This window comes from Panthera pardus, unplaced genomic scaffold (assembly GCF_024362965.1).
Source record: "Panthera pardus isolate Hobbes unplaced genomic scaffold, ASM2436296v1 HiC_scaffold_22, whole genome shotgun sequence".
NCBI lineage: Eukaryota > Metazoa > Chordata > Mammalia > Carnivora > Felidae > Panthera > Panthera pardus.
In genome coordinates this window covers 5,681,007-5,823,044 of record NW_026526788.1, presented here as the reverse complement: position 1 = coordinate 5,823,044, position 142,038 = coordinate 5,681,007, and the positions used below count along the sequence as shown (strand labels likewise).

Here is a 142,038-nt window from a genome sequence, read left to right as displayed (position 1 = left end):
TACACAGGCACAGAATCCAGACATACACACACACACACACACACACACACACACACACACACACACATCCTTTATCTGATGACATCTGTAGGATAAATTGTAAGATGTATTTTTCTGTGATTTCAGAGGGAGGCTTGCAAACCAACTGTGGATTCCGTTCGCTCTCATGAGCCTGCATCTCCTACTTGTCTAATAAATGCATTTTGACCAGGCTTCGATTGACAAAGCATGTATTGAAGAGGAGTCTGTTTCAGGTCTCCTGGGCAGGTATTATGTTCCCATTAGAGGCCTCCCCCTCCAGGAAGGGCCTGCCGGGGAACTCTGTTTCTGATAGCTGTTGGCTGTCTGGGTGGCTTCCTGAGAAGAGAAGAGAAATGGGAGAAGTTGACGCCCGTCAGGACAGTGCTGTCATTGGGATTCAGGCGCCTGCTGGAGCCCGTCCGGGAGTCCTGCAGCCCTGTGCCCGACCTGTTCTCTGAGAGACAAGTGTGGGTCCACGCTTTTTATAGAACACCGTTAGAGGGACGGACCGGGGCGCCTGGGTGGCTCAGCCGGTTAAGCGTCTGACTCTTGGTTTCGGCTCAGGTCATGATCTCAGTTTGTGGGTTTGAGCTCCACACTGGGCTCCATGCTGACCGCACGGAGCCTGCTTGGGATTCTCTCTCTCCCTCTCTCTCTGCCCCTCCCCTGCTCACTCTCTCTGTCTCTTTCTCAAAAATAAATAAACTTAAAAAAAATTTAAAAAGAAGGGGGGACCAGATGAAAGAGGTTGAGGACAATGCCTTCCAAGGTTCTTTCTTCCATAGGAGAGGCACGGGCCGGCCTGAGAAGCAGCATTACAGGACACCTGCTGAGGTTGTGTCTTGCCCGCAGGGCACGCTGCTCCTTTCACTTCTATGAGCTTGGGGTCATCCCTGGCTGACACTTGTTTTCAGGAGTAGCATGACAAGGGCTAGGGGCGGCTGGTCACAAAGGGATCCTGCTGGTAGAAGAAAGCTGAGTTCTGCAGGGAGAGAAGGGCGTGTGTTGGCAAGAAAGGAGAGGGAGCAGTTCCAAAGGGCACTGAGCAGGGACAGAGGGAGAGGCTCAGAGGCAGTGTTGGCTCGCTTTCACTGTGGCGGGCCATAGGCCCACCACTGGGTTTCTCTGGGCCTCGGAGTCGTCATCTGTTACGAGAGGGCTCACCTTCTACCTGATTCTGTGAGGAGCATAAGAAAAACATGCAGGGAGAACAGGGTGCATGCATTCGCGGACGTGTGTGCGTGTACGTAGCAAAAGCGTCATCCTTTAAATTGATGACGGACCAGCGTCAATCCTTGCCAGTCCTCGGGCATCTTCTGCGCCCGATCCACCTGTGATGACCGGTGACATGGGGACAGGTGCCTGGTGGCTGGGCGCTGAGGCCAGAGAAGTGAGGTGTGGGGCTGACGGGGTCTGTGCGCACAGTTCAGTGCTTCCTGGGAACCACGGGGCCCAGCTTCGAAGGCCTCTGGGGACCATTCCAAATAGAACTCCCAGATTGTTCGGTCTGAAAGTCGCAGAAGCCCTTGAAGGTTCAGATCAGCTTGTGTGATATTTGCCCTTGAGAAGCGGGGAAACAGTGTCTGAGGATCTGGTGATTTACAGTAAATCCTTCGCAGAAGGAAGGGGGGGCCGGACCACGTTGGGATGCGGGGTTCTGTGCTCCGGACGGCCTTGGTAGGCTTCCTCCCGCACCTCTGTGCTCTTCTGTCTCCGTGCTTTGCTGGAAGTGAGTGAATCCTGTTCCCCCTCGCCGGGGCTGGTCAGTTGTTTCGGCCCTGAAGAAGAAAAAGAGCTTCCTTCGCCCTTCCCCCTTGCCCTTGGGAGGTGGGGACCAAAATCTGCGTTGCCGCTTGACTAGGTAGCAAGCAGGAAGTGTTTTGGCAAACGACATTGGTTCTTAAATGTCATCGAGGGTGATTTATTAACGTTGGCCGTGTTGTCCCATCCTGCAGGATTTCCTCCTTTTTTAAGGCTGAGTAGCCCCGCGCTGCATTGCGTGTACAATTCATCTTCTTCCGTTCACCTCTTGAAGAACATTTTGGTTGTTCGCCTCTCTTGGCTATGGGGAATAATGCTGCAGTGAACACAGGAGGGCGGCTGTCTCTTCCAGACCTTGATTTCGGTTCTTTTGTATGTATACCCAGAAGTGGGATTCCCGGCTCATATAGTAGCTCTAGTTTTCATTGTCTGAGGAGCCTCCGTACTGCTCTCTGTAATGGCTGCACAAGTTGATGTTTCTAGCAACAGTACAGAAGGCTTCTCTTCTCTCTACATTCTTGCCAAGACTTGTCTCTAATTTTTATTGTTTTTTAAACAGCCATCCTGACATGTGTGAGGGGGTTTTGGTGTGCATTTCCCTGATGATAAGTGATGTGGAGCATTTTTTTCTTGCACCGGTGATTAGCTGCATTTTAGATAGGGGGAAATGGAAGCTCCCAGGGGTAAAGGGGGACCCTTCCCAGGGTCACACTGTCAATTAATGATGGACCTGGAATTCAAATGTGACCCTGGCAGTGTCACCATTATACTCCACCCTGTGCCCTATCTCAACGCCCACCCCCGCTATAGGCTGAATGTTTGTGTCCCCCCAGATCCGTATGTTGACATCCTAATGGCCGGTATGATGTCACTGGGCGGTGGGGCCTTTGGGAGGTGCTTAGGTCACGAGGGTGGCACCCTCATGAGTGGCATTAGTGTTCTAATCCTGCGCGTGGCCCATCCCGTGAGGATGTAGTGAGCAGGTGGCAGTCTGCAAGCCCAGAGAGGGTTCTCACCAGAGCCTGATCACATGGGCACCCCTGATCTTGGACTCCCATCCTCCAGAACTGTGAGAAAATAGATGTCTGTTGTTTGTAAGCCTCCCAGCCGGTTATTTTGTTATAGCAGCCGAAATGGATTAAGACACCCCTCCGAGTTAATTAGGACAGTCAGTGGGCCAGTTAGCTGGCCCAGGCAGGGGAGAAGGCAACACTTTAATTCAGGCTGAGTCCTAAAGAGGGGGAAGGGGTGGGTGGGAGCGACAAGGGGGGAAGGTGCAGGGAGAAAGGCCGATCAGGATGGCAAGAGGGGTGGGAGGCGGCGGTAAGGGGGTGGGGGATGTGGCTGGAGGGAAGCAGGGCCAATGTTTGGGGGAACGACACGGAGGGCTGCTGTCCTGGGAGGGCGTGAAGCTTGACCGAGGGCACGCGTGGGTCCTGGACTTATGAAGGGTAATGGTGTTGCAGAGACAGGCACAGTTCTAAAGGAGCCCTCAGAGTGAGGCAGGAAGATCGAGACGCTGTGGCTCCATGTGGAACTAATCTGAGTCTCCGCAGGGCTGCGCGGGGGTGGGGGGTGGGGTGGGGGGGGATCCGGAAGAAGCTGATACAGGGCCACGTTCTGAAGGGAGGCTGGACGCCACGGCAACCCTCTTGCTCACATCACGGTAGCCATTCCCATGATCCCGTGCTGCCGTGTGGGGAAGGAGTACATGAGTTTAGTGGAGCCATTAGGAGGTTCCTTCACTGCTCCAGGGGAGGGGTGATGGCGAGGAGGTGGCCCAGCATTTGTAACAGATGCTGAAGATAAAGCCGTCCTTGCTGATGTCAAGCGTGAGGGGAAAAGGGGATAGTCAAGGATGACCGGGTGCTTTGCTCTGAACAGGGGTGTCGTTTACTGAAGTGAGGAATGGAGGCATGGGAGTCGGTAGCTCCTTGGTGATGCAGAGGCTAGAGGTACATGTCTGAGGATCATCAGGAAGAAGTGACATTTCGGACGACAGAGGGAGAGCCCTTGGCCCCAGGATTGGTTCCCTGGGTCTAATTGACTCTTGAGGACTTTTTGCTACAAAGGAAAGCAGAGAGATGCGGAGGGTTGAATTGTGTATCCCCCGCCCCCCAAAAGATGTTGAAGGGTTTCGAACTTTTTTTAAGGTTTATTCATTTTTGAGAGACAGAGACGGAGTGCAAGCAGGAGAGGAACAGAGAGAGAGGGAGACACAGAATCCGAAGCAGGCTCCAGGCTCTGAGCTGTCAGCACAGAGCCCAATGTGGGGCTCGAACCCACGAACCATGAGATCATGACCTGAGCTGAAGTCGGACGCTTAACTGACTGAGCCACCCAGGCGCCCCCAAAAATGTTGAAGTCTTAAGGTCCAGAACCCATGGCTGTGACCTCTTTTGGAAATAAGGTCTTTGGAGATGAGGTCATTAGGATAGGCCCCAACCCAACCTGATTGGTGTTGTTCTAAAAAAGAGGGTTTGGACCCAGAGACACAGAGGCAGACACCTACAGAGAGAAGATGAAGTGAAGGGACACAGAGGGGTGACGGACATCGACAAGGCAACGAGAAAGGCCTGGAACGGATTCTCCCTCCCAGCCCTTAGAGGGAACCCAACACTGACACCTTGATCTTGGACTTCTGGCCTCCAGAGCTGTGAGACAATACGTTTCCGTGGTTCAGGTGGTCCAGTCTGTGGTCCTCTGTTACAGCAACTTTAGCAGCTGACGGTGGGAGGTATAGCTGAGGTGGATGTGGACTTTACTGCAGGTCTGTAACCAGGGGTGGGGGGGGTGGAACGACATGCCTGTAGCAGGAGGGGAACGATCCGGGCTCGAGGGAAAAATGGGGCATGTGGGAGAGCAAAGGGGTGGCTCTCTGAAAAGACCAGGTTCTGTGCATCTTGGGCCTTTGCACACGTGGCCCCCGGGCCTCACTGGATGGGCTGCCCCTCCAAGGGACCCGGAACTGCCCCCCTGTGCTCCGGGCACCCTCACTGCTGCCCCATCTCTGCACTCTCCACCCACCGCCCAGTGCTCTGGGAGGGACCAGGACTCGGGACGCTGAGCCTAACAGAGTCCGGCCACAGGAGGGGCTCTGCGAACACGCTTTCAGCAAATGAATGTGAATCCTTCGGGAATGTGTTTGTCCACGGGGCGCTGGTTTTAGAACTCATTTTGGAAATTGGTCCTGGCACGTCCCCGTCTCTCCAGACCAACGTTGATTTTGTCCTGTGTTTACTCAATGCTTTGGGGGGTTATAAATCTGGAGACAGCTCCACCAAGAACTTTTCACTGGGGCAGACCCTGTGAACTGTGTAACCTCGAGCAAGCTACTTAACCTCCATGACCCTTGGTTTTTCCATTAGTCAAATGGGGCAAAGCGCTGCCCTTTTTCTGCCTCACGGATGTGGATGTGGTGGCTCCAGCTAAGTTCTGAAGCAGAAGCTTGGGTGTGTGGATGCATCAGTCTTTGTGGGCCCTAAATGAAAGGCACAATCAGTGGGTTTCTCGGAGAAGAGCTGGCATGTGTGCATGTAAAGAGGGGGAAGGTTTAGTCACTCGGTCCTCTTTATCCAGAGCTCTGAAGTTTTAAAAGTTTTCAATAAAGAAAGTTGAATGGTGGCAAAGTGCACATAACGTTTACCCTCTTAACCGTTTCTGAGCGTGCGGTTCTGTGGGTTGAACTTCCTCACATGGTGGTGCCATTATCACCCCCATCCAGAATTTTTTCATCATCCGCAGCTGAAAGTCGGCACCCATTAAATGGTAAGTCTGCATTCCTCCCCTTCCCCCTCAGCCCCTGGCAACCACATTCATACTTTCTGTGCTTATGCATTTGCTTCCTCTAGGGGCCTTGTCTGAGTGGACTCACATGGCATTTATCCTTCTGAAACCGGCCTATCTCTTAGCGTAATGTCCTCAAGGTTCATCTAGGTAGCCTGGGTCAGAATTTTCCTCCTTTTTAAGGCTGAACACTATTCCGTTGTATGGATGTACCATGGTTGGTTCATCCATTCATCCATCGATGGCCATTTGGGTGCTTTCACCCCTTGGCTGATATGAATTAGCCTTCAGAAATCTGAGCTGTACGTTACAGCTTGACTTCTACGTACGTCTCATTGTCCATCCGTGGCTTCCTTAGCCTTCTTGTTTGATTCATCTCAGTGTGTCAGAAACCCGGACTCATCTGGGCTCTTCTGCACTGTCTATGCTTTTAACTTTTTTTTTTTTTTTTTTTTTTTTTTTTTTTTTTACATTTCCATGAGGCCTTTTTGAGAGAATTAAACATTAGATAATTTAAGGTATTATGGTTTTGGAGTTAAGGCCACTTTGGTGCATTTTTCCCCCCCGGAGGATCATCTGTTTTATCTCCACTTGACTTTTTCAAAATGCTGGAACTGTCTTTTGATTGAACTTGAAGCTTTTTTTTTTTTTTTCCTTGACATTTATACTACCGAAGGCGGAGAAATAAGACCTTTGCTTATTAACAAAACGAATGCGTCTCTTTCCCCCATGGGAAATTGAAAACAATTTAGAGAATAGAGTAAACTTCAGATTTTCCTGTGATGTGAATTTGGGTGACCTTTCCTTGAGGTAAGATTTAAGGGAGATCTAGCTGGGCTTGACAGACAGTGATGGAGCCAGGTGCCTCCGGATTTCACCTTCGCTCGCCGTTGTTCTTTCCAACTGGAAGCACCTTCCCCCTCCCCCCCCTCCCCCCCCCCCCCCCCCCCCCCCCCGCCCACTCGTCTGGGTTCTTCCGGCATCAGCAGAGAGAGCACAGCTGAGGCCCAGAGAGGTTCAGTGTCTTCACGAAGGTCACCCAGGGAGCTGGCGACCAAGGGAAAGCAGGGCTCAACCCAGGGGCCCTCATGATGCAGCAGCGGACCCCTGCTCCAGACAGTAAATTCTCAGAGGCAGTGGTGGTTTATTGTTCGGTATCTTCTCTCTTCCTTTTCACTCGTCTATGCCAGATGTGCTTGGGGAAATTCCCCGTTAGACCAGCGCATAGTTAACACCTCCTTTGTCTGACCGTGTCACGTGTTCCCCCTCTGGAGATGGTGGGGGCCCGGAGTTTCCAGCCAGCTTGATCTAGAGCCATGGCCTCTGGTGCGGTGCTGGTGGCCGGTGCTGGAGAGGCCTGCCCGCCATGTGCCCGTCCTTGCCCGGGAGTGGGAAGTAGAGAATAAACAAAGCAAAGACACCGTGTTGGAAATAGGACTGCAGAGCTGAGAAGACGCTTAGAAGAGTGGCCTTGGGCCAGCTCCTACTCTCTCTAGGTAGGCCAGGAACGCTGGGCCCAGAGCGAGGGGACAAAGCAGTGGAAAGAAGGAAAAAGAACCGTCCAGGACCAGGGCACCCTCTTACCTGGTCTAGTTAACAAAGCAAAAGGGTACTCCCTAGCCCCAGATAAAAGTGGATCAGAACTCAGAAACACTCGTGACTAAAATTTGTGCTTCTTTGGGCAAGCATCTCCAAAACCAAATCTCCTATCCTCCTCAGCATCCCTTTTCTTGGGTGAGAAAGCAACTCAGAGGACCCTTAAGAGAACGGGTTTGTTTAAGCACATCACAGGGAGTGAGCAGGGCTGAGGTAGAACGCCCCCTTTTCCCAGCTGGGTGCCGAATGTACTGTTTGGCACCAGGGATTAGTTTCCCAGTTTGAGCAGAAGATCAGATCCTGACAGAGGACAGAAGGTCAAAGGTCACACCAGTCAGGGAGGGAGGAAAACAAAACAAAAACAGGAAGTGGCCCGCTCAGGGATTTTCCATGGGAAGGCTGGAAAACATATCCGGACTTAAAGAAAAAAAGGAAGACAACGGGGCACCTCCGAATCTTCTGGAAGCCTCTTGAGATGTTGTTGGAACTGTTGTCAGTAGGAGCCAGCTTGATGGAAGCGTGGAAGGGGACCAGGACACCCGGTGGGAGCCCCAGTCCTGGACTCACATTGGCTCATCACCAGATCTTTCATTGCCTCTGTCCTCCTTTTGGAAGGAGAGTTTTCATCTCTTGTATCCCTTGGAGAGGTGTGTTCATGTGTGTCCTAATGTTGAGGCATGAAAAGGGGTCTATAACCCAGAAAACATCCCCACCTCTAAGCAAGCGTCCACAAGGGGTGTTTCTGATGTATATGGGCATGTTGTCTTTACAGCGAATGTCATATTAATGGAAAAACACCTGCCTCTCACATTTAAGACTAACTGACTCAGTCCTTTTGCTACCAAAATTTGCAAAGGTCAAGGCCAGAGAGGGGGCTGGGCAAGGCTGAGGGAGGCTGTCCTGCCATCTTCTCTCAGTTTCAGTTCTGCCCCTCCCTCTCTGTCCTAATCAGGGCAGGGACAGACTCCCCGAGAGAACCACTCTGTCCTCTCCCTCCTCGTCTCTGCCTTCTCAGCATGGGTCAGGGGCTGTCGGGCAGGAGAGTGACAGGTCCTGCATGGAGGTCCAACAGAGGAAAGACTCCCTGTTGTTTATAAATCTCACCTTTTGTACGAGAGCAGGGGACAAATATCCTGGATCCCCATCCTGTGCTCCCTGCAGTGGCCACACCCTCCCTCACAGGGCCTGACTCAATGGGTGCTGTGCTCAGCCCTGCTTCCCGATTTGAATCGAGGAGTCTCCTTGCCAACAACTGAAAGGGGGGAAAACAGTCCCCAGTCCTTCGTGGCCGTGTTCTGTCTTGAGATCTTGTTTTAGTTCCTAGTTAATCAAGGAATCAGAATTTGATGTAAAAAGAGAAGAATATGCCAGTGTGTTTCTAACGCCCCACATGCAAATGAGCCCGTAAAGTATATCGCAGGCAGCCACCGGAGGTCAAAGGTCACCCTCCACGTCTGACAATTATTTTGCTCAAAATAAACGGTGAGCAGGACTGCAGGAAATGAGTTGCGGCAACCTCAATTCATGTGTGAAAGTTTCCAATTAAGAATTCAAAGAACTTGTTGTTTAATGAAAAAGTGAAACAAATTCCCTTTATGTGTTTCCCCACTTCCTTGGTGGTCCCTGGCAAAGAGCCGGGTCCGCAGGAATATGGCCGTCTTTCAGTTCACCTGATAAAAGAGGGAGCTTGGCAAGTGATTATATGACCAGAAGCAAAACGTGAAGTAAGGGGAAGGTAGTTGATCAGATCCTCTGGCTTGGGGTTGGCAAAGCACCGCCTAGGCCAAATACGGCCCACAGCTTATTTTTGTCAATAAAGTTTTATTGGAACACAGCCATGCCCATTTGTTCCTGTATTTTCTGTGACTGCTTTTGCAGTACAGGGGGCATGGGAGCTGTATGAGGGAGCTGAATAATTGGGACAGAGAGACCATATGGCCTGCAAAGCCAAAGTATTTGCTTTCTGTAAAATTTCTGTACAGAAAGTTTGCCAACCCACCGTCTAGTTCATTGGTTCTTAATTTTTGTTGCACAGTGAGATCCCTTTGAAACTGTGATGAAAACTTTATACACACCCCCTTATAGAAAAATGTATGACCTCTTTGTTAAGAATGCCTACATGTAACTCTAACTAGACCCTTCTCCAGAGCCTGGGATCAAGGTAGTCCATTCTGGACCCCCCACAGGAGGAGTTTCTGAAGGTACGAAGGACACCTGCTACTATCCACCTCCACCCACGTGCTGGTCCCAGTTGTGATAAAGCATGAAGAACCTCAGATTGCAGGTCAGGGGACACAAGTTCTCTTCTGGGCTCCGTCACCCTTAAGCTGTGTGACCTTGGGCAAGTCACTTCACTTTCTCCGTGCCTTGGTTCCCTCACGTGTCAAATGCGAGGTCCAGAAGAGATACTTAAGAAAAAAAATTGTTTTAATTGAGGTATAATTGACATGTAACATTGTATTGGTTTCAGGCCTACAGCATAACAATTTGATATTTGTGTATCTTGTAAAATGGTCAACACAGTAAGTCTAGTTAACATCTGTTACCACCCAGCGTTAATTTTTAGATTTACGCCCTTGGTAACTTACAGGTCACCATGTTGTCTCTTGTACCCCAGGACTTGCCTATTTCATAACTGGGCGTTTGTACCTCTTGACCCCCTTCATCTTTCCACCCTCCCCTCTGGCAGCCCCTTCCTCCTCTGGCAATCACAATTCTGTTCTCTGTATTTATGATTTTCATTTTGTTTTGTTGGTTCCCTTGTTTTACTTTTTAGATTTTGTGTCCAAGTGATATCATACAGTATGTGTCTTTCTCTGTCTGACTTATTTCACTTAACGTAATGCCCTCAAGATCCCTCTGTCTTGTCACAAATGGTAAGATCTTATTTTTTATGGCCAAGTAATATTCTGTTGTGCGTCTATCTATCTATCTATCTATCTATCTATCTATCTATCTATCATCTTCTTTATCCCTTTATCCATCAATGGACACTTAGATTGTTTCTAGAATAGATGATCTGCTTAAAGCTCTTTCTGGTTTTAGATTTCTATGCTCTTCAAGGGTCTCCTGGAATTTATTTCTGGAGCTGAGTAGATAAGGTGTTGTGATTCATATACTTTCAAAACATCTGAAATCCCTTGGCAACATAGACCTGTCTGGGTGGCACTGAAATCTGGGATTTGATGACCACGCTGGATATTTGGCACCTGCGGGAGAAGACCCTCACATGCCCCGGCCTCCACCCAACCCTGGCCAGCCATCCTGATAAATCGAGTACACACAGGGGCTGCTCAAAAAAGCACAGGCGGACCCAGTTCAGCCCATCAGAACTCAGGGGAAACAAGGTAAAACCCAAGGCCTCTTTTTTTTTTTTTTTTTTAAAGTTTATTTATTTATTTTGAAAGAGAGAGAGTGAAGGAGCACGAGCAGGGTAGGGGCAGAGAGAGAGAATCCCAAGCAGGCTCCACACTGTTAGCACCGAGCTCCCGGTGCGGGGCTGGAACTCACAAAGCAGGAGATCACGACGAGCTGAAATCCAGAGTCGGATGCTTAACCGACGGAGCCACCCAGGCTCCTGGAACCCAAGGCCTCCTGGTAGAATGATCTGCAATAACACCTTCTACCAGAACGAGCACGTGCAGCTTCTCTGGGACAGATACTGCCCGCCAGGAAGACAGGTTTTGCATTTGGGTCGCTTTGGGTTTGAAAAAGGAAAAGAAATACATATTTTCACTGATCCTAAAAATACTTCACATTGCTTGTAGATAATTTTAAGAAATACAGAAAATGTGAAAAAAAGGTGAAATGTTACGCTGAAATCCACCTCTGCAGAGACGAGCATTGCTAACAACTTGATAAACCTCCCAGGTGTCTTTTATGCATGCATGCCATCAACACACGGTTACATAAATGGGCTGTACGTGTTTTGTCTTCTACGTGTCACTTGCCAAAGTGATCTGTGCTGATATCGTTCTGTGGCGTTGGAGGTAGAGTTCCAACATTATTTGTAACGGCCGCACGGTATTTCATTGGACGTACTATAGTGCACGGGCTCATTCTCCTCTAGGTTTTTCCGGTTTGTGTGCGTGTGTGCTCTCTTCGTACTTAGATCTTGTGCGTTTTGCTGCTTGTTCAGCTGAGGAGCAATTCCTCGTGTTGAAATCCGGGAGTCAAAGGCCGCTCCTTAATAACTGGAACGCACGGGGTGAAACTGCCTCCAGAAGATGTGTAGCACTCTGTGTCCACCAGCACGGAGGAGAGCCATCCGTTCCCACTCTCTGGCCAATACTGACTGTTGCCGTGGTGGATACTTAGGGTCTTGGCCGACGTGATAGGTTAAAAGTGATCTTGTCGCGTAGCTTTGCATTTCCAACGTCGTTTTGGTTTTGAATGGCACTGTCTGTGATTAAGCAGGGGTGAAGGTAATGACTTCATATCGGGTTCTGAGCCTGGCGTGAGAGCAGACGTATATCGTTCAGAGGAGCCCGGAGCCCCCGCCGAAGAGCTGGATGCTCTTTGAGGCCCATAATCCTTCACTGACTTACTTAATCACAGGCTCACTTGCGGCTACTTTTGGGCACCTGCCTAGAAGGCCACAGGGTTCTGGTCATGAAGGGGCCTGGATGACAGGGAGGACATCCGTGCCATAATTTTGAGGCTCTTTGCAGGCCGAGAGCTGGCCCCCTGTGTCCCGCTCGTGCCTCCGCTCGATGCCACGTCCACTGACGGCATCTCCCTTGGTCTGAACGGATCTCCCCACCTCTCTCCCGAGACTGGCTTTAGCTAATACAACCAAGAAATCCTCTGGAAGAGTCAGAAATGCCCGGGGCTGCCCGTGACGTAGTGCAAAGGGTGGATCGGAGAGTGGAGGGCAGCCACCAGGGACGACGGTGGAGAAGCTGAGTGCGTGGAGCGGCAGGTCTGTCCCGCAGCCTCCGCTGTGGCCTCAGGCCAAGATGGGCGGCTGGGGCAGAAGGGGGCTGCGGCAGGGAGCCCTTCCTTCTAGGTCTGGTGCTCAGTGGTTTCCTGCTCTGCTGAAGGGCCGTTGCTCGGTGGTGATGATTCATGGCATTTGGACACTGTGGCCGTGTTCTGAACAGGGAAGTGAAAAATAGCACAGCCGAGGGCAGTGCAGGGCAGGGCAGGGGCTGTCACAAGATGGGAAGCTTTCCTTTGGAAAATGCAGGGGGCGGGGGCGTCACAGCCAAGTTGGTGGCAGCGGTTCCCGCCGCCGCGTGAGTGTGGCCCCGTTTGCTCTTCTTCTGGGCATCAACTTTTCCAAGTGTCGGCCACTAAGTTGTCCCTCGGAAGTGGCTGCTGGTCTTGGCCGAGCCGCTGCGAGGAGGAGGAAGTGGACGGGTGACTCAGTGAGTGTCAGCTTCCTCTGTGACTCGGGATTAGATCCGTTTCTTAGGGTGGTGCCAGAGGGCCTGTGTGGCTTTGAAATTCTCTGCCACTGGCGGTGGCCCTCCCTTGACCCCTTTTGAACGAGTAAGGGGATTCAGCTGGATTCCGCAGCCTCCCCCGAAGTTGGGCAGGCCCTTCTGACTCGAGGCCTTCCCGTGGCTCCGGCCAACAAAGATCAGTGACGGGCCGAGCTGAGGCCGCTGCTGGGTCTGTGTGCATGTCAGGAGCTGCCTCGTATTTGGGAACTGGATTGCGAGAGCAGCTGGGATCTGAGGGGCCCAGTCCCGGCAGGTGTTAGACTGAGGGAGGAGGCAGTTCAACTGCCCGCAGCCACCAGCTCTCCTGGAGGCCATTTGTCCACGTAGCCAGTGGACGACAGGAGACGGCCAGATGCACAGCTGCTTCCTTCCCACGAGGAGAGTCATGACTGGCTTTTTCTTCCGGAGCACCGAGTTTTCCATGGATCTGTCGTTTCGCGCGCAGCCTAAGCCGCCATTGCTGCCCTCGCCTGAAACCTGTTCTAAGAAGCACTTCAATCATCCAGATCCTCGCCTCTGCCTAAGAGTCCATAGTCCTAAAAGCACTGACTTGGTAAAGACTGAAAAACCCTCTCAAAAAATGCTGCAGGGGCTTCTGTATTCGAATGCCTTCCATCACCTTGGAGAACAGCCTCCGCTTCCGGGTCAGTTCTGCCCCACCTCTTCCCCCCTCGGTCCCCTCCTGTTTCTGTGGCCAGAACAGAGGTCAGCTGGTCTTACTCAGGCAGGATGGCCAGCATCCAGTCACTGGTGTATTTAATGAGGACTCTAGTATTAGTCACACGCACAGAAGTGCAGCTCAAACCAGTCGGGGCTTCCAGAAAGGAGCTCTGTGTGACAACTGTACAAGGGGGGAGGGGCCCGAGGCACTTGCAGCTGGGACCTGACCCTGCTGGGTGCTCTGTCCTTTCTCTCACATCATCTTCCAGCAAAACAGTGATTTTGATCTCTTTGATAAGCTTTCTCCACACGGAATGTGCACGATTGCAGTTTGCTCATCACACCTCACAGCATCACTGCCAGAGAGGGGCTGAGAGTTCCAAAGTTCCAGAGAGAGGCCTCGATGGCCTTCCCTGGGGTCAGATGACCATCACTGACTCAATCACTGTGGCCAGGGAAGGATCTCTGAGCACATGGCTGTTTCGCATTTGGACCCTATGATTAGCGCTGCGCTAAGCAGGGGAGGCAGTATTTTCCAGAAGGAGGGGCTCCTGTCCCGGGCAGACAAACAATGGGCCCACTGCCCCGGTGTGCTGAGCTCTTCCTCACCCCCAGGCTGAGGACTCAGGCCCTCACTGCCTCCCCTCTGCCTCTCCCGGGCCAGGGGGTCCCCTCAGAACCCACTGTTTTATTGCTTAAAAATCCATAAGAGATGGGGGTTTTCTCAGCTAAGTTTTTTTGCGGGGGGCGGAATACAGGTCTGGGGCAGGAGCTGTACGATTTTCTGAGGAGACGGCCTCGCAGGATCTAAGCAACGAGTGAAGGAACAACAAAGGGACCCTTCTCAGAAGCATGGCAAAAATGAAACCAAATAAAAACCCCATAAAAATCCCTACTGGGGCAGAGGAAATACCAGCGTGATGCTTTTGAGCCACATCTTCAGTAATAAAGGAAAGATTCAAGGATCGGCCGTTCTGACGGGATTATGTTTGGGCTTGAGGGAGAATGTGCTGGAAAACAATGAAAGGGAGTCATCCAAGCAAGGGAGGTCTGTTGGTGCGTGCATTTGTATGTGTGTTGTTGCAATTCAGGAACTGACCGATGACCAGGGTCATGGGGAGTCTGAGAGAGACACCCGACAGGAACCGGTTCAAAGTTTGTGCCCAGCCTGGGGAGATCAGATGACCGGCAGCTGGCCTGCCCCCTGCCGGCTCCCATTGATGTCGGAGGGGCTCTGACCCCCGTTTGGTCACAGAAATACCCGTTTGGAAATCTCTTTGAAGGCTGATTAAGTAAACGCTCTCGCGGCACCGACAGTCACAACTGAGTGACGTAGTCGAAGTGCTCGTGGTTAGTGGAGGAATCTCTGGCTGCCAAGCTGACAGGCAACTCGCCTTTCTGTTCCTCTAACTTGGCCTCCCTGCTTCCGGTCGCAGTTTCGGGCACAGAGTTTCAAGGGGACGGGGCCGAGGATGTGGAGACTCTCACTGTCATCGCGCGGGTGGGACAGGGCCCCCAGGGACGGAGCGTTGTCCTGCCGCACAGCAGCTGGCCGCGGCCCGGTGACCGGTAGTCCTCCCGGCACGGCTAACCTTTGATGTTGCTCGTGGGGTCCTTCCATCTGGTTTGTGGCCTCAGGCTGCTGTGACCCCCAGCGGGGGTGTCTCCCCGGGCCTCCCGGGGCCCGGCAGGGTGAGCGTGAAGGAAAAGTCTGGTTTTCATCTGGGAGCGCGGAGCGCCTCTCTGCGTGACGGCTCTGCTCGCGGCCTGGCCAACTGGACGAGGGCTGCCGGCCCCTCCGGACGGGGGAGTGGGGGCCCCTTCGTCACTTTACTGCCCTCGTTATCTCGGAGACCCCGTTGTCATTGGGGCGGGGGGGAGCGGGCTGCCAGCCCTGGACCCAGCTATGCCTCCGTACCCGGCAGAGTTGACGTTCGTTCATTCACTTCATCCGTCATGGATCCATCCACTTACCCATTCATCCGGGGCTGTCGTTCAGTCATTCGGTTACTATGTGACCAGGTCTCCTTATCTTTTATCTTTGCTGCCTGGCACAGGGCCAAGCTTGTAGGAGGGACTCCGCACACGTTCGCTGACTTCTCTTCCTGCTTTACCTCTGTTATGGTTCACGTTCTACGTTCACGTCCATGATGTTGAAGCGCTAATCCCCAGGACCCCGGAACGTGACTGTGTTTGGAGATAGGGTCTTTAAAGGGGTAGTTACGTTAAAATGAGGTCATTTTAAGTGAAAATGAGGCCCTGAAGCAATCCTTTTAAAAAAAATTTCTTTTAATGTTTATTTTTGAGAAAGAGAGAGACAGGGCATGAGCAGGGGAGGGGCAGAGAGAGGGGAAGACCCAGAATCCGAAGCAGGCTCCAGGCTCTGAGCTGTCAGCACGGAGCCCAGCGCGGGGCTCAAACTCGTGAACCGAGAGATCGTGACCTGAGCCGAAGTCGGACGCTCAACCGACTGAGCCACCCAGGTGCCCCCAAACCAATCCTTATAGGAAGAGGAGTTCGCAACCCAGGCACATACAAGGGGAAGATGATGTGAAGACACGGGGGGGAAGACAGCCATCGACAAGCCAAGGAGAGAAGGCTGGGACCGATCCTTCATCCAAGAAGGAGCCAACCCTGTCGACATCTTGGTCTTGCACTTCCAGCCTCCAGAGCTGCGGGGAAATAAATTTCTGTTGTTTAAGCTGTCCCAGTTTATGGTGCTTTTTTATGGCCACCCTAGCCGACTAACACAGCCTCTCCACAGGTCCGTAGAGCACGTAACCAAGTCCAAGGTGCTGTGGGACGTCCAGAGACAAAGCTGAGAAGTCTGGGAAAGAGGAACAGCAAGGGGGGCCATCCTCTGTTCACATTTTCTTCCCCCAAATCCCGCTCTCCTCCACCTCTCCTTACCTCTATCTATCCCCAACAGAAGGGGAAACAGGAGGAAATGAAATAAAGGGCTCCGCATGAGATGCCATCCTGCAGAAGGTCTGGCAACGCGTGAAAGCCCTTTAATGTAGAGTCAGAAACGCCATTTAGTTATTTATTTATTCCTGCCCGCCTCTCTTCCCCGACAAGTTCTCATTTAGCACACGTATGTGTATGCACATGACCAGAAGGTACGCATGACAGCCGGGTGTGTCCGGGGGAAGACCGCGAAGATGATCCACAGCTTTTGGGGACACACACGATTGTACAGCTGGCAGCACGTTCCCCAGTCCCAGCTTTATGGTGCCTGGTAGCCGGGAAGGGCCACAGTCAGCTCTGTCTCGGGACCATGCATTCCCTCACTCGTTGCCCTTTGTGATTAAAGATGATGCTTATGTGATGTTTCTCTACAGCTGTTACCGAGAGGTTGTCCTTTGAATTAAGGCCCTGGACAGTGGCTATGGGCTGTGATCTCTTTGCAGGAATCATGAGGTCGTTTCACTGTGGAGTAATCTTGGGATCTCTGGGAACATTTCTGAGCCTTCTGATCTGCTGGGCCTATTGAGAAGCCAGGTCCATTTGAAAATTTGCACAGTATGGAAGTCTCGATGTTTTTAAAATTTATTTTAACTTTTTATATTATTTGAGAGATGGGGAGGGTAGAGAGAGAAAATCTTCAGCATGACCCTAGGATCATGACTTGAGTCAAAATCAAAACCAAGAGTAGGACAGTCAACCAATTGAGCCACTCAGGTGTCCCACCATTTTTCAATCAGACATTTTTTTTTTGAATGTTTTTCTTTTTTATTTTTGAGAGAAAGAGAGACAGACAGACAGACAGACAGACAGAGTGCAAGTGGGGAAGGGGCAGAGAGACAGAGACACAGACTCTGAAGCAGGTTCCAGGCTCTGAGCTGTCGGCACAGAGCCTGACGCGGGGCTTGAACTCACAGACCGTAAGATCATGACCCGGGCTGAAGTCGGACACTTAACCGACTGAGCCACCCAGGCGCCCCAATCAAAGACATTTTCTACTACACAAACTCAGTAACAATCCTGTTCCCCTCTGGGGTCCTTGTGCAAGCCTAGTTTAGCTCGTTGATTTTAAAGGGAACAGGGATTCCAGGAGCTCCTATTGGCCAACCGGCCCCATGTTGCAGAGTACTGAGTCCCTAAAGGACTTTGGCAAAGATATCACCGCCAGTGTGGTTGCGATCAGCTTCTGTGTGCATGTCCAGGAGTGAGATTTCCACATCATGGTCACTCATACTGATTGGCGTTTCTGAAGTGTGGTGGCATTTCTTCATTTAACGTTGATGTTGACACAAGCATCCTATCTTTTCTACATACACGCAAATGAACATGCTCCCTGGATGGTTTGAGGGCTTGTCCGGCAAAGCCACCAAGTGCAGGGCCACTCCCTGTCTCACTTCCTCCTGAGTGCCTTCCTTGCTTGGACATTCATTCCTCCCCTCTTCTCCACCCCATAAGACCTGAGGTGTGCCCATCTCTGGAGATTATCTGCATTTTAAAATGAATGACCCCCTCCCTCCCCCCGGGGTGCCTGGGTGACTCAGTCGGTTGGGCATCTGACTTCAGCTCAGGTCATGATCTCACAGTTTGGGAGTTCCAGCCCCATGTTAGGCTCTGTGCTGACAGCTCAGAGCCTGGAGCCTGCTTCAGATTCGGTGTCTCCTTCTCTCTCTGCCCCTCCCCTGCTCGCACTCTGTCTCTCTCTCTCTCTCTCTCTCTCTCTCTCTCTGTCTCTCAAAAATAAATAAACATTAAAAAAAAATTAAAATGAATGACCCCCGAACACATAAGCTTTCCAAACTCCAAGGAATTTTCTTTCAATGCTTAAATGGAGCCAAGAGTTGCTACCTGGACTGGTTGGGCAGATGGGTCTACTTTGCTTTACTCAAGTAACCAAACCAGTGGTTGGCCTGGCTCTAAGTCCAGCGGGTACCCCTTTCCTTGGTATGTGTTTTGTGTGATGCAGATGACCCTCCAGCCAAGGGCAGAGTGTGACTTAAGGGTGTGTGATTATGGGTCTACTGCAAGGTGGAGGCTGAGTCGGGCCCTCGGTGCTATCTCTCTGCCACTTCCTCCTAGCCCCAGAACTATATTTACTATCTAGCAGATAAAAAAAGACAGCTCCGTGTGCTCTCAGACCCCACGCCCTCTCCTCCCCAGCTTCGATTTCGTAAATGTTGGTTCCTCCAGAGAAGCGACCGGAGCCCGTAACCGTGCGTGTGCTTTTCAATAACCTTATGACTCCCAGCGTGGTCCAGCCAATGAGGACGGAGCCGTGACCCTTAGATAAAAGGCTTCATTTGGCATGACTCATCCTTGGAGACATCCCGCTTGCTTGGCCTGTGTTGTTAAGTGCCTGGTTTTGTAAATATTGACAGTTAGAAACCATCCCAGGAACTACCGAGCGGTGATCTGGAAGGTAATGTATATGAATATGACCCGCGATTAGGCAATGCTTGTCATTTGCTAAGATTCAGCCACTGATAAATGTCACCCCATTATCTTCCTTCCTAATAGCGGCTCGTTTGCTTGCATGTGACTCATCGTTGATATATTAGGAGGTCGGATTCAGCAAGGAAAGTTTGGTCTGCTGCGACAGAGGACAACATCCAAGGCCACCTCGGTTTTCAGGATACTAGTTTCTTAACAAGGGTGGCTTGTTAAGAAGGAAAAGTTCAAAAGTCCCCATCACTGAGAAACTAAAGGGGGTTTGGGAGGGATAAAGAGCAGAACAGTGCTTTTCACCATTCAAAGCTGATGTGCTAAAACCTACTTCTCCATGTAGACGTACGTTCTTTGCATTCACCTGTGGACGCCTGTGGCTCCACAAGGCCGTCTCTCTCTGTTCAAGGCTACACTTTGGGTCTCGTCGGGCCTGCTCTCACATGAATAATCTCTGCTCACACAGAAACTGGTTTTTATCTCTTGCCCTCCCTTTGTCACTACCTAAAATAAATATCGTCACCTGAATGTCTGTCGATGCTTTCTGATGGGTTTGGCTGTTTGGTTTATTGAACTTTATCACTTGCAGGAACTTCCCTCTTTGACTCACAGCCCTTTGGAATGGCCCTTGTTTATTTCCTTCATTTGCTCTGGGCTGAGGGTCTGTCCTGCCAAACCAGGGATGAGCTTTTCAGTAGTTGGGCTTTGAACATGGGCCTTTGGCAGACTGGAATGCCAGATAAAAGCACTACCCTTGGCTGAAGGCAGGTGTGTACGCACATGGGTATACACACACACACACACACACACACACACACACACACACAGAGCTGTGTCCCTCTGTATAACCAGTTAACACTTACTATTCTGTCCCGTAATGAGAGCTGAGCTCCGCCTGGGCTGACCACATCAACCCTGTGAAGGAAGCGTGCATCACCTTGATGGAAGCCATCTCTTGACCACTTGCTGGCTGTGTGACTTTGTGCGAGTTACTTAACTGCTCTGAGCCTCAGATTCCTTACTTGTAAATTGAGGATAATAATACCTACCCTTCAGGGCTAGCGGGAGATAACGTATTTAACCCACACGGATCATAAAAACCGTTCAGTCGACGGTCGCTGTTACTGTCTTTAGTACCAAGCCGCGGTGGAAACTTGCCGGCAACAATTTTGGGGTGTTATGGGTTCGACTGTTAAGGGTCGACTGTAGCTCTGAGGTTTTACACGCATCGTATCAGCCCTTCGGGAGCTGGAGGCTCAGGAGTCCTGCCGGCCAGCGTTAGAAGCAGGCATCTCCGGCCATCACTTGCGTCAGCTTTCAGGGACACTGGAGGTCACGACCGTGTGTGTGTGGTTAGCAGAGGCTGGCAACTTGCTGTGTCAGGAGGACACTAGGGCACCCGCCTCACCTTTGCCCCCATCACACAAGCACAGGCTGGTCTGTGTGCCGTTGGCCAAACAGCTTCACAAAGTCCTTGCTTAACCACTTGGCACTGGCTGAATGTTCTGTCCTTTTGTTCAGGTAGCTGACGCACCTGCCGAGTTGCAGGGCAGTGTTCCGGAACCTGTCGATAGTCCATATTTTTAACGGAATGTCGATGGATGAGCGATAGGAGTCCAGTCTGTGGGGATCTGTGGGGGCGGGGATGGGAGCGGAGGGGGAACTAGGGTGCTCGAAGAGTGGGAAGGAAGTTCAGGTTGACAGTCATTCCGCTCGGTCCTGGTGATCAGAAGGAAACAGACTGCTCGAGCAGGAGTTCCTCCTCCAAGGGCCCTCCCTGTGGCCCCAAGCCCCCTCTCCCAGGGAGACGCTTTACACGGGGCAACGAGACGGAAAATTCTGCCCTCACGGGACTGCATTATTAACTGCGTATCTGTGGCATCAGGGCCATATGGCATGTTTGAAGGAACGGAGAGGAATTCAGTAGCGCAACATGCAGACCACGAAGGAGAGAGAATTCTCCTGCAGTGGCCACAAAGGAGGAAGGTGTGCTTCGTGGAGAAAAGGTCCTTGCCGTGACTGCGAAAGGCCAGCACACTTACACTTAATAAATGAGAGCTTCCTGGCACAAACACTTCCCGACGGTGAGAGAGGCCCTCGGCGGCCCACCCAGGAAAGGCCCCGTGGCATGAATCCCTGAATGTCCCAGGGGGTCGGACTGTGCTTCCCTGAGAGCCCAGAGATCACCCAGCAGGGCTGGAGTCAGGGGTGTCCCCAGAGGGAGCACATGTGAGGCTCCGAGGCAGGTAGGCCAGCTTTGGCTGCCCGGAGATGAGAGCTCATCCCTCCCTTAGGGGTCTCTGCACGGGAAGCCAGCAGGGGAGCAAGTGTCCCCTCTCAGTGGTGACCAATGGAGGCAGAGGCTAGAGGGAGGCAAGGCTGTAAAGGGACCCACTGTGACCAACTTGGAAGATATGCATGGGTTGCCCTCTATTGGATGCATCTGCTTCAAGATACCCTAAATCCTTCAGGTCTAGGATTCTCTTCCATGGTGCCCCAAAGAGTCAACATAGCCTCAAGCTCGTTTCCACCTCCGTGAGTGCTGAACAAGATGATGCTGTATAAGACACGTGCGGTATCCGGCACATGGGATGTGTGTAATACGTGTCCCCTCATGTCGTTACTGCCACATCATTACGTCAGACTCCTGGTGCGCGTTTGCGCTTTAGAGGTCGGCCTTCAAACCGAATGGTTCCCTCCAGCAACCATGCCCCCACCCCATCTTCCTCCCCCCCCCAAGAGTGTTTGGGCTCCTTTTTGCTTTCTTTGTGTTCTGAACAAATGAATCCCTCTTATTCACTCACTTGCTTATTCATCAGTCCTCTGAACACTTCTGCCAAAGATTTACTGTGCGCTGGGCCAGCTGTCTTGCTGAAGTGCTGTTACCTGCTTATGACACTCGCATACACAGCACCCCCATATATACAAATGCAATGCTCTTTTTTCAGGTTCCAGGTCTAATTGCTGAATAGAGATGTGTGATCTCACTCGCTTTTTTTGTATGTGTATTTTTCCATCACCAACGTGTTTCTCGTGGGAACTTCATGCCTGCAGAGAGCATTTGGAGGCTCTGGTTTAGAGAATGTGAACTGTTCTAAGGTCTTCTGAGGCCCTTGCTGTCCAGATCAGAGGAGAGGAGGAGGGAGCCACCATGGTCGGGTGGGAGAGAATCAGGCCCGTTATGTACCTCGGGCCTGCTCCCTACCGGACTCCACTTGGAACCACTTTCCATTCTGTGAGGTCTGGGACAGATTTCTCCTTTATAAGAGGTGGCAGGGCAGAGAAAGACAGAGTCAGGTCATGTTGGAAACCAAGTCATCATATGGCAATGAAGAGCCACACAGAGATCTGTCCACTCCACCAGCACTTCCTGTGTGGCCACCCACAGGACCCTGCCTGGAGCGTTGGTGCTGCCTGTGTTGAAAAAATGTGCACAGAAACAGTTTAAAGGGGAAACAAAGATATTGCAGGCTCAGGCTACCGAGGCTTACTTATCTTTGGAACCCTTGTTCTAGAGAGTTCTGTCATAACATGAGGGCAGCTGTTGCTGTCTGGAATGAGTAGAGGAAGAACAGCTCCCAGTTGCGGGGGGTGGGCTGCGGGGAGAGGTCTGGGGGAGCCGGGAGAAAGCGCACAGCAGCCCAGGCTGGGTGCCCGGATATAGCGGCAGGGGAGCAGGACGCATGCTCTCCTCTCCGGGAGTCTATTTCAGGCTGGCTGGAGACAAAAATGCGTTCTTTGCCACAGGAAGAATGCTCCCTCAGACAGAACTGCTAATCGGGCAAGATGAAGGGCTGCGGAATGTACGGCCAGGGGTGGTTACTGTTCGCTTTCCAGCAGGCTTTTTTTTTCTCTCTTCCTTCACTGAGTCACATGTATTTTTGGCTGGCTAATTTGGACGGTGGCTGGGTAGCCCCCTCCCCCATAGCCTTCATTTTTGAAAAGGTGGGAATCATCTGAGCCTGTGAGCTATCTTGCAAAGCTATGAGCAGTTTTCCAGAGCTACCCTATGTCATCTGTCTCCCTGACATAAAGAGGGGAGGCGGGAGGAGTAAGAGGAGGGTGTGGACAAGGAAAGGAGGGAGGAGGGAAAGCCGAGTAAAAGGGGGAGAGAAACATCTTGCTGACGTCAAAGAAGACCACACTCTGCAGGATAACATTACTCGGGACCTCAACCGCCCACTCCCTCTAATTTACTAGAAACCAAACAGCCTGTTTTGAAACCTGTAGCCTGCAGTCTGTTATTTTGTTTGTTTGTTTTTTATTTTTGGTTTTGGGTTTTTTTTTTTTTTTTTTTTTTTTTTTGCTATTCTCTCGGGACCCAAAGGACTATTAATTGTTGGGAGTTTGAAAGCTACCTGATTCCCTGAAACAGAGGGGATTTCCACGAGTAATAATTCAGCCCGTGCTTGTGTTAGGGCGCTGGAGCTAGAGTAAATTGATCCAGCTGCTTGCAAGCTGATGGAAAAGTGCCCGGGGGAGAGGACGGCATCTGCAGCTGGGGCCGCGCGGCTGGCTCTGTCACGTGGCCTGGCCTGCCACCGACCGCAGGGCTGGCTCCAGCTCGCCCTCCGCCCCACCCCCTGCGCGCCCCCAGCCCGGCCCCCCCACCCCCAGCGCGCCCCCTGCGCGCCCCCCTGCTCTGCCCCCCCCCCGCCCCCGCGCCGACTTCCCTTACAGAGCAGGTGTGGCAACCTCTTTCTTGGGAAATGCAGGACACAGAGGATGATGGGGGGGCGGCCTTATTGCCTAAGCTCCCTGAAGAGAGGCACCGTTTCGGTGCGTTGGCCGGTGGAATTATGCTTCCCAGAAGCCTCCCCTAGTTCTGTCGTCCGGACACTCAGGGCCTGTTTACAAATAAAATCGGAGCTGGCAGAGGTTACCTGTATGTAACCAGAGGCTAGAGAAATACTGATTCCACCACCCAGATGGTAGAGTTCAATCTGTTTTCTGGCCAAGGCCGCACAGTTAATTTTTATCCTAGTAAAGAATAATAAACACGGCATTAGCAACTAAATGTTTATCAATTTACAGTTCATTTCCAGCCAGATCATTTCACTCCAGCATGTTTTTACTGCTAGCTGATGCACTGGAGTGCTTTTCGTGAAACCATATGTGACTATTTAAGTCCTAGCCTCCGTAGCATCGATGTGGTGCTTTTCACCGTAATGGGACGATATTATTTGGCTATTTCAGGCACGGTCTTCCAATATTACATTCGAATGATGAAGAAACTGCAGCGAAGAAAGTTTACATGACCGGCTGGGGATCACCCCACGGTTGGGAGATGATGCTAAACAAGGACCCCCAAGTTTTTGTTTTGCTTTTAGTCCAGTGCAAACCTGTGTGCACTGGACCATGTGCCTGAGCCAGGGCTGCCTTGCTGGGGTTTCTTTTCCTCTTACAGTGAGTTCATACCAGAAGGGGCGGCAGAGCAGGGGTGAGGAACCCCGAATAGGAGGAATGCCTTATCAAGGGAGACAAACAATGAGAGTACGATTGAAGCTGAAGTCCGTGGGGCTGCCCAGACAGCCAACCCGTCTTGCAAGTGCTTTGGCTGGTTTTGTTGTGTCAGTGGACTCACACCATTCGATGGTGTCATCTCTCGTGTATCACCAGACTGCGATAGCCAGAAACGATGCAGTGATGACAAAATGAACGCGTGGCTAGCCCACCGCTTCCCACTGGCACGCATGAGGCCGGTAGGGACTGTGAGCAGGCAGAAGGCCGCTCACAGCATGTCGTGCTTAGGCACAGCGTGTGGTGTGGGGCAGCCAGCTCTTCTGACCCCGCTGTCGCCCACAGGCCGAGCAGAGGCGTGGCTCTTGAGCAGACGCTCAAGAAATGCTCTTGATGAGCGGGGTAGGCTTGACAGGGGCTGGTAGGCAATGGGTTGAAGATACCATGGTTGCAACTCCACAAATGAGGCAATGCCCCATTTCCCAATGAGCAGGTTACAAAAGTCTTGTGTGTGTGTGTGGTTTTTTTCCCCTTGGTCAGCCTGAATCTATATACTTTAATGATGCAAGAGAAAGAGTCAAATTTCTAGTTATAAGATTTATTGATTTAATTATGTGCATATATAAAATCATACACACATATATATTTTTTTTAGAAACGTTGTCTTTTTTTTTTTCAGTCATTATTCAGACTCTTCATCATCACCTGTCTTTGTCATCACTCGAGCCCCTTTTTCAGTGATCTCACCCAGTCTTTGAGAACACACCATCCTGCTTCTGCCCAAGTATCTTTGGGGTTCAGTACTTTTTGAGTCTGTATGTTGTGGTCCCTGGAAATGTTTGCTCAAGCTCAATACCCATGCACTACTTGTGATCTCCATAAAGCTAACTTCTTGTTGTACTGCTTTTAAAGGTGATTTTAATGAGGTTGGGGCTACACAAGGGAATGTTCATGCATTTTAACGATGCATACCAATGTATGAAGGGGTGAAATGACACCAGGTTTGGGATTTTCTTTAAGCTAGTTCAGCAGAGGGGTGTCTGACTGGCTCAATCTGTGGAGCACATGACTCTTGATCTTGGGGTTGTAGGTTCGAGCCCCACATTGGGTGTAGAGATTACTTAAAAGTAAAATTGGAAAAAAAGAGAGTTCAGCAAAGAGACAAAGACAAAAGACAAAAAAGGAACAAGTGTAGCAAATTTGGAAAAATCTAGGTTATTATTAATCTGGGTGATGGGCATATGGAACTTCATTTTACTATATGCTTTTTTGATATGTGTAAAAATTTTCATAATAAAAACATTTTTTTTTTAATGAGCTTTAAAAGACTTGCTTACAATATCTAATTCTTATAGTTGGAGACCAAACCTCCTGGAATAACTACAAAAACTTTTAAATGTGTTTTTTTATTAAAATGGTTTAAAAAAATTTTTTTAAGTTTATTTATTTTTGAGAGACACAGAGAGAGAGAGAGAGAGAGAGCGTGAGCAGGGGAGGGTCAGAGAGCGATGGAGACACAGAATCTGAAGGAGGCTCCAGGCTCTAAACTGTCAGCACAGAGCCCGATGAGGGGCTCAAACCCATGAACCGCGAGATCATGACCTGAGCTGAAGTCAGTCATGAACCGAGTCACCCAGGCGCCCCTAAATGTTTTTTATTAAAAAAAACAACAACCCAAATCATACCTCCAGGAAATCTCCATAATCATCCCAGACAACCACTGATTGAATTCCTTTCAGGGTATTTTGTTATTTAAAATAAAGAAATCAAGGGGCACCTGGATGGCTCAGTTGGTTAAGCATCAGCTCTTGATTTCGGCTCTGGTCATGATCCCAGGGTTGTGGGATCGAGCCCCACATCAGGCTCTGTGCTGACAGCACGGAGCCTGCTTGGGATTCTCTCCCTCTCTCTCTCTCTCTCTCTCTCTCTCTGCCCCTCCCCCACCCACACGCACAGGTGAGCTCTCTCTCACAATAAATAAGCATTTAAAATAAAATAAAATAAAGAAATTGAGTGAGCACTCGATAATATGAGGAACTTTTAAGAGACACAAATACAGGATGACATCTCAGATTTGCCCACGTGTGTTATTTTCCTTTGTCTTTGTTGGGGTGAGCGGATGGGGTTGGTATGGGCCCCAAACAGATAACTTTTGTAAGTGATGGGGAGCTGGCCAGGGTACTTTGTCAAAAGTACCTATTACCTAGTGCCCTTGTTGGCATCTGAGCTGGAAGGCACAGGATAGCAGGGAACATGCTGTCCTGGGAGCCGGCCTGGTGTCACAGGCCTGGGATGGGGCGTCAGTCATGGTGTAAAAGGGGAGAGGCTGCATTTTCTTCGTTGGGCAACGCTTATCCCCTGGACAGAGGGCACAGAGCTATGATGTACACAGCCAAAATGAGAGGGGTTGGGGCAACTGTCCAGCGAGCTCAGTCTAAGTCAGGCAAGAGTGTTGGGGCCTCAGAGTCCTAAATAGGCACGGTCGGAAGGAATCAGAAAACTCTTCAAAATTTACATTAGTTTCATAGTAATGGCTTTTCCAAAGTTGGGGGGGGGGGGGGAGAAAATACATTATTTTTAAACATTTTGGAAGGATAAGATTCCTTCCATGCAAACAGAGTGGATTATTTGCAGAGAGTATTGAAATAAAAAATATCTACCCAGCCTGTGTGGGAAGCCTGGAATTCTCTGGAATTCTTTTACTTTATTGTCTTCTCCCCCACGAATGCACTGTGCCGTGCCACAGGCCAGTCACAACCTTTCAGAGAGTTACTTCTGACACTTTGTGGTATCACCTCAGTCACACTGACCATGTCATAAGAGAGAGAATCTTTCGTGTTTTGAAAGAACCTTCTCTCAGACATAAAAATCACAGCGTAATGGCTGTAGAGTGACCATCTCAACATCACGGTGCGAGCAGATCGGAATGCAGACAAACAAAGGAAGAGAAACAAACGGAGAGCAGGTTCTTTGTGGAAGATGCGTGGTTTTGTGATGAGCTAAGTGTCGATTCTAACCCCCAAGGACCAAAAAGTGTGAGGTTAGGTAAGCGTCTGCCAGATTCATTATTGCCATGTGGATTCTGTGAAGTCAGCTTACAGGTCACTGGCAGTAGCTGCCGAGTAAAGTTCACTGACTGTGCATCCGTGCCCCGATTGGGCAGTTCCTGAAAACACCGCCTGCACCACCTTCTGGAAGCCCTTTGCTACCTTCAGGTCCGCACCGTGAGGGCGGACGCTTCTAGCACGGGAGCTCTGGCTGAATTCTGCAGGCATTGCTTGAGAAATGCCAAGTGGCCACTGGCCAGGGTCTAAGTTAAACCAGGAGATGGCTATCAACTCAAGTTGTTGGGTTTGGCACGTCTTTCTCGAGCTGCTGTGCGGAGCAGGAAAGAGAGACGTTTGTTTGTGGCCTTCGTTCACCAGTTCTATAGTGCACGCTTTAATCTGAAGCTTTTATTTGCTCAAGGGAAAAACAAGTCGGACTTGCCCACCGTGGAGGATTTCAATTGGACAGGGCCATAGAGTCTTCCACCCACGCTTTTTTTACATTTATTTTCCAGCAACCTCATCAAGTGGTTTGGGATGCCTTCTGGTTGTGTTAAAAACTTTCCAATAGATTTGCTGCGCGTCCTATGATAAATATAATCGTTTCCCCATGAATCATGATGATTTTGTACAGTACATTTATGCGCACGCGCACGCTGTTTGCATGAAAAATAGTGTGGCTGTATTAAGGAACGCTGATCTGGCTGCAAAGCCGTTACCGTTGGGTTTTCTTCAGTGTGGTTATCCTTCCTTCTGGTCGGTGAATAAATATCGTTTGGACAAGGTCTGGCCCAGACGCTTTAACCGTAAAGCTTAATGTATAACTAGTATGTTTTTCTTCTGTGTCAGCAGTTGGCAACACGATACTGTAAATAAGGATTCTGGTGAGTAAATGGATGTCTGTAGCGAGAGGAGGGGAAGGCTGGAGTAGGCAGTTTTGAAATTCATGCCAGGGGTTGCTACAAGTGATAAGGTAATTTGAGTAACCTGTAAGACCTGTGGATTCACAGGTTTCAAAAACAGGAAAGTCTCTTGTTTAAAAACCCTCTAAAGCAACATGTGGGCTTAGAAAAGAAGCTGGCTTGTGGTTAGGTGATTGTACTTCCTTATTGATATAATGGCTGGTGACGCAAGGCCTCCTGGGATTGCAGTGCTGTGACCGCAGGCCCGACAGTTACCCTGACCAGGTTCTGAAACAGGCCCGGGGCTTTCTGGACGGATGAGAAGTCTAAAAATTTCCCTTTTCATTTCCTCTCTTGTGTGACTTTGTCTTTTTTTTTTTTTTTTTTTTTAAACCTGGTAATTGAAAAGGGAATTTTGCCTGTGCTCTGAAGGAGTTTATCTTGACTGAGTTGCTTCTCTCCTACTCCTCAAAAATCCCACCCTGAAAACCCCAAGCTAAAAAAAAAAAAAAAAAAATTCATCCATTCTCGCAGATTTTTCAGTGAGTCTATGTTTGATTAATCTGCTTTGAGGCTGGGTTCAGAACGAGCAGATCTTTGAAAAGGGTATGAATTTTGAAAAACACTCCGGAACTTGTCTGTATCCTCAACCTTCTGGGTGTTTCAAGCCCAGTGAATGCTGCGTCCTTCCGGAAACCTAACCCTCGCACAGCCAGCCGGGAGGCTCGATTGGGTAAATGCTCCCAGGACTCATGCTCGCGTTCTGAAACACGAAAGCAGATGCCATTCCTGGGTGACACAGCTAACTGACCACGGCATGGAGAGTTCCACCGGCTAGATGTGCCGGGCTGTGCTAGGCCTCGAAAACACGCTGCATGCGAACCGAACTTCAGAAAGTGTTCTCCTGTCTGCTCTGGAGAGGGTTCGGGTGGGACAGCTTGGTGGGCTGAACGTGCTTTGAGGTGGTTGCTACTCTTGCTGTCTGTCCTGGGGACACCTAGAGGGCAAACATGTGGAACCCACTTCCCCACCCAGACTCCTCCCAGAATCCTTATGGCTGCATTCTTCCTTACCCATCTTACGTATGTTTGTAAGCAAACACATATGCGTGTGTCTATGTACCTGTGTATATGTTTGTGTATACGTACATGTGTGTGCATACATATATACGCACACACATCGGCGTGTTTTCTATGCTATTTAGGCCAGCCCACGAGTCCCTTTCATTTTTCCGCAAATTCAAAGAAGATAACGTAAGGAAGAAGTGTATATTTTCACGTTCCAGTAAATTACCAGTCTAACGTGCTGATTCTCACCAAACGATGCCCTCATAGTGATTCCCTCGTCTTGGCTCTGACGATCTGCCTGGGATGAATGAGTGTCAGACTTTACTGCTCTCTTTTTGGTAAGCCCGAAGAATCTGCCCAATCGTGTCACTGAGGCCACAAGGAAATGTCATCCTGCTAAGCGTGGGAGCTAATACCTGCCCAAATGTTAAGGTTGTAGTGAGAGCAAGAACCGTTTTCTGCATTATGCATATCTATGGTGTGTGTGTGTGTGTGTGTGTGTGTGTGTGTGTGTGTGTGTGTGCATGGGTACTGAATGTGAGTGTGTCTGCTTTGTATTGCACGTACTGTGTGTGTGGATGGGTACTGTGTGTGTGCGTGAGTACCATGCGTATGTAACCGTGCGTGCACGTGCTGTGTGTGTACACGAGCGCTGGGCACGTGCGCGAGTGTGCACGTGTACCATCCGTGTGCATACAAGTGCACACGTGCATGTATACTGTGTGCGTGACACACGGGATGTCACAGAGCCATGGGGGCAGTGACGCGGAGGAGGCTGGTGTGGGGCAGGTCGATCGCTTCAGAGCTTTTCTTTTGCTTTGTTGCCCTGTTACAGAAACTTAAAGACAGGTAAAGCGTGTATCCCATTTCTCCTTCCCGCCTGCCTCTCAAGCGAGTTCTGTGTGAATGTCTTTTAACTCCAGCCTCGGGAGAAAGGAGAGCATTTTGGAATTGAGAACACGGAGCAAGGATTCGACCCGGCACCGTTCTCTTTTGCTCTGCGTGTGTGTGTCTGTGTGTTTCTTGTGTGTCCAAAAGACAGAGAGGAGAAGCCAAAAAAAGGCAAAACAGGGAATCGGATTGGAAAGAGGCTGTAAGTTTGTATTCATAAAATAAGACTTTTATTCCTCTACCCAGGACTCTGCCCCAATTTCCTGTCACTCACCTCAGTGTCAGTGCTGACCCACTTCTGGCTATTTTTATTTGTTCCTTGAAAATCCTTGCTGCGTGATTAAAGTTTACTCTCGTCAACTTTGTTCTGACCCTCCCTGCCATCTGGGTCCAAAAGTGCAGCCCTTCCCACCTTGCTCCCTGTAATGACGGGTGAGTTCAGAGCCAAGGAACAGCAGGGTTTTACTGGCGATGTGCCAAATCAGCGACCCCTTTCCCTGCTTCCAGAGCTGGCAGCGAGGAGCTCCTGCCTGCTCGTGGAGCGTCGCTGCCCGTGTCTTCGCCTCTTGTCTGGTTTTCCTCTCGGGAGCACGCACAGTCCCCCCCCACCCGGCAACAGCATCTCCGTGTCCCAGCACTGCGGGGGGGCTCTCACCCCCCGGGGACAGCGAGTGTGCGGGCACTTATCTAGGATTACAACCTGAGTCAACAGTGGGACCAGGAAGTGGACTCAGGGTCCAGCATCGTATGGAAAGTTGGGTGTATTTACTTTTCTCTCAAAGCAAACTTTGATTTACTCTTTAATAAGTCACCGCTGAGGATATAATTCTAGAAAACCCAAGTTCCCATGTTGATAACAGAGGAGAGGAAACAGTGAGTCTTTGCATTTTTCCAGCTTTATCATTAACCCCAGGTGTGGAAACTCACTTGCTTTAGAAGGATTCGTTTCCAAGTTTTCAGGAAGGTGATCATTCTCCATTGATGAGGTATTTTGGGCATCCTGAGCTGAAAGGCATTATAAACGGGGTAGCCCATGGCACCCTGGAGGAGCTGTGTGACTGACTAACCGGTGACCTTGGCTTGGGACAGGTTAACGTCTTGGCTCTATCACTCCCCGTGTCACCTGGGGAATCTCTTCACTTCATTGGCCTCAGTTTCCTCATCTGTAAAATGGAGATAAAAAGTGGTCCCCCTCAGAAGGTTGTTACAAGGATTCAGGAGAGAGACGTATGTGAAGGGTCAGAAGGGAGAGTGGAATAAAGGAGATGCTTAGTATTCAAGCTGTTGGGATTACGTATGACTTAAGTCATTTTGATCGCGTGGAGTAAACCTTCTCATTTTGCTTTCTAGAAGTTTCTCGAGGAAGTCACCTGTCCAAGGTACAAAATGTGATTTCATCCTCCGTGCTTTCCCTGTTTGCTTCCACATGAGTGGATGGAGCAGAAGGGCTAGAATAAAAGAATGTTCTTACCTCACTGCTGATGGGGACGCGGGTCCTGGGAGTGGTTGGGGTGAAAGTTTCCTCTCCTTATGGTCAGTACTTCCTCATTAAATGTGGTGAGCTGCAAACAAAGGAAAAAAAAAAAACCAAGAAGAAAAAGGAGGCCCCCAGGACCCTTCTCATATGTCTGTGATGATCTCTGCAGAGGAGTCATTTCTTTGCTTGCCCCATGGGCCCAAAAATAACTTCCAGGGAGAAGGAGAGCACCCTTTCCTTGAGTTCTCACAAGCTTCTCTCCCGACAGCTCCTGTAGCAGAGATGTGAGCAGGAGTTCATATGTGATGAGCATCAGGAGCAGAAAGAGGGGGGGCACCCAGGAGATGAGGGGTGCGGGGGTGGGTGTGCCATGAGGGGCGCACTCTCTCTCGAGCTTGCCGCTTTTGAAATCTCTAATTGCCATGCACCGATGATTCTGCACTCTGTCAGTGATAGAATCCTCCTTCCACAGGGCGGCCATTCCTCCTGGGCACTGGATGAGCTGGGGTAGAAGGGAGACAGCGTGGCCCAAAGTTAAAGGAACCTGAGACATTTCTTTCCTCCAAAAGAGGCTGGAGAAGCCAAGTGTTCAGGCATTCTTTGGGGGTCGAAAGAGTGATGACAGACGGGGAGAGACGTGTCCATAGACCGTGTAGTGAGATGTCCCCTGCCTCTGCTTGTGACCCCCAGCAGCCCACGAGGCGGGCCTGGGAGTGGAGCCACCATGGGGCTGCTCTGGACTGGGCTGGGCTTGGGGTGGGGGGGTGGTCACACGTTGGAGACAAGCTGGTAATCGGACCTTCGAGCAAAGCTGGAGGTTGAGGGTGTGACAGAGGCCGGTAGCATTCCTGTATGTAGAGACTCCTTCCCCTTCGGCCCTGACCTGGAGATGGGTGCTCCTTCTGCCCTGCTCCGCTGCCATTTCTGGTGGAAATAGCTGGAAAGACTCCTGCTTACCAACAGCGGGGCTCCTTTAGCTCCCACTGCTACCTGGTGACACGCACAGAATCATGCTCGTTCAACGGATGAGGAGACGGAACCTCCCCAGTATCACCCCGCTGGGAAGTGATGGGTCTGGAATTGTGTGCCACACCCTGGCCTCTCTGCCTCCAAGGCTGAGGAGACCCTGAGGAAGCCATCGTTTCTTTCCAGTGTTTTGCAAGGCTGGGTGCAACATCATCTTGGGGAGAGTACACGGGGCTCCCCTTAAGCTCACTAGGCCAGCTTATGATGCAGCACAACCGAAGACACCGCCTTTGTGTTCTTGAAGGACACAGAGCCAAATAAATAGACCCTCAACAAGCTGGGGCTGTTTCCAGAGGGGCTGGGTTCCCACGTATGGCAAGACTCATACAAGGCGGTGGAACAGATTTTGAGAGAGCAGTTTGCTTTGAAGGTGACCTTGGAGGCACATGGCCTTTATCGGTTTTCTGGAATCCTTGCGCAGAGGCAGGCCTGACCGTGGGCCCCTGCTGGCCGAAGTGCCTCCTTGTCGTGAGGGCTTTCTGGCTGTGGAAGAACTTGAGAGAGACTCTCACCACCCTCTCTGTGCTCAGGATTTGCCCATCCCTCCCCACCTACTTCCCAAGCACAGAGGAAGCCTCAGAAAACGAGGGAAGTGTCTTACACGGAGTCCACTTGAGTTGGTAGAATCCAGTGTGATGCAAGACCCCGTGTTTGAACTCATCGAGGCCTGTCTACCAGGTTCGTTGAACCCCAGGCGCCTGGAGGGCCCCTGAGCACTGGGCCAACCCGATGGATAGGCTAGCGTGAGGCTACGGCCGGGGCCAGGTCCCCACCGAGGGGAGGAAGCCAGGAGCCCCGGTGCTAGGCCTCCTGTGATCTCGGGACAACATTCGGCGGTCTGCTTTGGGCCCGGCCTCCCTGAGTCGGAGAGAGGAATCTACCTTAGCGAAGGAAGACCTGGCCTGTCGGGTTATTTGTGGCTCTCTTCTTGCCTGCCTTTGTTCCGCGGATTGGTGTGCATAAAAGGCTGGCTGGGCCGGCGAGGAGTGCCCATCAGTGACTCGAACAGGAAATTGGAAATCGGACACCGAGGGTCTACCCCCACCCTGCCTCTGACTCACGCTCAAACAAACCCAACACCCGCCCTGACCTCTGCCCCCTCCATCTGTGGCCGGCCAGGCCTGACAGCAGCCCCGTCTCCCCACCAGGGGAACGCTTCCAGAAGTCCAGCACTGGGCCAGCTTGCTGTGGGAGAGAATCCCTCAGGTGTCCACATGAAGGCCGTGGATGCAGTCTCTCTCTCTCTCTCTCTCTCTCTTGTCCGCTCTCTTTTTATCTTCAACAAAGTGAATTCTTAAATTTTTTCTCTTTAAATTTTCATCCATTATATTCATCAACGCAGCGAGATGGAACATTTGGCAAAATTATTTCAAGTAGCACTCCAACCTGTGATCGTAATTTCAAATCGAGGAATTTGCTGAGCAGCCGTGGGAAGAACAAAGGGCCAGAGGGGGAGGGGAGGCAGGTTGTGCGCACGCGGACGGGGAACTGGCCTGCTCCGGCCTGCGGTGTGTCTATACTGGGCGGGGTAGGACTGCAGTTTCCATCTGCTGAACACACGGCACGAACCACTTAAAACTAGATACGCGGAGCAGAGGATTGAGATTCAGTTTAATACGATGGGCCGAAAGCTTCACCCAGGAGTGGGACCAGCCTGGCCTCGCATCTTCAAGCCCCGCCACTCACCAGCCTCCGCTGGGTCACCTGTAAAATGGGAACAGTCACTGTAACCACATCTTCGGGACCATTATGACATATATTCCTTTAGCTGGCTAATTACTAGCACGTAGTAAGTGTTCAAAATGCTATTACTGTCGCCGACATGCAGAAACGGACAATTTCCGAGCTTCGTCTTTGCAACTGACTCGTTCAGCAAACATCTGTTGAGCACCTATTATGCTCCAGCAGTGGGGCTGGGTGTTGTAGGAGTACAAACACGTAAAGCATAGGCATTAATATGCTACTTGATAAATAATGATACTTCTGTTGAGTTGAAAATGACTCCCAAGAATATTTAATTCATTTACAAAGAATCTTTCCTTTTTTTTTTTTTTTTAAACATTTCTTTATTTCTGAGAGACCGAGAGAGATGGAGCACAAGCAGAGGAAGGGCAGAGAGAGAGGGAGACAGAGGATCCGAAGCAGGCTGTGCACTGACAGCAGCGAGGCTGATGCGGGGTTCGAATCCACGAACCGTGAGGTCATGACCTGGGCCGAAGTCACACGCTTAACAGACTGAGCCACCCAGGTGCCCCTACAAAGAATCTTTCTTAAGAGATGGTCTAGCAGAAACAATTCGGAAAAAATGTATGAGTTAAAAAAAAAAAAGCTGTCTTATTTCCAGTTGTTTTTGAACTCCTTGCTTTTCAATAAAACTATGATCTAAATGAATGCAATTTCTTAAAATAAGCCCTGCTTCATACCTGAGAACTTCAAGCAGCTAATTCGCAGATAATCAGACCTATTTGCAAACAATCTGATTTGTCTAAGTGCCTTCCCAAGAGTGCCACGCGTGTGCTCAGAAAGACTGTCATTTGTCAGGATTACCCAGTTCTGCTAAATTATGGTTTTGAGAATCAGAAGTAATCTAGTCCAACCTCTTGTCCTGTGAATAGTATTTCTGAGAGATACTAGTTAAGCTTGTGCTCAAATTCTGTGAAGAAAGGAGAAGGTAGGTACCTTGCAGGGTTGAATAGCTCTAGAGGGAGATTAATCTAAATTTGTGTAGCCATGGAAAGGAGAAAAAGGCTTTTTGTTGTTTTTTGCTTTCATCTTGCTCCCCATTTCTGTTGGCTGGTCTTGCTTTGGCTCCTGTCTGTCTCTCCCCTTTTACCCTGAGCTGCTGCATGCCCTCTGCCCCAGGGGGAACAGCCATAGCCCTGGTCACCGTTGGGTGGCCAAGCGTACCCTGCTTTGGAAGTTGAGAGCCAACATTCAGTTTATTGTTCCTTGCCCTGTTCTCTGGGGTGGTTCAACCAGGCTCTGCTTTCTTGGAAAACAACAGTGAACTTTGTTCAGCCAGAGCCTTATTTCCCAAATTCTGATATTTGCTCACTGGCCCTCCTCCCGCCAGCTGTTCCCAACTGCTGACCACTTCTTACGCGCGCGGCTAGCTGCTTCCGCTGTTCTGGCTCTTCTTGGAAGGCAGCCATCAGGGGCCAAGGCAGATGTTGCTTGTGGCCTTGGCTTGTGGTCCGAATCCATGACTGCATCATTTGGAAAGTGTGTGTGTGCGTGTGACTACCTTTGAAACCAAAGGGCTAAAAGCAGAGCTTTTAATGAGCAGAGCAGCTCCATGAAAAACGTGCAGTTGCTTTATGGCTTCTGGTTGCCTGTGGAATTGTTAGAATAAAAAAAAAAAAAAAAAAGCAAGTCAAGAGCAGCTAAAGTAAAAAGAGAAAAGGGGAAGGTTTATTTTTGGAGCTCTTGAATTCAGAAGCTCCTTCTGACTTCCCCACTTCTCCTGACTTGGCTTTGGTCTCGTGGGCGCTTCGAGTGTCTGGCCTTTGTCTCAGCCCTCGGTCCCAGGGACCCTCTGGCTCTCTGGGTCTTGGAGTGAGATGTCACCCAGCTTCCTTCCACCCTGTCTGATGGCTGCTCACTGGCTGGGTCCTGGGAGGTGCTGCAGAAAGGCATGCCCTAGCTTGGACTGAATTCTGAGTGGCTCATGCTCTTGTCTCAAAACACCTAGACCTCATCTGGAGTGTAAAACGGGCTTTGTTTGGCCTGAGTGATATGTGGTATAATTTGGTTTAGTTATCAACATTTAGGAAACAGGAGGTCACAGGAAATATAGATTTTTAGTTCAGCCTGAAGTTGGGGAGGGGCAAGACTGGATATTTGCTCTCTTTCGAACCGAGTGGTAGCTGCCCTTCCTGACATGTGGAACACGTTCTCCACTTGGCCACACTCTCTCCAGCAACAAGGAGTATCTTTCTGGACATAGACTGGTATTAGATGCCATTGACCCATGGGCTTCTTCCCTTCCACACCCCTCCCCAACCTGCCTCATTCATGAAGGGTCTGCCTGATTCTCCTGGACTTTGAGTTTGCTGTCCTTGTTCAGTGGAGTGTGATTCACATGCTCCCCCTTATCTCTAATAGACTCCAGGCCCCCCACATTCTTCTTCCTTCCCTTCTGCCCCCCTTCCCTCTCTCCTTCCTTCCTCCTCTTCCCTCCCTACTTTCTCTCTCTCTCAGTCTCTCTCTCACTTCTTGAACTATAAAACACACCTACAGAAAAGCGTTCACAGCAAAGACCTGTAACTCGATTTATCACTGAGTCAACACCGGTGTCGTTACCAGGTCAACAGATAGGACTGTAGGGTACTCTAGAAGCTCTCTCTGCTCCCTCCCTGCCATGCCCTCCCCACCACAGGTAACCAATATCCTGACCTCCATGGTAAAACACCCTTAATTTCTGTAGAATTTTACCAGCAAAATATATGCTCAACGCTAGAGTTTAGTTTTGCCTGTTTTTACAACTTCATGTAAATGTAACTCTACAGCATGTATTCTTTCATGCATGGCTTCTTCCACTCAACATTAGACTTGTGTAATTCACCCCTGTTGTTGTTTATAGCTGTAGTCTATAAATTTTCATCACAAGATTGTGTTACCTTTTATAAGTGTGATGCAGTTTTGTCTTTTTGTTCTACTCATGATGGACATTTGGGTTGTTCCCAGTTTAGAGCTAGTACAGACGGTGTTGCTATGAGCATTCTTATGCTTGTATAGTGGTGCATGTATGCATTTCTGACAGTATTACCTCCAAGCCTGGGGTTTTTCCCGTGGACAGGTTTTAAATTACGGATTTAATTAGTTGAAGAGTTATTTGACTAGATAAGATTCATATCTCTTGTGTTCATTTTGATAAATTGAGTTTTTTAGGATTTTAGTATTTATCTAAATTTTCAAATGTAGTGGCATGACATGGTTTACAATATTTTCTTACAATTTTTAACAACGGTGGGCTCTGTTGTGATGTCTCCTTTTCATGCCTGATAGTGATTATGTTTATCTTTTCTTTCTTTTCCCCCCTTGCTCGATTCTGCTGAGGTTTCGGGTTTTAAAATCAATTTAATACTTTTTCCACAGAATCAAACTTTTGATTTTGTTGGTATTTCCTATTGTGTATTTGTTTTCTAGTTCATGAAATTCTGCATTTATCTTTCTTTTCTTTTTTTCCTTTGGGTTCAATTTTCAGTGCTTTTTCTAATTTCTTGAGATGATGGATTAGTTCTTTGATTTTAAACCTTTATTATAATCTAATATATGCAAGTAAGATTATAAATAATCATCTAAACATAGCTTTAACCTTATCCTATGAGTTTCAACATGTAATATTTTCATTATCATTCAATTAAGATATGTTTAAATTTTCTTTGGTTTCCTATGGGTACTTTAGGAACATTCCTGAATTTTCCCATACATGAGAGTTTTCTCATCATATTTCTATTATTAATTTCAAGCCTAATCATAATGTAGTTAGAGAGTATATTTTGTATAATTTCAGTCACTTGATATTTGTTAAGACTTGCTTTGTGGCTCAGCATACAGTTGACGTTTGAAACTTCCTTGTGTTCTTGAAAAGAAGGTATACAGTTAGTAGTTGTGAGCTCAGTATTCTACCGCATCCATTAGGTTATAGTTGCTGATTGTATTGTTGGAATCTTCTATATCCTTCGTGACTCGTTGTCTATTTGTTCTATTAGATATTCAGAGAGGTGTGTTAAATTCTCCCATTAAGATTGTGGATTTTCTGTGTGTGTATATGTGTTGGTTTTTGCTTTATGTGTTTCGAGGTATTAGGTATATATAATTTTCGAATGCTATAACTTCAATTCACTTTTTGAATTGAAACTCTTATCACTATGAAATGTCTTCTTTATTTCTAGTGATACTTTTTACTTTAAATTCTATTTTGATAAATAATATAGGTACTCCTATTTTACATTGGATGTATTTTTCCATCTCTTTACCTATGTCTATTCTGTATCCTTAAGTGTCATAAGCTTCTCTCGTAAATGTTATACAATTAAAAAAATTAATCCAGTCCGACAATTTTTTCTTTTAATTGGTGCATTTAGTCTGTTTATATTTACTAATGAAATTTAATTTACATTTAATTTAATGTAATTTCTGGTATATTTGGATTTAAATCGACCATACTATTAAGTATGGTATTAATATGATATTCCATTTGTTCCATCTATATCCCATATTTATGTTTCTCTCACTTTATTGCTTCTTTTGGATTGGTTATTTTTTAATATTCCATTTCCTTTCTCTATGACTTTGGAAATTGCATATTCTTTTACTATTCTTCTGGAGGTTGGCCCCAGGATTGCAGCATCACCTCTTGTGTTATTAAGGTCTAATCTTAATTGGTTTTATGCTCTTCTCAGGCATTTCAAGGACTCTGGAACACTCTAACTCCATTTGCCCCCTCCCAAATTATTTTATTATTTTATTATTTTTAATGATTTTTGTTTTTACAATTATTCATTTTTGAGAAACAGAGTGAGACAAAGTGTGAGCAGAGGAAGGGCAGAGAGCGAAGGAGACGCAGAATCCGAAGCAGGCTCCAGGCTCCAAGCAAGTGGTCAGCATAGAGCCCGACGCGGGGCTCGAACCCACGAACTGCGAGATCATGACCTGAGCCGAAGTCGGATTCTCAACCGACTGAGCCACCCAGGCGCCCCCAAATTATTTTATATTATTGTTGTCATGCATTTTAAGTGATACGTATTTCAAATCCAACAATTTTTAAAATTGTTTTATATAGCCACTATCTATTTATATTTACCTATATACTTGCTATTTTCTATGCATTTCCTTCTTGCATCTCTGACTTCCTACTTGGGACTATTTTCCTTTGACCTAAAGAACAGTCTTTAATATTTCCTTTGGTGTGAGTGACAAGTATTCTTAGTTTTGATTTCTAATTATCTTTAGCTGACCCTCTTGAAGGATATTTTTGTTGAGCATAAAGTTCTAGGTTGACAGTTTTTTACTTTTAGCCTGTTCAAACTATTCCATTATCTTCTAGCTTTCATTGTTTCAATTGAGAAGTCGGCTGTAAGTCTCATTGTTGCACCTTTGACCATAATCTGTTCCTTATTCTTTGACTTCTTGTAATATGTTTCTCTTTGCTTTAGTTTTCAGCAATTTTATTATGATTCGCCAAGGTGTAGATTTCTTTATATTTCTCATGGTTGGGTTTTTTAAAGGTCTTCTTTAATCTAGCTTTATGTATTTAGTTAGTTTTGGAAAAGTCTCAGTCATTACCCCTTCAAATATTACTTTTTTTCCCATTCTCTCTTGACTCTTTTTTTAGGATTCCAATTATATGTGTATTAGACTTTCTCACTCATATTATTTCTCTCTTACCCTCTCTCTTGTCTTCTCCCTCCTTCAATCCTCTGTACTTCATATTTTGTGCACTTCACCTTTGTCTGGTGTACTATGAAATCCATCCATGACCTCTTAACTTTGTTGCTTATATTTTTTTAATTCTAGAGGTTTTATTAATTTCTTTTTCATGGTTTCGAATTCTTTTCTGAAATTCTCAATTTTGTCTTGTATCGTCTCAAACACAATAAGCACACTTATTTTAAAGCCTGTGTCTGATAACATCGATATCTGGAAACCCTATGAGTTTGTTTCTGTTGTCCACTATTCTGCTGGTTTTTTTCATGTTACCTTCTTAAGAAGCCGTTTTTGCTTTTTACAGTGTATGTATTTGCAAAACTAATTGTAGAAATAATTTGAGGCCTCGGATGATATCTTCCTCTAGGGAGGATTTCCTTTCCTTTTTCGGGAGCCTGAGAGCACTAGCACCCTGGGATTAATGTAACCCAATTTTGTGAATTGAAAATGATTTGAAGGTCTGCACTGTCTTCAAAGGCCTGATTATTTCTGGTTAATATTTCCTCCTATGGTGCAATCCTTCAGTGTCCTATCCTAAAGATAAGGATTTTCCTGGGACATCCAACTTGGCAGGCTCTGGACTCCAATTTCTGATTCCTTAGCCATATGATCCTGTCAAAAGTTCTACTCAGCCTCTTAGCCCCCCTGCTGCCTGGTCTGGAGTTGGCTAACAGTCCAGAGGAAGAGCATCTTGAGGCTTTGGGTTTACCTTCTGGACCTCCATTTCCCCCAGCTCTTGGCTTGCTAATTCTTCACTCTTGTGTTAACCATCTGTTGCCTCCAGACAGATGATTTGATTTTTAGGTTTTGTGTACCTTGTATGTTTGTTTTCACTGAGAAGACTGGGTGTGAATTACCTAGTCTCCCATGGCCCTCTTCCAATTTCTCCTCATCGTCAGACGTTTTCTTTCTCTTTTCTTCCCCTTCACATCTCAGGGAAAGAAATGTTCCTTCTTTTTTTCTAAACCAAGCCCTTATTTGTGTTACGTGGTCTTCTTTCTCTCAATACTTGTGTAGAATCATAAAGCATCTTCAACCTCTCCCTCGACGCTGGGCGTTCCCCTATGAGCACGTGCAACTATCCTCTATACAAAAAAATAAAGGCTGTGCTACATCTGAACCTAAACTCTGCAGTTCTGGCCAATCACCAGACCATGTGGAGCTATTTTTGATGATAACTCTTGCTAGAACAGTGTCTCAGTTCCTTTTTTCCAGAATAATGTTGACAAGTCTGCTCAAATTAGTGTTCCCATCTTGATTGATTCACTTGGCCAGAATACGTTTACAAATCAGTGGAGAATAGTGGAGGAGGGTTGGAGAAAAGAAGATGTAATGTTTTAAGTTTTGCGGTCCAGCATGTAATTTTTTTCCATAAAAGTTTTCTCTCCCTTGCTCCTGCTATTTCCCTCTGCTCCCTTTTAGCATCAGAGTTTTAAAAAGAGTGATCCATTCCTGCTGTTCCCCAAACATATATTTTTATTTAAAGGTCACCAAAACATCCCAGCTGCCCACCCAGTGACCTTTTCTTGGTCCAAAGTCTCCTTGATCTTTTTGCAGGATTTGTCATGGTTCCTGCCTCTTTCTCTTAAATTCTCTCCTCCTTCAGGTTCTGGGATGTTTGACTTTTTTAGCTCCCCTGACTGCTCATTCTTTTTTCATGTTTCATTCCTTTGTTCTATTTCCTAAAGGTAGAATTTCTTAAAGATTCCTGGCCCTCTTCTCTTGTTTCCTCTTCTCACTTCTTTTCATCACAGACTTTGCCTTTGTAAACTTATGGCACCCCTCTTGTACAGGACACCCCTAATCTAAATATCTGGCCCAAGCTTCTCTACAGGTTTCCAGTTTTGCATTTCTGCATGACTGTCAGTGTCTTCTCTCTGCACGTCCTAGAGGTCCCACAAAAATATTTTTAAAACTGAGCTCATAATTTCTACCCATAAACTTCCTCTTCCTTCTAACTCCCCATTCATCATTCGTGTACTATGACTGCAGCCCAACACCCACTGTTCCTTTTACAATCAGTGCCCTTCCCTTCATTTCAACCTGTGCAAATCCCACGTGGCTTCGGAGGACCAGTTCAATGCTCCCTCTTTCAAGCAACCATTGAGTAATGTGGAAAAGAGTATGGAATTCGGCAGTGGGAGATACGGTGCAAATCCAGGCTCTGTTACCAACGTTTTTGCCGCACATTTTTCTCATCCGTAAAAATGGGAATAGGAATGACTAATCCACAGGTTATTGAAAAGATGAGATGAGTTATTTGTGAATATATTCTATTTCTTCTACTTGCCCCTTAAGAGCAAGATTCATTTCTCATGATGTAGCTCAGGTACTTATTAAATAGTTAAAAATGAATGGATTAATATTGCAGAGTTTGCCAAACAACATGGTGCCGACGTCAGCATTTTATTCATTAGTTAAAAAGGTCAAACCCACTTTATTTTGTTCATTTGAACGTTACGTGATTCTATACCGTCACTACTTTGATACCTTTATTTCGATCCAATTTAGCTGCTTGATTTAATGTCAAGTGTCCGCTAAGATAGGTGAAATCATCGTGGGCCCGTAGAGCCACCGTAGCCTCTGTCTGTTGTCGCCTTCACAAGTGCGAGGAAGTTTGGATAATTGTCTAGTGGGTTGAATGGTGTAGATCACTGGCCCTGGCTGGAAGTGTTCCCACATCCCATCACCTCTTTTTATTCTTGCTTAATTTAGCCAGATAATTGCTTCAACTCTTCACTTCTCCTGATCTTTGTCAGATAGCCGATTGGGTCCGGGCAGCCATCTGTTCATCCTCCCCTACTCTCATTTCTCTTTTTGACCTTCTTTCCTCCTCCTTAAAGGTGGGTGAAGCTGGCCTTGGAAAGCCAGCCCTTCGCTAGGAAGTGGCCCTTTTCCAAGAGTTCATCGGGCCCAGTACACCTGTCTGCCAGGGTGGGTGCACCAAGCGCTCGTCTCCCGCCTGGCCTATCGCGTACAGCTGAACACATTTGGCGGAAGCTCCGGCAATTTGGTGATTCATTTTCTGCTCTCACCTGGTCGGATCTTGGCTCACCCAGCTCCTGGCTCCCTTGGCTGGCAGCGTCTGGCAGGCATCCCATCTTGGCTCCTTTCTGCTTTGCCCACTCTCCGCTCTTAGGTAAGTCCTTTAAGGGACTTTGACGGAGGTGACGTGAGGTATGAGCATGCAAGGTGGAATTGTCATATGATAACCGGGAGGTTTCACAGAACAAAGTTTTCTGGTCACGGCCAGTCTAGCAGGCTGAATAACGGCCCTAAATATATCAGGCCCTGGTCCTTGTAATGTGTACATGTTAACCTTATTTTGAAAAAAAAAGTACTTTGCAGATATGACTAAGTTAAGGATCTTCAGATGGAGAGATTATGGATTGTTTGGGTGATCCCTAATGCCTTGGCAGGTGTCCTTATAAAAGAAATGCAAAGGGAGATCACCCACACACGCGCGCACACACACGTGCACACGCGTGCGTGCCCGCGTGCATACGCAAGAGAAAAGGCAATGGAAAATTGGAGGCAAAAACTGGAGTGATGTGGCTGTAAGCCAATGTCAGTGGCCACCAGAAGCTGGAAGAGGCAAGGAGCGGATTCTCCCCTAGAGCCTCCCCAGGGGCCATGATCCTGTTTACGCCTTGACTTTGGCCCAATGGTACTGATTTGGACTTTGGATCTCAGAAGAGCGAGAGAATTAAACGAATAATTTTAAGCTAGAAAGCGTGTGGCGGTTTGTGACAGCAGCCTCTTAGGAACATAGCATAGCCAGTAACGATGATGCAGAGGGGAGCCCTGTAGCATCACTTCTAGGCTGGAGGCCCCCTTCCTGCAAACCCATATCTGGGGTGCTCCAAATGCCATGTCATAGTAAGTCAGCAGATATTTATCGAGCAATGCTTTGATCGGTGCTCACCTGCAGAGCCACAGAAACCACCCCAGTTCGTGTAAGCAGAAGGAGGTTGATTGCAAGGCATTAAAACACTAGCAAAAGAGTCAGGATGGAGGGTCCAGGCTGAGCTGTTGGGGACGAATCCACTAGGAGATGGCGATGCCTTGAGCCACACTTCTCTCCCCACTGAACCCGGTTTCAGATTCAAGTCTTGTGTGACTTCCTGTCACTTGAGGAATTTAAATTACAGCCGGACTTGAGCTGCAGGGGAGTCTGGGGAATGTGATTTTTAGCTTTCCAACTTGTGTCTTGCAGGCAGGCAACTTCCTGTTGTGATGGATTTTGCAATACTGATGCCGTGGGTCCTGAGTGAGCCAATCCGTGATTTCTAACGCCAGCGCTTACTCTGTGCTGAGCGCTATTCTAAGCAAATAAGACAGAGTCTCTGTGCTCAAGGGGCTGATTTTCTCATGGGTGTAGGAGGTGATCAGCTCATCAACAGACACGATAACGTCACAGACGGGCAAACCTTCGGGACCAGACCCCTGCGACAAAGTGAGCATCACAATCAAGAGAATCAGATGAAGTTTTGGGTTTCCCAGCACACATTAAAATTATGTGTATACTATACCGCAGTCTATTAAGCATGCAAACGCATGATGTCTAAAAAAGCACATACCTTAATTGAAAAATACTTTATTGGTGAAAAATGCTAACCATCGCCCGAGCTTTCAGTGAGTTGTAATCACTGATCACAGCTCACTCTCACAAACAAAACAATAATGGGAGAGTTTGAAACATTGCTAGAATTGCCAATATGTGACACAGGAGACCCGAAGTGAGAAAATACCGTTGAAAAAACGATGCCAATAGACTTGTTAGAGGCAGGGTTGCCGCACACCTTCAATTAATGGGGAAAAAAAGCAGAATCTGCAAAATGCAATAAAGCAAAGAGCAGGAGAATGAGGTATGTCCCTACTGGTGAAAGGTCTCAAGAAGATGAAGCGGGGTAATGATGTGATGGCTGGGGGTGGAGTGTCGGTTACTTTAGGTAGAGGGGGTCTCTCTCTTTTATTTTTTTAATGTGTATTTCTGAGAGAGAGAGAGTGAGCGAGCAGGGGAGGGGCAGAGAGAGGGGGAGACACAGAATCCGAGGCAGCCTCCAGGCCCTGAGCTGTCAGCACAGAGCCCGATGTGGGGCTCGAACCCACAGATCTTGAGATCATGACCTGAGCTGAAGTCAGACCCTTAACTGACTGGGCCACCCAGGCACCCCCCTCTTTTTTTTTTTTTTAATATTTTTAATTTATTTTTGAGAGAGAGAGAGACAGAGTGTGAGTGGGCAAGGGTTAGAGAGAGAGGGAGACACAGAATCCGAGGCAGGCTCCAGGCTCCGAGCTGTCAGCACAGAGCCCGACTTGGGGCTCGAACTCACAAACCGCGAGATCATGACCCGAGCTGAAGTCGGATGTTCAACTGACTGAGCCACCCGTACACCCTGAAAGGGTTTCTTGGTGTGACATTTTTGTTAAGTTCTGAACGATGAAGAGGCAGCCGTGTGGAGGTCTGGGGGTGGTATTGTTTCAAGGGGAAGGGCAGTAAGAACAAAGGGCTGGAGGGAGGAATTCGCTGGCAGGTTTGAGGGAGGGAAAGAAGGGCTGGAATGCGGTAAATGGACAGACAGAGAAGGGATGTGAGGTCACGGGGCTGCACAGGCCCTAGATCTTGAGGACCTTACAGGAGTTTGGATTTTGTTCTGGTTAGAGTGGGAAGTCCCCGGAAGGCGTTAAGCAGGGAGGTTGCCTTAAGTTGAGTGGTGCCCTCCAACATTCACTCTACCTAAGGACCTCGGAATGTGACCTTATTTGAAAATAGGGTCTTTGAAGGTGGAGACGGGGAGGTTTGGGGAGCTGAGTTGGGATTCAGATTTACGCTCTGGTCATGCAGAGTTTGAAGCGCCTCAGCCCAGGTGCTGAGCTAGGTAACTGGACTTTACCAGTCTGGGCTTTCGGAAGAAAGCAGCGCAGGGATAGAATTTAACAGTCGCCAGCATATCGGTGATGTTTAAAGTCTTGGGACCAGATGAGGCTGTGGATATGGAAGAGAGAAGAGACCATGTCAGCACTTTGGGACCTTCAACTACTTTTTCAAGGTCTGGCAGAGACAGGGGGTTCTGAGGAAGCAGAATTTTGTTTGAGCTTCTTTATTTATTTTGAGAGAGAGGGCTAGAGAACGCACCTGGGGGAGGGGCAGAGAGAGACGGGGCGGGAGAGAGAGAATCCCAAGCAGGCTCTGCACTGTCAGTGCAGAGCTCCGTGTGGAGCTTGAACTCGTGAACCATGAGATTGTGCCCTGAGCCCAAGTCAGAGGCTTAACGGACTGAGCCACCCAGGCGCCCCTGTTTTATTTCTTAATGTGCTTGGGCTCGTGTGTGTGTGCTTGGGCTCGTGGAGAGAACTGGTGGCTGGTGGGGATCCAGGATCGGGATCAGGATGGGGATGGGGGGGCAGGGGAGCCAGTGGTGAGGGCTGCGGCCCCCCTTCCAGGACTCTTGAGGGAAGCCACCCCAGTCTCAGAGGGGGCTTGTTCAACTCACATCAGCAACGTCCAGGTGCTGGGAGCCCAGGGCTCTGTGTCAAAAGTTTTAAAAAAGATACACCCTCCCCCCACTGCTTTCCTTTCTTCCCTGTACCCCCAGTCTCCTCCCCTGCCCCTCTTCAGAAGCTCTGTAGGAGTCCGAGAGCTTTTCGGTTAAATCCTTTAAATACCAAGGGTCTGATTATATTCCCTGTCTCTAGAATAACCTCGTTCCTGCTTTTCAAAATAAAGCTAATAAACTAATTCCTCTTTGTGCCCTCTTTGTCTGAGAGCATGGAAATTTCTCTCCACATGTCTGCTTCTCAGTAGGGCTGCCTTAGGGCTCCTAGCTCATTCCCTTTCGTCTTGCCCCAGCCCTCTTGCAGGGCTTGTCCCCTGGGCTTCTGACACTTTAATTTTTCCCTAAGAAAGGAGAAAAGCTTCCATAAATTTAATCTTAGCTAATTAATAATATGGTTTGGCTTACTGTCTTTTTATCTTGTAGAGCAGTTTTTTAAAAATTCTCTTCAGGGCACCTGGGGTACTCAGCTGGTTAAGCGTCCAACTTTGGCTCAGGTCATGATCTCACGGTTCGTGAGTTCGAGCCCCATGTTGGGCTCTGTGCTGACAGCTTGGAACCTGCTTCAGATTCTGTGTCTCCCTCTCTCTCTGCCCCTCCCTCTGCTCACACTCTGTCTCCCTCTCTCTCTCAAAAATAAATAAACCTTAAAAGAATTCTTTAAAAAATTCTCTTTCATAGACTACTAGTCCCATGAAAATATTCTGCACACCCCCCCCCCCCCCGCCCCGCCCGAAGAATTTTGTGGTCAAGCCAGTTTTGGACATCTTACATGTTAAAGTCCAGAGAAGGTGCAGTTAAAAATCTCACTAAACTCTGTTTCATCTGCCATTTCTCAAACATATCTGGCCACGAAGCAGTGTTCTGTGGAATACATTTTGGGAAATGTCTACCTGTATAGCCCTTGGTGTCCCAGGAAAAACAGTTATCCCTGGTTACCTTCTGGGTCCAATAAAACCTTTAAAACATTTTTCTAGTCATGGTACACACAATTTGCAGAAGAGCGAAGGGAGAGCGAAAAATGACCCTGCTCGAAACGCAGACACGAGAATCGAACCTAAAACATCCACATTTTTTCCCCATATTTTCCTGATTTGGGACATGTAAACACGGGAAGGGAGGAACACCCTTCGCATTTAGCCAGCTGCCCGTCTGTGACCGTGCACAATTCTGGGACATCCATCTCGTAAATACTGGACTCAGGCTTCATCCTTCTCTCTAACATGTTCTAATTTATCATTGCTTCCGCTCCTCCTTCGTGCACTTTCGTCGTCAACATACGAGAAAAAAAAAGGGAAGCCTCTGCCAGCACATCATTGTGACGAGGAGATGGCCATCTTCTTTGCTTCATGATTGCCAAGAATTTTTGTGTTTTGATTTAAGATGATCAACCCCACAAATTCCTCTGATTCCTTTCAGCCACCTCTGTACGTACCTGCCTTCAACATTTATCCACTCAAGTATATTCCCAATGGCATAGACGTCGTAAATGATGAAAGAATACTGCCAAATGCCCTGTGAGCAGATGCAAGGGTCTGAGATCATGGGATAAAACATTGCAGGATGAAGTCTCCCGGGTGGAATGGTTGGTGGGACGAGAGCACCGTAATGCCTCTTGGTCCATGGCAATGAATCATTCGCCCATCAGACTTCGAGTCTGGGAGACTTTGTTGAACACACGGATCTCTGAAGACTTGGGCCTGAGACTTCACTTACCTGATCAATTTCATCATTGTCATTAAGGTCTAGGGTCCTACTGTCTCTGTCCTCGTCTCCTGATTCATCTAGGAATTGTTGGAATAGCTTCCTTTCTTTTTCTTCTCTTTGCCGTTATCGTCAGAAAGCAAAAGATTCTGAATTGTCAACTGTGTTCAATGCAAACTTCAAAGATGGTGTCTCCGGTGTTCCTCTATACCCTCTTGAAGACGATGCCATACTTTTGCGAGTTGCACGGGAAGACTCCGAAGGATGCCGTTGTGATGGCTTATCTCACTGTTACATCTTCCTGCTAACCCGGGTCGCTGCATCCTTCTTCGTATTGTTCAGAATAATTCATAAGTATCAATACAATAGCAAATGTGTTTCAGCATATAAGAAAATCAAGCACCCTAAGATCCTCAAATGTAACTTAGAAGCAGTAAAGGGTCCAATGAATGTGTGGACTAATTATGCTACAGAATTCCTTTAAGAAAGTAAGTAATCACTTCCCCCCCCCCCCCCACACTTCGGAAAGCCTCTAATAAAGAACAAAAAAAGTCAAGTAATATCAATCCTAACAGATAGATAGAACTGCTCAAAAAAGGAACTCAAAAGTTGAAATTGAATCTAACAGGTCCTGATGAGAGTTTTCTCCCATATTTTGACCCCTAATACAATCTCTTAAAACTTCCTATGAGTGGAAAAATGTTTTTCCTTATTAAGTGGAGTTTGATAAAGAAATTATTTTGAGTAAAACATCTTTTATAGGGCCACCTGGGAGACTCAGTTGGCTGAGTGTCTGACTTGATTTTGGATCAGGTCATGATCTCAAGGTTGTGAGATCGAGTCCCGCGTCGGGCTCCGTGCTCAGTGTGGAGCCTGGTTAAGATTCTCTCTCCCTCCCTCTGCCCTTCTCCCCCACTCGTGCTCTCTCTCACTCTAAAATAAAAACCAAACCAAAAAACCATCTTTTATAGGTTAGTGTATTCTTAGTTTTTGCATTGAAAGTTTTTTTAAATATAATTTTTAAAATGATACTCATGATATATGTCCTTTGTTCACTTAGTGATGCATACCACTTAGTTTATTTGATGAATTATGTGAGAAAAAATGCAAATCATAGTGAATAAAGAAAAAAAGCATATTATTATTCAATTTTAGTTCCTCAATGTATATATATTTTATAATATTATAACATAAAAATGGACAAAAACTTTTATTTTCCTGATGCTGGGAATGCTTATATTTTGCACTTAAACTCATCTGTATTTACGATTTTTGAAATTTTATTATTTTTTTTTTTAGTTAAAAAATTTTTTTTGATGTTTATTTTTGAGAGAGCCAGAGTGCAAGTAGGGGAGGGGCAGAGAGAGAGGGAGACACAGAATCCAAAGCAGGCTGCAGGCTCTGAGCTGTCAGCACAGAGCCCGACACAGGGCTGGAACTCACAGACCGAGAGATCATGATATGGGCCGAGGTTGGACACTTAACTGACAGAATCGCCCAGAGGCCCCTCTCTTGGCTTTAAAAAAAAAATGGGTTCAAGCCCTGGGCCACTTTTGAGAGAGCTTTGCAAACGTGCGTAGGCCGTGTGGGTCCGGCTCAGCCTGTGCTCACTGGGTGTTCGGGAGACGCCCTGGCTCATTCCGGTCTAGACGCCCCTGTGCGGTTCCTTTTTGCAGACTCCTTGTACAGCATCACGTCTTCGTTTGCCGTTGTCCAAAACAGATTTCCGTTTCTAAGACTGTAATTCAACCTACGCGAATGTATATGTAGTGCGGGATATTCTCGTGTGGTCAGCAGCGCATTTCTAGAATATTTCTTAGAATGGCTGCCTCTGCAGAGGCCGGTGTTCCGATGTTAATGGTGACCCTCATCTGCTCTGGGTCCAGAGGCTGGCATCTGCAGTGTTCATCCATCCGCAGGATCTAGGAGGTGCGTCCTCTGTGGGCGCGGCATCCCCCTGGGTCCTGCGTTCCTGGCAGTGGGGTGAGAGGCGGAGTGAGCCTGGGGGCCAGCCTCCGTCACAGCCTCTGGGCTGCGTTGGAGAAAGCATGGTGGAAGGTGCTCGTGCTTCGGCGTCCGCTCTCGTTAGGGTTTCTCTGGGCTTCGGATGGGTCAGCCAGGCCTGGGGGGCCCGTCCCCAGCCCCTTACCTTCGGAGCCACGGGATCTGTCCACGAACAGTGCACATACAGGGTCAGCAGGGCCTTCCTGGGGCACCCGGCTGCAGCATGCAACGGAAGGGCATCTCCAACTCCCCTGCTCTCGGAAAGCGTCTCAGATACGGATGTGCTGGGCCGGGGTCGGCAGCCTCTTCACCGAGCATCCAGGGGCCCCAAGAGCGAGCAGGGGAGGTGAGAGGACAGGAGAGGGGAAGCGAGGAAATGGTACAGGACAAAGAAAGAAGATCCAGAGGCATGAGACAGGGAGGAAGATAAAAGAAGAGAGACCGCCGGTGGGGGGATTACTGTTGGCGGTGGCAGTGGCCCCTCAGAGGGGTCGGCACCTCCCAGGCTGGACTCAACCCCGTGCGTTTTGGATGGTAAATGTCAGGCAGAACGTGAATGGGGAACCGGGAGGGAGCCTGCTGATCTGGGGCGCGCTGGGGACCAGTGCCCAGCAAGGACCGAGGTCACTTCGAACGTAAGCCCTGCGCAGGCGGACACGGGGGACTGGCGGTCCGCTCCCGTGTCCCCTGCGCAGGGGAACAGCATGCCACGTGTCACAGGCGTGCGATCAACACGTGTGGAACGTGTTCTCTTCTGCGCAGAGCTAGGTGAGTGTGCAGTGTGCTACCGTGCAGGGGTCCCTGTGCTCTGGTGGCTCCAGAGGAGAGGAGTCCCCACAGTTGGGGGTTACCTTTGGCTGCCAGACAGTCCTCCCCAGCGCCAGTACCCACCCGGGGCGGCCGGGAGGAGCGGCCAGGGGGACAGAGCAGCCCCGGGGCTCTCTGCTGACGGCCGTCCTGGCCAACACCCCGTCCCGCACTTCCTGCACCTCGTGGAGAGGAATGGCGGCCGAAAGCGCAAAGTGACCTCAGCAGACGGTCACGTGACCGGGTGTCTGCCGGAGCCACCGGTGTGCAAGGACACAGACGAACGGAGGCCTCTGCCTCGGGAATCGTGAGAAAGACCCACAGTGCGTCTGGAGGCCACACGGCCTCGCTGCGGTGTCACGGGGCAGCGTGCGTCGTGTGCGCGGGGACCTGGCGTCGCGTGGGACTGATGGAGGCGGGGCGTGGATTTCTGAAATGACGGCACCAATCCCCGCGCCATCCTGTGAGGTAGGTGGGAGCAAGCCCTTCTGGGGGCCCGTCTCCCCTCGGGGAAGCAGAGTCCTGCCCCGTGCTGGCTGTGGCGGGTCACCGCTCCTCTGCTGCAAGGGGTCGGAGCCCTGGGGATGCGGCCAGGTCCGGGAGGTGGGGGCTCCCCCCAGAGCAACCTTGAGCCGTGTTTCTGCTCTTTCTTGCCACATAGGGCTGCGGTAGGAGCTTCTGGCTAGAGCTGGGCAGGAGTCTCAGGGTGTCTCAGACGCAGGGTAGGTTCCTACCCCTGGGGTTCTGTCCGTGTCCCCAGAGCAGGCCAAGAAACTTTCAAATGATGTGGTCGGGCTATTTGGTCTGGGTTTGGGATTTCCAAAAGGCTTGATTCGCCGTATAAAGTCCAATCAATGAAAACTCATATGGAAACAGGCAGCTTACTTGGCATTAACAAGTCAAATGGTTTGGAAAGCCACGGTACATCTCCCTACTGCGTGCATTCAACTTAATGACATGTTTTGAACACTTTCTACATTCAGGGATGGCCGTGTACAGATGTGCGGTTTATGCACTGCACAAAGGTTCTTGGCTTGGCCAAGGGTGCGAGGTGTGGGAGATGGAATGTGAATGGGCACTGAAATCCAGATTGTGATTTCTCACAGGATATGCTAGGGGGCTTCGTTCACCTGAAAAGAGGGGCGGCTTTTTCTTTGCACAAGGGCATTGTTCTACAGAGCTGTCATATAGGCTAGTAGGCCCCCTAAAGGCTTGGGGGACCCTGGCTCTTTTCCCCAGGCTGTGCTAAGGTGTTGGGGATACAACAATGAGGAAGATGGAGCCCCTTCCCTCCAACTAGCATACAGACTTCTAGAAAGATCTAGGCACTTTAAACCAGCAATTGCGATCCTGCCACTTTTCTTTCCCATCATATTCCTTTCTGGTTTTTTGGAATGGTAGCCTCCAGTCCCAGACCAAATAGCCTGACCGTGTCATTTGAAAGTTTCTTGGCCTGCTCTGGAGACATGGACAGAACCCCAGGGGTAGGAACCTACCCTGCATCTGAGACGCCCTGAGACTCCTGTCCAGCTCTAGCCAGAATGTTAGTAGCCTCAGAAAAGCAAAAGTGCTTGGAGGAAGGCCCCACAATCTGTATGGGGAAACTTGGCCCTCATTTACTGTTGATAGGAATGTTCCATGCAAACCCAGCTGAGAGACTCAGGCAGGGGGCCTTTCTTTTTTTTTTTTTAATAAAATTTTTTTTTTGATGTTTATTTATTTTTATTTTTGAGAGACAGAGATAGAGCACCAGCAGGGGAGGGGCAGAGAGAGAGAGAGAGAGGGAGACACAGAATCCGAAGCAGGCTCCAGGCTCTGAGCTGTCAGCACAGAGCCCGATGCGGGGCTCGAACCTACAAACCGCGAGATCATGACCTGAGCTAAAGTCGGACGCTCAACCGACCGAGCCACCCAGGCGCCCACAGGGGCGCTTTCTAAAACACATTGGTCCTATGACAGTTGAAGAGCAGACCCCACATTTCCCAGGGCTTGGGGGCCTGACTCCCCGAGGCAGCTGCCAGGGACACTGGAGTTGCTGGGTTGGCGAGACCCTGAGGCAAAATCCGCAGCTAAGCTGATGATCCAGGCTAGGCCTCCCCAAGTCAACTCCATCCCAGTGAGACCTGCTTAGTGTATGCTGTGTAGACCTTCTCGAGAGAACAGAAATCCAAACCCGACACCTGATGGTTGGGGCGTCCAGAGAAGCCAAACACAACAAATGCCATCATCCCAGAGACTTGTCCCCCCGTGATGTGAGAGTCATCCCTAACAGGAGCCGGGGAGGTGGATGCCACAGCCCCGGAGCTTGTCATGGGAAACGTCTTCACAGTGAGGGCGCGTGTCCCTGGCAGCTCCCGGTCTGGGATGGAGCCCGGACAGCAGAACTTGGCCAAACAAGGGCGTGTCGTGGGCGTGTGTGTTTGGGGGGGGTGAGCCGGCTGCTGAGGGCCCAGGGTCGCTCCTCTGTGGGCCTCCACCCCACGGATGTGGCGGCCAGGGCTGGGACGTCTCTGGGTTGGGGTCCCCAGCCCTGGCACCTGCTTGCCCAGGCAGCCGCGGAAGGTCAGGGTGGGCACCAGCCAGGCAGGGACGGCCCCGGGGAGGAGTCGCAGCGCTGTCCCAAGACCTCAGGGCAGAATGGCTGGGTCAAGCCATGTGTGGCGTAGCCTGGGGACAAGCCACTGGTGAGGAGTCACCTCTTGAGGCCCTGAGGGGCTGTAGGGGACACCCCCCGACCCAGCTCCCGGGGATGCAGGGCCTGGGTCACAGACCCGTGGGTCTCCTCAGCTTTTGCCTTCCATAGCCCCTCTCAAAGAGAGCGGGAAAGGAAGCCCACCCTTCATTTAATCTGCACGACCTTGGTGAGGGGGAGACTCCATCATCGTCCCATTTTGTGGATGAAGAAGCTGGCTCAGAGGAGAAGTAACCCATCCTGGGTCCAACGGCCAAACCCGGGCAGACCCCGTGCTCCCCTCCCACCCCCCACCCCCCACCCCCCGGGGGAGCAGGCGGTGAGCTCAGAGGGCCAGGACCGAAATTGTTTGTTTGTTTTTTAAAAAATCTTTTTCCTGTTTATTTTTCAGAGAGAGAGAGAGGGAGAGCGTGAGTGGGGGAGGGGCAGAGAGAGAGCGGGGACAGAAGGTCCTAAGCGGATGACGTGTGCTGACAACAGAGAGCCCTGCGTGGGGCTCAAACCCATGAGCCGTGAGATCATGACCTGAGCTGAAGTCCGACGCCCAGCCGACTGGGCACCCTCGAAATCTTTTAATGAGGAGTGAGGCAGAGCTGGGCCCCCCGCCTGGTGTGGGTGCTGTAGGGGCCGGGCGCAGGGGCGGGGGATGTGACACGAGGCTTTGGCTACTCCTGTTGGGACTCTTTCTCGCCCTGTTCCCTGGGCCACAGGAAGGTGGAGAACGAACGAACACCACTCCCTCCTCACTCCTCCACGAAGCCACCTGACCCTCTGGCTACACGTCACTGCTCACCCCCCGTGAGCTCCTGTAAGTTGTGGTGGCCCCCCTTTACTGCCTCCCACGCCAGAGACTGAGTGACCCCGGTGCCCCTTCTTTGGACAGGGTCAGCGATCTCTGGACCCGCCAGGCCCTGGGACGGCCCCCGGGCCTGTTAGGAGCCAACCTGCGTGTGTTGGGAGGTGTGGCGCGGGGGACCGGGCACTGAGGGCGCAGGGCAGTGAGGTCTATGCCCAGGAGAGCCCCCGTCTTGCCCCAAGGAGCTGACTCATTCAGTCGTCAGCGAGATGCAGTCCCATGAGAGTAAAACGCAGACTACGGTGAATGATATCTGGAGCTCTTAACTCTTTTTGTTCTTTCCAGACCCATCTGGGGGTGTCTGACATTTTCCATCGCCTCACCCTGCTGGCATCACGGGGTGGGCGGCGCGAGCGTGGAGGGGTTACCCGGAAAAGCGTAACGTTTCCAGCTACTTCCCAAGTGTCCATGCTGTATTTTTGTGGATACCTTTCTTCCCGCCTACTGTGAATCCGTAATTTCCTTTCGGGTAATTCTCCGTCGCCACCCTACGTGCTCCATTCCCTCCCCACCCTCCCGTTCTGGCATAAACCCACACCCTGAGGAGTGCAGCTCTCCATGTGAGAAGGCCATCCTTGGGAATTCTGAGAGAGATCCGGTTTTTTTTTTTGTTTTGTTTAATTTTTTTAAATTGAAGAGAGAGTGAGTGCAGGTGGAGAAGGGGCAGAGACAGAGGATCCCAAGTAGGTTCCACGCTCAGCACAGAGCCAGATGTGGTTCGATCTCGTGGACCGTGAGATCGTGCCCTGAGCCCAAATCAGGAGTCGGAAGCTTAACTGACTGAGCCACCCAGACGCCCCTTAGAGGGATCAAGTTCTTAAATCGGCCTGGTGTTTGCGAATCAGAAGTGCTGTCCGACCGTCGGTGCAGCCAGAGGTAGACGAAGCCTACCCGAGAGCCAGAAGGCTGAGAATTGGATCTGGAAGGCACGGGGTCGGGGTCGGGGAAGGATCCTGCCACTGGTACCCGCAAGGGAGGGAGGCACCGGCAGCCCCAGGGGCCACCGTTCATCACCGTCTTCATAAATGGCTCGCGTCCGCTCTGAGGGTCATCGGAGAGGTAGCGTTTTGAGGAGGAGGAGACTTTGAACTTGAAAGTGAGCCGGTGGGAGCCTAGGGGGCCGGGAAGTACAGGAACAGCCACGCCATCACAATACAACGTTGTCCCAGAGGCGCAATGTCAGATGAGAGGCCGTGCAGGCAGTGAGCGCGAGGGGGTTTCAGGAAGAGGAGAGGTCACCCTTCTCCGGCCCCGGAGGGTGACGGCAGGGAGGCAGAGCCACAGCGGGTTTTGAGGAGGGGGTGGAGTGGGCAGATGAGGGGGAGAGAAATGTCCAGGTGGGGTTATGATGTGTGCAAAGGGCTGAGAGCGCGGATGGTCACAGCCCTGTCGCGGGGACAGCCGCGAGGTCTTCTCCGATGGCGGCAAGGCCTCGGTCGCAGAAGGGATGCCTGGCACGGTGGTGTGGACTGGTTGGGGGCGTCCTCAAGGCCTGGCTGGAGACCAGGGTCAGTGGGTGTCGAAGGAGGCTCACTGGGGAGGAGGCCAGTCTACAGGGGGAGGCGCTCCTGGGATTAGGCCCAAGTCCACACTGTGCCCGGCAGGGGGGCTGGCAGTGTGTGTCACAGGGAGGTCTCAGCCAGGAGACATCCTGGAGGGGAGGCTCCAGGCCTTCTGGCTGTGGGAGGCGGTGGGCTGGAAGCAGATCAGACAGCAAGAGGAATGAGGCCGGAGGGGAGCCACCTGAAGGGCTTCAGGGTGGTGGTGTCCAGTAAGAGGCAGGTGCCGGGTGCCTGGAGGACCACAGAACGGTCAGGGACGTCGGTGGTTATTCAGAGGCCACTGGACAGAGGTGACCCTGCCCGAGGTGAGCACCTGCGAGGTGGCCTCTCTGGGAGAGGAAGGCACCCTGCAAACCCCAAGCAGGAGCAGCCTGGGGAAGCCCGTGGTGGGAGGTCACTTCACTCGCCCAAAAAACGACTTGAGAGTTGCAGCGGTCCCATGCACGGCTCTGACCGTGCCACGGGCTGGTGATTTCTCATTGTTCTGTGACTTTGGTTTCGGTTTTGTGATGAGTGCTCACGAACCCCAGCACAGCGAAACCCCAAAGCCCTCTGGAAGCAGCGGAAGGGAAAACCGAAATCCGAAGAACCAGCTTTCTTTACATCCGGAGGGCCAAATACTGAGGGTCGTAGACTGACCTTGACCTTGGGTTGCCTCCCCCACCCAGCCTCCCTGACGCCTGCACCTGGGCCTCCCCGGCGACTGGGAGGGAGCCACATCTGGGTGAAGATTTTCCGCGCAGCTCTGGTAATTCACATTTCTGTGATCCCAGACTTTTTCACGAGCGCTCTGGAATGGTGAATTTTCGGGGTGCATCCCCTGGCCACGGTTGCGTTTCTGGGCTGGTGATTCAAGATGACTGGGCGGGTGGGGGAGGATGATATGATGTCGTCTTTTTTTTTTTTTTTTTTTTTTGGTGTGAGCTCTCTTCCAACTAAATGAACAGGCTACTTTCAAAAATGCTGCTGTGGGAGAAACGCGGGCACGTGTTTTTGCTCCTAGCACCACGGGTTCTCCGGCATCCCCGCCACCACGTTCATGCACTCCGCGGTCCCCCCTGCAGCCCCCACCCCCTAATGGTGGGAACAGCGAGACGCATTAGCTGCCGTGGACTCACCACACTTCTTTCTCTGAGGGCTTCCAACCGCCAGCAGAGATCAATAAATTAAGATAAAGAAAATGACGTTTGGCTTTGTGTGGGCTCTGTTGTCAGAGATCTGCTGGGGTTGAATGGAGATTCTGTTTCCTTCGCCGACTCTCAAACGCTCAGGCTGCTTCTGGCTTTCCTGTCGGTGTCTCCTCTCACCCAGACCGTTCTGACACTTTGACTTACCGATCAACTTGCTATTTTTTTTAACCCACGGTTTTAAAAAAGTTGAGCGCACGTGCGCACACGCGTGTAGGGAAAGAAAAACATGCTACCCAACAAGCCATGTGTCAGAACCGGCTAAGCTCTAAGGCTTGCCCTCCGAGAGTGAGGGCTGGGATGAAAATTCTCCGTGTAGCCGATTAACACAGATCGAACTTTTTTTTCTAAGTATATTTATTTATTTTGAGAGGCAGAGAGAGAGAGAAAGCAAGTGAGGGGGGCACAGAGAGAGGGAGAGAGAGAGAATCCCAAGCAGACTCTGCACTGACAGTGGGGTTTGAACTCACGAACCATAAGATCGTGACCTGAGCCAAAACCAAGAGTCAGACACTGAGCTGACTGAGCCATCCAGGTGCCCTCACAGATTGAATTTTTAATAGTTTGCAGCCCTGCCTGTTGTAAATACTTTTTTGTCTCAGAGGATGAATACCTCCTATCGTTCTGTCAAGACGATATGTATGTCCATTTCAGAGAAGGTGTGGCTTTGGAAAGGCATTTGTGTGTCTCCGGTGCTGGAGGGGTCAGTGGGACTTTCCTGTCCCCAGCCTTTGTCCTTGCCTTTTTATCCACCTGGATGGTCACTAAATGCCCAGAGCAGGAGAACGGAATGTCTCTGAGGTTGTCCTGGGCACAAGTTCTGAGACTATTGTTAATGCAATCCTGGCTGAAGGAAGAAGTTTCTTCTGGTGGAATTTTTGATTTAAGATAAGGTCGTGGAGGGGCGCTTGGGTGGCTCAGTCGGTTAAGCATCCGACTTCAGCTCAGGTCATGATCTCGCAGTTTGTGGGTTCAAGCCCCGCGTCGGGCTCTGTGCCGACAGCTCAGGGTCTGGAGCCTGCTTCAGATCCTGTGTCTCCCTCTCTCTCTGCCTCTCCCTCACTCACACTCTGCCTCTCTCTCTCTCTCTCTCTCAAAGATAAATAACATTAAAAAAAAAAGAAAAGATAAGGCCGTGGAGACTGAAGTTAGCAGTGTGGTGTGGACACTACACGGCCACCCTTACTTCTCTATAGGAACCTTGGTTTTTGCTTCTGGGTCTCAGGATTTGCCGAACTCGGGCCACATGCCATGAGGGGCCTGGAGGAGATCTCTGGAGGAGATCTCTGGTCCTGCCTGGGATAAGCTGATGAGTTTACAGAGAGGTCACTGATACCTGCCGGGTATTGTGCCACATTTGCTTGGAGGAAAAGGTACACACTTACCATAATGAATGATTCATACCCACCATTCAGCCCAACTCCAGAAAGTTCCTGGGACCTTGAGAACACATTTGCTGAGCATTCACACACGGGCCAGGTATTGCTCCGTCCGTGGTGGACAAGGCCATGGCTTAGCTTTCTGGGTCTATTATCTCGGGCAAGTGGGCAGATACGTTTTGCGAAGGTCCAGATGGTAAATATCTCTTGCTTTGAGGGCCCTGTGTCTTTGTCACGGCTACTCAACTTGGTTGTAGCGTGAAGGTAGCCACAGTTGAATGGCACGGATGTGTTCCAATAAAACTTTATTTACAAAACAGGCGCTGGCCAGATTGAGTCCATTTGTTTACTGTCCAGATTTTTCTTCTGAGCTTCTGAAGGGCAGGAGCCAGTCCTTATTTATGTTTGCCTGTCTAGTGTTCAAGCATGGGACCTGATTCCTGGTATGTGCTGAGTAACACTCCGTGAGACCTTCCAAGGAAAAGGTATCTTTATGATTCACACCATGAGCTGCATTGGAGTCCTGACAGCAGAATGTTTAAATTAAAGGGCCCTAGTATATCACACACCCACCCACCCACATACATAGAAATATGCAGGTGTCTTACAACTAAACTCACAGACATATGGGCAGTTTATATTCCAGTTCTATTGCCCTTTCAACCCTCTCCCTTCCTTCTTCTTTTTTTCTCCTTTCCTTTTCTCATCTCCTTCCCTAAAAGTTTACTATACATTTTTTATGTGCCAGACACTATGCTAGGCTGATAATGTAACATCTAAATGTAACAGCCAAGACATAATATTTGCCTTCAAGGAGTTTACAGCCCAGTAGCTGAACCCAAAAGAAAGGAAAAAGAAGAAAAAAAGGAGATAAACGAATAATTTAATGAAGTGGAAAACACACATAAAATAGGAAACATCGACAAAACTAAAAGTTAGATTATTTGGAAAGAATAATAAAACTGATTGAAAAAATAAAGCCCTAGCAAGACTGAACAAGGGGGTGGGAGGAGAAAGAACAGGTAAACATCATTAATGTTAGGCATGTTAAGGAGACATCACAACAGAGCCCACCTTCAGTAAAATGCCATTGCATTTGAAAATTCAGATACGTGGTAAATTCCTATAAAACACAGTTTATGAAATGGACATAAGGAAAATATGAATCTTAACCAGTCTAATAACTGTTAAACAGATCGAATCCATAATTTAAAACTTTTCCACAAGGAAAGGAAAGGCTTGGAGGTAATACACGCACCAGTATACAAGCACAAGGATGCTCATAGCAGCACCATGTGTACTAGCCCTAAACTGGGAACAGCCCAAATGTCCATCAAGATGGAACAGATGAGGAGAAAACAAAGCCATGAGATGTGGGCCCCTTCGCCCTGAAGCAGTGAGCACTACTGATGTGTTCTGTTGTGTCAGGAAGTGTTTTCATGGGAGAGGGCCTTCTTGAATGGAGGCTTGAGAAAGAAAGAGAGAAAGATCTCTGCTGTGGATCTCTTGGGAGGGGTGAGGAGGGAACAGGGTAGGCAGAGACACTTGAGTGGGAGATAAGGCCATGTTTGGGAAAGGACAGGCCTTCAGTGTAGCTGGAGATTAGGAACAAGAGGGGTCCAGGGCAGGATGGGGCTGGATATGATTCCCAATGGGCCAGGGAGAGCCATTGAAGGTACAAGCTGGGGGATAATGTGGCCAGAACTTCCTGTTTTAGAGGGATACTCCGGTGGCTTTGCTGAGGTTGGATGAAGAAATTAAGCCCAGAGGAAGGCTGGAGGGATGTGTGAGTTCAGACGAGAGAGGTGCTGAAGCCTGGGGAGACAGTGCCATTGTGGTGGGGGTGGAGAGGAGAGGGTCGAAACAAAATCACAAAAGGTGGAATCTCCAGGACCTGGATGGTGAGTAAATTCAGGTTGCTGGTTTGGGTGGCCAGGTGGATGGGGGTCCTATTCTCTGGGGAGGGAATGGGGGGAAAGGTGAACAGTTGGTTCTGGGGCATGTTGAGATGAGAATCCATTGTCCAGTAGAAATCTGGGCATCTGGTTTGGGTCTCAGAGGAGAAATTCATGCTAGAGGCAGGAGCCATGGAAAGCAGCAGGTGATTGGAATCATGGAGCAGAAGAGGTTGGGCGGAGGGAGAAACCCCTGGAAAGCACCAGCATTTGTGACAGTCGTGGGCCATGGTGGGAAGGTTCCTAATGGAGACCTAGCAGAGACCCTACCGTCGAGGCTGTCTGCATATGCTGGCATGGTAACAAGTCACCCTGGCCAAGAAGGGGCTCAGGGGGAGGAGAGCCCTGGATTAGGGAGCCCATTAACAGAAGGAAACAGAAGCCCTTAGATTAGATTCAGAGTGTTTCTCCCTTCCAGCTGTGACTCCTGGTCTGGGTCAACACTGGGCCTCTCCAGGCCTCTTGTTCCCTTGAGCATGAAAGAAACAGGGCCACAGTGTCTCTGAAGCGGGTACAACCTCTGACACACAGCAGTTAATCTGCACGCTGCTCCCAGCTGACTATTCCGTCACAGAGGGGCCGCCAGCTCTTTTGTTTCTAAGAAATATCTCAGCCAGTGTAGTTTCTGGCCCGGGGCTCGGTCCCAAGGCCTCTGGCTTGCGCTGACCTGACCTCCTGTGTCTGAAGGGGACAGCTGGCCTCATGTGGGTGCTGGCCACGGCCTGGCTGGGTCCCGTGGGGGCTCTAGCCTCTACCTCCACACCCTTCCTTGGGAAGAAGGGAAAGAGGTGGATTTGGGGATGGGGTCCAAACAGGCCATGCCCTGGGGACCCCGAGTAGGGGAGCTCCCACCTGCTTCAGCAGGTACGCTTTGTGTCCAAGGATGGAAACACTACTGATTTTCCTTTGAGCTTGGCTGAAGTGTGGGCTTACTAGGACATTTCATAACGGCAGGAAAATGAAATTACCAAATCTGTGAAGCACATCTCTCTCTCTCTCTCTCCCGGTGAGGATGACGAAGAGGAGACTGGCAGAGGACAGGAAGCGCACCGTACAAGAAGCTGTGTGCAAAGCTCTTCCTCCTGCTCTCGCTCGCGCTGTGGCCCCCAAGCAGGAGACAAGCTGGACACGCACAGGGGTCAGAGAACGTTCTCAGGGCCACCTTCCAGGTTTGGTGTTTTCCGTGAAAGATCCCTGGGTTCCACGCCTGTATCCCCGTGTAGGGAAGTGATCACATTCGACTTTTTGAAGGTTCAGAAGGAACTGAACCTACAGATGGTGAAGAGAAAATGTAGCTGCAAAAATAGGAGTAATGTTCTGGATTCCAGCTCCCAAGCCAGCCACCCCTGTCCCGGGCCTTGGGACTTGGGGGTGTAGCAGGACGCAGGCCTGGTGTCCTTGGGTCCCTAGGTGGTAATCAGCCTGCAGAAATGGCTCCCCGGGACTAGGGGCTGGCGAGCAAGCAGGGGACTTTGTGAGTCTGTGACACATGATGCCGACTAGGCCTCCGTTTGCCCTGAAAGACATGGGAGACAGTCACCTCCATCCCTGGTGAGTCAGCAAGCCCTCTGTGGTCGGCATCCCAGGTGGTGCCACCAAGAAGCACCCAGGACCCTGGTGGGGGAGCTGGCTGTGGGTCTTTTCACATGAGGTCCTGGACAAGTGTGTCCCATGATGCACAGAGCATGAAGATAGGGAAGCAGAAGGCAGAGCCGCCCAGGTAGGTGCCTCCCCACCCCCACGCCTGGAGGACGCTTCCCCACAAGGAGTCTGGTGGCCCTGAAGAGGGGAGAGGAGAAAGGCCAGAGCCAGCTGGCTGGGGGAGAAGGAGAGCGCAAGGGGTGGGGGGTGGGGGTGCAAATCCCAGGGCAGGCGGGCTCCCAGGTGGGCAGAAAGCCTAGGCGGCCCCACGGTGGGACTCAGAATCCAGGAACAGGATGCGAGAAAGGACAGCGGTCATGAAGGCCTCTTCCCTGAGAAGGAACAATGGTCATTCTTCCATTGAAGGCTGACATTCCGTGAGAGAGGAAAGGCCTCCCGGTGGAGGGGGGCGGGGGAGAGCTGAAGGAAAGGAGCGGAAAGGGAAGGGAGGGGGCCCCAGACGCTTGTGCTGACCCGGGGCCAGCACGAGGCCTTTGGAGCACACTCGCAATTTGATATGTCCCCGTCTCCAGTACCGAGCAGACAGGCCAGCTCACGTGGATGGCTTCACCTAAGTGTGACGTTACAGCTTCCCGAGGCGCCACTGACTCAGCCCCTGCCCCTGCCCCGTGGCCTCCCAGGACCCCGAGCGGGCAGGCTGGGATGAAACTGCCCCAGGAGGAGGGGGCAAGGGTCTCATGTGCTCTGTTGTGCGGTTCTGTGAGACTTACCATATCTACACACGGGAAGAAGGATTTCCCAGAAAAAATAAAGGAAGCCGGCCAATATAATCAAGGCACACAAACCCCTCCTCTTTCCAAATATGTGCCTATCTCCAAAACAATCAAAACTGCCCCATTAAATAACACTTGTTCGGTACAAAGGAAGTAGAGCATGATGGGATTGCACGCCGGTTCCAAGTAAAACATTCCCGATTGTTAGGCATGCAACAATGAGCAAAAAAGCTGAATGGCAATCACACGTGAGGACTGCTGTGCTCGGAGCCCTTCAGAGCCCTTGAGTGCCCAGCGCCGGGGTCACTCGGTGGCTCTCTCACGGTCAGTTCCTGGGCAGAGGCTGCCCTGGGTTGAGGAGGGTCGGAGCCCGGACGGGGCTTCACGTACAGGGCCCAACCTGACTGGCAGCCTGCGCCCCTGCCTGCTTCCCACATGCAGCGCCTTGGGCCTGTCCAGCCACCTTGCCTCTGGTCTGGCCCTCGGTCCCCTCAGTGTGAGGCAGGCCGAGGCCACGACCTGGCAAAGAGCGGGGAGATGGTAGGCAAGGCCCGAAGGCAGCCGAAAGGAGGGGGCAGCCTTGGTTCTCACCAAAAGAAGGGTTTGGGGGCCTCAGCGACAGCTCGTCTGTTCGGGGCTGAATGGTGTCCCCACTCAATTCATATGTGGAAGCCCCAACCCCCAAGGGGACTGTATTTGGAGACAGGGCCTTTATGGAGGCAGTTAAGGTGAAATAGGGTCATTAGGGTGGGGCCCTGACCTGATAGGATTAGTGTCCCTGTAAGAAGAGTCCCCTCTCACTTGCCCCCTCCCACAGTCCAGATGTGAGGACGCGGAGAAGAGGCGGCCATCTGCAAGCCAGGAGGAGAGCTCTTACCAGGAACCCCACGGGCCAGCCTCTTGATCTTGGGCCTCCAACCTCCAGAAAGAAATGTCTCTCGTTTAAGCCACACAGTCTGTGGTAATCTGCTTGAGCAAATTAAGACATCATCCAACGATAAATTGGAAAGATGAAGGGACCCGGAAGTCTTGGGGGCAAGCAGACCCTACAGGCCATCTGAGGATCTGTCTGCCAGCCAATGGGGGCCGCCCTCCCCGGATCCCACCAAGCCTTCCCCAGGGACATGGCCAGCAATTTCTCTCATGTACATGTGTGCGAACGCATCAGCTTTTAGGTTCAGTTTGCTGAGGCCCCAGAACACGGCATCCCTCTTTGAGTCTTCACTGGGCTGGCCGGGCGCCCCTCACCTTTGGGCTTAAGGCCAGTGTGATTCCATCGTGGGCGACGTCCCAGGCGGCCCCGTGAATCTTCAGGCAGGTGGTAAACAGCAGGGAGAGATAAATTCTTAATAAATGGAGTCCCGTTTTGATGCAAATGCGCCTGCTAATAAAGTAGGAAGGAGCGAGAACCACAGAATATTTATGACAGAAGCAGGACTGTTTGGAAACAGACGTTTTATTAGGTTCCCGTGAGGCACCAGCCGCTCTTGTAACATTTCTATTTCGGGGCTTTATGTAGAAAGCAGTCGCTCTATAAATAGCAGGGCAAACAAAGTTAAGGAGGGTTGTTATCATGCGGGGAGGCTGGGGTCTGGAGCCCGGGAAACCATGAGGCTCTCTCTGTCCCCGGTCTTGAGGGCTTCTCAGACTAGACCACATCTCCCGTGGTCATCTCCCTTCTGGGTGACCTTTTAGCTCTTTCAAACTCTTCTTAATATTTTATTTATTATTCTTATATTATTTTAAATGTGTATTTATTTTTGAGAGTCAGAGCATGAGCAGGGGAGGGGCAGAGAGAGAGGGAGACACAGAATCCGAAGCAGGGTCCAGGCTCCGAGCTGTCAGCACAGAGCCCGACGCGGGGCTCAAACTCACGAACCATGAGATTATGAGTTGAAGTCAGACGCTCAACTGACTGAGCCACCCGGGCGACTCTCAGACTCTTCTTTTGGAAATACCTCCACGCCTGCCTCTGGGTTCCTTTTTTTCTTCTTCTTTCTCTCTAATCTTTAAGATGTTTCTCTTTACTTTGTAGTTATTTAAAATTTATTTTGAGAGAGAGAGAGAGAGAAAGCATGAGCCGGGAAGGGGCAGAGAGAGAGAGAGGGAGAGAGAGAATCCCAAGCAGGCTCCATACTGTCAGCGCAGAGCCCGACGTGGGGCTTGAACCCATGAGCCGCTAGATCTTAAACTGAGCCAAAGTTGGACGCTTAACCAACAGAGCCATCCAGGCGCCCCCCACTTTGTATTTTGAAAGAAATTCTTAGAAAAGAATTTTTCTTTTCCTCAGAAAAGTTGCAAGAATAGTACAAGGAACATCTATATACCTTTCATACAGATTTCTCTCTCTCTCTCTCTCTTTGAATACATATTATTCGCATTTTATTTTGCTGAACTGTTTGGGATTATGTTGCAGACAATATGGCTGTTCACCCTGAAATACTCCAGCAAATATCTCCCAAGAGGGCCTTGCTCTTATATAACCATGACACGATGATCTCATCCAATGCTATGATCTAACATGAAGTCGATATTCACATGTCACCAAGGAAGGTCCCGATAATGTTTTTATAACACTCCCCACCCTCCTTCCACAATCCAGTTCCGACTCGTTCACTGCATTTACTTGTCCTGATTCTTTCATCTCCTTGAACCTACAGAGATTCTGTCGCTTTTCTTTGGATGTCACAGCATCAATATCTGGAAAGGGAAGCAGAATGATTAGAAAAGGAATTGGAGATTGATTAGAAGGATGAGCCCTGGGGCTCCTGGATGGCCTGGTCAGTTAACGCTCTGACTCTTGATTTTGGCTCAGGTCATGATCTCAAGGTTCGTGAGATCAAGCCCTGCGTTGACAATGTAGACACTGCTTGGGATTCTCTCTCTCTCTCTCTCTCTGCTTCTCCCCAGCTCTCGAATTTTCTCTCTCTCTCTCTGTCTCAAAAATAAATACACATTTTTAAAAAATAGAGGGATGTACCCTTACACCATGATGGGAGGAGCCTGGGGAGTGAGGTTCTGGAGGGGACATTGGTGGGGATCAGAGGACAGTGCTGAGTGAGAACCAGACAGCCGAGTGGGGAGATGTCTAGAGAGGGCTGTTCCCTGATGGAGTGTTGGTTCTGAGGTCTCTGTAGGCAAGCGGGGAGGTGCTGGGGGAGGAAGCATTACAAAGCAGGAGAGAACAAAGGCCAGGTCACTCCCATGGGGACACAGTGGCCTATGTCTGTCCCCACTGCACCTAGAGGAGAAGCCAGTGGCCTGTACCCACACCTGGCCCGGGACGTGGAGGTGGCCCAGCACAATGGTGGCGACTTCCCCTTTGCCCTGATCTTGTGCACGTTTCTCCCTTGGCCCGCCCACCCATTTTTCCTCCCTGCAGACTGCCCTCTCCTCCCATGAAAGTGAGTCTGACAAGCGAGGGATACCTGGTCGTGCTTGTCAGCGGATGGGCTTCCTCACAGGGCTGAATCTCCACACCACGCTGTCCTTTTCACGCTTTCCTCCCCTCATCTCATTGCTTGTTCTCTGGCTTCTCTTCCCTGTGAGAGTGGGAGCACTTCCTGGGAGGACAGGGCCCAGTGCATCCTGTTTATGTCTGTACCTCCGGGATCCGGCCTCGCACCCGGCACCGAGCGCACACGTGGGACAGTAGATAAACAAACGGGTGAACTTGTGGCTCTGCTGTTCTAGAAACCATCTCAGGTAGCTTTGGTGACAACGTGTACTTTTCGGTGCTCGCTGCGAGGAATAGCTTTGTAGATGGACCATAGTGGATTAGACCTGCCAGCCATTTTCAGTGGCGACTTTGTCCTGAGACGGAACTGTTGGAATGAGGAGGGCAGGATTCAATTCCAAGATTCAGAAAATTCAGTATCACCGTGGCGTAAACCAGACAGGAGTTTATTTCTGTCTCACATAAACCGAGCCCAGGGGGAAGCGATCCGCGGAATCCTTAGGGCCCAGCCTTCCCCGACCCTCCACTTGGCCCTCGCTTGGCTCTTGACTCTCTTTCTCCTGGTCCAAGATGGCAGCACCCGCGTTTCAGGCAGCAGGCAGAATGAGGGGGAACCGCAGAGAACAAAACAACAATGCAGCCACAGGACACTTCTGCTTACATTTCATTATCTAGAACTTCTATGGCTGCAGAAGAGGCTGGGATGTAACCTCTATTCTGGGCGGCCATGTGCCCGCCCAGGTAGAGAGGCTCCAACGATGGTTTTGTCAGGCCACCAGCAATCTTGGCCACAGTTGCATCTGGGGAGAGGTCGCGTGTCTTCCTTCTCACTCCCTCTTTCACGTGCAGGGTGGGAACCAAGTGGAAGGTCTCAGGCCCCGTGCTCCTGTGCGGGGTCATCGTTAGCTTTTCCTAGGAGCGGGGCAAGCTGGCCGCAGCGTGCTGTGATTGGGTTGTCTGTGTTGAATGGCACGAGGTTGTCCACAAGGCAAATATCAAATTGCAGGGAGTAGGCTGCACTTAAATGCGCTGGGCCAAAAAAACCTAAGAAACACACAAACAAAAAAGCCACCCTAAACCCAAGGGAAATCTGTCAGGGCTTAGAGGCAGCGGTGAGCAGGGAGGAAGGCAGTATGAGTTCATGGTGGGGCCACGGTTTTGCTGCGTCGTGATTGAAAGAGCGTTTACTATAGGGTGGGAATTTTAAATCTCTTTTTAAAAGCATGAGTCTCCGGGGAGTGTGCCGGAGGCGGGAACCGCTCCCCGGAGAGCAGTTTTGTAACTACTTGTAGCTGAGTTTATTTTGTTTTACTGAAGTATGCCAGGCTGGACATTTCCTCCTGTTCTCATGCTTCTGGACTCAAGAATGCAGAGAGCACGCTGGCCTCCGGAAAGCATCATCAGCAGGATGTGAACCAGGGACTCCCCCTTCGTGTCCAGAGGGCGAATCACCTTGCTCCTGAGCCGTCAGCTTGGGTGCGGACTGGGGGCGCCGGGGAGAAGCAGGCGCTACCGGTAATGGAAGTGTGATGGGCTGGCGTCTCAGCCAAAGTACACTTGAACGTGAACTGCTGGTGTTTATTCAAGTCGACTTCCTCACGTCCTATGGCCCGGGGGCCTGGGCCGTCCCCGTTACTGCCATTGCTGCGATGGTGCGGGATCCAGCGTGCTCAAGGTGTGTGCCTCTGGGCTGGGCTGATGCCCAGGGCTGGGCTTCCTTTCGGGAGCCGCGTCAGTTTCCCTCTCAGCCGTCACACTCCTCGGCGGGCCAGAGCGACAAAGGCAGGAGTGCGTGCAGTGTAAGTCAATCAACGAAGCGAACAAAATCCAGAGAAACAGCACCTGCCCTCGACTGAGCGCATGCTGTGTTCTAGGTCCTGAATGCCCGAGATCTCAGCACCTCCTCAAGGCGGGTATTGTCTTCTCACTTCGGGGGTCAGGAGAACAGGGTCGTACCAGTCGGGTGATGTGCCTCCGGGTCTGTGTGTGATGGGGCTTGGGGGTCAGGTGGGATCCTCAAGCTGGGGAGCAGCCTAGCCCCATGAATGCTGCCAAGGGGCATCTCTGTGGGAAAGAGGAGGCACTCTCCCTCTCGCTCGGGGAGCTCTGTGGGCTGTGGGGCGGAGCGACCTCCCACGTGGCAGCACCTGTTCCCTCCACAAACCGGCCAGCGCCGCCTTCCTGCCCTTGGGAGCACACACTGCGGTTGCCAAAGTCGTCCGGCTTATCCAGCCTCTGTTTTCCTGTGATATTGATGTTTATGCCAAGGTAACACCCGCACCTTAGCTTTGGGGCGGAAGGAAGAATTTCCCTCTGTGGGGTATAAGATCTCCTTTCCTGAACTTTCCCCTTAATGTCCGTACCCGCAGCTGAACCCTTAGCCATTTCGGTCTGTTGGTTTCCACACGTTTACTGGTTTATCAAGCTCTGGAGGGATGGCTTCATGTATTTAAAATCCTCTGCCTGGATGGGCGCCTGGGTGGCTCAGTCGGTTGAGCGTCTGACTTCGGCTCAGGTCATGATCTCGTGGTTCATGAGTTTGAGCCCCATACAGGGCTTTGTGTTGACAGCTCAGAGCCTGGAGTCTGTTTGGGATTCTGTGTCTCCTGCTCTCTGCCCCTCCCCCACTTGTTCTCCGTCTCTCTCTCTCCCCAAAATAAATAAACGTTAAAAAAATAAAAATAAAATAAAATCCTCTGCCTGGTATAGCAGAGAATGACAAATTCTCAAAGACTGATCGATAGATTTAATAATAAAAAAAAGTTACTTCCTCACCTCTGTGTCTTCTGCAAAGCCGCGTTTTAATTCCATTAATAATTTAGTTTTTTTCTCCTACGTCTAGTGAGAGAGAGACCTCAAAGTGTTTAGGCTTTATTGTTCTGCTGAGCTATTCATGGGCCAATGTATTTCCTACTGCATAAACCCAGACTGGACTTCATGGACGGTGATTACACTAAACCAACACCACAAGGACCCCACCTTATTCCCAGGTACGGCCCAGGGAATTCTTTTCCATTAAATCATTATTTTTACATCCCCATACATAAAATAGTTGGCAGTTTCTATACCGAGGAAACCTTTGTTTCAGGGCCTTCCCACATTCCTTCCAGGGGATTTCCTGCATTTCTAAGGCATTTAATCTGTGCGATGGGTAATATTGAAAATGTGTATATCATGATCCCTGCCCTCAAGGAGTTTACAGTCCAGTTGGGAGTCAAGACAAAAAATAATAGAGAACCACAAAGACGATATAGTACCAAGACCTAAATTTTAAACTGCAGGTTGGATCCATTGGCGGGTGGGTTGTAAAATGAGTTTAAGCGGTCACAGTCAGTATTAAAAAATGGAAATAGCAAAAATAGGAAGGATTAACATGCATAGGATATAGTAAGCTTAAGAACTTTTCGGTAAAGGTTTGGTTCTGTTTTATATATAAATAAAATCTGTTTCTTACCCTAGGTTATGGTCAAATATGTGTGGATGTTTCTGACAAGCTATGTGTGAGACGAGTGGAGGTAAGCCTGTGAAGGAATGCCACATGAGAAGGCGTTCGTGACTTCTGTTCAAGTTATGGACTCTTGAGAACCCTTAGAACACGATGGGAAATCGCTCTAGAAACCATGCATATGCCGGGCGTTTTGCACATCTCAGTGGCTCATGGACTTTGCAGCCCTTGGTTGCAAGACCTTGGTTGGAGCCCTTTGATCTGGAGATTAAAGCCAGGAGGGAGAGAGAGGAGAAAGGCTGGAGAGCTGGGCTACATTTCCCAGGAGAGAAGATCATTCATCACTCACTTGGGAAGTCAACGAAGGCTTCCAAGGAGGAGAAGCTCGTAATCCAATTCATGTTTTAGGAAGACTGTTGTGGAAGGCATTAGGGGCTAGAGGTCCAACTCAGAGGGTATTGTAATAATTATTTGAGAGCTAACAGAGGCAGATAGGTAGGAGGGCACAACTGTGAGAAGTTTTTTAGGATAAAAAAAAAGTCATTGGACTTGGTATTTCTTTGGATATGGAGGCAATGAGGCGGAAGGAGGAGTCTGGGGTGGCTCTTGGTTTCTATCTTTGAGCAGACAGCGTTGCTAATCACTGAGTCAGGACTAAATATAGAAAGGAAAGTAAGTTTGGGGAGGAGCATGAGTTTAATTCTGTAGTGAAGGGACATACGCAAGTATATCCAGGGACCTGATATAATCTCCCAACATTCTCTCTATGAAACTAAAGAGCAAAAGCCGAGGAGGGCCAGGTTGGGGTGGGATTGGGGTCCGGCAGAGCTGGAAGAGGAGGGGATTCAGATTTTGTTTGGGTACGTGTGTTCTTTGGTGGAACAGTTTGGTAATCCTGGGGCAACAGGAGTGTCCCAAAGACTCTGAAAGCCCCGATGACAATGGAAATAGCAGGCCAGGTTCATTGGCTGAACTGGAGTAACCCAGAGTAGCAGCCTGGGTTTGGAAGTACAGGGGAAAGGGCTGGTCCGGCCCAGTAGGGAAGAAGGCCCAGCAGGCCCTGGCGAGGGTGTGTGTGTGTGTGTGTGTGTGTGTGTGGCAATGTCTAGCTCCATCTGGAACTAAAGCTGGTGAGTCTGCCCAGCCCATTCCATAGCATCTATGGGGAAGAGGGGCTCTGCCAGATCCCACTGATCCTGCCGGTGGGAAACATACCAGGATCCCCCTGTCTTTTCCAGGCCCAGGAGTCGGATCCAACTGTGTTTGTGGCTGGTACAGAGGAAGGTGAGATGTATGCAGGAATTTCACGCTCCTTCACTCTTGATAGGTGCTGCTAGGAATCTGGGTTAGAGTCAAATTTGTGTTGGATGCTCTGGGTGAACTCCTTAACTATTTGTTTGTGGTACTGCTAAATATTTCCAGATGTCAGCACCACACATATGCCACGATGCTGTGATTAAAGCGCTCAGTGCTGAAACTCTCTCTCTTTTTTTTTTTTTTTTAATAAGAAAAATGCATAAGGAGAAATTAAATCTCCCTTTCTGTCTGGAACCCACCATACAGATCCTGCATTATTTACCAACCACAAGAGTTTTTCCTTGGCTGGTACATGCGTCTCTCCTAGTGTTTTTTCCAGCTGCTCATACAGACTTTGGCAAAGTTACTCACTAGCTCCGAATACCAGGATTACCCCATTCTCGTTTAGCAGTTCAGGGATTTGGCACCTGGAAGAAAAGCAAAGGTGATTTCAGAGTCCCACTAATTCCCCAAATGGAACTAAGTGATAGTCCCAGCCTCATGGGGTTGTGTAAAGGCGGAAGAGGGCATTGCGTGGAAAGTTATCGACTACAGTGCCTGGTACCCACCGTGGTCTCAGGCAAGGCCAGTTCTTTTCCTGAGGAGGGTCACGTGATACCCGACCAACAGATTTTCGCATCGGCTGGGGCGGGGACATTGGAGCCTCTGGTGTGGGCTTGTCTGTAGTGGAGACATTGATCGAAAATCTTGGGAGTGTTATGCAAGAAAAGAAACAGGCAGAAAGAACAGTAGTTCTGGAGCTGAAAGTTTGAATCTCAGACTTCTCTCTTCCTCCCTCAGTGACCTTAGGCAAGGCACTCACAGTTGACCCTTGAACAACACAAGGGTTAGGGGCACTGACCCTCTCGCAGTTGAATATCTGTGTATAATTTTTGACTGCTCCCCAGACTTACTACTGATAGCCTACTGTTGACCGGAAGTCTTACCGATGACACAAACAGTTGATTAGCACATATTTTGTAGACGATATGTATTATATACTGTATTCGTTTTTTAAAAAAATTTTTATTATTTACTTTGACAGAGACAGAACGAGCCGGGTAGGGGCAGAGAGAGAGGGAGAGAGAGAGAATCCCAAGCTGGCTCTGCACCATTAATGTGGAGCCAGATGCGGAGCTCGAACCCACGTACTGTAAGATCATGACCGGAGCTGAGATCAAGAGTTGGACACATAACTGACTGAGCCACCCAGGCACCCCTGCATACTGTTACAACAAAGTAAGCTAGAGAAAAGAAAATGCTATTCAGAAAATCATAAGGAAGAGAAAATACATTTCTAGTTCGGCAGTATAGGAAATCCACGCGTAAGTGGACCCCACATTTCAAACCCTTGTTGTTCAGGGTCAACTGCAGGTTTACTGAGCTTCAGTGTCTTCATTTGAGATGGGAACAATGCCCTTCTCAGAGCGCTGTGGGGAAAACAAATAAGAAGTCTGGCTAATGGGAAATTATGGAACAACAAATATGACCTCTCTTATTTCTTGCAGCAAAGTTGTCACAAGAGCGTCACATTCTCAAATGTCTTCTTTGGTGTTACACAGGGGTTTTACCGTGGGTGCTGATGATTTATTCATTCATTCATCCAACAAATATTTACTGAGTCCCTGCTATGTTCTACATGCTGGGGATCCCGCAGGCAACAAACAAAAGCTCTTGCCCTTATTCATGGCATATTCTAGCGACAGGAGACAGACTGCACACATATGGTAAGCACAAGCTACCTGTACAGGTGATTAATGACAGATTCATTGGGGAGATTCCAAACCTGACTTAACCAAACTTAGGGATCCGGTGACATGGGAAATCCACGGTCTCTATGCCTACTGAGGCTTTTCCTGGTTAGGATGACTTTGTTGTACCCGCCCTTGGGGATCCTCTAGTCCTGGATGTCTTGTTTGGTCCTTATCTTCACAGGCTCAGCAGCTCTGTGGGTCCCCACCCTTAGCTTGCTTCCTTTCCAGGTGACGGATATCCCTGGAGCTTTAAAGGAACACCCAGCTTCGCTTGAGAAATAACCCAGGAGACCGAATAGTGCTTCTGGCTGTACAGAGGACATTCCAAAGAGTTCCGATTCTTTATCGCAGACCGAGGCATCTCCTTCATGTTTCACTCAGTCATCCCTCAAACTTGTCAGATGCTCTCACACTGTGGTGTTTTTGTTAATGAGGTTCCTGCAGGCTGGCATCTCTTAAATCCCCGCCCACTAAATCCTATCCATTCATCCTGGTTCGGCCCAGATAATCCCTCTGTGGCAGAGAACGTGAGCTACTCTGCAAGATCCATTCTCTTCTGATTCTGGTGGTCATAGACACCCTGAGCTTGAGCTGGACTCATGGCAAAAAGTGAAACATTCTGAGCCATCCCTAAAGCGAAGTGCAGCTGTGTGACTCAGAACTGGCTCCTTCCGCCCTTCTTGCTGGCAGGAACGTGAACTTGGTGTCAGGACTTGGTATCTTGGCAGAGCAACAAGTTGGAAGGTGCCTGGGTTCTCAACATGGTGCAACTGTCCCATCAGTCCTGGATAATTGGCGTCCAAGCAATAATCTGAGGGAAAACGAAAGTTTCCTCCCTCCCTTCCTCCCTCTCTCTCACTGTCTTTCTCAAGCTATTGTTATTTTGGTTTGCATTAGAGAATCCAAAAACTGATATCCTAAAAACTCCTCCTGTGCTGTGAAGTTCCCCCAACCTGCCTCTACCTATATATCCCCAAAGTGTGCAATTTTACCTCAGTTAGTGTTGTCCTATGGCCATTTGGGAACCCAGCAATTTGTATGAGCTTCTAGTCCTTGATGACACAAGCCCTCGTAGAGCAGGAACCTGTCTTATTAAATGTGTACCCCCCATAATAACGAGCACAATGCTTTGCTTTTATTCTTCATGTATTTAATGAATGTCTGCTCCTTGAATTTTTTGGTGAACGAAGAATGATTCCCTGCCTCTCCTGGACTAAACTCTCTCTTTCTAAAGCATCTCTGCCCGGTAGAAATACAAGGCAAGCCACATATGTAATTTTGAATTTTTTAGTTGCCACATTTAAAAAAAAACGCAAAAGGAAACTGGTGAAATTAATTTTAGGTGTTTGTTTCATTGAGCCCTACATACTCAAATGTTGTCATTTTTGTAAGTAATCGATACAAAAATTATTACTGGGAATGTTTTACATTCTTTTTCTCATACTAAGTCTTTGGAATCTGGTATGTGTATTTTACACTTTTAGCTCATCTCAATTCAAACCAGCCACCGTTCAAGTGCTCAGTGGCCACCAGTGGTGAGTGGCTATTGTACCAGGCAGCGTAGCTCTAGGGGACCCTGAGCCAGCCCTGAAAGGGTGGGGAGGATTTGGATGGGCTGGAAGGGCATGGAGGAAATGCCGTGAGGCAGAAACAAGGAGTCTTTTTCTAGACGTTTCATGGAACTTGCTTGGCATGGGGCTCTGCAATATATGGGGTACTCCAGGGACTCTTAGGAACTGTTGAGTGACTTTGATGTAGAAAGATTCATGTGGGAAGAGACAGAACCACTGACAAAACTAAAGAAGAAATGGAATCAGGAGAGAAGGGTGTCTGAGCGGAGCTCTGGGGGTCATTGAAGCCAAACTCAGGGCATATCTAACGATATAATGAATGAGGACACAGCCTTGGCTGAGAGACATGGTGTGGGGCTGGGTTTTTCACCGTTGCTGCCTAAGTGACCCTAGATGAGCCATTTCAACTCTCTGAGCCTCAGTTTCCTCAGGAAGCCCATCTGGAAGCAGCACTCTGGTGGGCACAGAGCAGTCTCTTCAAAGGAGCCAAATTCCCAATGGCATGATAAGGAGAAGCTCACTGGACCAGCTCTGACAACTCTAGGGTCACTGGACAAGGCAGACTCCACGGATGCCCCAAAGGAAGGAGTTTTTCCTTGGGCTATTGAAGCAACGGGTGGTTTCCATCCAAGGAAGGACTGACTTTGCAAAAAGTGGAAACGCAGAGGTTGAACAAGGGAGGGGGCAGCCACCACAGAGTGGGGTGGGCACAGGCAGTTGTGGTACACGGAAGGCAGGAGAGAGACAATGCCTTTCTCTTTTCTCATGGAAGTCCCTTCATGGAGCTCTGGGGTCTACCAGGGATTCTGAGTAGATGGGGCACTAAATGCCTCTGCAACCCAGACTGAGCTATACAAGGGAGAAATGGGGAATCATGACTGTCCTAAGGATCATTTGAGGGGGAATCAGGAAAAGTCCCCAAGAACCCCTTTAAAGTCTCAGCTTTCCAGTATCTCAGACCCAAGTGCTATTTTGGCCGAAATGTATCCAGGTAATGGCTACAGTTTTCTACGTAACTTTCCATACTGGTCATAAAGGACTTAGACCATTCCCACCAAGGGCATTGTGGGAGAAGGCTGCGTGTGCTAAGGGCTGATTTGGAGTTGCTTTCAGGAGGGGAAACAGGTCCAGTGTCCCAAAGCTCAAGGTTCCAATCACCGGAACATATGGATGTCCAGGGAACAATGGGACTTGCGGTCAAGGTGGTGGTCCGGGAAATTTGAGTGTTGGATCCACCAGAGAATCTTAGAAACTTATGACTTCGTACTTGGGAAGCTGCCAGTGTTTCTGGAAATGGCTGTGCTTTGGGGTGAGAGCAGCTGAGGAAATAAAAGCATTAGGTCCAGGACCAACAGCCTGACACAAAATCACCAAGCCAATGCTGTGAGTAAGGGGTTGGCCAACCCCAAGGCCAAGTGTATCTTTGATGGAAAACGAATTCTCAAGGAGGAAGCCTATAATTGGATGAAGTCCCTTGTCTCCCTAGCTTGTGGAAACAGCCAGACTTTCCCCCCTTGTTTTCCACATGGAATGCGAGTTCTCTAAGATCTGGCCTGGGCCACATGGGCTTCAACATTTCCTCATGGTGATGCCTTCCTCGGACAGCCCCATCTCGGGTGGAGGGGAAAATGTTTCTGCTGTGGCGTCTGGGGAAGCACTTGTTACAATCAAGGTGCTCAACCAAGGTTTGTGAGAAGGATGCATTCATGATGTTCGCCTCTGAACCATTAAGGTTAAGTGACACTTGGCACCTCCTATGTGTTCTTTCTGACTTCGTTCCTCACGCCTGGTGGCCCAGGGGGAGCTGGGAGCCTGCCTTTCATGCCAGAGTCTTAGTAATGCTTTGCTCCTTTTATCTTCCAATAAACCTGATGAACACATTCATTCTAGAACGTTAGAGATTTAACGTTTCACAGGCACACTGAGTGGCCCGCACTGACAGTTGAGAGCTAAACCAGCCAGGTATGGATCAGGATTGAGGCCACGGCCAATTCACTTCACCTCTCCGAGCTTTCGCTCTCTTATCTGAAAAACAGGGATGCTGATCATTTTTATAGCTACTTCCCAGCGTCTGCAGAGTTCAACGAGATGAAGAAAATGCTCTTGGCGGTAGGCACACAGCAGCCACACCAGTGATGGATTCGCCGGGCAAGAGTCGGAAACGTACAGGCATGGTTTTCTCTTTTGCCTTTCAAGTACATAACCTTTATGTCAATTGGCTGGCGCTGGAGAAGAGGCAGCATAGGGGAGATTGGGATTCGTCACGGGAAAACCCTCCACCATCCATTTTAGTGACGTCGCTTCAAAACAGGGAGCTGATTGGACAGCTTTCATAAATACAGGGGTAGAGCTTTGATTTTAAGCTGCGACGAGAACGAACACCAACGACACAGCCAAGCGCAGCGGGGAACTGGAGGGGAGCAGGGGTAGGGCCATCTTCCGCTGGTTGCAAGCAAGACGGGGTGCATTATCTGAAGGGACTTTAAGACTGAGAATAAAATAAAGCCAAAAGTGAGTCTACTTTTTATGGTCACCGTATAGGAGCAATTGTATTTTATTTTGAAAGTTTATTTATTTTGAGAAAGAGAGAGAGTGTGTGAGAGAGCACAAGTCGGGGAGGGGAGAGAGAGAGAGAGGGAAAAAGAGAGAGAGAGAATCCCAAGCAGGCTCCGCGCTGTCAGCACCGAGCCCAACACAGGGCTTGATCTCACGAACTGTGAGATCATGACCTGAGCCGAAATCAAGAGTCAGACACATAACTGACTGGGCCACCCAGGCACCGTGTGGGCAATTTCAAACAGTATCTGATAAAATATCCCTCCCCGCAAAAATAGTGTTGTTATTCTAAGTTCTCAACAGTTGGCACAATGGCTGTTGAGTTTTAATAAAATATATATAGACTTTTTGGCATATTTTTATTACCTATCCTTTCCTAAACGTTGTATTCTCTGTGAAAGGTCACTTGGGGAACTCCCAGTAGGCAGTTGGGCCCCCCGCCCACTGAACACATGCTTACCCAGCCACACGGTTTATTTCGGGAGTACATTCATCATAATGGTCTGGAAGTATCCAAGCTCACTTAGGGTGCTGTCCCTGTCTCCAACAGCCCCCCACCGAGGTGTGACATATTCCTCTTTTTAAAAATAGTATATCAATTTAGCAGAATATGATCAACAAGAATAAGGCAGATCTATATATAACGATACAAAAATAACCTCCAATATGCAGCATTCAGCGAAATAAGCACTATACAGAACACTGAAAAATATTTGAAAAAGTGACATGTATGTACGTATGTATGTTTTATACATGAATAGAATCTCTCAAAGGACAAATAAGAAATGCTAGATTCAGAAAGAACGGTAGGGGCCGCTGGGTGGCTCGATCGGTTAGGCTCCTGACTCTTGATCTTAGCTCAGGTCTTGATCGCAGTGTCCTGAGTTCAAGCCCCACGTTGGGCTCCATGCTGGGCATGGAATCTACTCCCAGTGTGGAGCGTACTTAAAACAAAACAAAACAACAACAACAACAACAACAACAAAACAAGATGAATGGTAGTACAGTGATCTTAAAGACAAAGACACGTACTTGAGCTACCTCAATTCTGTCATCCGCGTGACTGCGTGGCGATTTCGTGTATGCTAAGAATTTCGCCCAGCCGAGGCTGAGGGTGAAGGGGAAGGTGTAACATTTTTAGTTGGTAGTGTAAATATCAGTTCATACATGAAATGTTTCGCAGAGCCCAAGCGCTGTTTTTCACACTGGCATTCATTTCTCTTTCTCAATTCTTAATGGTTCATTTTAAAGCTAACGAACTCATCAAGAGGGTAATGGCTATTACCGATTATTATGTGATTCTTAGATGAATAACTTGGCAGCATAGAGAGGGGAGTTTTAAAAACTGTTTTGCTCTGGGTGTCTGATCCACTGCATGCCTGACTTTTAATCAGGACATAAAAATGCTTTTCAGGCATTATTTTTGTCTTACCCTCTCAAGGTTTGCTCAGAAGCGCAATTTAATCAACACTTGTAATCGGTCACCTTTGGGGCCACTCCGGAGGCTTGCTATGAATTTAGGAGCACCTACTTTCTGGGGCTCTCCAGGCAGAGTCTCAGGATGGCACAGCCACCAACAAGGGTGCCCCCGTTCTTTCGGTCGAGGGAGAACTGGCAGAGCTCAGCAGAGAATCTGAGAATGTGCAGGAGCTCATTTGGGCTGGGCAAAGAGGAGGCCCGGAATAAAGCCTCTCACGGCCTCTCTTATGCTTTTCTACCATGGATCCTGTTTTCCTACAAAGGACAGGGCTGTGCTTGGCCATGCACTTGCCCAAGAAGGCAGTGCCTCCTCACATAATTCCTGGTGGGTCCTTCCTAATCCCCTCCCCTGGTGAGCCTTGCATCCTAGAATTACAAAGGACCTCTCTCCATTGACTTTTTGGGACTTCATGATGGACTGAGGCATGTCAAACGGGTTTCGGCTGTGCCAATACAGTGCGACTCCCCCCCGCCCCCCCGCCGCGCTGGCCTTCTTCGGGGGGTCAGGAAGGAGCATGTGTAACCAAAGATCCCCAGCTGATCATTTTCTGCTTTGAGCAACAGCCTCCCATCTACCCCCGGGGGTGCCCACACAAATACGATTTCGTATGTGTGCCCTTTTGTGCAAGATCTTGGGAAGCACGGCTTTGGGGGCAAAGACAGTGCCATTCTTGGCCGTTTGGGAGAAATGCATCTGTTTTGTGCAGATAAGAAAACAGTGGTTTGGCGTGTTTCGTTGCCTGGTGAAATTACCCGGTGGTTCCGTCGCTTCCAGATCAATCTGAGTGTGAGCCATCGGCAACCCGTGCACAGCGTGTGGCCGGCTGAAAATGCATCATCTCTCGACGTGGAGCTCAGCTATTTTTCTCCAGCTTGGGTTGTTGTGTTGTTTTCTGCTTCCGCCTACAGCCTCTTCACGTCCTCTTGGGGACGTGCTCGGTGACATAGCACAGCTGCACACGCGGCCGTTCTTTTTCTTCCCGAAATGAGGGGAAGGCTCTGTGGCTCCAGTGCCCTGTGATGCAGGCCGTCCAAGAGACGTCACAGTACGACGGTCGGGACCCCCGTTTCGGCAGAGGTGGCACCACCCGTGCCTGAGGGTGATGGTGACAGCTTACAGTAGGTGTCCGATTGTGACACATGGGTGAAATGGAAGTCACAATTCCTTTCGGGGGGATTTACAAGCTGTCGATCGAACCCTCCGGGATTCATTCACATTCTGCTGAGGTTTTGTGTTCTCTTCCTACGGGTAATGAATGAGGTGCGGGCAGCATAGAGGGGTCGAAGCCAGAGCACAATCCGTGGTCGGTAAAGTGCGTTCGGTCAACAAATATTTACGGGAGATCTCTGTGTCGGGCACTGAGCCGTGTGCTGGGGTGCTTTACTCGGCAAGATCGTGACAAAAGTTATTGTAAAGGCCCAAAGAAATTCTTATGAACAAAAGCTGGAGGTGTTTTGAAGTTACTTAGAGGTGGTTATTTGAAGGAGAACGTATAAGGCGTACCTGGGTGGCTCAGTCGGTTAAGCGTCTGACTTCAGCTGATGTCATGATCCCACGGCTTGTGGGTTTGAGCCTCGAGTCAGGCTCTGTGCTGACAGCTCAGGGCCTGGAGCCTACTTCACATTCTGTGTCTCCCTCTCTCTCTGCCCCTCCCCTGATCACGCTCTGTCTCTCTCTCTCAAAAATGAATAAACATTGGGTCGCCTGAGTGGCTCAGTCGGTTGAGCGTCCGACTTCAGCTCAGGTCACGATCTCGTGGTCCGTGAGTTCGAGCCCCGCGTCGGGCTCTGGGCTGATGGCTCAGAGCCTGGAGCCTGCTTCCGATTCTGTGTCTCTCTCTCTCTCTGCCCCTCCCCTGTTCATGCTCTGTCTCTCTCTGTCTCAAAAATAAATAAACGTTAAAAAAAATTTTTTTTAAATGAATAAACATTAAAATTTTTTTTAAAAATAAAGGAAAATGTATAATGGCGTCTGTCTTCTGTGTTTGTAAATGCGTGTGGCCAAATCCTCTCCAGACTTGTGGGCTTGACTCTGGGCGTTAGCAGAGCTCCGAACAGGTACAATTGGGGACCATCGTGTGTCCCAGTATTTAGGAATATAAATCAGCCTACCAACGGTTAAATAAAATATGCTCTGTCTTCTTACTTTTTTTTTTTTTAATCTTTATTTATTTTTGAGAGAGAGAGAGAGTGCACACTCTCGTGAGCAGGGGAGGGGCAGGGGGAGGGTATAGAGGATTCAAAGTAGGCTCTGTGCTGACAGCATGGAACCGGCTTGGGATTCTCTCTCTCCCCCTCTCTGCCCCTTACCTGTGCTCGCTCTCTCTCTCTCTCAAAATAAATATAAATAAACTTAAAAAAAAAAAAACCCACACGTTCATAAGGACAACTGAAAAACGTGTAAAGCTGTGATTTGTACATGACCGAAGTTTGGCAGCTGTCCCAAAGCGGCTGCATTAACTATTACTACACGTGCTTAAATGTTCCTTTGTTCTGTTTGAATGACTAACAAAATGAAGGCGCATAATTTGTAATTATTTCATGTTTATTTCCTTAAATTTTTGTCTTCAGCTCAGCATGGTCACGAATTCTGTCATTGTTGCAAATGTGTTCACATAAGTTTGTTCTGTCGACGGCAGTGAGCTCAAGGATTTAAAAAATGTAAGTGTATTTAAAATATGCAACACGTGGGTGTATTTCATAAAAAGTGTGAAGTACATGTAAAAATATCAAAATTAATTTTTCATATGTATTTTCAAAGAAAGTTACTTTTTCCTATAAAATACAAAAATTAAAACGGGAAGGGGAAAAACACAGATTACAATTAATAAATGTGGAAAATGGTACGACAAAATTATTTAAAGAAAACTGAATTTTAAGTTTAATTTTCTAAAAGCTGAAATCTGATTAAATATTCATGCCGATCATGCTTCGTATTGCTAGCTTCCGACTCTCACCCAGTGGCTAACAGAAGGGATCCGTATCATGCATCACACATGGACTGTTTAGACCCACACAGACACGGGGTTGAGGGTGACAGGAATTGTGAGGCGCATCATCACGTTTCTCAGCTGCCATGTTGGTGCAAATATCGTGGTAATTCCCCAGTAGCTACAGGACCAGGAGTTGAAGCCAGGAAATGGGTGAGTAGTTCTCCTGGGAAGTGGAGGGTCGGAGGGGAAAGAGCTGACCGGTTAATTTGCTTGTGTTTTCTCTCCCCTGCATGCGTCTGCCGGTCAAATCCTCCCTGCGCTCTGGAATACCATCTTGCCTTGTCTCTGCAGCCACAGTACGACCCACAGACCTTCATGTCTTGCAGACGGTGAGTTTTTCTTTTTTCCCAAAGACATAGGACACAAGATACAGAGAAGCCATGGAGAAGCTGTTGCCTGGGGCCCGAGCTGTGTTGGGCACAGGAGTGGACATTAGGGTGATGAGTGAGGCTTTGCCAGCCCTGAGCACTGGATCCCCAGTGGCTGGGGGGGCCGTGTGAACATTAGCGACATTTTTGCTCTTGTGAGTGTGGGGCTGTCTAAGCCTTGGGTCTCAGGACAGGATCTTAACCCCCTCAGTCTACCGGGAATGTCAACAGCACTCAAACACAGCAAGATCCCAGAAAGGGTTTCCTACTTGGCTGGTGGCTCTTCTTACCCTCTGGTGGCTCTGCCCTGCTCACTTCTGGGGGGTGGGAGGTTCTGGACAGGGCACTTTCTGGAGGCCTGGCCTGCTTCATGGCTCATTTCTATCCTGGTTGCTTCCTGGAGCAGTGTGGCATTAGAGTTGAAGTCAAGGTTGTACAGTCGGCCGGGAATAAAAGTATCCTTTGTGGTTTGCATGAAGTTGCATGATGGGTAGGCCTTGGACAGAGGCACGCTTTCTTTCTGGGATGCTTCTGCCCTGCTATCGCAAGGCTGGGCTGCACCCCGCGGGCTTCCTGACTGCAGCAGGACATCTGCTGTCACCCCGCGTTAGACCCTCATCCCCAGGTTAGCCTAGCTCCAGCCAGTAGTGGGAAGGGGGGTGCTCTGTGCCGATTCCCTACGGTGCTTCTGTGGTGGAATTCACAGGTATGGTTACGGTTCTGTGTTGTCATCTCTGTAGTTGTTGGTTGCAAAGCTGAACCGGAATATTCTGTGTGCAAGCAAAAAATAAATATTGTATTTCAATATTATGTTCCACTGAAATACAGGGAGATAATCGCGAGACTCCAGTCAGGGCTGTTGGTATTTATTGGGTGCTTTACTGTAGCCGTAGGTCCGGCAGGGCAGACAGGCTGGACACGAAGGGTTAACCAGCCAGCTGGGCACTACAGTGAGAAGGTGACAGGCCAGGCATTTTTAAACCATTAGGGCCTCTTTTCACACTCAGAAACCCGCTCCGTGGGTCTTCATCCAGACTGTGTCTGAGGCACGGCTGACCTGGCTTTCACCTTCTGTGCCCTTAACCTGGCTTCCCATTTGCTGTATCTTCATTCCCCCCAGATCCTGAGCTCTATCCACCCGATAACTTCACCTGGACTCCGGATTCCTTCTCCTGGCTGATGATGGTTGTCCTGGGAGCTTCCCTGCCTCCCTCAATCCCCGAGAATACAAAGCAAAAGATATGGAGAAGGGGTTTGAAATTCTCGTTCCTGAGGGTCTGACAGGTTGAGACAGACATTCCCACCTAGAGAGAGAGCATATGGGCAAAGTTAAAAAAAAAAAAAAAAAGGTGAATGCAGGGGCGCCTGGGAGACTCAGTCAGTTGAGCGTCCAACTCTTGGTTTCAGTTCAGGTCATGATCCCAGGGTTGTGGGATCGAGCCCTGTGTCGGCCTCTGCACCGACAGCATGGAGTCTATTTGAGATTCTTTCTCTCTCTGCTCCTTTCCCGCTCTCTCTCTCTCTCTCTCTCTCTGTCTCTAAAGTAAGAAAAAGAAAAGAAAAGAAAGAAATAACGAAGGCGGGAGTAGATGGCAAGGCCCACACAACATTTCTGGTGGGTGTCCGTGTAACAGAGGCTTACCAGGGAGAGCCATGATGCTCTCAGGTCAGGATGCCATGACCAGCCTTGCCGGGCCCTGCTGGCCCCAGTCCCTCCAATCACCTGGCAGCCTCACACTTTGAGAAGGTCCCAAGGCTCTCACGATGAAAACGCGTGACCGTAACAACTCCTGCGATTCATGGGTCTCCTCCGTAAACTGAGCTCTGTGCCTGGTGACATTAGGTGCGTCTAACGCCACACTGAGAATAGACTAAGTCGAACGGTCGTGCGGTCCTTTGCAAGGATACCCCGTTTCTGTGGTGTCGCAGATGTTTTGGTTGGGTCTCATTTTTAAGCGGCCTTAGCCAAAAACATCTTCTTGCGGAACAGCCGACTCACTTCAGTATTTCACTTTGGACAGTTGCTTGACTTCGTGTAGCACCCCGTGCCGGAGCCCGGTCTCCCCAGGCTTGCTTCCCTTCCGTTAGCGTCAGCGGGAGCCTCGGCAGGCAGATTGAGGCCAAGGGAAGGTGGACCCCGACGGCTGCACTGTGGGGGCAGCGAGCCTCGCAGAGCAGGAAGCTGGCGCACGGGGAGAGTCGTCAATGGTGCCTTGCGAGCCATATGCCGCCTTAGATTGTATTTACATTGAGACATACAACAGCTTATTATCAAACAAGGCAAGACACAATACTCAGCGGTAGGAGACCGCAGCCGCAGTGAGCCTCAGAGTCTGCTTCCCCCACCTGCTGTTGCCTGGGCGTTTAAGCTGGCAGAAATCCTGATCAGGTCAGCGTAGGGAAATGTGACAATGTCTGTGTTGGGCGCCGATGGACGTTGGGAGGCTCTCCCTACACTCGGAAGCATGGAGGTATTTGCATTTCTGCTGACTGGCTCGATGATTACTCCAGGAGCTGGTTGATGTCCTTAGGCCTATATGCGGCTGAGACAGTGCAGCGGAAGCTGACTTGGAGACCAGTGGGTGTCTGTGCAGGGCCTGGCCGGCTCCTTTCGGGGGGTCGGTGGGGGAGTGGGCCGCCACCCAGTGGGAACCTGACAACACAATGCACAGTTGTGTTGGCGCTTGGGGCGCAGGCGTGGTTCTGCATTGTTGCTCCGCCTGGATCAGTGTTTTGTGACTGTGGGGGGCTCTCTCCTGTTACAAGTTCTGCAGAGCTGAGGTCCCCAGCTCAGATTCCACCGTGGCCCAGGGGAGAGAGAGGAAAGCCCTCTCTCGGCTGGAAGGCAGACAGGGAGAGGACATAAAGAGGGAGTCCCTTTGCCTGTGGCCTGGCCTCACCGACCTGCAATCCACACGGATTCGGTAAGAGCTCCCATCTCACTAAACTCCCACTGGCAGGAAGGTGTCGGGATGTTCTCGCGTGTTAGGGGAGAACCTTTTGGGGGAAGAGGTGACGTTGGAAATTCAGGCTAGAGACTCCATAGAGAGCTTTTCTGGAATTCCTTAATGGGAGGAGTCTCATGTTTAGGCTGGTTATCCCTGGGAACCAAAGAACCTGGCCGAAGTCTGATGAGTTTATTGCAATTATCTAATGAAGGAGCCAGACTCCAGGGATTTTTAGGACCCACTTTGCCCCTGAGATCCTGCGTGTCAGTCAGGGGGTGAGTGCAAGCTCTGTCTTCTTGGACACCTGAGTTTAAGTCCCATCTGCCAGTTTTTTTTGCTTGCTGTGCTGCCTGGGGCAAGTCACTTAACCTCTCTGCACCTCCATCTCCTTAGCCCTAAAACGGACAGTTGGTACGAGAAGTCGTCTGGTTCACAGTAGATGCTCAGTAAATGGTGGTTGTGCTCCCTCCCTCTCCTTCTCTGAGTTGGCAAAGGCACATGGGCAACACGGTCCCTTCTTCTCTCAAGTGCACTCAACCACGGACCCAAGCGTCCTTCCCATCCCAGCAGGAGAGGATCTTCAGAGACAGTTTAATTCAGATGGAAGGCACCGTGTCTCTCCAAGGATAGGTGTTCTCTCTCTACTGGGCCAGCTTAGAGTCCACGTCCTCTGTTGGTGCCCGTGACCCTCACACCCTCCACGGGGGGCTGACTCGTTTGCAGGTGGCTGAGCTGGGTGGTCTATAGGCTTGCCTGGCACACGGCTTTGTCAGGTGCCCATCATCACGCCCGATGCCCCTGCTTGGCATGTAACTTCCTTCCGCCCCTGCCCCCCTCCAGTGCCTGCCCCCGGTTCACCAGACAGGCAGTGAAAGAAGGCGGAGAGAAAGAGAGTTTCCAGTCTCTCTGACCTCGGTTAAAATCTCCACTCTGCTGGTGGTTAGCTGTGCAACGTTAGGCATGTCCCTGAACTCCCGAGTCCCAGAATCCTAGTCTGCAAAGCAGGATATTAATTCCTTCTTGGCAGGAGTGTTGTAAATATCAAAGGCAGCGAAGTATCTGGCACACGGGAGGCATTTGATAATAATATCCTTGTTATTCAGAGCAACGTTCTCATGCCCTTAAATCATTCTCTTTAAATAATGAGAACAGCGGTTCCCAAAGTGTGGCTCCTGGGACAGCGGCCTCAGCAGCTCCTCTGGGGCTTAGGAGATGTGGATCCCGGGCCCCACCCAGGACTACTGATTCAGAAGCCCTGGGGGCAGCCTCCACAATCTGTTTTCACACAGCCTCCAGGGGATTCCGAATGCACCACGGAGCTGGAGAACCTCTGAATTGGAAATATTTTTCAAAACCTCACCGCTCAAGGTCAATTCTTTTGCTTGTTCCCGGATGTGATTTGGGAGGGTCTCCAAACTCAAGGGCCACGGAGGCTGGTGCAGATACCTGTGGCCTGGGGCTGCGAAAACAGCCTGCCTGAATGCAAGAGAAGGCTCCAGAACCCTTGAGCTGGGCCTCCTCCCGCTCCGACAAGGGCCTTTGATCAGTGTTCCCGACCTGGCTTACTACCACCCGCTCCCGCGGCCAGGAGGGCCGTTCTTTCTTCCCTGGGAGCAGAAGGGTGCAGTGCAGACCCCGTGCTGAGCTGCGCTCCAGCCCACGCGAAGGTACTTCCTCCTTGCAGGGCAAGGGCTGGCCAGGGCCTTGCGGACATCTACGCCCGTGATTACCCAGGTATGCGGTGGCAAGGTACTTCTTGAAGGGACGCTGCCAACGCGGCCAGACCAGCGCTTTGCCTGAGCCCAGACGGTGTTATTAGTACCGTATGGCGGCTCTAATTTTAGGGGAAGCCTGATGCCTTGGTGTTGTCGTATTCTGTCAAGCAGTCTTCCAAAGGATGTGCTCATTTCTTTCATGTGGTTTCTTCGCCCGCTCACCGAATTATTGAATGGGGCCACATCCAAGCAACTAACGCAAATAGCCCTTGACTCCGTTCCATGACCCGCCATGGTTCCTGGGGGCCTCCGAGGTGCCGGGGACCGCGCAAGGGGCCATGAAGCGTTTGGCGTCTGGGACGGCTTCGGTTCTGAGAACAGAGCGTTTCCAACAGCTGCGCAGAGTCTTTCAAGGCCCCAGATCTTCGGTGTCATAAATGGACGCGGCCCCCGTGCGAGCGCTCCACGTTTCACTTCTCTTTGCGGACGTGGTGTGGCCTTGCGGTGAGGCAGATCCGGGTTCGATTCTGGCCCTGCCACTCACCAGCTGTGTGACCTGGGGAAAGTTACTTAACATCTCTGAGCCTCAGTGCCCTTATCTCTCCAGTCGGTCAGAACCCTGGCAGGGCTGTTGGGGATGGGCAAGAGATCTCTAGGAAGGTGCCTTGGAAAAGGCGATCCGTCTCATCCTATGGCAACGTGACTTGGAAGGCACTGTTTCAAAATCTGAGCGGAAGGAAGAAAGAAGGCTTGTGGAAGTAGAAAGTAGAGGTCCTTCCAGGAATGTCCGGGCTTCCTGTTTCATTGTCCTTCACCACGTGCCCCTCTGGTGAGTCCCCTAGGGTGCTCCTTCTGGACACCGGCTGAGGGACGTGTGCCCAGAACCAGGCCCTTGAGCTGTGGTCCAGCCTGTCAGCCGACCCATGGGGCTGACTCAGGACGCTGGCGCGCTTGGCTGCCTGTTTTCCTCTTCAAAACATTTGTCTGGAACCACTTGACTGGCTAGCGGAGCAGAGAGTTCGAAGAACTGGTTCTTGACTTTTCACCGAGACCTCATAGTCAGGTCGCCTGAGCCCTGTGGGGAGGACAGAGCTATCCAGAGGAAAGGACAGGTGAGACAATGTCTAGAGAGTTCTACGCAGGAGGAAGGTGCCGGAACAGAGCTGCGCTGCGGGGGCTGGGGGCTCCCACACAGGACTGGCCTGGGGCGGGGGGGCGCTGGGTTATCCCCTGGGGTGCTCAGCGAATCAGGAGTTTTGAATGCAGAGTTAATAATCAGTAAACTCATCCAGACAGGCTGGTTTTAACTAGGAAGCAGAACAGGAACATACACGTGTAAAACCTTTTGGATTCTTTTCAGCACGCGGACAGTTTTTAAAACTTTCGTGGACACTTTCTAGGCATGATTTTTACTGTGGTAAAATACACTTAACGTCAGATGTACCATTTGAACCATTTTTTAAAAAGCTTTTTTTTTTTTTAACATTTATTTTTGAGAGACAGAGAGCGAGCGGGGGAGGGGCAGACAGGGAGGGAGACACAGAATCCGCAGCAGGCTCCAGGCTCCGAGCTGTCAGCACAGAGCCCAACACGGGGCTCGAACCCACAAACCGTGAGATCGTGACTTGAGCCGAAGTCGGACGCTTAACCAACTAGGCCTCCCGGGAGCCCCTTATTTGAACCATTTTGAGGTGTGCAGTTCAGTGGCCTCAGGGGCATTCATATTGCTGTGCTATCACCCACTCCATCTCCAGAACTTTCTCATCTTCCCAAACTGAAAACTCTGCCCCCATGAACTACTAACCCCCCCGCCCCCCTCCTCCCAACCCCTGGTAAGCACCATTTACTCCACTGAAACTTTTGTAGAAACCAAAGGAGGCTTCTAGAAGATAATAGAAGGTGCTTCAAATATCCACTTCCTTCAATAGTGTATTTAAGAACTCTGTCTTCTTGGGGCGTCTGCGTGGCTCAGTTGGTTAAGCGTCCGACTTCGGCTCTGGTCATGATCTTGTGGATCTTTTCGAGCCCCGCGGAGCCTGGAGCCTGCTTCGGATTCTGGGTCTCCCTCTCTCTCTGCCCCTCCCCCACTCATGCTCTGTCTCTCTCGCTCTCAAAAATAAATAAACATTAAAAATAATAATAATAAGAGCCCTTTTTAAAATTTTTTAAAAATGTTTATTTATTTTTAAAGGAGAGAGAGAGACAGAGCATGAGTGGGGGAGGGGCAGAGAGAGAGGGAGACACGGAATCCGAAGCAGACTCCAGGCTCCGAGCTGTCAGCACAGAGCCCGACGCGGGGCTCAAATTCACAGATCTCGAGATCACGACCAGAGCCGAAGTCGGCGGCGTAACCGACTCAGCCACCCAGGTGCCCCGAGCTCTGTCTTCTTAACATAGGAACTCTGATCCCTCAGACGGAGGCACAAAACAGAGGCTTGAACGTTCGTGGAAATGTTCTGCCCCCCTCGGAACAACCGTGGATGCCTTTTGCTTTGCTCTTGCTGAAAAGAGCAGTATGCTGTTTATAAAAGAACACTTGAGAAGAAGAAAGACTTGGAACGGACCACCGTCTTCCTGAGTTGTTGACAGCTGTTATTCAGTGGAAATCTCAGTGGAAACAAAGAAATATCGAAGCATTGTTTCAACGTGAACATTTGAAGTGGCTTCCTTCCAAAGCTTGGCTGGTTTAGGTACCTGGGATCTGCGGCCAAAGCCTCCCGCACCGTCTTGATTTCTCCCCTATAGCTATTGTTGACGCAGCTGTGGAAAAGTCTGGTGTGCATCCTGAATCTGCGATCGCCTCCACTGGCGGGGAGTCACAGCTTTCTAGGCTATGTCACCGTCTCTTCCACGATCGTTGGCCGCTCTGTGTGCAGGCGTTCGGGGTCTTGAGGAAAAGCCAGCTTTTCCATCGTTGGGAAGGTTGGCAAGGCTTTCTCAGAATCCCAGGGGGCACGGTGGCCAACGTGGATTTCGGTGGAAAACCCCCGCAGTAGGAAGGTAGGAGGAATCTGGGGCATCTAAGAGAAGCTGACGGACCCCTCCCCCTCCCCCCCACCCAGCCCTGCATATCATTGGTTTTCTTTTCTTTTTAAATATGTGACGGGGGCACCTGGCTGGCTCAGTCAGTTGAGCGTCTGACTTCGGCTCAGGTCACGATCTCATAGTTCATGAGTTCAAGCCCCGCGTCGGGCTCTGTGCTGACAGCTCAGAGCCTGGAGCCCGCTTCGGATTCTGTGTCCCCCTCTCTCTGTGCCCCTCCCCTGCTCATGCTCTCCCTGCCTCTCAAAAATAAATAAATAAAAATAAAAGTTGTGGCGTGCCACTTGGCCTCTTGGAGCCCTGGGCACCATGTCACGGACCTGCTCACCTAGCCTGGATGCTGACTCACCGTGTGCCCTGCTGAGTCATTTCACGTTTGGTTTTGTATTGTTTTTCCCACCAATAAAATGGGGATCATAACACCCATCCCGGTTTTAAGACTCAGAGGAGGAAACATATGTGAAAGTGATTGGAAAGTCATAAAGCGCTTTCCAGGCGAGGTGTGGCAGGCCTTTGGGGGAGTGGGGTGTGGGTTGGGGGCGCGGAGCCCCTCGGCCCTCTGGCTGTACGTGCCTCCCACAGGTGTTCTCATTGCCCAAGCCGGCCAGGACGAATGACACCACGAGCGGGGAAGCGCCTTGAGGGAGGGCGGGCGGCGAGGGCCCCACGGCATTAACTGAGAGGACTCAACATGCGTCCTGGGCGAAGGGCTCCCGTAATATTCTCACTGCAGTCATCCGCTTCAAATGCCGTTTCCTCCAGGATGTCCTCCCTCTTCGGTCCATGGAGGCAGCCTCCCAGGGGCAGGGACATCATCGTGTTAGATGTTACCTCTCGGCTTCCTGATTTGTTGCCGTCGTCGGGTGTGTAATCTTTGCAAGCCCTTTTCACTTGGGCTTTATCACGAAACTCCTTGATCACAGTCACGTGCTCAAACCCAGCAACCTTGGGGCTGAGTTCTTTGAGCCCATGTTTACTTACGTCACCACACTGAGCCATGGGTGTATAGCATTGGGACAAGGACATTTGACCAAGTGGTTTGGATGTGGAATCTGGGGTGGGTGAGCGGCATGTAATTCTGTGTTTAAGTAAGCATGTTTACACAGAGACTTTTGTCCTGTAGACACTGGTTTCATGACATACCTGAGGGTCGCTGTGCAGAAGCGTCGGGCCAGCCTGGAGTGATCTCGTCTCAGAAGGCACGAGGCTGGGGCCTAGGAGTCCTGGGTACCCAGGGGAGAGGGGCCGCCGTCTGGGTAAGGGTGGGCCGGCCTGGGCTGTGGGTCCCTCTCCTGGGCAAGGGAAGGCCATGGAGCAAGGAAAATTCTGAAACACCAAGAGGAGGCTTGGGGCTGACCGTGGACCTAAGGAAGATATGGGAAAGGGCTTGGCAACTGGCCGAGAGGGTTCTGGAGGCATTAGCTGGGGCCACTGTGTGTGTGTGTGTGTGTGTGTGTGTGTGTGTGTGTGTGATTGGGGTGGGTAGGGGCAGGGAGGGAGGAAGGGAGCCTTGTACTCAGGACAGTAGCAGGACCCACAGTCCCCAGGAGACGGTTGGGCGAGAACCGGTTTGGGCAGATGTCAGCCCAAGAGTGTGAGGATGTGGTTATAGGGTCCTTGAAACCTGTGGAGCCCACTCCCCCTTCTGATGCTCAGACCCCCCTTTAAAACGGCCCAAATGAATAGTCAGAGACCCCGTGTCTGGTACTCCTAGGGACAGGATAGCCCTATTGGATCCATTCTTTGTTTTTCCACTGGATTCTGTTCGAGGCACAACTTACGTCCGATAAAACGTGCACATACGCACAGCTCCGTAAATGCACAGCTCAGTAAACAGTCCTGTTCGCATCCACCCCCAGAACCACCTCCCAGATCAGGATGGAGAGTATTTTCACCAAGCCAGCCAGCTTCTTCATACTCCTTTCCAGGAAGCAACCCCACTACCCACCCGAGGGCCATTACTTCTCTGCCTCTGATCACCTTAGATTAGTTTCGCCTGTTTTTGAAATCTGTGTAACTGGGATCATTTGTCACCTCGTTTGTGCCCAGCTGGTGTATCTGCTCAGACGGCCCAGCCCCTCACATCGTTGAGCCTCCTCTGGGGTGCACGCCTCTACTCCACCCCGAATCAACTCCCTTCCCAGGGAGTCTGTTTCCTGGCGTCCCCTCTCCCAGCCCTGCTCTTCATCCCCCCCTCCCCAGTCCTTGCTCACCTCCATGGTGGAAGGTGTGCCATGACCCCTGGGAGAGCTCGGTGTTGATGGGCTGCTGATGGCGACCCCCTGCTGAGCGGGGCTGCAAGAGCAGGGGGCGTCGGCTCTTCTTAGCTCCGTAAAGGGGAAGGCTGTGGCCTGCGGTTTGGAGAGGCAGGCTGGCAATGAACTTGAACACGAGCTCTTTGACCTTGAGAAAGTCATTCGACCTTTCTGGGCCTTAGTTTCCTCTTTCCCAAAATGAAGGAGGCGTTAGAGGCTCTTTGAAGCTCCTTGCGGGGGGTGCCTGGGTGGCTCAGTCGGTTAAGCCTCTGACTCTTGGTTTCGGCTCAGGTCGTGATCTCATACTTCGTGGGATCAAGCCCCGGGTTGGGCTTTGTGCTGACAGTGCGGAGCCTGGTTGGGATTCTCTCTCTCTCTCTCTCTCTCTCTCTCTCTCTGTCTCTATCATGCTCTCTCTCTCTCTCTCTCTCAAAAATAAATAAGTAAACCTAAAAAACAATAAAGTTCCTTAGTCCGTGATCCAAGAATCCAGATTTCATGATTCTGAATCTTCCCTACATGGGTTCGTCCATACATCTTCTGTGGGTATGTGGTTCCCAAGTGAAGCTTCAACGGAACGCGCATGCGTGTGTGTGTGTGTGTGTGTGTGCCCCATCTTGCAGTTCAATATTCCTGCAGACCTAATTCGTTTTATACCCTGGGTTTGAAAAAAGCCATCTCAACAGCAGGGATTCTAGCCCGGTGGACGGCTGGCCTCCTTGTACTGATTGATGAGGGGCTTTTTTTTTCTCCCAGCTGACCTCGGGGGCTTGCCCCTACCCTCAGGCAAAGGGCTATGTGGTGGTCCTATCTATAGAAGTTTCCAGAAATGGATGAAAGGACAGTTCTGTTCGGAGAGTATTTTGATGTCTTGGTTCAGCAGTCTTAGAAGGTCTTTAGGCTCCAAAAAAAATCTGTATTTTGGGATTCAGTTCAAAATGGGGCTCTTGGGTTCCCTGGTGAGGCTGTCTAAGGGGGATTCAACCATCGGCGGCGGGCCAGCTCCTGGGCTGCCGGGCTCAGCTTCCCATCTGTGAAATGGGCAAATACTCCTTGTTTTATCTTGCAGGATTGTTGTCAGCATCTGATAAACACAGCCCGGAGAAAAGGCATCGTTCCAGTGAGTCTTAGCTGTAGGCCAGTACACCTTGGGTTTGGTCCAGGGTTCAGCTGGGTAGCAAACTGACTCTGGTTTTCGTGTCCTTGTTCGACCAGAGCCCAGGGCCTTCAGAGGGTTCTTTCAGTTCTTCTCCCGACCTGTCTTTCTGCCTTTTCTTATCTCTGCTCTTCTTCCCCTGTACACGTGAGCTTTTATAGCTATCAGCTGGCTTGGGATATTTAGAAGCGTGGTGTATTATAGCTAGGTGAGGACTTAGATTGCTTCCGTGAGAGCAGCCCAGAGAGGCTGAATCGCCTGCCCCAGGCCCTTGGACCTCGGGCCTCTGATTTGCCTTTGCATTAGCTCTTTCAGTCTGCTGCCTCTGACCGCTCTAACTCGTTTAAGTGGGTTGGCTTTGTCTTCGGCTGTTTGAGGACCCGGGCTGAGCCTCACACAGGTACTCAATGTTTATCTTTGATCAGATTGGACAGTTAATAAATATTTGTTTCGGTTAATGGAAGTCTGAAGGAATAGATACATCGTGCAGCATGTTCTTGCATGAGAATTATTTGTGACTACGCCTAGCCTTGGTCCCAAGGTATGGAAACCTCTTAACACCCACCCCCCCTCTTTCCTGGCGGTGCCTTCTGCCCTTATTTGTAGCTGAGATGGTCACGGCCAATGTGCAGTGGAGGCGAAGGGGTTAATCTCTGTCCCTCAGTCTTCTTCCTTTGCCTCTTGTGCTCCGAACATCCTTGAAACGTTACCTGCAAGTTACTGGAGCTTTAAATCGAAATGTCAACCCTCTCTCCGTTCCCACTTACTGCACCGGCCCTCGCAGGACACAATGTGCTGCTTTAACAGGGGGTGACATCCTTCCTAATACGTCTTCTGTGGGTGACTTCTCCCGTGTGGCATCTGCTGCACGGACAATGGGCTCGGGGATAATAAGCGCTCGGATCTCACCCTTCCATTATGTCATTTGGTTCCCAGCTTCTGAAACTCAGAATCGAGACATAAGCCCAACGTGAGGGGAGTTTTTCTGAGTTCAGCATGACCTCCAGGTTCTTGGTGAACACACGGAGGCCCAGGGGCCTCATGGCGCTGGGTCATTGGCTGAAGCCGAAACCAACAGCATTTCTGTGGAGGAGGTAGGGCTGTGGGTGACATCCTCTTTCCGGAAGACTGAATTCTGGGGGACCCATTTCTGTTTCCAGCGTGGGGTTGTGTCTGCACTGCTCAGCTGCTTCTGTGAGAGCTGATCAGCTTAGCCCGACAGCTCTTGGCGTTGGACAGGAAGATGGTGTTTTGGGACCCGCTTCCCAGCTCTGCCTGCAGCTGCACGGCACCAAATGGCCAGATTCGTTCATAATTTGAGCCCAGTTAACTCTGTTTTCATAGATCCGGGTTCGACATGGTAGTGTTCGTTTGCTTAAATTAGAGACACAATCCCGAACCCGGAGGAAACTGACAAGGGCTATTTCACAGCCTCCTTTAAAAGATCTGGGGTTGCCCTTCAGATAGTGAGGTAATTTATAAGCGTTCCCCCTAAACTTGTTTCCAGAAACAGTGGAGCTTTTTCATGGTCATGGTTCAGATGTGCTTTCCCCCACAGAGGAACGGTCTAACAACTTCTCTGGCTCTCTGAGTTCCCCTCCCTGGACTGGAAGGGGCCTCGTCTCCAGGAACAGTAATAACATCGAACATTCCAGGTGAAGCTGGGGCTGTCCATCTCCTCTGTGCTCCTGGACATCCAAGAGGTCACAGGCAGCAGGAAAGAGAAAGGAGCCCTAAGTTGAGTCGGGGTCCACCTACCCTGCCCCCGTCTAGGCTGCTGACCCTCAGCAGAGGGCTCCATGCATTCACTGGGGTGTGGCCTTGGGTCCCCATGCCATGGAGCTGGTGAGGGTGGTTGGTCATAGCAGGCTCCACCGTCCTTCCTATACCCCACTCAGCCTGTCCCTTTCGGGGGCCCCACATCCCACATCCTTGGGACATGGCCCCATATCCAGAGATGTCACTCTAGGAGAGTTCAGGATGTTCAACCGCCACCCCAGCCTCCCTCTGCTTCTCAGTAGGGCCTCACTTGGTCTCCTTCCATCTCCTTCCATTTATGACCAATGGGATCCTCTCGGGATGCTGGCTGTTCCCAGTGTCTCATTCGGTTTGGGCTTCTAGAACAAACTATGGTAGACTGGGGAGGTTAAACGGCAGAGATTTATTTCTTACAGTTGGGGAGTCCAAGATCAAGGCACCAGCAGGTTCAGTGTCCGGTGAGGACGGGCTTCCTGGTTCATAGTTGGCCAACTTCTTGCTGTGTCCTCATATGGCAGAGAGAGAGGAAGCAAACTCTTGTGTCTCAGGGCACTGATCCTATGCGTGGGGGCCCCACCCTCATGATGGAATCACCTTCCAAAGGCTGCATCTCCTAACACCACCACACTGGGGATTAGGGTTTCAATATATGAACTTTGTTGGGAGCACAAACATTCAGTATATAAGAATATACTCTCTACTTCAGAGAGGGTGATGTGGGGCACAGAATGGCCAGTAATCATTAGGGATTGCCCCTAACAGAGGCTGTTTGCTCTGAACCATGGGAAGGTTGCCAAGGATACCAATTCGGTCAAGGGACAGCTAAATACAATCCCAACGGCTGTTGCCTGGCCCGTTGACTGTTTTTGAGGGCTGGCCTAATGCTGGCCCAACCCTGGGTGGATGGGCATGCCCTTGGGGGTACCTAGTAGGTATTCTTTATTTAGACTTTTCTGTGACCATCCTCGGGTTAGAGGTTTCCTGGAATAGTCTAGGTGGGCATCTGTACATTCCTTCATATGTTCAGAAAACACTTATTAAATAATTGCGGTGTGCTAGGCTCTTGGGAAACAAGATGGAAAATAAATGCGGTCCCAGCCTTCATATAACTCAGTCTTAAAGAGACTGTAGGTGAGGAAACAGGTGTATGAGCTAGCTATCACTGTGTAACAAAAAACCTTGCAAAACTATCAGGAGCGTATAAGAATAAACATCTATTTTCATAGATTTGTGGGTTAACTGGGATGGTTCAGTTTCAGGCTGTAGGTCTGTGAGCATTGGTTGAGCTGATTTTATTCCAAGGTGGTCCATCCCAGGTCCCAGGCTAAGGGGCCACAATGACCTGGCACTAGATTCTTCTATCGATAATGACAGGGCTACGAAAGAGCAAGTGGAAACATGCAAAACTCTCAAGACCCAGGCCTGGAGTTGGCACAATGGCTCCTCTGTCCATATGCCCGTGGCCAACACAAAGCCACACTGCTAAGCCTGAAGCCAAGGGGCGGGGAAGAGCATTCCCGAATGGCGAGGCTACATGTATGGAAGGGAAGAATGGGGCTGATAATGCAATCCACCACACCATGGGCAGCTCCCTTAGGCACTGACCGCTGGGGGAGCATGAAGGGGCCTAGGGGGCTGGCAGTGGTTGGGGTACTAAAACAGGGCGGCGGGGGGGGGGAGCGGCAGGGTGGGTGGGCACAGGTCAGTACAGCCGTGAACTGTGTTAGTTTTCTGGGCTGGAGAAAGCAGGTGTTCCAAGCAGGGCCTGTGAAGGTGCTGGTTCCTGGCTTTGTGGCCTCTGTGTGCCCATGGCTATGCCAACTCCAGCATCCGGAGGGTGCATGGGCACGAGTCTGGCCACATTCTCCGGGGCCTTGGTATGCTGCACGGAGGGGAGCACTGAGGCTCTGCTTGTCCTGTTCTTGCTCCCGGAAGGGCAGGCCCCTCTCTCTGGCCTAGGCCAGCCCACCGTCTGATGTCTAAGCTCTGAGCATAGCCCAGGACATGGCAGGTGCAGCCAGCCATGCATCCAGGGAGGCACTTCCCCCAAGTCCTTTGGCAGTGTTGGGCCCCTCTGAGTGTGGCGCTAGAGGCTTCCTTCCCTTCCCGCACGTCTCCCCTTTGGGCCCATGGAGCCACGCACTCAGCATTCTCCGGAACCCAGCCGCGTCTCTGTCAGCCTCCTGGCTCAGGGCCCCCTCTTCTTTGCCCTGACTATTCTGAGAGCCTCCCAATCGGTCCCTCTGCTCCCACCCTTGTCCCCCCTCTGTTTCTTCTTGACACAGCACCCATCCCAACCCGTAGCTCGCAGCACGTCACTCCCTACTTCACCCCTTCTGCGGCTTCCCATTGCGCCGAGGGGAGAAACCTCCACCTTTTAGGGTGGCCTCTGGGAAGTCGAGGCTCTTGGAAAACGACACTCGGGCATTATTTGCCTCTTTCCCCGGTGCTGTCTCACGGGTGTGTGGTGGATTCCCACGGGCTTCACCAGAGAGCTGCACCACGATTCCAGAAGCAGAAATGAGAACTCGGTCCCGAAGCCAGGCACCGAAGGGATGCACAAACCCGTGAAACAGGACCACTCTCGCCACCGCTGCGTTTTAGAAATAGTCCTCTCTCGTGAAAACGTGGTATTTATGTCAGCATGCAGGAAGTTTATTATTGCTATTTTTAAGTGAACGAACAGGTTTTAAAACTGCTTCGGTTTCATTTCTAAGACAGGGCATTTGAAAGACGGAACCCACGTGAGCGGAAGCCCTCCGGAGGTTTCCATAATAGACATTTTCAAGGGTGGTAAAGGGTTCCCGAGACCAAACAGTTTGAGGACCGTGGCTACAGAGTATTGCTGAAACTTAACTTGTCTAGGTCTGTTGAGAAGATTATATGCAAACATGAGTGCAGGGCACTGGGTACGTAGCAAGCGTTCAGCGAGTGCTTGCTAATATCACGACTATGTAACAACGGTACCGTACGGCTGTATTTTAATTCAAAACAACAACAGTAATGAAAGAAACATTGATTTGAAGCCTACGAGGAGGGGAGGAAGAATTTGCTCTGTATGTGCGTTAAGAGGGAGACGGGGAGTTAGAAGAGGTGGCTTCTCTGGGGTAGGGTTGAAGCCCCCGCTGAAAAGGCTGAAGGTGGGTTTTCTCAGCTGGGCTCGTGGCTGGCAGTGAGGGGCCCGGCCTCCGCCCGTCTGTGGTAGGTGGGATCTGAAGTGCTTGCCCAGCCCACGCCTTTGGGGGACCAAGAGTGGGTGATGGGACTTGGCTTCACTGGACAGCGCTCTCGCGGCTGCATCCAAAAGGCCAAACACAAAGAAAATGCTGGCTTTGTCCAGGACGGAGCAAATCTGTTGCCTCTCCCTTGGCTGGCGGCTCCCTGCTGTCTCATTTCGGAGTAACTGCTCATTTGGCTGGTAGAGTGAAACTAAGAGACAGGTTTGACCTTGGTATATTTATAGCCAGGAAGTAGGAAAGTATCATGAGTAAAACCAGACCAGGGAAACCATACGAAGTCCCCTGGGGAACAGCAGCGTTTGTGTGAATGTGTGAGTATGTGTGTCTGAGACAGAGAGAGAGAGAGAGAGAGACAGAGAATATGTTTGCGCGTGAACCATTTGGTCAAAGGCTTGATTATTTCTAGAAGGAAGCCTGATTGGCTCGGTCAACTTGACGACCAGAACTTCTTTCCTTATCTGAACTTAGTTTCCCCAGCTGTAAAATGGGAGCAGTGCCTGTGTCCTTGCTGCCCCTCTAAGGCACACGGCGGCGGAAGTCACATAACTATAAACCATGGCAGACATGAGGTGATCTAGAAGGCATTTGTCCCCTCTCCAATCCGGTAAGGAAAAAGCCACAGCGTTGCCGGCTGAGGAGGGGAAAAAAATGTCCAAACAGGAGCAGTTCAACTATCCGTGGCATCCTCAAACTTCGTTCAAGTTGCCCTTGACGCGGTGTGGCGACGGCAGAGAACAGTCAGCCCGAGGGATAAGGAGCTTCCGTCTGTCTGGCCCACGACGTCCTTGGCAACCGCGGGCCTCTCCTCAGACGGAAGCCACTTCAAGGCCTTGGGAGCCACGACCAGGGACAGCCCTGGCTGAGGGGGGGATGATATTGGTGGAGGTACGCCTTCACATAAAGAGTTGGGCAAGAGGAGAATTGCGGAGAAGAGGAAAAGTGCTCCCCCGCCGGGGGTGCAGAACAGACTTGTGTCCCTCACGGACAACGGGGGCCTGGCGCCCTCTCATCTTCCTTCTGTATAACGACAACTGTGTCCCCTCTGGCAGCAGTGAAATAGGGGATAACATCTGTGTTAGATGACATCTGAAGGGGGTGAGCCACCTTGAAGTGACCTCAGTGCTGAGGATGACAGTTTGGCAAGATGGCAGGCCGGTAGAGGTGACCCTTGGCCTAGAGGTAGGGTGACCATAGGCTTTCTTACACAAGGGGGGGACGCTTGTTTGGAAATGAAAGGAGGTGCTATTGGTAATGAAACTAGGCATCAGGAGAAGACTAGGACAGTCTGGGTACAGGAGACATATGGTCACCCTCTTGGAGGCCACGGGAGGCTGATGGTAGAGCTTACCCCGTGGGGTTTCCCAGGGAGGGTTGGCTAGGCCACTTCACAAGGGTTTAATGCACAGGGAGAAAGAGCCCCAGCATTTATGCCCGAAGAGGGGTTGGCCAGCAGGTGTGGTCTTGAGAAAAGGACAAAGGAATGTTCCTCTACAGGTCAAGGGGCCCTTTCTGGAGGTCTGGTGTGGAGACCCAAACTGCAGTCGTCATCATGCCGCCCACTCTTCCAGGGTTTTATACTTTCCAGAACACCCTCATAGGATCCGCGATATAATCAGAAAAGCCCACCCAACCGTCCAGGAGTGGATAGGGCAGATTATCACTTGAGAGGTGAGGAACTTTGAGGAACAGATGGGCCTAAAGCCCTCAGCCTGCGGGGAGCGAATTCATTTCCCAGCATCTGGCGGAGGGAATGTTCCATCCACGACGCTACCTACCAGGAAGATGGCAAAGGTCTGAGTTTCTTCCAATGCGTTTCTACCCAACTGGTGACCTTCAAGGCAGGGCAGGAATCAGGAAGGAGAAGCCCACGGGGCCACAGAACAGAGAAGCCTCTTCACGTGGAGCTTGGTAGCCTGTGTGCCTGTGGGGCTAAGCTTCCACCCAGGTCTGTGTCTTTGTGGTTTTATAGGACCAGCTGCGCCCAGGGCGTGGGGACAGGCTGGATGAGGGATGCACCAAACTACCGAGCCCACCAAGGAGAGTGGCCCACTGCCCCTGGAGTTTTGTGGAATGGCAGGAAGTTGGAGCTGAAAGTGGCCTGACGTTCACGTCCTCCAACGGCCTCATCTGCAACATGGAGAACCTGACATCTGTAGCAGGAGAAGGAGGCGACGCGTGTTTGCATCTCGCTTGCGGGAGCCTCGGTTAATCCGTAAACCCCTCTGAGACAGGAAATGTGATCTGAGGTCAGCTCTGTTGTCCAAACGAGTAGGTGGGGAGGCAGGCTTCAAACCCGGTTCTCAGGCTGACTCTGAAACCCACGCTCTTGGTAGCACATGGCACCCCCTCCCCCCGGGGCTTTGTCTGGAAGAGGTCAAGCCGCGCTGAAAGTATGCTGACCCCCATCTAAGTCTTTTTTAGGTCAACTCTCATTGTAAATGTTTTCTCTTTGATTTTGCAACCCTCGGCAATTAGTTACCAGGGCTGCAAAGGGAAGATAAGGTCGCAAGAGAGGAACCTCCCATCTGGCCCTAGTGAACCACGGGCAATTTCCGAGTGGCTCTCAGGCCGTCAAATGCAGTGACCCCACGAGGCCAACACTGAGGCCACACCGTAGATACGACTGGGCTTCGTTTTTCCATGATCTCAGCAGAACTGTATAAACCAGAAGCAGATCAGGTTCAGAGATGAGGGGAGGACATGGTCGCAGGTCCTAAAAGCCCACCCTCCCCAGCAGAGGGATCCAGATCGGGGGTGGGGAGAGCTGGGTGGGGGGAGAGGCGGGCGGATGCAGGTGTATTCTTGCATGGCCACCTCTGGTCTGCTGTCTCCAGAGATGCTGGAATGAGGGCTGTGTTCCCAAGAAGACAGTCTTGCAAAGAGGGACGCCCCTCACGTGGGGCCGGTGGTCTCTGTAGACAGTCTGGATCCAGCAGGAGGGGAAATTGTGCAAGCACTGAAGGGTGCAGGGGGCTGTCCTTGAGGCAAGGGTCAGCCCAGCAGAACAAACAGGTTGTTTTGGAAAATTGTCTGGCACCCTTCCCCTCGGCCCGCGTTCAGGGCCCAGTATTTTCCGAGTCTTTCGCCTTATTGGTTGATCAGCGCTTACCACATCCTTGAGAAACAGGTCAATGCAGGTGGCTGGCCATGTTCACCCCTGGGGCCGAGGTTGGGAGCTCTGATCCACACAGAGGCAAACAGAGCCACCCCCAGCCCTCCCGCCCCAGGGACCTCTGCTGGGCTGGTCTCTTCACCAATGACGGTTCTGTCTGTTTCCATTCGTGAGATGCTGCTTGCCTTTCAAGGCTCAGCCGAAAGTCTCTCTTCACTGCCTGCCGCCTTATCTTCAGTTTTAACCTTTCTGCGTTATGAGCATCTCAAACATTCCGCAAGCTAGGGAGCAGAGGACGACGCGCGTCACCCATGTGTCATCCAGAATCAAGATTCTACCGCACCCGCTTCATCTCTCTCTCTCTGAATTTTTTTTTTATAGCATCATGTCATTTCACTTCTGCATACTAGACTTTGCATCTCTAAAAATTACCGGCATTTTCAGACATAGTGATATTCTGGTTCGGGGCCTAAAAAGGGCCAGTGATTCCTTGCTGTCATCCAATACCCAATCCACACGGAGATTCCAATTGTCCCAATTTTTCCCCCCCTCACAGGTGATTCTTTTGAATCAAGCCTACCATGTGCTTTGGTTGAGTTTCTGAAGGAACGCGGCTAGCTGTTCTGAAGAACTCCCACACACGGCTTCTACCCCCAACTTTCCATTTATGCTTGTCTTACAGCCCTTATTATAGGTGCCCTCGATTGGGCCACTGCTGTCCTGGCCCCGAGTCCCCTCCACAGCGCGAGCTTTTTGAGGGCAGGCGTGATGTATTCTCTTCATCTCCGGGCCCCTCATGCCTCCCAACGTGACGCTTTGTGCATAATAAGTGTTCCGTTGACTCTCAAAAATGTCACCATATCTGAGCGACTTTTCTCTTTGCCACTTACAACTTAGGGTCTTAAGATTTTTGAAAATCGCCCCCCCCCCCCCCATGACCGGGAGTGACCGATGGGTCCAGTGAGGTTCATATGCAGAGCAGAGGACAGACCAGATTACCTTTACGACTCAGCACGACTCTGCGACTTTGGGTTCCAGAATCTGGCTGATGCCAGACATTGACTTCGTCCTCCGGCTTTGTCCTGGGATTTATCAGACTTCTCGTGGTTAAATTCCACAAGCTGGCGTGATCTGAGGAGGAAAATTAGGGCATGATTTCTTGCCATCCCTTTTTACAGCTTGGCAAGGGACAGAAAGGTTATCCTTCCCTCCCCGTGTTGCTGTGTCTTTAGTGAGCTTGCGTGGAGCTGAGGGCCTGGAACATTCGGGGGGTGGGGCCTCCTGCTCCTCACCTTGCTTTCTGACCCAATTCTCTGATCTTACAACCTCGGACTTGGTTGTTTCTAGAGGTATAATCTGTATGCCGTATTGAGAGCGGATGAGAAAATATGGCTTGGATTATGGAATTCAGCTTCGTGATTCATTTGTTCGACAAGCTTCTTTTGCGAACCTACCATGGGCCAGGCCTTGCCTGCCTGGGTTCTGGGAGTCCAAAGGTAGCCAAGGCCCACTTTACCAGCTAGGAGTTCGCTGGTTAATGAAATAGATCATTAGTGCCAAGGTAGAAGGAAGCCTGGACATTATAGAAGACAGAGAAGGGCAGCCAAGTTAGACTGCTGGAGTATGGGAGGGCTTCCTGGAGGAGGCAGTTTGTCCAATGAGTCTCAAAGGATGCATCGGAATTTACTGGAGAAAGGGGAAGGGGAAGAGGGAAGAACATTCCAGATATATTTCAAGGGTGTGGAATAACATGTGGAAAGGGAAATTATATTTACCCTGTATTTTCATTTTCTCTCTCTTTCTCTCTCTCTCTCTTTTACCCTATATTTTCAGAGATACTTGTAATATCATTCACACTTCTGAAATAATTTAAAGAAAATATGCCTTGGGGTACCTGGGTGGCTCAGTTGGTTAAGCGTCCAACTCTTGGTTTCGATTCAGGTCGCAATCTCATGGTTTGTGGGTTCAAGCCCCACATCGGGCTCTGTGCTGACAGCACAGAATCTGCTTGGGATTCTCTGTCTCTCCTTCTCTCTCTGCCCCTCTCCCATTTGTGCACTCTCTCTCTCTCTCTCAAAATAAATAAACATTAAAAAAATTTTTATTTTTTATTTTATGTTTATTTTTGAGAGAAAGAGAGAGACAGAATGCGAGCAAATGAGGGGCAGACACACACACACACACACACACACACACACACACAGAATCTGAAGCAGGCTCCAGGCTCTGAGCTGTCAGCATGGAGCTTGAACTCACAAGCCATGCGATCGTGACCTGAGCCAAAGTCAAATGTTTAACCGACTGAGCCACCCAGGCGTCCCAATAAATATTTTTAAAGATTAAAAAAATAGGCCTTGAGGATGTTAAATGATTTGTCCAAGGGGAGGAAGAGGAATTAGAATTAGGCCCACAGATTCTCTGAGAAGCAGGGCAGCATCCTGACTTTATTCGGTGCCCACGTTAACACCCATCCCTCCGTGAAGTCCCTCTGAAATTTTCACTCGTGCCAGTCATAGAAGGGCCGGGCCCGGGTGAGGGGGCATGCGGTGGTTGTGTTCCAGAACAGAATTGCAGAGAATTGCCTACGGCCTCTTCACAACATGCCCACGGTGCTCCTGGGGACCAGGAACCAAGGGCAACAAGCCTTATCTCAGAGAGTGGAAAAGTTTCTCTTCTTGAAGCAGACGCAGACTGTGTTATGTTGGCCTTCTGACAAGCTGGAAATACCAGACTACTGACCAAATAGGATTATTTGATGGTTTATGTATTCCGTGAAAACCATTGTGTTTTATTATGTATACGTGAAGTGTTAGTGAATGCAGTTAATCCAGCCACGATCTTCAGGAAGACCAAGACTTTTCTTCTCTTCACGTCAGATGATTGTTAAAAAACCTCTAAAAACTTAGAAGTGTTCCTCTAGAATAGTTCAAGGAGCTTTTGAAAATCCCCTTGACCCCTAAGTACTCGGCCCTGAAGCGATCACCATGGCAACGGGCGCTTTGAAGACCTCCTCAGGGGAAACAACAATGACCCAGCACCCACCACGTATTAGACAGTGTTCTAGACACTTCCACACGCAGTGCTGTTTAATTTTGGATCACGCACCCTACCAGAGGCAGTCATTGTTTGACCAGTTTTTACAGGGGAGGGGACCAATATTCTGACAGGTTCAATAACTCGCCAGTTTCACAGAGTAAGGAGCGAAATGACAATTCTGACCCCGAAGTCTCCTCTTCCCTCAGCGCCATGATTACATTTCACACATGAGAGGAGGCGCCCAAGACGCAGCTCTCGGGTCTGACTCTCTGGGTTTGAACCCAGACTCCAGTAATGACTCACTCGGGACAAGTTACTTGGCCCCTTTTCCTCGACCTCCCTGGTTGTAAATGGGGAAATAATGGTGCCTTCCTCATAGGAAGGATTGGAGGGGTCAGTCCAGGTAAAATCGTCCAGATGGTGCTTGGTGCCTCATGATAAGTACCTCATGAATGTTAACGACTCGTGTAGGGACCTTTGCTTGAAATCAAGGTTACCTTTCGCCTGGGCTCGTCTTGCTTGGGAAGAGGACAGGGTGTTGGTGCATCTTTGAGGGCTGAACAGTTAGGGAAGCGGTGGGCCATTCGGGACCGGGCTTCCTCCCGGCAGAGCCCTGGAGAGCTGGCTGGTACGGGGGGGTCCGGGAGGCCCCGAAGTTGCGGGCTGTTTCTGCCACCCTGGATCCATCCGAGGGATGAGGCACGGAAAAGCACATGGCTTTGGAGACAAAGGCTCCTGAAAATAACTAAAAGCTGGAAGCCTCTGTGAATTCAGCGATGCGCGATGTCCCTGCAGGTGCTTTCAGGGGAATCAGAACAGGGACAAACGTCCACCTGCCGCGGCCGGTCAAAACCAACCCCAGAGGGTGCAGAACAAGGCTCGGGTCAGAAGCTGAGTTCCCCGGGAATCAGTGGCCAGAGCGTCATTGCCTGCCGGGGAGTGGAGGAGGCCGTGCTGACCAGGGAGGACAGAGCAAGACGCCGGGTCTGGCTCGTCCACAGGGCAGGTGGGAGTGGGTCCGGGCGGGGAAGTGAGGACCACTGTTCACGTAGGAGGACCTGCTGGGCCACCTTGCAGGGGGTCAGAGAGGACCCACCAAGGAGAAGGCCTTTGAAGGCCAGCCAAGCCAAGGGGGAGCAGACAAGGGCAGGGCTGGACAACAGGAGGGGACTTCTGGCCTACGGCAGAGGAGGCTGGCTCGGGAGTGGTGGATCTTTCCAGCTCTGGTGGGTGAGGAAGGGGGTCCAGGTGGGAGAGAGGCCCTACCCCGGCCCTCTCGCTGCACTCCAATTATTTCTGCCGAGTTACCCCACCTCCCTGAATCTTGTTGATCTCATCTGCAAAATGGAATAAAAACGACAACTTCCTCTCCTTGTGCCTGTGAATGAAGGCTCTTGGTGCCACAAATGTTCGAGACATGGGAGTGCTCCTTGAGGGCCCGGGGACCTCGGAGGGAGCTAGAACCTCCAGGATGCTGTGGCGGTGTAGCTGTGTGTGCCCAGGGACCAGGCAAGGCCACCCCTTCCTGGAGCTTGACTTCAGTGTAAAGGCAGTGCGAGCTCTGCGTGTGGGTCAAGCCTGCATTTCCCGGGAGACCTTCCAGTCTCTACCACCTGGAAACCAGGCTTCCCCGTCACGGGGCCGAGCAGTGGCCTCCTCTGCAGGGCGCTCTCAGTGCCACCGAGTGTCTCCCCCGGTCTCCCCTGTCCTCGGACAAGGTAATGGTGATATACGTAGACCCCCGTGAGTGCCTCAGGCGGGTGGCTTTAATGGCTATCTTGGAGGTGACATTCCATTAGGGGTGATTGAACTTAATTTTAATGGCAGGATGACTTATGTTTTCATCATCCCCTCCCAGGCCTGAAGGTCAATGGGAAAACTTTCTCTCCTCCAGGAATGAACTCTTTGAAATCACTTAAGGCCACGCCAGGCTTGGTTAATGCTAAGATCCTGAATTGTAAGGGAACCTCTCTGCACCAGCGGGTTTGTTTGGCAGTGTGGGGTTCTTGGTTCGGGGACCCTGGAGCCAAGGATGGCAGAGGGTTGAAGGTTGACCCAACCACCCGCTGGCTGTGTGGCCTCGGGCAACTTACTTAACCTCTCTATGCTTCCTCGTGTTGGTGTAAGGATTCCAGGATTGGCTGGGTGGAAAACGGCTAGCGCAGTGCCTGAAACAGGGGAAATTGCCGCGTAAGTATGGGCTCCCGTAATCAGCTTTTTCGAGAAAGGGACAGAAGCAGCAGCCATTTACAGAACGAGCGTCCGAAGCCACAATGGAACAAAACGGGTGGTCGGGCTAAGGCGAGGGCTTCAGGCAGGAGCAGGTAGGTGTGGAAACGCAGATTGGGGCTGGCTGGTGAGGCATCGGAATTAAACCCCATCCTGAATGATACACGGGCGAGTGGAGGGCTTCCCGGGAGGGAAGGCGATAGGGAAGGGGTGTTTCTGGAAGATCTGTGCTGACAGTGGGGATGGAAAGGAAGAAATATGTATGAGAGCCATTAGGAAGGAAGCCTCCCCAGGAGCTTGCCGTAACTGGATGCGGGGTGGAGGAGAAGGACTTTGAGGTGCCGGGGGAGGTGACGAACAGGAGAGTGTCCTCACCAGCATTGGGTGGGGGGGAGCTGGTCTGCAGGGCAGAGGGTGTTTGGCGTTTCGATACCAGAACCTCGTGGCCGCCCGGAGCGATGTCAGGGCTGGGGATGTGGTTCCGGGAGCCGTCTGCAGAGACGGGGGGAGGAGAGAGAGAGGGAAGCAGAGAGGACCCAGTCCAGGCGTAGGGCAGCTTTCACAGGGTCTGAAGCTGATAAGGGAAGAGGAAATCACGAGGAAGGCCAAGAGCAGGGAGGAGGGCGGGATCATCCCCTGGGCAGGTGCAGGGGCAGCCCCGGGGAGCTGTGCGGGAAAACAGGGCACCGGCAGGAAGGGAGGCCTCAAGGTGTCGGGCGACTCAGCAGTCTTATGAATTTCTGCAAAGTGCCAGAAATGAGAAGATCTTGTCTTCCTCAAAGGAAATATTGACAACACAGCTGGTAGTCACAGAGCCCTGTGCTTCGGCTCCCTGGGCTGCCTTCCGGAGCCCAGACCAGGTCAATGTAATTTTGAGCAGACTGGCTCTGGATTGCCCACCTGTGACGGGGCGGGGGGACGGAGCGAGGGGCCTTTGTAGTGATGGTGCCTGGGGTCCCTCTCTGCCCCCTCGGCCCATGAGCCATCACTAAGTCACTCTGAGGACAGCGGTGGCCCTGCGCCGTGTGTGTGGGCCGTGTCACTCCCGCCCTCCCGCGAGCCCGGGGTGGCGAGAAGAACTAACGGGTGACATGAAAGCAGGGACTGCAGGCTACTTATGCAAATGTTACCACGTGAGCTTGCCGTTACCATCCTGTTTGTGCAGTCAAGAAATTCGAGGTTCAGAAACTTGACCGAGTTCATGGCAGAGCTGGATCCAGACCCAGACACTGGTACCCTCAGCTCAAAGCTCTTTCCATCACCACATGCTATTTTAACATTTAAGCGGAGTAAAGTAAAAAAATGCTTTTAAGGTTTATTTATTTTTGAGACAGAGAGAGAGAGACAGAGACAGAGACAGAGAGCAAGTGGGGGAGGGACAGAGAGAGAGGGAGACACAGAATCCGAAGCAGGCTCCAGGCGCTGAGCTGTCAGCACAGAGCCCGACGTGGGGTTTGAACCCACGAACCATGAGATCGTGACCCGAGTTGAAGTTACATGCTTACCCGACTGAGCCACCCAAATGCCCCAGAGTAAAGTAAAAGTTTTAATTTCAGTGGCATGGACAGTGTTGTGTCCTCCTTGAGGTATTTAACAAATTTGGTGTGGCCACATTTGAGCTGGGATACCCTGCTGGTCATGGGGGCATTGGCTTCGCCAGCGTGGGAACAGCTGTTTTTTTACCTTCCCCCCCCCCCCCCCCATTTGCAGATGGAGAAACCGAGGTGGCTCCAAATCAGCTTTCTGCTGCTGCTTCGGGATCTGATACCAGCTTGGACGGTGGCCATGGTAACCTGTGTTTCCCCAGCTCTCCAGGGGTTTATGTTCAGCGAGTGATGATGTGTCCTACTAACAGCAGGCTCTGGCTTAAAGTCCTACCTGCATAACTTCTGGAACCCAAGCCCTCCCTTTCCCTGGAAGGTAAGGGTCCCAGGAGGGTTCAAAGGGTCCCCTTGGTGGGAGATAGTTTTGCACACAGCTGCCGCTCTGGAGTCCTTTGCTCCTGTCCTGCTGGTGAAGGGACCTCGAGATTCACCACTGCCACTCTGATGTCTCTCTTGCTGTCTTCCTCCACGGTCCCATGCCACTTGATGGGAAGAGGGGGCAGCCCCCTCCCCCAAGAGTAACGGCTTATACTCAGCGACCAAACGTAGGTAATTCTTACACTTTCCTCAGGATTACAAGCCCACGTTTCACTTACTCCCTTTCTTTCAATGTCCCCTGTGCCTCAAGACTTTAGAACAAAGTCCAGGGGATATGTGGAAAGACAACATGTATGGAAGCACCCAGCATTGCGCCCGAAATTGTCCCTCCCCCCTGACAATTGGCCCCCGTCTCTACATTAAGCTCAAGCACTTCACCAGGGCCTCGATGGAGAATGGGGGTGAGGGCTGGTTGGATGTGGCCTCTGCCGTCTCTTTGCGGTGGTGGTTTCTCTATGGCAGAATTGAACATGTGCCCCATTATTCCTGGATAAGCATGCGTCCCATTTTTCCTGGACGAGCATGCGTCCCATTATTTCTGGATGAGCATGCGTCCCATTATTCCTGGATGAGCATGCGTCCCATTATTCCTGGATGAGCATGCGTCCCATTATTCCTAGATGAGTTGGAGTTCCTCCATCCTCTGCTGAACAGGCTTGGGTGTCCTTTGACACATATTTGATACCGGGAGTGCCATTACAGAAACAAACCCCAAGGGACATGGGAGTAGAGGTGTAGAGAGGTATCTGGTGAAACAAATGTCAGCTCTCAGTCAGACTCACCCGATGTGGCAGACAGCCCCTGAACGGCCCCCAGAAAGTCCCACCTCCTGGTTGTCACGCCTCTGTGTATTTCCCTCCCATGATGAATGGGGCTGACCTGTGTGACCGAAAGAATATTATGGGAATGACCGAGCGTGACCTCTGAAGCTGGGTCTTGGAAGACATTGAGGCTTCTTCCGCCTTGTTCTCTTGGATAAGTCCCTCTGGGAAGCCAGCTGTCAACTGCTGAGGCCACTGGTGGACAGATCTACGGACGGGTGTGAGGAACAAGTTCTACTGCTGGCAACGACCCGCCAGCGTGTGACAGCAGAGCCATCTTAGAAGGAGACCCTCCCACCCCAGTGAAGCAGTCAGAGGACTATAGCCTCTGCTGACATTTTAACGACAATCTCAGGAGAGACACTAAACCGGAACCATCCAGCTAATTCACTCTTGGATTCCTGACCCACAGAAACTGCAACATAAGAAATGCCATTGCTGTTTTAAGCGGCTACGCGTAGGCTAATTTGTTACACAGCAGCAGATGCCTAATACATCCGCCGTAGGTCACAGGGACTTGGGAGTCAGTCCGGACTCAGGTATAGGTCACACTTCCCGGAGTTTTCATGCAGCACTGCTGCCTATCTGCCTGTTTCTCCCCGTGCTGCCTCTGTTGACGCGCAGGCTCTAACGGGGGCACTTGGTCCCTTACGTGCCTGCGACTTGCTTCATGGCGGGAGTCCAGGCTTGGAGCTTCACTTCACACTGGCGCAGTGTGGAAGCTGGAATACTCGCTCACGACGGCCCTCGGACTGTGAATAGACACGAAGGGCGATGCTGAGTCAGGCAGCAGGCTGGCAGGAGGGCACACGTCAGCGGGCCGGCTTCCAGAGCCCCGGCTTGCCGCGCTCCCAGCCGCCGCCTCCCGAAGCTTCACCTCCCATGGTGATTCCGCATGGCAGTCACCTCCGATGCACACAGAGCCTGGTCCCACAGGCATGTATGAGAGACTGAGAACTCTGAATTTCAAACCAGAGAAGTCCGGGGTTGCCACATTTTGCCCCGACTCAGCAGAGCCACCCTATGCTAGAAACCCTACTCGAAGAGCTTGGAGCGCACAGTGCTTGGCACATATTCAGCCAACGAGTAACTGAGGGGCCGCGCTCTGACACCCTCTGTCCTGTTCAGAGAACCTCGGGGAGGGGATGGCACCGTGGGGCTCACACTTCCAGAGGGACATGGGAACGTTGGAGCAGGCGTGGGCGTGAATGGTGAGGCTGGTGGCACGTGAGGGCTCTCACTCTGCAGGGGAGGCCCGCAGGCACGTCGTAGTCTGGAAATCGTCCAAGGGCCCTCTTGTGCCCACTCAGGATCTAAGGTCTGCGAAGGGCGGGAGGGTCTTTGTGAGACACCTGTCATGAAGAAAGATGTGTCATAGATGCTGAGGCACAACCACGGCCCTTGGGGAGGAGATGAGCTGCCTGGTCCAGGAGTCGCCCGGTCCCGGCCAGATGGGGAGGATGAGGGTAGGAAGACCAGTCGGCAGACTAGTCCGGTCGGTGGACCACACTCCGTGAAGTCCTTCGGAGGCTGCAGTCTTGTGCGTCCCCCATGAGGAACATCAATGGGTTGGGTGCAGGGAAGTCCTGCCCTCGGATGTCCTGCCCACGGCCTCCTGGTGTGTGGCCTGCCTATGCCTGATACCAACGCCGTGTTGGCCTTGACTGACGGTCCCTGGTTCTTCAGTGCTTTTGCGGACAGCAGGGAAAACACATGTCCCCTCTGAAGAGTGGATGAGTCACCAGCCCCAGGGAACGTGGCATATTCTCTCTGTCACTGAGTCTGTGAACCAGGCCCAGGGTCTCCCTTCCTCTGCTGTTTTTAATTAGGGAAACAGAGCAGCCCTTGATGGTGGGGACCCACGGAGGGGATGCCTCGGGCAGCGGGGTTGCGGAGGGGCCGGAGGGCCGTGGCTTCTGCTCGATGCCCAGCCTCCAGCCCTCTGTCTCCAGGACCCCTCCTGGGTGGCCAGTGTCCACGTCTCCTGCCCCCTTTGAGCCAGGATCCTAGTGATAAATCTGTTCCCCCCCCCCCCCCCCACCGTCAGCAACAGAACAAATGCGTTCTCTCCAGCCTGCTGCTCACTCTCAGGGACCAGAGCCTCCCCAAACCCAACCAGCTCATTCATGTGGACAACGTCCAGGCTGGTGGGAACCGGAGAAGCTGGCGTCTCCCCCTCTCCCTGCGCTCCCACGCCCCTCCGTGCTTTCCCTTGAAGTCCCAAATGGGGGCACAAGCACATTCTTTCCTGGGGCAGCCGCTCTGCTAACTTCTAGCACGTGCTCTGAGCTCATAAAATCCGAGCAAAGTGAAGAAAATGCAGGCGTCAGGCCTGCGGGGACCCGAAGCTCTGGGGACCCCTGGTTTGCTTTTTTCCTTTCCGTGTGCGTCGGATGAGCCGGCTCATCTTGCAGAGCCTTGGCCAGCCCTGGCTCTTCCGTAAAGGAAGGTAGAACCTTAAAGCGGTGGCCGGGGGTCCCCTCAGGCTGGGAAAATATTTAAAGCTGGGGGCGGCGGGGACAGGCCGCTGTCCCGGGCGCTCCAAGAGAAATGCAGATTACTGAGCCAAACGTGAGAGCAGGTGCACATTCGTCATCCAAGCAAAGCTCTGAACACAACGGTGAAATCAAGTCGGGGCTGGGTCCCGCCGCCGCACTGAAGGCTGGAGAGGAATTATTCTGGAACTGGGAGCCTGCTCTTTCCCCGGCTGGCGGCAGGAACCTGCGGTCCGTGGCTGAAGTTGCTCTGTCTAGATGCCCCCCACTCAGTGGCCAGTTTCTTTCCACAGTGGGCACTGGTTCCCCTTGTTGTGAAAATAGCCCCTCTTCTGACTTCACTGGGCAGGAGTCCATTCACATGAGGCGATCTTTCTGTCTTGTGGGCACCCCCCTGCCGCTGCCCGTTCACCCTTGACCTCGCCCCTTCCTCCAAAGTCACAATTAGAGGTGGGAAAAATAATCGACAGACGTGAAAACGATAGGCTTAGCAGGAGCCTGAGGAATCGGTAGGGAAAGACCGAATTTAGTTTGCTTTTACGTTGGAATGATCGTTCATTTTCTTGGTTCAAAAATCAACACTCGAAAAAGCTAGACTTCTACCCTTGCTCCCTTCAACCCAACCCAAGTGAACACTGATGGTAGTTTCTTGGGCATTTTTATCATGCCTCTGTGTGTGTGTGTGTGTGTGTGTGTGTGTGCATGCACACGAGCATTTTCTTTTTCTTTCCTCCTTTCACAGATAGGGAAGTACAGGGGCGCCAGGGTGGCTCAGTCGGTGAAGCGTCCTACTTCGGCTCAGGTCATGATCTCACGGCTCGTGAGTTCGAGCCCCACTTTGGGCTCTGTGCCGACAGCTCGGAGCCTGGAGGCTGCTTCGGATTCTGTGTCTCCCTCTCTCTCTGCCCCTCCGCCTCTCACACTGTCTCTCTCTCTCAAAAATAAATAAACATTAAAAAAAATTTTTTTTAAAGAAAAGGAAATACAAATGGTCATAAAAGAACGGGAAGGACCCACCATCTCACTTAGGAAAAGTGCAAATTGGACCGACAGCAGAATACCTTTGTGACAAGGCTGACAAAAGCATTCTACGCAAATGGGTTTGGACTTTGTTCTCCTCACTTAATTGTATATCTTGGAGATCTTTCAAATCAGTGCCTAAAGAGTGTCTCCATTCATTTTTACAGCTTTTATAGTGTCCTATTTATGGACACACCATAAATTTGTTTAACTAGTTTCCCACTGATGGACCCTTGGGTTGCTTCCAAGGTTTGGCTACTACAAACAGAGCCACCCAGGACATTTCCTGTATGTGCAGGTACGTCTGTGGGACGAATTCCGGCAAGTAGGACTGTTGGGTCACAAGTGAGTGTGCTTATGATATTTACAAGGCTTTCCGGATACTCTGAGTGGGGTTGTGCGATAGACGCAGCCCCTGGGAATCGAGGAGAGACCTCTTTCCCCGCAGCCTTGCTGCAGAGACATCTCAATGCAGTTTTAATTTGCATTTTCTCTCATTAAAGTGGACCTGAGCTTCATTCCGTTCTCTGAGGAGCCGTTGCCTTTCCTTTTCTATGAGCTGCCTCTGCACCCGTAGCCTTTGCCCATCTAAACAAAAATTGCTTTGTTGGCTTGATCTTTTTCCTTAACTATTTTCTAGGAGCTCCTTTTATGTTAAGGAAAGATTAGCTCTCTGTGACAGGGCTTGCAAATATTTACCCCATGTTCTTGTCTTTTGATTTTGCTTATGTTGTGTGTGTATGTATACGTTTTTTAAAAATTAGGTGGTAGAATACTGCAATGTCTTTTTATTTTTTAACGGATTCTGATAAAAGAGAACCATACTCCAAGGTTCTAGAGGAATTTGACGTGTTTTCTTCTAAGTACTTTTATATCTTTGTGCTTTTATATCTAAGTACTTTATATCTTTGATCCCTTTTTAAAATTTTTTTAATGTTTGTTATTTATTATTGAGAGAGAGAGAGAGAGAGAGCACAAGCAGGGGAGGGTTAGGGAGAGGGAGACACAGAATCTGAAGCAGGCTCCAGGCTCCAAGCTGTCAGCACAAAGCCCAATGTGGGCCTGGAACTCACGAACCACATGATCATGACCTGAGCCCATATCGGACGCTTAATTGACTGAGCCGCCCAGGCAGCCCTCTTTGATCCCTTTAGAGTTGATGCTGTGGCAAAATATGAGGTATGATACGGTATCCTTAACTCTTTTTCAATCATCTTGACATCATTTATTGGCCTATTCCCCAATGATTAGGCGTGTCGACTTTGTAATTTACCGAATTTCGGACCAGAACCGGGTCGATTTATAGTTTACTCCATTGACTGGGCTGTCCATTGGCAGGTACAGTGCTGTTGTCATTATTGAGCCTCTGTGATGCACTTTGATACATGGGATGGTTGTTTCTTCTCATTCCTTCCCTTTTCCCCCTTTGCTCTGTTTTCTTTTCCTTTTTCTTTTCCTGGCCCTTCTTGTTTGCTTCATTTGCCATATGAATTTTAGAATCTGCTTATTTAGTTTAAAAAAAGTTGATACTTATATCGAAATCACATTGTTTATTAATTAACATAATTGATATGATAGTGTTAATTGTCACGGGGTTCTTGACATGATTGCGAATTTTCCTCTGTTAGAACATGGCGTGTGTTGCATTGGTGCTACTCTTCTTTTGCATTTCTTTATCTTTCTTTTCTTTTTTTTTTGAGAGAGCAAGAGAGAGAGAGAGAGAGACAGAGCGAGCTCGTGAGTTGAAGAGGGGCAGAGAGAGAGGGAGATCGAGAATCTCAAGCAGGTTCCGTGCCCAGGGAGGAGACTGATGTGAGGCTTGATCTCATGACCTCGGGATCGTGACTTGAGCCAAAATCGAGAGTCGGATGCTTAACCGACTGAGTCAGCCATATGCCCCTTCTTTTAATTTCTTAAAGGTTTTTCTCTGAGACATTTTGCCTGAATCTTAAGTTTTTTGCAGATATTTTGTTGTGTTGCTATTGAAAAAAAAATCTCTTGAAGGATATGCCATTTTCCTCTCCACCTGATTGCTATTTGTATATCTAAGTATTGCTGTCATCCAGTATGTTAGTTGTATACCGGGCTATGTTAATGAACTTGTTTGTAGTTGTTTTTGCCAGAAAGCCTTTAATTAATTAATTAATTAATTAAATGCTTATTTATTTATTTGGAGAGAGAAAGCCCACACGAGCAGGGAAGGCAGAGAGAGAATCCCAGACAGGTTCCATGCTGTCAGTGCAGAGCCTGACCCGGGGCTCAATCCCATAAACTGTGAGGTCATGACCGGAGCTAAAATCAAGGGTCGGACACTTAACCGACTGAGCCACCCAGGTGCTCCAGGAAGACTTTAATTTAAAGAATAACAATGTGGTTTGGGAAATTATCCCAAATGGATATTTCAGCAATGACAAGAAGGCGGCCACCAGGGGGTTTGGGGAAGTTCATGGTTGGGGTGGGAGGGCTGAAGAGTGTACCTCCTGAGATCTACTGAACTGCCTTCAGTAAAGTGGAACTGGGGGCCGGAATCCAATTTCGGAAGCTTCATTTTGGACCGAGATTTAGAAGGTGTAACAGCTGAGCCAGTTCCGTGAAGAAAAATCTGTGCTGAACTTGCACGTGGTTGTGCTCCTTTGAGCCCCAGAGCACAGAAGGAAAATGCCCAAGACCGACGGCAGTGAGGAGCAAGGTTCTTGCTGGCTCCCAAACCCAGAAAACTGCAGGGACACTGGCCATCTAGGGTCGTGGATCCTTAGCTTTCGGGGACACTCACCAGAGCCCATCGGTGGAAGGATCTCAGAACACAGAGGAGGGAACAGAGATCCAGCACTCCTCTGCTCCTTTGGAGACGGAAGGCAGATGGAATTAACAGGTGACCTATGACCCCGTGAGGGACATTACCACTCTCTGTTCTGTCTCGGTTGGGGTCTAAGGCAGACCCAGCCCCGACACCCTGATGCCTTTGGGGTCTCCCATATAGTTTATCCAGACAAGGACTTGGAGCTCGGGAGCCTTTTAGGGAACAAAGTTTATCTTCCTCTTCACCTCACCCACCCCAGGTAAGAGGAGGGGTAGGAGCTGTTAGTAAGTCCTGTGCATTATGCTTGGTGCTGTCTGTATGCCATTTTATTCACTCTCCTACATAGTCCTCTGAAGCATTCTCTCTGCTTCAAGGGCGAAAGAATGAAGGGCCAGAGGGGCAGTTAGCTTGCCTAAGGCCATTCAGCAGGCAAGTGGTCGATGCAGGGTCCAGGGAGCAGAACAGAAGCAGAGCCCTCCCTCCTGCCCCCACCCCCTCCACCCTTGCTTTAATAAAAACAGCTCGGCCTTCACCTACTTGGCTCCCATTACATTTTGATTTGAAGGGTGAATTCTACCGTGAAAGAGCCTGTGTTCTCCAGACAGGTCCATTCTGTTGTTTCTCATCTCCCGCCATTTTGAATTAGCGGCACCTCCCCACCCCTAGCCCTGCCCCCACCCCACCCCTGCTACTGCTGCCGCCTCTGCTAGTGGATCTGAGGGGTCCCAGCCCACTCTCTCTCTCTCTCAAAAATAAGTAAAGATTAAAAAAAAATTTAGAAAAAAAAATAAAATTGAGTTGAATGCAATGTTGATGGGTGACGCCAGTACCATTATTCTGATCACCGTTCCTAATAAAAATCATACGGAATTAAATAATCAGCCTAGGTCCAACACCATCCTTGAGCAAACTCAACGTTGTGAGACAGGGAAAATGGCCATCTAGAGAGAGGAGGTCATTCATTCTACATTCCTTGCAAAGATAAAGGCAAATCTTTGTTCTGCTGTGCTCTGCTCTTCCTGGTGGTTGCGAGTGGTTACAGCTTGTGAGGACCGTGTGTCCTGGGCAGAATTCCCTGGCAGGATGGCTGTATTTCGTGATCAGCACCTGGGCTGTGTGTGGGCAGGCAGGTGTGCTCAGAACCAGGGGTCCTCGCGTGGTACCCTGTACTCTTGTCGTGGACCAGGGGATGCAAGGACCTTCCATCAGGCTTGATGAGAACAAGCTCAAACTTCTGGGGGCAGTGGTGCCACTAAATGGCCAATGCAATATCATCTGTGGCCCAGAGCTGGGGAAGAGGTGTGTTCTATTAACAAACATCTAGATATCGGTGTAAGCATTTTACAAATATTCGTTTACCTAATCTTCATCTGGATTAGGGTTCTCACTTTATTATTCCTGTTTCCATACACGAAAACGAGGCACGGAGTTCAGTAATCAGAACGAGGCCACACAGCCAATCTGCCGCAGGGCTGGAATGGGGGTCCGGGCTCGTTCAGATCCCGAGGCTAACGTGCACTCACTGTTCGTGAAGCATCTCTCACGTGCCCTGGGCCTGGATGTGGAGATCAGAATCCAATCTGACATGCCCCTTCCTTCTAGTAGCTTAGAGCCAGTGAGGAGCTTACATTTTGAAAGAAGCTTTGCCCTGTAAGTTTCTCTGCCCCATCTCTGACGCTTCATTCCTCTGTACGTCAACCTGGCTCAGCGACAAGGATTACAAATACTAAAGGGATGTGATGGTTAATTTTACGTATGAACCAGGATAGGCTATGGTACCCCAATACTAGTTTAGATGTCACTGTGACGGTATTTTTTAGGTACAAATAACATTTAAATCAGTAGAGTTTGAAGAAGGCAGATGGCCCTTCGTAACATGGGTGGGCCTCATCTAATCAGTTGAAGGCCTTAAGAGAGAAAGACCTGAGGTTCCCAAGGAAGAAGGATTTCTACCTCAAGACTTGAGACTGCAAAAGTAACTCTTCACTGGGTCTTCAGTTTGCCAGTCTGCCCTGCAGATTTCAGACCTCCCAGCAGTCATGTGAGCCAGTTCCTTAAAATAAATCCTTCTCTCTCTCCACACACCCTATTGGTCTGTTCCTCTGGAGAACCCTGACTTATACAAGGGAAAAATTGTATTTATGAGCTTCAGTAATGAACTTCTTCGGCGGCAAATGGCTTCTGTTAAATAGGGGGCCAGAATGCAAGTGAAGGTGTCCGAGGACTATAGAATCCTCTGCAGAATTTTTTTTTTAATGTTTTAATTTATTTTTGAGAGAGAGAGAAAGAGAGAGACAGTACAAGTGGGGGAGGGGCAGAGAGATTGGGAGACAGAATCCGAAACAGACTCCAGGCCCTGAGCTGTCAGCACAGAGCCCGACACGGGGCTTGGAGCTCGTGAACCGCGAGATCACGACCTGAGCCAAAGTCATACGCTCAACCGACCGAGCCACCCAAGAGCCCCCTCTGCAGAATTTCTGCAATGCAGATACCTCTTCTATGATCCTTATGGCGTGTGAGTAATGACTTGAATCTGAGAATTCAGAAATTCTGATCCTGGTCCTGAGCTCGGATCTCTACATACTGGCGGTTGGTAGGTCGGAAAGGAAAACCACATCTCCAAGCACGAGGCACCTCCTTCCAGCAGGAGGCTTATCCATCCTACCATGTGCCACTGCTTCGAAGGTACGACAGAAAACATCTACCTCGTGCCAGGATCTGGGCTGGATGCGCGTGACGGTTCTGGCGACGGCTCTGAATGGTGGGTAAAGTGCTTCCAATTCGCTATTTGCGGGGAACCGTTTTCTGACGTGTCACGGCCAGGAGTTGGCAGTTACCCACTTTCCGGTGCAGCGACGGTGTCCCCACCTGCAGGGATGGTGAGCGCATCCAATCCCAGGGCTCTGATCAGGTGAGCAAGACACAGAAAGCGCTGCTTGGGGGGGCTGGCGTGGGGACCGGTTGACAAGCAGGGATACAAGGGAATGGCCGAGAGTACTCCCAGGGGCAAGAGTGCCTCTGAGGGACTCTGCTGGTGTCTGAGAGAGTCCCGGGAGGGAGGACTGCACGTGGCACCGGCCATGATTTACCCACCCCAATTAGCTGCAACAACAGCCCGTGCTGTGAAGCAAATCAAAGGGGGAAAAATAGCCTCTCCAGAATGGTGACAGATGTCTCATAGTGCCGCATTACAGTGAGAAGCACTTGGACCTTATTCTAGGTGAGAAGTCCAATGAAACCCAAACTTGTCCTCTGGACAAGGCTGCTGTGTAATATAGAGCTGCCCCTCAGTGAGTCTGGCTGTCTCTCCGGGCCCCTCGCCAAGCCTCAGAAGCACCTTAACTTGAAGCCCTGCTGATTCCAAGCACCGCCTTCTGTTCTGGGCAAGCCTTGGCCAGGAAAAGTCAGGTAGGGACCCATTCGTGAAGCAAGCCTACCACGTGCGACTGCAGCTGGGCTCCCGGAGTTCGTGGAGAGGAGTATGTTGAGCAGAGTTGAAATGGACCGGTTGTCCCCAGCTGCATCTCAGCTGTGTTAGTGCTAGAGTCAGGGTGTGGGGCTGCCTTGGGGCCACTCGCCACCCACAGTGTTGTTTCTTTGGGAAAATGCACTCCCAAGTATCTCTGTTGGTTAGTGGGTTGACTGGCCGATTAATTGATGGATTCATTCATTCATTCGGTCAGTCACTGCCTGCCCTACGCCAGGAAGTAACCAGGGATGCCATGGCTGTTCTTTTGATATGAACAGCAACAGTGTGGAATGCCTGGGTGCGGGGGTAGGGGAGGAGCCTGCCCCAGCCATCCATTTCCATATGTCATATCAGGAATCAAGAAGCAAAGGGCTAAGGGCAGGGGCGATTCCTCATCTGCCTGCCATGTGATGTGGGCTGCTCATCCAAAAACCACGTCTTCTCACGTCAGAGAAAAGTTGGGTTTCCCTGACTCAGTTGGATGAACCTGTGAGCCACTTTGAGGGCAGGGCTGTGTCTCAGGTATTTTGGTATCCTCAGATGCCTCCCACAGAGGGAGGGCCGACCAGGTCAGTCAATACGCGCCTGATACAGTGAAACCAACTTCGGCTGTCCCAAAGCCCTTTCTTTTGTTGGGTTCTAAGTGGTAAAGAAAGTCTTGGCTTGGATAGAGTCTTGGCTGTCACTGGGGTTTTGTGATTGTGTGTTCGAGGGATATGCGTTCCAATGGATGGAGAGCTTTCCAAAGCACAAGTGATTCCTATGGGAGGGGCTCGATCCCTGAACCCACCTTGGCCTAGACAAGTCTGAGAGGCTGGAGAGGGAGGCCAATTATGGTCTTTGGGAAATTCTTAAGGTCAGCACCAACCCCCATGTGAGAAAAGGTAGGATTTCCAACAGGATGTCTGCTTAGGCTGTGGTGTTGACAGTTCAGGCATGTGGGTGACAGTAAAGAGAAGGCTACTCACTCTTGTCCTCTTCCAACAACTTCTGCTATCCATGGTGGCCTCACATTCATCTCTCTTGTCTCAGAAGAACTTCCGGGGCTGATGACACCTAGCACTTCTAGAAGGATCTTGTCAAGTAATCTCATCATACATGTAATTCATTTTGGCCAAGCTAGCTAGGGCGATCAGCACCCTTATGTCAGAGTCACTCTGTTCTAATTATCTTGTCAAAGGGACTTCTTTGCTTCCCCTCTCAGATGCCTCTACCTTTGTCAAACCTTAGTGACAAAACTTGGGCCATAGGCTCAGGTGTGGTCTTCCAAGCACAGGGGACAGAGGGAACAGGCAGGATTCTACTTACCCAGAGTCCCTTTGTGAAGGCAAGGGCACTTAATTTTGTTGGTCATTATAACAAAAATGATGTTAGCTAGCATTCATGGCCCGACATGGTGCTGAACACTTTCCACGCATTATCTCACGGGATTCTCCCAGCACCTCAACAAGAGACTCTGTTTTCCTCCCATCTTTACCGATGAAGGAAACTGAGGTTTCAAGAAGTTCAGGGAGCACACCTGAGGTCCTGTCTCAGGTCAGGCTCCCAGAAGCAGACCCCGAGATGAGGACTCACAGGCAGGTGATGTGTTAGGGAAGTGATTCCTGGAGAAATCTGCTGAGAGAGCAGCTGGACCGGGAAGCGAGCCAAGCAGGGGCCATCTCCGAGAAGTCCCTGGGCTGATGGGTTCCACCTAATCCCACGGGCTGGGCTGGGTTCGTGGGTGTGCACCCTGTGCCCTTGTGGGGCCCCGTGCTCAGGAGGGCCCTGTGCTTGGGCTGAGGTGCTGCTGTTGCTGTCTTTGGAACAAGGGACTTGCATTTTCATCTTTCACTGAGCCCTACAGACTCTGCCCATGGGATTTCCAAAGTGCAGGCCCCTCGGGGCTGTTCCCACTGGAGGCCTGGGGATGCGGGCTTTAATCCTGTCATCAGCCATCGGTCATTGGGTAAGGGCAGCTCCTTAACCATTCCCACGTTTTCCTGGTTCCTTCTGTAGGCAGGCAAAGCTGTCTAATGGCCTATGGGCAGTGCTCTGAAAAAGAGCCGCAGGTAATGGCTGTTGGAACAGGAAGGGTCCCGACGGAATGGCAGGAAGGGTCCCGAAGGAATGGCAGGATTCAAACTCAGGGCCACGGTTCTTAATCACTCTTCCTTTGAGAGGTCACAGGGTGGCTTCGGTTCTGCCATGAGCCCCCGTGTCCTCCAGCCCCACCTTTCCTTCTCTGTTCCTCCTGCTTCCGGTCATGGGTAGGAGGGAGAGTGAAAGAATGGGAAGTGGAGGTTGGCCGTGTGCCAGCTGCTGGGAACGCCGCGATTTACCTTTCCTGCAGACAACTATTCTGGTCTGGGTGGGCCACCCGGGAACCCGCAGGGGCCAGGCTGGAATAGCGTCGATGTGCTAATTCAGCCTTCCCTTCGCTGGCGCAGTCCTCAAAGTTTTCTACCAAAATATCAAATCTATGTAGTTTTCTGCTTTGCCATCTGTGCGTTTTTATTTTTATTTATGTTTATTTCTTTATTTTTTTGAGAGAGAGCGAGCAGGGGAGGGGCAGAAGGAGAGAGCAAGAGAATCTCAGGCAGGCTCCACGCCCAGGGCGGACCCCGATTTGGGGCTCGATCCCGCGAACCGTGAGATCATGACCCGAGCTGAAATCCAAAACTGGACACTTAACTGATTGAGCCCCCCAGGCACCCCTCCTGTGCATTTTTCAAGATGCAATTCCCATGGCTTTGGATCTTTGTACTAAGCTCCTCACAATGTGCATTTTAAAGAGATTTTCTTTAGCTTAAAAATGATATTTAACAACCCACTTGTCCCTTGGCAGGCTGTGTTTGTGACTGTGTAGACACATCTCCTCTATCTCTATAAGTCTCTGCCTAAATAGGATTAGTTTAGCGGGTCTGCCCAGAACTTTCCGTCCTATGTTAGGTTGTGGAAGCCTTGACTGCAGAAGCCCTCTTTCAAATCACATTCATGCAGCCATTCCCAGAAACTTTGGTAGGAAAAAAGGCACGCAGGCATACAAAATGATCCCCGGAATTGGCTTGCGTTGGCATGCATTTGCAGATGATGGGCCCTAAGTCCTAAGAGCAGGGACTGCCCTTTTCAAAAAAAAAAAAAAATCATTCCTCCTACATGCCCAGGGGCTGTAGTGCAAGAGGCACATTCAGTAAATATACTAAATATAAATAAGCTGTAAGCAGGAGGGTGAACTTGCTTTCTGATCGGTGCTACCTGCAATGTTCTGGAAGTGTTTAGACGTCTCCTGTGTACCTGTACCGCCTTTTGAAAAAATGTCCTTTTTGGCCCACTGTGCACCAGCTCTTTAAAAGATCTTGACTTGGAAACTTTGGCTGTTAGTCCCTGGGTTGCCGTCCTCACAAGGGGACCCTGCATGGGAGAAGGGTGTTAGCCAGGGACTCTTCTAGAATGCACCACCAGTGAAGTCACCATCCTTTCTTCCCTTTATCTCCATTGTCCTAACGACTTGTTACCTTGTCCTCTTCTCTTCCTCTTAGTATATTTGCAGTGTGCTTATCCCGTATTTCAATTAGGTCAGATTCATTGGCCTGGGAGAGGTGGGGTGCTCCTTCTGATGGAGGCACACATCTCAGGCCAACCGGCTAGAAACCAATAAGCAAACCACTGCCAAACCTTTGTCTTCTTCGCATGGGAAACCAGCAGAAACAGGTTCTTTTTGTTATTTCCACAAAACGTACATCCCCAAAGCACGCAGAGAAGCACACGCTGGATTGTAGCATCATCGTTTACTCAAGATGCCGTACAAAAGCCGAAAGAGGAAGGAGTGGACGTTGGGCCATCAAAGCCAAACGGGAGGAATCTTCGAAGGAGGAAGAGGCTAAGCATGGAGGCGGAGGCCGCGATGAGAAGGCCATTATTGGTGTCTTCAGCAAGTCCTGAGCTCAGACATCCTTGTTTATGCCTCCGATGTGCCAGTGACCCCACCTCCTACCATAGCTTGTCTCGGGAGGGAAAGAAACCGGCCAAGAGAGCCAATTTCAGAGAGTTCTCTGGGGAAGGAGGGAATGAGTGAGAATCAGGCGTGTGTGGGCGCTGGGGATGCTTAGGTGCAGCCGATCTGGAGCCCCCTTTCTGAACTCATCCCGCCCACTCCCCAATTTCTACTCCTTGTGCCATGCTGTGCAGGATAGAGGTCCCATCTGGGAGGGAGTGTCTGGGACTACCGAAGAGTTACATTATGGTGCAAGGCTTCCAAAGGACCCTCCACACTCCCCCCTTCCAGCATGAGAATGGCTCACTGAAAGGAGATCAGCATTTATACCCAATTGGGTAATTTACTAATGCTTGTTAGTTTCATATCCTAGGAAACTTTCACTTGCCACCTCAATGAGGACAGTCACAGGCCATTGCCCAAAAAACTATCCCCAGTGAAAAACTACAGACATGGCCCCCAGGACCCCAGAACCCAGTATAGACTTGCATCCATCATTCTCTCTTTCTGTCTCTGTGTCTCTGTCTGTGTCTCTGTCTCTCTCTCTCGTCTGCCACTTCACTGTGGCTCACTGTTTTACTCTCTCCCACCCACATAACCTCAGAAACTGCAGTTGAAAAGTTTCCATTTTAATTCTGATATTACGAGCCTATGTATTTTGCAACTCTGAATTTTTAGACCGAGACATGGTACTTTCTATTAGACGTCTGATACTTTTTTTTTTCTTTCGCCTAATGGACCAAGATGGCTGCAAATATGATACACAGAGTTTAATTAACTCTGCATTTGTTCAAAAGTCAGGGTAACTGTGAAAAGCTATTTTAATGGGTAGAGCCCACTATCATTTAAGGTCATAAACTTGAGCCTTTGAAAAAATAATGAATCAGATAGGTTCATACCAGTACTGCCTTTTAAGGCACCTTCTTATATTACCAGAATCTTCTGATAATGAGAAAATTAAACGGGATGCACCGTGACACTTTTTACAGCAGCCTCTCCTCGTCGTTACCTGTCATAAGGTCCTTGTCTAATTCGAAGGAGCAGAGGAGGGACTTCCTCTAGGTTGTATTGATTGGCGTTAGTGTGTTTCCAGCTGTCTGATTTGGACCACTATCTAGACTTCACCAGTGATGCCGTGGAGTGTTCCTATTGAAGATTTAAGAGAAATAGTTTTCTTTCCACCAACATCAGCTCTCTCTAGCCACTGGATTTTGCACGGCTCCTTGGTGCATGCATACAAGTCACCTGGCTTAACAGGTGTTTGCTTTTTGGTGACTTTCTCACTCCTTTCTGGTGATTTCCCTGACAGAGCTTGGTTTCCCCTTCTCTCCCCATGTACAAGGGACATGAGCGCTTGTAGCTGAAAAACTCCGTCAGATATATTTGCATGAGTCCTTTTTTGTCTTTTAAGCTACAAGACTTCGATTTTTCTGCAGAATGCTTGCTTTGTTTTAAAGAACTTGACCACACATTGTGTAGGATGTTACTTGCTTGCTCCTGAGTGGTACAAGGCCCTCAGGGCCTGCCAACAAGACCAGCTGCATAGTTCGTAGGGTCCAGTGAAAAACGGGAGGGCAGGCCTCCTTGTTCAGTATGATCAAGAATTCCAGGTTGGTGACCGCCGAGCGTTGGGCCAAGAGCAGTGACCCCGTGCAGATCACATCCCCATGATCTGTCATTCCTACAGAAGTAACTTTTTACGACTAGCCCTGAACAGGATCTGTGACGGCCGGAGTTTGTTCCTTTGCTATGTTTAGCTTGTAAACCGAGTAAGCTCATCCTGTATCTCTCAGTGTTTTGAAAAGGTTCCACTGACTTCTGGCTTCCATCGTTGCTATAGAAAAGTCTATGTCAAGCTACCCCCACCCCCACCCCCCACCCCCCCAACTCTCTGCTCGTGGATTTTCCCGTTGGCAATTTTTCCTTAACCTGTGTCTAGTTTTGTCCATCTTGCTTTGAACCAGTTTTGCTTCCTGAATCTGATTTCCATCCTGCCCTAGAAAACTCTCAGCCCCTGTCTTTAAAATATCGCCTCTTGCTCCCGTCTTCCTGGAACTCCAGTGTGATACCTGCTAGAGCTTCCTGTTCATCTTCCATGTCTTCAACTTCTCTTTCATTTTGCAAATCTCTTTGTCTCTGTGTGCTGTACTCCAGGTGATCCCCTTCCAAACCATTTCCTGGGTCACAGTGCTCTCTTTAGCTGTCTAAGCTGATCTTTAAAACCCATTCGATACGTTTTTGTTTTTAATGATGCACATTTCATGTCTAGAAGTTATATTTGGTCATTTTTCAAATTTGGTTTTTAAAATGTTTTCATGTTTATTCGTGTTTTGAGAGAGAGAGAGAGAGAGAAAGCGTGCACGTGAGTGAGCAGGGGAGGGGCAGAGAGAGAGAGAGGGAGACACAGAATCCGAAGCAGGCTCCAGGCTCTGAGCTGTCAGTGCAGAGCCTGATTTGGGGCTCGAACCCGTGAACCGTGAGACCATGACCTGAGCCAAAGTCAGACATTTAACCGACTGAGCTGCCCAGGTGCCCCTGGGTCTTTTTTTTTTTTTTTTTTTTAATTTTAAATAGAGTCTGATTATTTGCTTATAATTTTGATCCTCCCTTTTACATTTTTAAATGCATTTAGGCATAATTTATAGCCTGTTCTGAGAGCTTCATTATCTGATGTTCTTGGGGGTTCCTGAGGTTCATTACTGCCTGCCATTGTTTGTTGGCTCTGGTTCTTCGTGCTCATGTCCCTTGAAGCATGTTGTAGTTTTTGATTGTGAACTTCCGTTTCAAAGAACGTTCACTATGGGAATCTTGTGTGGCCGAGGCTGGGGATCTGTTTCCATAGAGAAGTTTCTCATTTGCTTCAGCAAGTGCCCCTGTGATATTACTAGATTGGGACTCTTTTGATGCTATCTAATCAGCATGGACTTTCTAGAACATACAGGTGTGTCAGTTTAAACCCCAAGGCTGCGTGAAGCATGGCCTGTGGTTCTGAAGCTCAAGGTGACTTTGTTCCCCGCCAGGGCTCCCTCTGCACAGGCAGCCAAAGTGTCCACACCTGCTCCGGTGTTCAGCCCGCTTTGGCCTCAGGGATTTCCTTTACTGATCTCAGCTGTGCTTTTAAAACCGTGTGTGTTATTTTTGTACAGCATATCTAGGTATTTTGTGGCCGGAGGTTTTTCAGATTCTCCTCCATGATAATGCCACAAATGATAGTTTCTGTCATTCCGAATTTCTGAGCCCAGAAAAAAGCTTTCTCACCATGATTACATATTTTGAGATCTCCCCAAACGTTAGAGACGGATGGTGGTGATGGCTGCACAGCATCGTGAATGTACTTAATGCCACCAAAAAAAATTCATGGCAATTCTACTGCACCGATCAGAAGACATCCCTTATTTTTGTGTGCAGCTTTTCATTTGGATGGGGTTTTGGTTTTGTTCTGCAGAGAAAACAGCTAACGCACTCTTTGCTAAAAAGGACTAGAGTGCACAAATGGTTGGATTTATTTAGTACCAAAATGTGAGATTAAAAAAAAAAAACCCTTAGGAATTTGAGGACACTGGGAGGGTGGCTCAGCACTGAAAAGAAAGCTGCGGGAGAAAGGCGTCTCAGTTCTCTCCGCCATCCATGCTCTCTGGCTTTGAGTAACGCAAGCATTCCTTTCTCTTGCTGTTGGGTTTCTCGAGCCTCAGAGATCTGTTTTACCAGAAAAATGAGAAAGTCTTCGCCCAAGGAAGCATCAGTGTAGTGAAGTCGAATTACTGTAAAGGTTTCACGGCTGAGTCAGTGGGAGGGCGGCCAGTGATCACTTCCTGTCTCACCCAGAGGAGGGAGCTGCCCCGGAAAGGGACGTTGATGCTGGACCAACTTTAGGTGCTTCCTTTATTTCCTCAGGGACCAGCAGGACACTCTCTTTCTCTGCATGGAAGGCTCTGATATCCAGATGGGGAAAATCTAACTCCGTGGACCAGGAAGGAAAGCCATTCATTCGTTCATCACTCCTACCTCTTATTAGAGTGAAGTAAGAGCTTTATGGGAAATGTAGGCAGGAAACTTTCACTATGACTACATATGTGTATTTAATAATTTTTTTTTTTTTTGGATTGAGAATCTTAATTACTCTGAATGCAAAACACTCAATAATGTCCTTTGTCTTTGTTGTTGTTACTGTTCTGTGAACATGTTTTTAGAAAAAACCCGGTGCCGTGACATGACCTTTGCTGATGAGGCAATGCTGGGTCCATTTGTTCATTCTTTTTTTTTTTCTTTCAAATAACATTTGTCCCACATTATATATTAGGGATGTGTACTGGTGCTGAGGGGCTCAAAGGATAAATAATAGTCTCTGTCCTTAAGAGTCTCTGTCTGATGCCTTGCGGAAAGGCCAGCCCACATACAGAAAGAAAATGCTAAACAGAACACAATTCATCTTCAAAGGATCTAATTAAAGAATCAGAGCGAATATTTCCATAACTTTTTTTATTGTGATAAAATATACAGAACGCAAATTTACCACTTTAACCATTTTTTAAGTGGCATTAAGGACGTTCCCACCGTGGGCAACCATCAACTACCATCCGTCTCCAGAACTTTCTTATCTTCCCAACTGAAAGTCTGTCCCCATGAAACGCTAACTCCCCATTTCCACGCCTCACCCACCAGCCTCTGGCAGCCACCGGTCTCCTTTCTGTCTCTATGAATTTGACTCCTCTCAGGAGCTCGTAGAAGTGGAATCTTACAGCGTTTGTCGTTTGGGGTCTGGCTTCTCCATTACTTTTTTAATGGAAGGAAATATGACTTGCTGAAAAGAAAATGTCAGCCTTGTCCCTGACTGACTCACCACTTGGCTTGGCCCAGAGTAAGACGGTCAACTTTAGCGTGCTCAGCTCTCCGATAACGCGACCGTTTTAGTATCTTTTCTTGAAGACCCCATCACAGTGTTGTGATATTAGTCCATTCGAGTTGATCGACATTATTATAGCCTTAAGAGGCTGCCACTCCCTGGAAACATGTTCCAGCCTCCCCCCCTCAGGGGGTGGTGGAGTGAGGTAAGCAGCTTGCAGGTGGGACCAGCCCCGCTGGCTTCCACGGGCTGCGTGTCTCACAGGCGCTTCACGTTTGAGCACGTAGCGAGCCCTGCTAGTCCCTGAGCCCGGAGGCCTGCCAGAAACCCAGACCCCGAGGACTCCCCTCCAGACGTGTGCTCTGAGCCGGGCTGTCTAAACTCTTTCCTCTGGAACCAATCAGACACTCGCCGAAGGGGCCATATCTCACCAACTGCTTTTGAGTCATGTGTCATATTTGAGATCTGCCCTGGGTTGGGAGCTGAAACATTTTGGCTTGTCTCCACTGGAGTCGGGGCGAGGCCTGAAGTCACGAGGAAGGCTGGCTCAGGTTTCCCACTGTGTTTCTGGGGCACGTGGATATGCAGCTGAAATGTTGTACCTTATGCAGCAAGGGTGGTCTGCCGAGTACGAGTCGACACGGCGGCTCAGCTTCTTGGGGTTCGTCTCTTCCTTCCAGCAGAGCATAAGGTCCACGAGGGCTGAGCTGATCACCGCCGGCTCCTCAGTGCCTTCCAGGGAGTCTGGAACAAAGGGTGACTGTGTCCTACAAACTGGAGGAGGTATCTGTTGTCAGGCTAGGGAGTGCGCCAACGTACGGAAAGTTACGTTGTCAGAAACAAGAAAAGGATGCCGCTGATAAATGCACTCGTGCTACTTAACCAAGAAATATTCCCAATGATTGCGGTTCTTTAAAAAACTAGAATGGAGGCAAAAAAATGCTTTTCTTTAAAAAAAAAATTTAATACAGTGTTTTATCCTAAAATAACATTATTTAAAAAAAAGTTTTTTAAATGTTTATTTATTTTTGAGAGAAGGGGAGAGAGACAGAGTGTGAAGGAGGGGCAGAGAGAGAAAGAGAGACACAGAATCCGCAGCGGGCTCCAGGCTCTGAGCTGTCAGCCCGGAGCCCGAAGCGGGGCTCAAACTCATGAACCGTGAGATCGTGCCCTGAGCCGAAGCCGGATGCCCAACCAACTGAGCCACCCAGGTGCCCCCTAAAATAACATTATCGATTACCTTTTTTCTTACCAGATTTCACAGAAGCTTCTGGAGGTACCAGTGAAACACTTAGAACTGAAAGAGGAAATGACTTACTTGCGTTTTCAGGATACAAATATCCTGGTTTTCTAGGATGGTTAAACGCTAACACTGCCAGTGAGAATGTGATGCAACGTTGGTGAAGCAACTGCCATGTAACATTGTCTCGCGTAGGATTTTATTAGAAAAAAAGAAAAGAAAGCTGAGGTCTTGGAAAATATTAGAAAAGTATCTCTCTGCAGGGCTTACCACATAAGCACGTTGTTCTCATTCCCCAGTGGCTATGGTTGGTTTGGACCGGACAGTTCCGCCTTTGTCTCCAGGGTTTGGGCCTCGCTTCTGGTTTTTGACCACCCGCCAGCCATGCTGTCCTCATGGAAGTCATGCAGGGAGAGCTGACGTGGTCTGAGCTGACTCCTCCGGGGCCTTGCACAGATGTGAGGTCTATCACCAGCACGCCGCTCGCTCACGGAGGGTGCCGGGAAGCTGTGCGGGCGGGCAGAGCAGTGGCTAACGGATAGCCCAAGAACTGAGCCTTCCTCTAAGGTACCCCCACCCCCCGGAAGGTCAGCAAAGACCCCTCGAATGTTTTTTCTCCTTGCTTCTCTCCCCTTATTTGTGTGGTATACATCTCTTTTTAGCTTGCAGGGACCACGCCTAAACAAAGGAGCCAAAGATACACCCCAAATCGAAGCCACATCCCGTGTTCCCCAAAGATGACGGCTTTTCTGTTCCCCGCAGCTCATTACGAGGGCCCCTCACCGGACAATGAATCTCTCTGGGCCACCCAGCCACGCAGGGGATAAGACAGCTTCTGAAATACAGAATATTTTTGGAGCTCTGATCCCGACTCCCACATCCGCAGCCCCTTTTGGACTAGACAGCCTCCTCCTCGGATTCTCGGTGGCTCATCACATCCCTCCATCTGTGACCAGAAACGGGCCGGGGGAACGAGTAGACAAGAAGGCCGTCGCCGACCAGGCCCACGGCTTCCCAGACGGAAAGCGGTTGGAAGCACAGCGGTTTGCGTATCAGCCGTCGCAGAGCAGGGGCTGAGGCAGGCGATGGAGGAAGACGGGAGGTGAAGCTGGCATCAGAGCCTTCCCTGGTGGAGCGATTCCCGAAGACACTGCTGATGAACTGCAGCCTGTCTGGGAGCCCCCCGCCCCCTGGGACCCCCGCCCCCTCCTCTTCTGTGCAGAGAAAGGTAGCCGGGGAGCTGTCGCATGGCTGGGGTGCCGTCTGCCCTGACCCCTATCGTTTTGCCTCTTGGCTTGGGTCCCAGGCCCCACGGTGGGCCGGGGGCTGGCTAAGGCCACAGATGAGCTGAGTAGCTACACGGTATGGCTTGGGAGCATTTCAGCATGGCGGGAAGGGAGCGTGCTTTGCAGGCGAATGGCCCCAGCGTCCTGGCCCAGCCCTCTTTCCTTTGAAATCCAACTGCATTCTGGCACTTTGCATTACTTAGGGTAACACGGGCAGCAGTAACAAAGAACCCCTCCGATTTCACAGCCTTAGCACTGATATTTACGTCCAGTTCAGGACAGTGGGTGACCGTCCTCAGGCGGCGATTCAGGAGCCCAGGCTCGCCGACCCCTAGGGCCTTGGAGATCTCCGCGCGGAGGGTGAGAGAAAGCGCAGGTTACATTAGCCTCAAACGACACACCTCACTTCTACTCACATTTCATTGTCGGGAGGATGGGGAAACGTAATCCGTAATCCGAGGGAGAACTTCGTGCTGTGGCCGGGAGGGTGCCAGTGTCGCTGTCACAATAATGGGGTAAACTTTCAAAGCTTCGATTTCCTCATCTGTAAACAGAGACGTGGAACCAACAGCCGAGAGTTACCAGGAAGACGAGAGCTGATGTCTGCGATGCGACTCAGCCAGTGCCTGACGTGGATCGGGGGCTGTGATTACAGCCAGAGGGACAGGGGCTGTCTCATCAGCTGGAGCCGGGGCGATCCAAGCTCATGCCCACGTGTCCATCCTGTGCTTCTGCAGAAAGAGGTTTCTTACGTGAGACTGTTATGCAACGTGCGTGCTGGATCGTGGTTAATATGGGAATGCTGGTCTCCGTCATGATGATTATTAGGTAACGTGCATTACGTACTGTGATTATGTTGTAAATGCAAGTGAACCGCTCACTCTAACAAACGTCCCATGGTCTAAAATTCCGGGGGCATCGATGCAAGCTTTGGACTATTTTCCCATTGTTTGCTATCTTTGAAAAGGCCTTTGTTATCAAAGCGGCAGAGATCATTGCAAAAATTGCCAACACACAGATGGCTCCAAAGTGGAACTTAAAAGCCTTCTCCCCACACTCGGTGCCCCCTCTCTTACCGTTGTTGGATAAGCAACTATCGTTAACGCTTTCGGTAAATCCTTCCAGAAACACTCTACGTTTATACACAAGCATATTTAAGTCCTCTCCTTTTGCACAAAAGCAAATCGTGCTAACGTGTTATTCCGCAACTCCTTTCTCTTTTTCTCTGCTTCCGCATCTGCTCTAACTCAATAGTATTCCATCGTGGAATGAGCCACAGTTTCTTTAACCGGAGATGAGAGGTTTAGTGTGAAGTAAAAAGGCATCAAACCCCTCTTTTCTCCGTGTGAGTGGATGGCTCACTCCCCATGCTGACCTCCCCACCAGATTTCAGGTGTCCTCTGAAATCCCAGTCCCATCTGGGTGCACCCAGGGTCCTCGTGCCTCCTACCGGGGCATCCCCTCAACATCCCAGGATGTGAATGGCTGTGGTTCAAAAAACGAGGATAAGGGCCTGGGGGTGGAGTAAGCTGTCAAAAGTCTTCAGGAACTCCTTCCTTGTGCCCGTAGCCTCTAGCTGGCTCAAAAAGGTAAAACGCTCTTTCTTGTCCCCTCCGGGGCATGGGGTACACTTGGTTCAACTTCAGAGATCCCAGAGACTGGTGATCCGAAAAGGAATCCTATACTGTTGCTCAGGTCATTTGGATGAAGACTTCTTAATGTAGGGAGAAAACCAAGTGGTCCTTGCAACTTTGCGGGTTTTCACTGGGCATTTGGAGATCTCGCTGGTTCCGTGTTCAGTGAGGCTACGAAAATGATTCTGTGCACACATCACTTGTCCGAGCCATGGGAACCCAACCGGCTTCGGCCCTAGAAGACTATTTTCCAGTTTTCAAACGTTCAAAGGTGTGCCACCTTCTGATTTCCTTTTTTCCATCTCTGCAGACGGCAAAGCCTTGGAGTCACAGGTTGGGTGTGTTTATATTCTTTGGAATAAACACATCACAACAAATAAACTCCTTTAAAAAAAAAAATGCATGATCGTTGCCCCACCGCACCTTGGCAATTGCTGCCCAAGTGACTCGTAAATCTTTTCGAGGGAGATGCATTCCTTCGGACAATTTAGAAGGAGATTTGTGCTATAAGAAAACAGCCTCTGTTGATTCTCCTGCATCAGCACAGGATGATATTTTTGGCCACAGTGATCCTCACGGAATGTTTTTTGCTTTTTCTGGAAAGCAGATAAATGCCTCCCTTCCCAATTACCACTGAGGATAAGTAGTAAAGAGTCAGGGAGCGTCCAGGGACTCCTGCTCTAGCAGATGTAGAGGTCTTTTTATTGCCTTCAGTGCACTGGGCCAGGCTCACATTAGTCCTATTTTTAGCCTTTCGGACTGACTCGGTGAATCTGGCCTCCTTTTTCAACGGATCATATTAACGAACTGCAGATGGGGCCCTAATTGATTCTTTTCTATCACAATTATTTGCAGGCAAATGTCCTCAACGTCTCCTTGGTGAATAGTCACCTAGTTTCTGAAAGCCCTGCTCGGTCTGGGAACAGGTTTTCTCTTTGGTTTGGACACCAGAGGAGAGACTATCCTAGACGGATTCACTGAAGCGCTTGGATGCATACGAGGCATCTCTGGCGGGTGTGTTGAGGGTCTGGAATCTCGGCGGTTCTGCGTTCGGTTACACGGAGAGGTTGGCACCTCGCATCTCGGTGGACCAGGCAAGGGCCGCATTACCGGATGACGTTTAGAAGCATTTCCCCCACCGATTAGCACGCTCACGAGCTCCATTAGTCCAGCAGCCTGCCCAAGTGAGTCCTCTCCTCCCCGCCACACCTGGAGGTAGGTCGATCCCCGAAGGCATTTTTATTTTATATTCCACAGACTTTTCCTTAAAAGGCTCTCAATTTACCCTTTGGTTCCATGTGAATTCTGGGACCATTCTCCTCCGTGTGACCAAACGCTGGCAGCGGGTTGGGGGGTTAGCACTGTGTTCTTTTTTTTTTTTTTTTTTTTAAGTTTATTTATTTATTTATTTATTGAGAGAGAGCGAGCAGGGGAGGGGCAGAGGCGGCGGGGGGATTGGGGGGAGAGAGAGAATCCCAAGCAGGCTCCACACTGTCAGCGCAGAGCCCGATGCGGGGCTCGAACCCACGAACCGTGAGATCGTGACTTGAGCCGAAACCAAGAGTCGGATGCTTAACTGACTGAGCCACCCAGGCGCCCCTAGCATTGTGTTCCAATATAAACGGGGGCGTGAGTTTGCACGCACAACAGTGCAAGGTGCTGTCCGTCCACACCGAGGGAAGCCACAGATGGCACTGACACAATTGCTGCTGAGTCAGGCGGGGCACTTACTCAACCGACTGGTGCAGAGAACCATAGGGAGTGATGAAGGACAAAACTTCATCCCTGTTCATACTCCAGACAAACATCGGTCTGTTTTCCGGTGAGTTACAATCGATCAGTCAGTCAACAAACCAAGAAATGATGTCATGGATGTTTTCTAAGACGCCAGACGCCGTGTTAAGTGCGTTCCGTCCTGACTCCATAGCAGCCCCTGTGCAAGAACGTGGTGACTTACACGTTCCCATGGCAGCCCTAGAAGCTCTGTGCTGTTTTCGTCCCCACCTCACAGATGAGGAGACAGCCTCACAGAAAGCACCGATCGGGGCTCATCAAGCAGACAGCCGGATTTATCCAGCTCGGGGCTTCATCCAGAGCACCAGTGTTTCCTCCGTCACACGGAGGGTCTTGCTGTCACCCAGAATGCACATGGTCACATCCGTTCCGTGTCGGATGCTTTAAACCAGGAGACAATTTATGTGTTGATCTAGTTAAACGTATAATTTGAAAGCCAAAGCTTCTATATAAAACATCATAGCCTCATTTTCAGGTCTGACAACTTTTACTATATTATTATCTGCCCTTTGGGTTATTTGAGCGCCTGTCCATCATGGAAATCACAGAGCTACCTTATTTTATGTTCAGGCACTGACATACGACATTATTTTAGTTTCAGGTACACATAATGATTCGATATTTGTATGCATTGCGAAACGATCACCGCAATAAACCTAACTCACATCTTTCACCACACATAATTACAGAGGTTTCTTTTTTTTTTTTTTTTCTTGTGATGATGGGAACTTTTAAGATTTATTCCCTTAACAACTTTCAAATATGCAGTACAGTGTTATTAACTGTAGTCACCATGCTGTACCTGACATCCCCGGGACTTAGAATAATTTTAACTTTCGGAATTAAGGACTCACGTTGCCCAACTACGTTCTGGGCCGTCCCCCAAAAGGGCCAAACCCCAGCCGTCTTACGGTTCACTTGACCTTTTTGAACGTCTCCAAGCTGACGGATTTGACAAAGCACATCAGTAGTGAGTCTCGCTGGCTTCGGGATTGGAAGCTGCCGTCCGAGAGTGTTGTGGTCCGTGGACAGTCCAGTCTGCTCTCTTCAGGGAGAGTGTAGACAAGGCAGGTGGACTCCACCATTCTCCCCATTTCTTCCTTGTGGCTTCCAAGCCCACTTCCGTGGCCTTGATTATTGCATTGCCACCTAAGGAAATGCGGGGTCCCCACCAAGAAGTGAAGTCATTTTCATTCGTACTGAATTAAATTATTGGGGTGCCCGACAGTTACGTATTCTGTGACCTTGATTCCCCCTAGACACCGACATCCCTGAAGTCCCTGCAAAAAAGACTCTGGGAAGGCACTCGACTCCCTGGCCTCTTTTTCATCATCTCTAAATGATGACATTTAATGAGCTAATATTTTGTGGTTCGGCGGAGTTAGGAAATTTCCAATCTCTGCTGATAAAGGAGTTTATTATTTTTCTAGCACATGCTGGCTTGAGAATTATAGTTGACCTCAGTAGATCCCAGTTAGGAGGGAGGGGGCGGTGATGGCAGAGTTCAATCGTGGATCTATAAATACTGAGTGATAGGCTTGATTCCTATCACTTAGCCTTAAAAGATTTTTTAAAGCTCACAATCGGTTTTCATTTATTTGAGACAAATCACCACCATACATCTTTATTTTTTTAATTCTATTTTAGAGAGAGAGAGAGTGAGCAAGAAGAGAGAGGCAGAGTGGGGGAGAGAGACAGAATCTTAAGCAGCTCCATGCTGAGCAGAATTCGATCCCAGAACCCTGAGATCGTGACCTGAGCTGAAATTAAGAGTCGGATGCTCAACTGACTGAGCCACCCAGGCGCCCTACATCCCTCTTTTTGAAAAGGATTTTCTTTGGCACACGTGCTTCCTTCAATTTGCTATTGGAATTGAGTCCCTTAACCAATGAGATGAGTCAGTGGTGTCTCTCATGCACATTAAATTTTGATCAAAGAATGTCTCATACCGACCAAGGGTCTCTCTGCCCCCAGACGAACCTTCCTGTTTGGGCAGGTCATCTGTCTTTGCCAGTCGGGGGGGGGGGGGGTGGTAAAGATGCTGAAGAAGGAAGGAGAAAAGTGCCCAATGCCTCAGGTTTTGTGGACTCTCCCCTTCGAAGACAGGAAAGGGCTTTGCAGATTAGGATCAGCGTTCAGAGTGACCTCTCCAAGTCTGTGCGATTAGGACAGCGGCGTGTAGGATTCTGAATTAACTGGACCAAAGTTAAAATTCCAGGCTGGCCTCTTACAAGCTCTTGGACTCTGGGCACATTTCTTACATTTGCTGACCGTCAGGGTCTTCATCTGAAAAATGGGACATGACCATGTCTGTCTCATAGAGTTGCTGTCACCTGAAATGAAATAAAGTAGGAAAAAGCACCTTGCACAGTCTGGCGTATTGCCAGAGTACTGGAATATTCTCAGTCAACATCGGTTCATTTCCCCTCTACTTGCAAAGGCAAGGAGACCTGCCTTAAAAGCCAAGTCCCCTTGCACAGGCCCACGGGACAAGCTGGGTTCGGGTGGAGACTGCCAGCGCTAAAACAGCACCTGTCCCTAAAGAGGATTATCCAGACCTAAAGGTGCCGCCCCGGATGGTGCTGGCTGCTTTTCAGCTTCTGAGCAGCCAGCATCCTGACCGTGTTGGGGTTGGGGTCCTGACCTGTGATTTCGTGTTCTTGTTGGCGGGGGGGACGGACCGGACTGTCCCCAGTGCGCCCGCGGGGAGCTGTCCAAACAAAGTTGAGAGACTGGGCTGTGATCCCCAGGGCAGGGCGGTCTCTCTGTGATTCTCCTGCCTCGATAGCGGGAACAAATCCGTCAGTCAGTCAACAAACCAAGAAATGACGTCATGGATGTTTTCTAGATGCCAGACGCCGTGTTGAGTGCTTTCCATCCTGACTGCAGAGCAGTCCCTCTGCAAGAACGTGATGACTTGTGCGTTCCCATAGCAGCCCTGGAAGCTCTGTGCGGTTTTCGTCCCCACCCCACAGATGAGGAGACAGCCTCACAGAAAGCACTTACAGTTTACAAAGCATTTAAATAAAGCGTATATATATTTTTAGGATAAGAGCAGCAATATAGTAGTTGGAAATGTGGAAAGTAACAAAATTAAAGAAGGAGAAACCAAAATGACCCTTAATCCCGTGATTTGGTGAAGCCACTACACCCATACTTTTTTTTTTAAATGTTTATTTTTGAGAGAGAGAATGAGAGTGGGGGAGGGGCAGAGAAAGAGGGAGACACAGAATCCAAAGCAGGTTCCAGGCTCCGAGCGGTCAGCACAGAGCCCGACGCGGGGCTCGAACTCGTGAGCCGCGAGATCATGACCTGAGGGGGAGTCGGAACGCTGAACCGACTGAGCCACCCAGGCGCCCCGGCATACCTAAATTCTTTACGGGCTTTTGTCATGCTGTATTTTCTTGATCAAGAAGTGGTAAACATACAACCATTATCACATGTGAGTCTGCCATATTTTGGGGGGTCTGAAAAGGGGTCCCCTATTTGAGAATATGGGAGCTGCTAATACAGAGGAGAGCCAAGGCCCATACAGTGACAAACCCTTGAAACGCCAGGCCCAGCGGGGCAGAGGCCTGCATCCCGGGGGGGGGTCACACAGCAAGAGGATCATAGGGATGAGGACGGGGTTCTGTCCTCAGTGAGTGAGGGGACAGCTCACTCATCTACGAGCTCTGTGGTTTGGCATCATGTTTATGAAATACCTGCTTCATTTGTTGATTTTTAAAAAAAAATGTTTATTTAGGGGCGCCTGGGTGGCTCAGTTGGCTGAGCATCTGACTTCAGCTCAGGTCATGATCTCGCGGTTTGTGAGTTCGAGCCCCGCGTCGGGCTCTGTGCTGACGGCTCAGAGCCTGGAGCCTGTTTCAGATTCTGTGTCTCCCTCTCTCTCTGCCCCTTCCCTGCTCATGCTCTGTCTCTGTCTTTCAATAATAAATAAACATTAAAAAATTTTTTTTAAATGTTTATTTTAAGAGAGAGAAAGAGAGAGAGAGAGAGATCAGGAAAGGGTCAAAGAAAGAATCACAAGCAGGCTCTGTGCTCAGCCTGGGCTTGAACCCAAGAACATGGATCACGACCTGAGCCAAAATCCATTCCAGAAGCTTAACCCGATGAACCGCCCACAGGCCCGTAGTTTGTTGATTTTTAAAATGAGCTTTTAGTAGGGCGCCTGGGTGGTTCAGTCAGTTAAGTGTCTGACTCTCGATTTCAGCTCAGGACACGATCTCGAGGTTCAGGGATTCAAGCCCCGCGTCAGGCTCTGTGCTGATAGCGTGGAGTGTGCTTGGGATTCTCTCTCTCCCTCTCTCTTTCTGTCCCTCAAAATAAATAAACTTAAAACAAAAATAAAATGAGCTTTTATCTAAATTCATTTTCATGCTGCATAGACCCAGTCTGTTTGGACAGCCAGCCCAGTAGAAATGGAGGCACTGATGGGTTTTGTCCCTCTGACCCTTCAGAGGGGAAAAAAATGATATTACCTATCGTGATGGTAGGAAGCAGTTCCCCATGCCCTTTCTTAGGACAAGGAAAGAGGCCACCAAATGGAGTATCCAGGCACGACTGTGTGTCTCCTGGGGGGGTGGGTCCCCCCCAAGCACCCTTTCACCTGTCACCTGGGACCCTTCCCTTGTGTCAGATAGTTTCGTGTTCCACGCCCATTTGCTCTGCCAGATTTTAGGCTTTGTGCATGCAGGCTGTACCTGCCTGGCCTCATTTCCTGGGTCCAACATAGGACATGTTCAAAAATATTTGTTGAATGAATAAACCAGTCAGTGAATGAATATGTGCAGTGTTAAGTATGATTTTGACTTTATAAGTTAGAGATTGAAAAAATTTTAAGGAGATTTTTAAGCCCAGATCACTATTTATTAAATATGCCTACTCAGTCCATTTAATTTTTTTAGGTTTATTTATTTATTTTGAGAGAGAGAGAGAGAGAGAGAGCATGGGTGTGCATGACTGGGGGAGGGGCAGAGAGGGAGAGAGAATCCCAAGCAGGCTCCTTACTGTTAGCATAGATCCCCACCAGGGGCTCGAACTCATGAACCTTAAGATCATGACCTGAGCTGAAATCAAGAGTCAGACCCTCAACCGGCCACCCAGGTGCTCCAAGTCAGTTTTCTTTAATTGCCTGCATGGAATCATAGAAGGTCAGAGTGTTAAATGAAAAACCCTACTTCTCCCCCTTGATTATAGAAACAACATATGCCCATCGTAGAAAAAATAAATTAAGGAGATAAGGAAAAGCTTCATAAGCCACCTCCGTGTGTTTCCCAGCACACATCTTTTCTGACTCTCCCCTGTGTGTGTCTGTAGAGTTTCAGGGAGCCCCCGGGCCGTTTCTCTGCCCTGCTCTGCGCAGGAGGCTGACCCATCATGGCAGATGCCAGGCTCCTCCGTGCACCCTATCCCAGCTTCCTGTTATGTGCCACCAACGTGAGGCACTGGCTGGAATGAAGCCCGTGGAAGGAAGAGAAATCAGTACACTCCTCCCCAACGACTTCCCAGTGGTCGCCTGTCCGTCCTGACTTCAGTTCCTGCCTCTGGCCTCGCCGGCACGGCTCCTATCCTAAGCAGGCCCAGGATACACTATCCCCTCCTTGTTCTTCGTGCTCATGGGGTCATTGCCTCTCCCGCCCCCCATTACTTCCCCCCCTGGTCTGGGTGTCACCAACCCGTGTGTTCACTGAACTGTCCACAGCTCTTAAATTGGTCCCTTCACTGAAGCCCCTTTATAGGAGCCACATAGGATGGGCTGTGTTTCTGGCCTGATTAAAACAATACGCACCTGTATTTACATAAATTGTGTCGGGCTATGCATTCTATCTGGTTACCTGCTTTTTAAAATTACCTTTTTTTAGAGAAACAGAGAGCGAGCATGAGCAAGGGGGAGGGGCAGAGAGAGAGAGAGAGAGAGAGAGAGACTCCTAAGCAGGCTCCACGCTCAGCTCAGAGCCCGATGCAGGGCCCGATCCCACGACCCTGGGATCATGACCTGAGCTGAAATCAGGAGCCAGATGCTCAACCGACTGAGCCACCCAGGTGCCCCTGGTTACCCGCTTTTAAAGTCAACAATACTCTGTAATAGGAATCTTTTAATGGCAGCAGATACAATTAAGTTTCCGCATTATTCTACTTGTTAGGATTTTCAGTGGGATCTGATTAAATTCCATAAGTATGTATTGAGTTTCTACCCTGGGTAAGATGTAGTCCCTGCTCTTAAGTGGGGCGGGGGGGGGGGGGAAACAGTGCTATGTGGGCCTTAAGACAAGTTAACTGTGTGGAAAATAGGAGGTGTCATAAAGGAGGTACTAGCTAAGAGCCATAACAGTTCAAAGGAGAGAGTGTGGGTCATGCCGAAAGGTTTGTTGGAGGAGGCAGTGGCCAGGATAAGCCAGGGGTGGGGAGCACCTTAAACCAAAGGGAGCAGGAGCCTGGAAGACACCCCAGGCAGAGAGGGTGGCCAGACCCAAGGCTTGGAGCTGAGAACTTACAGGACTTTTTTTGAGCCGTGAAGAGTCTGGTTCAGCTGAGAAGAATGGAATGTTCTTCCAAAGGTACTTTGTTCATCTCTTCTTTAAATTAATTTTTCTTGAATGGATATCATTTTTCCTTTTCCCTTCTAGATTATAGCCTCCTTGAGGCCAAGGACCAGTCCTTCACACCCTGCTGTAGACCTTATGCTTAGAATAAGGCAGGGATTCCCAGTAAAAGTTTGTCGAGTGAATCTGAATCGATAACCCTACGATGGGAACGGAAATTTGTTGTCAGATCGTGGTGGGTCTTGGGGGCCGGGCTGAGTGGTTTGTGGGAAATGCTCTGGACCTGTCTCCTTCTGGTCATTTCCTGCCCCCAACTCCTTTCAGAGACTTCTCGCTCTTTTAGACCTAAATGGAATCACCGATATGAAAATGCTTTTTGGACAGGGACGCTATCTCCCAAGAAGATGGGTCCCATATTCCCATGTCTTCCTTCTTCTACATGTGGGTCAGGGGTAGGAAGCCCTGACTCATGCTGCCCAGGGAAAGAGGTTGCAAATTGGCCAAGAATCAGGCTGGCCTTTGAAACGGAGGGCAAAATAAGAACTGAGGTTGGCTTTTCTACCAATATTCAAAGTCCTGAGCCCCTTCTCCTCTGGCCAACCCAAGAAAAGCCAGGAAGTGCCAACGTTTGCCCTATCTATCCCTCCACATCCTGCCTATGTGACTTGGTAGCTTGAAGGCATTGATTGTTGGGCAAGGGAACGTGACCAGGTTTGGGACATCTGTGCAGCGCGTGCGTATGTAGTGAGGGGGCGTCGATGATGGTGGTGCTCAACAACCACAATAACGAAACAGCAGAAGAGACGATTTATGTGGGCGTGAGCATGAGCTCCGCCGCGCACTGACTGCGTGTGCGACTTTGCCATGAGGCAGCTTACCTTTCTTAGCTTTCTCTTCCATCGGTAAAGTGGAGGCGGTGATATCTACACTCACAAAGTTGTGCAAACACAGGGGAGAACGGGCAGACGGAAACACATAGCTTGGTGCAGGGACTCGCCGTATTTTATTCTTTTCCTCCCTACACGTCAGTACTCTATCTTCTCTTTTTTTCTTTTTTGATGTTTATTTATTTTGACAGAGAGAAAAAGAGGGAGAGAGCATGCACAAGTGGGGGAGGGGCAGAGAGAGAGAGAGAGGGAGAGAGAGAATCCCAAACAGGCTCTGCGCTGTCAGCGAGGGATCAATTCCATGAACCATGAGATCGTGCCCCGAGCAGAGATCAGGGGTTGGATGCTTGGGGCGCCTGGGTGGCTCAGTCGGTTGAGCGTCCGACTTCAGCTCAGGCTGTGATCTCACGGTTTGTGGGTTCCAGCCCCGCGTCGGGCTCTGTGCTGAGGCTCGGAGCCTGGAGCCCGCTTCAGATTCTGTGTCTCGTTCTCTCTCTGCCCCTCTCCCGCTCATGCTCCGTCTCACTCTGTCTCTCAAAAATAAATGGAAAAAAAAATTGGAAAAAAAAAAAGATCCGGATGCTTAACCGACTGAGCTACCCAGGCGCCCCTGGGCTCTATCTTTTCTATTCCAAACTTTGTTGGGACAGACAGATATTTCTCTGTGAAGGATTATCTATTAATATCATGTGTGGTACAAATTTTCTTGGAAGTGTGTGGCACTTTGGACATAGTTGGGGAGAATTCTCCATTGCCTCTTCATCTCTGATCTCTGATCCTTAAG

General features: G+C 50.1%; 5 long non-coding RNA genes across 5 annotated transcripts; 4 read left to right on the top strand and 1 right to left on the bottom strand.

The window, feature by feature from the left end:
• The first annotated feature begins 6,550 nt into the window (after positions 1 to 6,550).
• On the top strand, positions 6,551 to 15,977 carry LOC128779097 (uncharacterized). The gene is made up of 2 exons (XR_008425036.1): positions 6,551 to 14,621; positions 15,329 to 15,977. It is a non-coding gene; the product is annotated as an uncharacterized LOC128779097 (long non-coding RNA).
• Positions 15,978 to 30,919: 14,942 nt separating this feature from the next.
• Positions 30,920 to 32,805, bottom strand: LOC109248890 (uncharacterized). Its single transcript, XR_002072307.2, has 2 exons — positions 31,513 to 32,805; positions 30,920 to 31,204 (listed from the first exon to the last, which is right to left on the bottom strand). It is a non-coding gene; the product is annotated as an uncharacterized LOC109248890 (long non-coding RNA).
• Positions 32,806 to 65,916: 33,111 nt separating this feature from the next.
• Positions 65,917 to 78,520, top strand: LOC109248889 (uncharacterized). Its single transcript, XR_008425038.1, has 3 exons — positions 65,917 to 69,500; positions 69,970 to 70,025; positions 71,194 to 78,520. It is a non-coding gene; the product is annotated as an uncharacterized LOC109248889 (long non-coding RNA).
• Positions 78,521 to 78,868: 348 nt separating this feature from the next.
• On the top strand, positions 78,869 to 115,224 carry LOC128779098 (uncharacterized). Its single transcript, XR_008425037.1, has 4 exons — positions 78,869 to 80,007; positions 81,183 to 81,272; positions 81,896 to 81,933; positions 108,173 to 115,224. It is a non-coding gene; the product is annotated as an uncharacterized LOC128779098 (long non-coding RNA).
• Positions 115,225 to 118,381: 3,157 nt separating this feature from the next.
• Positions 118,382 to 133,388, top strand: LOC109248888 (uncharacterized). Its single transcript, XR_002072305.2, has 4 exons — positions 118,382 to 118,491; positions 118,801 to 118,988; positions 129,771 to 131,222; positions 132,884 to 133,388. It is a non-coding gene; the product is annotated as an uncharacterized LOC109248888 (long non-coding RNA).
• The last annotated feature ends 8,650 nt before the right edge of the window (positions 133,389 to 142,038 follow it).